This window comes from Balaenoptera acutorostrata, chromosome 6 (assembly GCF_949987535.1).
Source record: "Balaenoptera acutorostrata chromosome 6, mBalAcu1.1, whole genome shotgun sequence".
NCBI lineage: Eukaryota > Metazoa > Chordata > Mammalia > Artiodactyla > Balaenopteridae > Balaenoptera > Balaenoptera acutorostrata.
In genome coordinates this window covers 123,355,502-123,468,916 of record NC_080069.1, presented here as the reverse complement: position 1 = coordinate 123,468,916, position 113,415 = coordinate 123,355,502, and the positions used below count along the sequence as shown (strand labels likewise).

The 113,415-nt window shown below is 57.7% G+C and overlaps 2 protein-coding genes across 8 annotated transcripts; one reads left to right on the top strand and one right to left on the bottom strand.

Moving 5' to 3' along the window:
- The first annotated feature begins 18,972 nt into the window (after nucleotides 1-18,972).
- On the top strand, nucleotides 18,973-39,094 carry DBH (dopamine beta-hydroxylase). Its single transcript, XM_007194413.2, has 12 exons — nucleotides 18,973-19,290; nucleotides 21,561-21,707; nucleotides 23,004-23,261; nucleotides 24,235-24,411; nucleotides 25,027-25,129; nucleotides 28,903-29,069; nucleotides 32,265-32,408; nucleotides 32,874-32,912; nucleotides 33,417-33,476; nucleotides 37,216-37,343; nucleotides 37,814-37,973; nucleotides 38,963-39,094. The coding sequence occupies exons 1-12, from the start codon at nucleotides 18,973-18,975 to the stop codon at nucleotides 39,092-39,094; spliced, it is 1,833 nt and encodes a 610-aa protein (XP_007194475.2).
- A 5,730-nt stretch (nucleotides 39,095-44,824) lies between these two features.
- SARDH (sarcosine dehydrogenase) lies at nucleotides 44,825-109,962 on the bottom strand. 7 transcript variants are annotated; one of them, XM_057547688.1, is made up of 23 exons: nucleotides 109,676-109,962; nucleotides 107,559-107,612; nucleotides 106,818-106,852; nucleotides 105,877-106,235; nucleotides 104,571-104,749; nucleotides 102,933-103,112; nucleotides 102,104-102,227; nucleotides 101,814-101,914; nucleotides 95,004-95,108; nucleotides 93,698-93,827; nucleotides 89,841-89,927; nucleotides 89,437-89,527; nucleotides 85,154-85,295; nucleotides 82,477-82,560; nucleotides 80,339-80,452; nucleotides 74,716-74,854; nucleotides 73,066-73,179; nucleotides 68,478-68,625; nucleotides 64,442-64,535; nucleotides 51,749-51,911; nucleotides 51,019-51,187; nucleotides 48,672-48,807; nucleotides 44,825-46,239 (listed from the first exon to the last, which is right to left on the bottom strand). In XM_057547688.1, the coding sequence occupies exons 4-23, from the start codon at nucleotides 106,205-106,207 to the stop codon at nucleotides 46,114-46,116; spliced, it is 2,757 nt and encodes a 918-aa protein (XP_057403671.1). In that variant the 5' UTR covers nucleotides 106,208-106,235; nucleotides 106,818-106,852; nucleotides 107,559-107,612; nucleotides 109,676-109,962; the 3' UTR covers nucleotides 44,825-46,113. The 7 variants fall into 7 exon arrangements, with proteins under 7 accessions (XP_057403671.1, XP_057403672.1, XP_057403669.1 ...); XM_057547689.1 differs by lacking the exon at nucleotides 109,676-109,962 and adding an exon at nucleotides 108,205-108,304 and having other exon boundaries at nucleotides 105,877-106,274; XM_057547686.1 differs by lacking the exon at nucleotides 109,676-109,962 and adding an exon at nucleotides 108,205-108,304.
- Nucleotides 109,963-113,415: the final 3,453 nt, after the last annotated feature.

Here is a 113,415-nt window from a genome sequence, read left to right as displayed (position 1 = left end):
AAGTGAAAGTGAGGCCGATTTGGGCTGGGTACCAGGGAGAACTTTCTGATGGAAGGTCCTTCCACCTGAAATGAGTGCTCGTGACCTCTGTCTCCACAGACCTTCAAGAGGAGGCTGCAACCACAGGGACCCTGAACTGAGAAAGTTCTGGAATTAAAAGGGCTTTGAATCAAAACATGTTAAGCAATAAAAACCATGCCAGCACACTGAAAGCACGGTTTGAATGTTTGCTTTATTGACCCTTAAGTTCTCTATGAGAAGCTATACCCTGGTAGGAAGAACGTGTAACTTCACCCCCATACTAGAGATGAGAATACTGAAAACAGACAGGGGAAAAAGTAACCTCCTGGAAGTCCATTCCCACCTTACAGATGGTCTGAGGACAGAAGGGTAAGCAACTTGCCCAGAGCCACACTGCAGGGCCAAGAGACCAAACGGACAGACTCCAAACGTCCAGCCTGCTGTCCAGCCTGCCAGGTCCCCTGGCAAGGGTCACAGTCTACTTTTCCAGAAGTATTCAAGCTATTTTGAGCCTGGAGAGTTTCCTTATAACAAACCAGGCAAGTACCTTATTCCTCTTAACTAACGGGAAGAGCTGGTGCCTGCCCCTTGTATCTCTGTCCCTTCCAAGCAGGATAATTAAACGTCACCTGCCTCACTTCCCAGGGGACCAGTGGTTGTGTTTGATTCATTAATTAACTGTGAGCCGTACCTGCTTCCACTAGGCACTTATCTCATGATAAACATCACTCATTATGTGCTTAATATGTTCTAGACACAAGGCTAAACACTTGTCCTGCGTTGTTTCGTCTAGTCCTCTCGACAGTCCAGTGAGATAGATACTGTTGATACCCTGAGTTTGCAGCTGAAGACTTTAGGCTTAAGAGCGGTAGACTGGAGATGGGCTGGACCAATTCTCAGGCATGTGCTCCTAACACTCTTCTTCCAGATTTTCCACGTTTTCCCCAAACTAGGAAAAAAGATGGAAACATTAATAGAAATTCCATATAAGGAGTCAGAGAAAGAGAGGGGGAGGGGGAGAGAGAGAGAGAGAGAAAGAGAGGGAGAGAAAGAGGAAGACATAAGAGAGGTGCAAACTAGCCAGCCAATCAATGCTCTTGGAGTCGGCATAGGAATCCTTTAAATCAACATTTCCAGTCAAAATCCCCGTTACGACAACTGAGCAACTTTTCTTTTTTTCAAGATTTCTTGGATCCTAGCAAATGTGTGCCAGGAATTTTAAAAGGAACATCGCTGCCAAACCCTCTTTACCAACCAGCTCCCAGGCCCTTCCACTTCTTCCCATGCCTACTTTTCATTCACACTCTGTAGAATTTCACAGCCGTGGGTCTGGACAGCTGCAGACCTCTGAAACCGGTTCAGGCTCTGGAGCTCTTGACCTCGTGAAGCATTGGTTTCTTTCCTGTGCTGTGCAAAGAGGTGGGCTCCTGGTGCTTGTGATGATGTAAATCGAGCCCATTTTACTGAATCCAGACTGAATACTCCTCCCAACATGTAAGGTTTCTTATCTTCACTTTACAGATGGTAACAGAGGGGTGAATTGGCTCACCCATGGTCACACGACCAGCAAGGAGGCGGCTGAATGGATTTCATTTGGATAACGACGTCCCATAGTCACCACCAAACTTGTTCTTCGTGTGACGAAAGCGTGGCTTGATTTTAAGCAAAAACCCCATTTCCAAAAATAAAAATGGGGTGGGGGAAATGGAGAGTCACTGGTCTGACTTTATAGAAACAATTCACCACCAGATTTCCTTAAATAGCACTTTCTCCTGTGCATGAAAAGAAGGATTTGAGCTACACACAGTTCTTTCAGGTTGGCCAGAAACAAGCCTGGGGGTGGGAGGAGCGTCGTGGCGCCGCCCCACTGGTGTTCCTTCCACTACAACCTGCTTTTCAGTTGCGTGGCAACTGCAGACTACGGCAGCTACTATGTCCCCCGCACCAGCATCTTTCCGCAACGTAGAGCTTCATGGATATAACTCAAATCCAACAGATGGCCAAGTTGGGTGAAAAAAATCCCAACACGTTGGATCATGCGTGGCAATTTACAAAGGTTCGTTTTCCACTGATAGCAAATGGGGCTTTTGTAAGTTGAGCCTGGGACGGGACCTTTACGGCCACATGTTTCTTGGGGGCAAGTATGGCTAGCCTGTGGGGGGGGGACCATGGCTTGACCGCGGGGACTCAGCCTTCTAATCACAGCCACACGGTCACATATAAGTTCAGGTGGAGTGCATTAAGTTCTTGGGAGCAAAGGATATTTACCCAGCTGCTATTTCTGACCCGAGTCTGGTCCTACAGAGAGACAGAGAAGCAGAGTGCTTGGGGGGTAAAGTTTCTGCCAGGATGTGAGAATAACGGCCAAGAGCCTTTCCAACTCTCTTTCTGGGAGACTTCAGGAGGGGGTGAGTTTGCCATCTCCAGACGTGTCCAAGCAGCAGCTGGCCATCACTTAAAGCAGAGACGAGCTGGCCAAGCTGACCCCGGGAACCCTTCCAACCCTGGAAGTCCGTGAGATTTCAGAAGGCGCAGCCGATGGCTGCTCAGAGGGGGCGCCCCCTTTCCCCAGCCTCTGTTTCAGCTGCCCAGTGGATCTTGGGGCACCAAAAGGGGCACCCCGTTGAGTTTTCCAAGTTTATGGGCACTGGGCCAAATGACAGAAGTGGCTGCTGTTTCCACCAGTGAGTACTTATGGAAATAGCCTGTACCTTTGGGCAATTGCTAAATTAACCTTTGTTTGGTCATTGAATTGTTTTGTTTTCCCCATCTGCACTCCTAAGGGGTTCCGCCTGATTGAATGGGCTGGTGGCAGATCCACTGATGTCACTAAATCTATGTCTCCAAGCCAAGCCCATTTAGAAAACAGATTAATTAAAAAAAAAATTGTGTGATGGGCAACACCATGACACTGTGATTATGTAGTGATGTTGGCTGGCAGAGTGTACTCACATCCTAGACTTAGGACTTTGGATTGGGTGTCATTTGGACGTGACCAGGAGAATAACAAGGCATCAAAGCGTGTGAGAGTGAGAGGGTCAGACAACCAGGCGTGCAAGGGGCCGGGAATGGGCGGGTGTGTGGTGTGTGTGCCAGTGGTCAGGCACGCATAGTGGGTGGGGTGATTCCAATTGCCCTGGTAGGAACAGACAGCCTGGTCTGTTTGAACAGAAATCACTGATGGTTTTTAATTACTGCAACATTTTAAAACGTTGTGACAGCAAGCTTGATATGTTTGTTCTTTAGGAATCTTCAAGGTTGCTGGACGAGGAAACCATGGTGATAAGTGAGGTGCTTGGGACAGCCAAGGGTCCCTCAGGGCTCCTTATGTGAATCTCAGGACAAGTCCTGCCGAGGGGGTGGGGAGTGAGATGGGGCCCCAGGGGATTCTTATTTCCTCCACTTCAGAGATTTGTTCCTTGTTGAGAAGCTTTAGCAAGATCTCTCGGGATCTGATCTTCAGTTTCCCAGCCAAACCGTCCCACAGGAAGAGCAAACCCAGGCAGCGCATTCATTCATTCATCCATCCATTGATGTACCGCGCCCTGGGGAGGGGTGCAGAGACAAGGGCAAAAGCCCCTGTTATCTGGGAGCTCAGAGGTGGGTGAGGTTTCCAATGAGACAAGGTTCCCTGCACCAGGTGGAGCTGGACCCAGGACTGTGCTATGATTAGCTAACCCTGAGCCCTCCTGACAGCCCTGAGAGATGAGAACTCTTCTTTTATTTGACGCATTTGCCAGTAAAGAGGCTGAGACTTGGAGAAGGGAAGGCCTGCTTGGGCTGCGCCCTGGCCGGGATCCCGCTGGCTCTGACGTCCACACTGAGCAGGTCCCATGCTGCTGGGGGGCCCCCGCTAACCCTGCTAAAAAATAGGAGATAAAAATAAGAGATTGCCTGTTTGGACTATGCGAACCTATTGTGAACCTTTCCTCAAAGGAGAGCGATCTCCTGTCACCTGCCTGCTTCTATTAGCACAGGCTGCAGAGAATGCTGAAAACTGTTCATTTTAATAAGAGATGAAGACGGAGGCCCCTCTGTGACTGACACTTACAAACGTCATGACACGACAATAAGGTCTGTGTGAGGTTGGAGGCCTTTCATCCCAATAGCGAGGGAGCCGTTCGTTCCCTCAGGACGGTCTCTGAGGTGCCACGTGAGCTCCAGCCACCCAAGCCCTACAGAAGATGACCTTCCCTGGGGCACAAAGACCGGAAACGTGGACTTGGCCATTGCTCTCCTGTCAGAATCCATCACTGCCGCCAGCTCCCGATGGCAAGTTTGGTGGGGGATGAGGAAGAGGGAGGGTTTGGGAGGGGAGGGGGGAACAGCGAGGTTAGATGTGGGGAAGCAGAGCTGAGCACGTGTTCCGGGGTGGCGGGGCGCAGGGGTGAGGGGTGGGCTGTGCCGAGCTGAGGCTCTCTCCTGCCCTGGCCTGGCCGCTGCCCCCACCACCCCCATCTGGGGGGCCTGGAGCGACCTAAATAGCATCAGCTACGGTTCTGTGCCCAAGCACACTGCTGCCCGAGCCAGTCCCCACACGGTAAAATGGGGAGATATGCGTGGTGTTTGGAATGCCACTAAAGAAGCTGGGAGGACAAATTTCACCCTCAGCCTCCCTCACCAGGTCCTTCTCTATCCGGCGTCTGCTCCTTTTCTTCGTGGCCCTGATTCCCCGGGCACTGTCTCATCTATGGTTCCTTCATCCTCTGCCTCTCTGCACTGGGAAGGAAGGCCCATGAGGGCTGAGCTTTGTTTCTCTCCGTCTCCGGCTCCCAGCACCAGCCATAGCGACTGTTTGTTGAATGAATGAAAGACCTTTGCATGAGAAAGCATTTGTCTGAGGCTCTATGCTGGTCCTAGATTCTCAGCCTTGCAGACTAGGAGTAGCCAGAAGCGGAGCCTCCCTCTGTTCCTGACGCCCTGCTGAGACCACTGGCCATGATGATCCTTCCTGTGGGATGGATGAGGAAACCGAGGCGGTGAGAGACAAGTGACAGCCGGATACGGAGTTGATGCACAGCTCAGGGGTGTGCCCAGAGCCCCTCCCCGCCACCAGGCTCCCCAGAGAGAAAAGGCAGAGCCCATCTCAGCCCATCTGCCCTGGGGACACTTGGACCACTGCAAGACCCCTAAGTGGAGCCTCCCACCCCACTCCCCCCGACCCCCATCCATCCCACGCACGTCTGGGCCCCTCCCCAGTGGGAACTGCCTAGATGTCCCCCTTGGCCTGCCGGATGGAGTGCAACCTCTGCAGGGCAGGCCGGTCCCACCACCCTCCCCAGAACTTCGGCCTAGGACCACCCCCAGGTTGGCTGATCCCAGGTGCACGTTTTATGTCCATGCCTCACTGCCATTGCCCACGCTGATGCCTCTGCCACAGTTGCTCTTTCTACCCGTCACCATTGGACGAGCTCCTACGCACCCTACAAGGCCCAGCTTGAGTGATGCCACCTCCGGGATGCCAGGAGGATCGTGTAACACTTTGATCAAAATTCTAATGTCCCCTTTTCTGCAATTGTTTACCTCTCTTTGAGCATGAGCGCCTATGCCAAGTCAGACTGACTCATTTATTGAGTACCTACTGTGTGCAGCACGGGGATGGGTGCTGTGATGCAGGGGTGGACAGGACAGGGCCAGTCTTGTCCTCTCAGAATCTACCCCTGGGTCAGGCTCGTGGTCTGGGCTGGTCCAAAATTTGGGTCTGGACCTGTAGATCTGGTCACACTGCCCTGGGGCAGCACAGGGGGAAGACAAGGGCTTGGAGGTGGACAGACCGGGGCTCGACCCTGGTCCCCTGCTTCCTAAGTGGGTGAACTTGGGCCCTCAGCTCAGCCTCAGTTTCTCCAGGTGCGGCTCTGAGCCACATGAGTCTGCTTACCTCCCAGGTGAGGGTGAGGCCACCCCCGCCCCGCCCCCTCCAGCATGGATGCTCTGTGAGAAAAAGGCTGTGGCCATCCCAGCAGCAAGGGCTGCGCTGGGCATGAAATCCCACCCGTTCCTCCTGGTGGTCCGGCCTGGCGCCTGGGTTCTGGTCTCTGGAGCCCCAGTCCCGCCGGCTTTACCCATCCTAGTGGGGGGGTGGGACTTGGCCAGACAGCTTCCTTGCCTCTGATGGAGCCTGGAGGGGATTGGCATTCCACCCTGGGGCCCCGCCCAGGACCCCGCCCGCCGGCCACCCCGTGGACCGGGCGTGCTCCCCTCCAGAGCCCCGCCTGCGTCCTCCCTCCTTGCCGGCTATGGACAGGCCTTTGCACGCTTGGTCTGTCCCTGGGCAATGATGGGGGCAGGGGGCAGCAGGTGCCAGGCCGTGGGAGACCATCTGGGCGCATTAGCATGCAGTGCTGAAAAGCAGGCCTTGTCTCCAAACCAGGGCCAGTGGTGCGCTGGCAGCAGGAGACATGGCCGGGAGGGAAGGGCCCGCCTCGGGCATCTACCACCGTCCTTGGTCTCCTCACCGACCCGTTGTCACCCCCAGATGGGTCAGTCTGGGGACATGAGTTCTCTCTGTTGGTGGCTCCTGTCCCCACCGCACCCTCCTTGCCCCCTTTCTCAAAGGCTGGGGTGCAGTGTGGCTCCCAGTTCGGGGAGGGACCCCGGGGCCGCTGTCCTTGTTATGAAACTGGAATCACCCACGAGGACACCGCTGCCCTTCCCGACGCCTGCCGGCCTCTCCCGCCGCACTGTTTTCACCAGCCTTGCCGTTTGTGTCCTGATGAGAAGTTTGGGGTAGTCGGGCGACCTTGTGCACCCTGAGACCCTGCCACGTTTGTGAGGCGTGCATCTCCCCTGGGAGAAGCCTGGGACGGCCACACTCTGCTGCCACCAAGCCTGCCCCTCCCTTGGGGGCTCTCACCCCGAGCATCGGGGGCTCGGGCCAGAGTGGGCCTCGCTTGGCCTGAATGTCGGTTCCCTCCCTTTTACGGGGGCGCGGCATGCAGCTCACGAGGGTGGGTGAGAAAGCCGTGTGTGAGAAGTGAGCACGGCTGCTGCCTGTGTGGACACCAGCGACAGACACCTTCTAGTCTCCCCCCAGGCGTGGCCAAGGAGGGGCCATGGCAGGTGAGCGAAGCCCGAGGCGGGGCGCTCTACACCCCGGGCCCCCTCTCTGTAGGGTTGCATCTCTCCATGTCACGCTGGCTCCTGGGACCCAGCGCTCTCCTTCTGGGGCCTCCTCCCTTCATCCCAGCGGGGAGAACAGCAGCTCATTCCTGCCCTTCACCTGGGGCCTCTCGCTGGGCCCACCTCTTCACAAAACCCCTGTTATTAAACCCTCCTTGGACACCCTCATCTGAGTGACCTGTCCTTTTCCCTCCAGGACCCTGCCCGATGCTCCCTTCTCCCAGACACACCGGGACCCATACTGGATGTGATTAAATTGCACGATTTCTCGGCGTTAAATGACATCTCTTTGGTTGACTGTGCCTTTGCCTGCCTGCTGCCGTGGCTGAGAATCCTTTCTCACATCTGCTCATTTCGTTGGCCCATTTCTTCCATTCCTGAGTCCTTGTGTCTTCATACTGATCTGTGGGTGCTCGCTACATATTCAGGAGATGAATCCTGAATCTCTTCTATGGGTGGCAAATATTTCCTCCCCGCTGGTGTCTGTCTTCATCTCTCTTTATGGTCCATCAACATGCTTAGGCTGATGGTTTTCAAGGGTAGATCTGTCGGGCTTTTTCTTTAGGGCTTCTGGGAGGCTGATAAAAGTACACGATATTTTCCCTACTATTGGTGTAATTTTGACTTTGATGCTTAGTTTTTAGCCCATTTAGGAATTTTGCAAATGTGAGCCAGAGGTTTGCTTAATTTTTTAAAAAAATTATTTATTTATTTATGGCTGTGCTGGGTCTTCGTTTCTGTGCGAGGGCTTTCTCTAGTTGCGGCAAGTGGGGGCCACTCTTCATCGCGGTGCATGGGCCTCTCACTGTCGCGGCCTCTCCCATTGCGGAGCACAGGCTCCAGACGCGCAGGCTCAGTAGTTGTGGCTCACGGGCCTAGTTGCGCCGCGGCATGTGGGATCCTCCCAGACCAGGGCTCGAACCCGTGTCCCCTGCATTGGCAGGCAGATTCTCAACCACTGCGCCACCAGGGAAGCCCCGGTTTGCTTATTTTTATTTCCATTTTGTTTTGACACATGAATAGCCAGGTGTCACCTGTTCCCTATCAAAGTGAAAATCACATCCATCGTAAATCTCATTCCATACACGCAAGGGTCTGTTTGCTGTCCTGCTTGCCTCTCCCTTCCCCAGCATGTGACAGATACAACTTTTACGGCTCTGTGGAACCACTGTTATCAAGAAGGGCAAAATGCCTGTCAATGTTCCTTTATCTTGCTGCCAAAATTTTCTTAAGTTTTTTTCTCTTCTGAATTATGTGTATTATCAGCTTGTGAGGTTGGGAATCCTTGGGGGGCTTTAATTAAGATAGAACTGAATTACAGATTAATTTGAAGAAACTCAACATCTGGAGAGTAGTGCAGAATGGTAGAACCCCTAGGACCAGACAGCCTGGGCTCAAATCCCAGTTCTGTCACTCCCCAGCTGTGTTCCCTTGGATAAGTTGCTTGACTTCTCTGTGCCTCACCTTCTTCTTGTGTAAAATGGGGTAATAATCACACCAATATTGCTGGAAGCATTAGTGTAAAAATTAAAAGAGCTAAGATATGTAAAGCATGTATGAAATCAGACATCATCTGTTTTAAGATAAATCATTATTGAATTTATTACTAGGAAGGAAAAAGCTGCCAGTTAAGCTGTGATATGCCCTTAATTGTAAAGTATATGTCAGTTTCAGAGATGTTCAAATGTGGAGAATATACTTATTACAATCAATACAGGAGAATATTGTCTTTACAATGTTACAATGTCTTCCCATCAAGGAGCCTGGTTCTTATCCTTAAATATTTACTGAGATTTTCATTTTCTATCCTTCAGTAAAAAAAAAAATTTTAAGTGCTTTTATTTTTTTTTAATTTATTTTAAAATTAATTTACTTATTTTTTGGCTGCATTGGGTCTTCGTTGCTGCGCGTGGGCTTTCTCTAGTTGCGTCAAGCCGGGGCTACTCTTTGTTGCGGTGCGCGGGCTTCTCCCTGTGGTGGCTTCCCTTGTTGCGGAGCACGGGCTCTAGGCGTGCGGGCTTCAGTAGTTGTGGCTTGCGGGCTCTAGAGCGCAGGCTCAATAGTTGTGGCACACGGGCTTAGTTGCTCCGCGGCACGTAGGATCTTCCCGGACCAGGGCTCGAACTGGTGTCCCCTGCATTGGCAGGCGGATTCTTAACCACTGCACCACCAGCGAAGTCCCTCCTTCAGTAAAATTTTATAGTATTCTTCATATGAGTTCTTTAGGGTCTTCAATAATTTTTAGGAGGGTGAAGGGGTCCAGAAGCCCAAAAGTTTGAGAACCATGGCTCTGCATTAACAGAAAGGCAGGGAGACCTTAGGATCATCTTAACAGACGTGGACAGGGCAGCTAATTACAGTCAGCGTCTATTGCTGTTTGAAAAGAGAAACTTGCTCACCTAGGAAAGGGTATCTGACGACAATTGATGGCAGGCATCCTGCACTTGGGGAAACATGGAAAGTGCTCGCGGGAACAAGCTGACCTGTGCACCCTCGCACGCCAGGGTCTCCGCCGCCAGGGAGGCCTGGCGAGCCTGCATGACAGAAACGGAAATAAAAGACACAAATATTGAACCGCCAGAAGCTGAGCTGTGACTACTCACTGACACTGGAAAATTCCACTTGACAAATCCAAGTGAACCCAATGGAGATTTATTAGGACAATTACCAGTTTAGCAAGTCGGCCAGCTACAAAATAAACGCTTTTAAAAATCAATGTTTTTGTACCCATTACCATAACCCAAGTAGAGATGTGATGAAAAACTGATTCAATTTGAGGAGAGGGACAAAGGGAGCTTAACTGAACATGTGTTACATTTATTTGTAAAACTAAAGCAAACATGGCATAATAAGCATATAGAAGATCTGAGTGGAGAGCACGTGAATATCTGTGACACCACTCTCTTTATTTTTCTTATATTGGAAATATTTTAGAATACAGAGATGACAATGGATCCCATTCCTGACAACCACAAAATTACCTGGACTTCACCGTATGCTGATTTTTGTCTTCCCAACCTTTCTTCTGTCCCCCGTCCTCCTCTTGCTTGGGTTAAGATTTTCATTTCGTTAGAATACACCCTTGAGTAATTCTGTCAGAAAGGAGGGTGGTGGCCAAATGTATGAGTCCTTGCATGCTTGAATGTTTCAATTTTGCCCCGAAAGCAGAATGCTGGATTTGGAATGGTGGACTTAATAACATCTCTCAGAATTTTATTTATTTTTTTAAAAATTTTATTTATTTATTTATTTATTTATTTTTATGGCTGTGTTGGGTCTTCGTTTCTGTGCGAGGGCTTTCTCTAGTTGCGGCGAGCGGGGGCCACTCTTCATCGCTGTGCGCGGGCCTCTCACTATCGCAGCCTCTCCCGTTGCGGAGCACAGGCTCCAGACGCACAGGCTCAGTAGTTGTGGCGCACGGGCCTAGTTGCTCTGCGGCATGTGGGATCTTCCCAGACCAGGGCTCGAACCCGTGTCCCCTGCATTGGCAGGCGGATTCTCAACCACTGTGCCACCAGGGAAGCCCCCATCTCTTAGAATTTTGGAGGAGAGATCTGGGTCCCCTGTCATTTTGTGTCGCTCTTAGGAAAACTGGCATTGCTCTAGCAAGTGCCTCCACAGGTAAGCTTTCTCTCCCTCTCTTGCTCTTTTTCTCAAGTTTGCTCTCAAGTGGAAGTGTTCACTCTCTCTCGCTTTCTCTGGGAGCATCTTCACTCTGTTCCTGGGCTCTTTCTGGCCGCCCCAGGTCTGCCGGCCTGTGTTCATTGGCTTCGAGTCTGAAGATGGATGTCTTTCCGTAGCTCTGGGTCATTTGGCTGTTTTCTTTCTTCTGTCCTTGCTGCTCCACTTTGGGATGTCCCTTAGCTGGCTGTGGGGCATCTGGAGCTGTCCCCCAAGTCCCCACTTTTCCCTCCTGTGTTCCATCCCTTTGCCCTTTAAGATGAATTCCTCCAGCGGTGCCTGGCCTGGTCTTCCAGCTCACCGACCTACTCCTCACATGTTTCCTTTCTGCTCTCAGCCCGTCTATTCTAAATTTCCAAGATCTCTAATTAGTTCTTTTATATCAAGGCCCATTCTTGCTTTAGAACTACGATAACCCCTCTTATCTCTCTAAAGATAGTAATTATACTTATTTTAAAATCTCTTTGCTTACTCAATCAATGCCGCTTCCCTGGGGGTTGGGGTTTCTGTTTCTGAGCTGAAGCCTCCGTGATGGGGTAGCTTTTCCTCACGCGCTTGGTCTGCTGGGCAGTATGCCTATTTTTGCATTCAATCTGTCTGCCGCTGCTGCGTCTGTTTCTGAGCCTCTGACGGAAGATGGGGTGGTACGAGCATCCGGGCAAGGTGGGTGGGGAATTGCTCCCTTGGACGGGGGGGGGGGGTGCCCTGTGTTTCATCAGGGACAGTAGTTCCCTGGTCAATGTCCTGCAGTGGTGACCACTCTCTGCTTTAATCTGGGGACTCAGCGGCTCTCTGCTGCTTACCACGTGTGGGAGGAGCGACTGGTCACGGGGCTGGTCCGTGGGCAGCAGCTCAAGGAAGCACGCTGACCATCCTCCCACCCCACCACGCGCCTTGTCTCCGTGGCTCTGAATCTGGGACTCAAGCCTCTCTAGCTGTCCTCTCAGAGCACCTGTTGGGAATGTGGTTTCCTCTAATTTTGTTTCTTTGCATCTTTCTGTGATTCCTACAGAATCCTGATCCCCTGAAAAGACTCCAGTTTTTAAAAAACCAATTCTGTTATGAATTTTTTTCTTTTAAAAACACCTTTCTGTCACTTGGTAGGATTTGGGGGGTGGGGAGTATGCATCGCCTCCCATTTGACTGAAGCCTCAGAGTGTTATTCAACACACCTGAAGAGCGTGTTTTGCCCTGGGTACCCCACGGCCCCCCTCCAGGGCGGGTGAGGCATCAGCAGATCCTGGGTACCAAGTACCGGCGGGTGAGGCATCAGCAGATCCTGGGTACCAAGTACCAGCCCCCAAGATGTAACAGCATCCCTTCGTTTTGGGTGATGGAGACTAAAGTCTGGGTCTGCTTGACATTGTGAGACCACACGACAGAAAATAATCCAACTGCTGAAACCACAAAAGTTATTGGTAACTTCCAGGACCTTCCTCTGAGCTGGGGATGATGAACTCTACATCCGCAAGGAGACACCAGCTTACGTGGCGCTCCCCTTTGTCCCTCAAAGTGCTGTCCTGAAGCTTCTGTTTGCTCAAATGTAAGAAAGGCGGCTGATGTTTTGGTTTTAAAGGACACCCCTCTGGGCTGAGACGGTGTCGGTGGCAACAGAGGATCTCAGCGGGGGGGTGGTAACATCTACCAGACTAGCCAAGGAGATGCCACGGGATGGGTTCCTCGACAGGACCCTGGAATGTACCTGGGACCCTCAGCAGCGACCACACAGTGACCTCCATGCTCCCACTGTGCAGGGGACTGTCAAATGCGGACCTGTTGTCCAGGGCTGGTAACACCCAACCCAGCCCCAGCCCTACTGAGACATCTTGTCACTCCAGATATTGACCAAGCATCCCCCGGAAAGATGTCCCCGTCCACACCTGCACCGGCTCACGCCACCTCCTCACCTACGTGTAGCATCGTCTCTGTCCCGACGTTTAATTCGCCTCGTCCCCCGCCCGCTGTTGGGCAAGTCTCTGCATAACTTGATCAGTGGAGAGACAATTGGATCAGGGTGTGCAGATCGCTGCCCCCCTCTTACCTCGTGAATGTCAGAGGCCCCCGGGCACCGGGACCTGCTCCTTCCAAAGTCTCATCTTTGAAAAGCAGATGGCGAGCCTCAGGCTTTATTGAATTTGCGTTTATGTATGTGATGCATTTGACTGTAGCCGGGGGGCGGCTGCCCGGCCCAATAGCGAATTTGGCCCGTCAACAAGGTTAAAACCTACTTACCTGTAAGAAGCTATTTGTTCCAGGGAGGGGGTTTTGCCTTTGGTGGTTGGCTCCCGGCCAGTGGCTGACAGTCTTCCTTGAGGAGAGCCTTTTGGACCTCGGGAGTGACTTCCATGAGGAAGCCCAGCTGCCTTTAGCCCCACCGTTCCAGTTCTGGGGGCTGATCCTGAGGAATCACAAGCACGAGAGCCTGAGGATGGATGTGCGTGATCGTCGATTGCACCGCTGCCACTACCGGTTTAAATGAAAAAGCAAACAGCCCACATATTTACCAGCAGAGAGTGGGTTCAATAAGTTAGCACATAGTCACACAAGGGAATATTGAGAAAGGAGAGAGGCTGCGTGCCCAGCACCCTCGGAAACGGACGCTTCTGCTCTGTGCAGCCTGTGCCCCAAGCGGGACTTCAGACGTCGCTCGGCGCTCAGGGCAGGTGGAAGCTCCACTGAGCCCGGCAGGGGCCGCCCTGCAGCATCTCTCAGATCTGACCTCCAGATCTGCCCTGCCCCAAGGCGGGCGGGGCCCTCTGACCTTCGGGCCGGAGTCACCTTTACTTGGCTGTGGCTTAAGCAGGGGGGGCAGCAAGTCAGAGGGTCCTGGACCGGGTGGCACCAGCTGACCCACGGTGCTGAGCAGCAGCTGGCAGGGACCGTGGGTGTCACGGGGGGTATAGCAGCCCTGCGCTTCAGGACCACGGGACGGTGTGGCCCTTGACCTCTGAACGGGGTGTAGAGGGGCTGGTCATCCGAGGAGCGGCGTGGCCGGGCAGCTGAGTTGACCGCTGCCTGCTGGCTCCCTCGTCAAGGCCATCGTGTGGGCGGGCAGGGCCTGCGTGGAGCTGCCCGGAGGATCAGGAAGGCCCGCCCTCTCCTCCAGCCTCCGTGAACGCCTCCAGCCCGACCGCCACTGCCTGTGGCCTCGCCTGTATCTGCGTGTCTCTAGTCTGGGGTCCTCACCTGTGATGTGGTGGCGCTCAGGGCTCTGAAAGCTCGAGAACGCCCCGCACATGCAGCCTCACATCAGAGCCGGGCGGGGGCTGGGCTCACGCACGGAGCATCTCGAAGCATCAGGGCCCAGACCCCAGCAGCGTGACGGCTGTCACCTACCTGGACTGGCCAACTCTGGGCCAACAGCAGGTGGACTGACTTCCGGGTGACGCGGTGGCTGTCCTCCGAGGTGACTGGGCTTGTGGACGTGAACTAGAGGTGGGCACAGGCCTGCGGAGGCGAGAGGGGCAGCCTCGTGAGGAGGCAGAAGCAGCAGCCCCCCCGCCAAGGTCACAGCCAAGTGTCAGCACCGGGCCCTGGGCGCTCACCCCGCTGGGCACTGTTCCCATTCTACAGATGAGGAAAGTGAGGTTCAGGGCACACAGCTCCGTCCTGACCACACAGCAGTCAAGCTCAGGGCTCAGGCCCCTCTGGGGTGGGGAGTGGTCTGGGTGCCGCCTGAGGACCGGCCACCTTTCTGGCAGCGGCCCCTTCGGAAAAGCTAAAGACACAAAAATTGCGCACCTGCACCTGCCCCCAGGGTCCCCACACTCAGGAAAGAGGGCTGTGTCCTCATCCTTCTGGAGGATGCAGAGAGCGGAACCTGAGGATGTGCTCCTGGTAAGATTCCTCAGGGCCCTGAGGCCTCACCCCAGGTGTGCGTCGTCACCTCCAGACACACTGGTTAGGGGTGTGTGTGTGTGTGCGTGTGTGTGTGAATGTATGAGTGGCTGGGGTGCAAGCCTTGGATCCGAGGACGGGCAGACTGAGGCCCCAAGAAGAGTCAGGAGACCTCACTGCTCTGGCCCAGGGAGCTCGGGGGCCAGTGGGGGCTCTGGCCCAGCAGCCAGGGAGGGAGTGGGCGGAGGGAGGAGCTGAGATGGCCCGGGGCGTTCTGGGCTCCTGCGTGCCCTCAGCCCTCAGGCTGTGGCCACCCCACTTGGTGCCCCTGGCCCTGGGCATCTCAAGTCTTGGATGTGCTGCCCTAATCTCAGGGCCACCAGCTTTAATGGGCAGACACGGGAGAACACACCGGGCCGGCGGATGGATTAGCGGGGAGGGCGTGCTTCTTATACCTTCACATCACAACCAACCATGCTCAGGACAAGGGACGGAGACATGCCCCCTGGGCATGGGGGTGGAGGGGGTGGTCTCCGTCTCCGGCAGCCCCCAGCAGCCCTTCTCAGCCCAGCTTTTGCCCGGCTGTCAGCTAGATTGCTGGATTTTTTGGGGGGTGGGCACTGCCTGCAGCCACCCTGGGGTCACTGGGGAGCAGCCTGGCCTGGCCTGTCTGGGTCAGGTCCCCAACTGGCTTCAGTCTGGTTGTTGTGGAGCCAGCCGGAGCGGCCTCACGTGGCAGAGGCGATGGGGGATTACAGCGTGAAGGATGACAGTGTCAGAGAGATGCGGGAAAGCGAAGGGCTTATTAAAACGCTGAAATTGGTTCCAAATGAGGTCAGCCGTCGAAGCGCCTTGGAGGAGAGCCAGGCGCTGAGCAGTGAACAATGTTTATTTCCTGACAGGGTGGCAGCGACGCCCCGGGATGCCACTCCCCCCACCCCCGCTTGTGGAGGGCACAATGCGCCCAAACACCAGAGCAGAGCCGGGCGGGGGGTTGGAAGCAGGGGGACAGCACACCCACCCCCGCCCTGAGAGCACCTGGGGTGGGCAGGCGTCTCACTGACACGGGCTGGGGCAGGACCGCTGAGTACTGTGTCCTTATTCCAGGTCGGATTGCCTGTTTTTTAAAATCCATTAATGCAAGGAACGGCACATTGTGGCAGAGGCCACCTGATTGGACAAGCTCCCTCCCACCCCCGGCTGAGCCCAGAGCCTCCACGGTTTTTCTCCCTGCTTGAATTTCTCCTCCGAGCCTCCCTTCCTTCTGACTCCAGTGGAACTTCCCTGACCTTGGCTGTCTCCGGGTACAGCCCCGCTGGCTAAGAGTGCACTTTGGGGTCCTTGATCTGGGTGCCAGGCCGGCCCTGTCCCCGACGGCACAATGCTTTCCCTCTCTGAAACTTCATCTCGTGTCTGAGGACAGTCACAGACCAGGCACCCAAGGCCGGTGGGGCTGAAATGAAACAAGTAGGTGAAGGAATGGCCGTGGACACGATTTCTATCTCCTGTTAATTACTAGCACTTGGTAATTTTCATTTCTGAAGTCAGCTGAATCTGTTTTGTCAAAAGCAGGAGGAAGGCCCGCGTTCCAGCCCAGTTCTGAGCTGGAGAAAGAGAATGTCTTTTGAATCCTGTTAAAAATAAACATGTGTTCATAGCGCGCTGCTAAGAGCCACGCAGACCTTTTCTCCTCGGCTCTCGGAGCAACTGTTGATCTCACCTGCATCCAGAGAGGAACGGGGCCCGAGGTCCGCCCCAGGGCTGCTGACTCCAATCCTGGGCCCTTGTTCCCAGGCCTCACACCTCTCAATCCCCAGCTCCCTGGGGTTGAAGGGAGGCGGAGGGATAAACTATTGGTGTCGTCCAGCTCCTCCGTCTCCAGATGGGCTGGGGATCTGGTGGGAAAATGCTTCTGTGCGGAGGCCCAGCAGGGACTCAGCAGGGGTGGAGCGGGGTTCAGACCCAGAGCTCCGACCCTTCGGTGGTGCAGGATGAGTCCTTGGGGTCCCACTGCCCCGGGAGAGAGCTGGTGCTCGTCTGTCTATCTTCTAGCCGGAGCCGCGTGGATGGCCAGGAGGCTCACCCAGGGCCAGGCCTGCCGTGGAGCCCTGCTGGCTTTGTTCCCGTGCCCGCCAGGAACACGGTGCCCGCCCGAGCCGCCTGTCTCACCCCCTCCCCGTGGCTGCTACCTGATCTTGGCGGGGGGTGGTGAAGGTCCAGAGTATCATGTGATCTCAAATGCTACACGCCTGCTTAGGCACCACAGACGAGGAAGTTTGGGCAACATTTTAAAGAATGAGGCGGTGCCCTGGGGGGCGAGGCCTTCGGAGCCTGGTCTGGGGTCTCCCCTGGCCCGTGCCCGCCTGTCTTCTGTGCAAGGCAGCATTACCTAAAGGCCTTTGGGATTGATCCTGTAGCCTGACACCCCTGGTGCTCCCCCCCCAACCATGGGAACACGGTCCTGCCAGGCTCTACCTGAGTCCCTGCCCGGGCTCCAGGAAGCGCACCTGCCACCCCAGGCCGAGGGACATCCCTGGGCTCTGTGTTGTCACTTGTGCCGAGGGTCTGCAGCTTCCGCAGCCCCAGAGGGCCTGCTCTGGTGGCCCATTATCCTTCCACATCTTTCCCCAGGCCCAGGACGGGGGCGTGTGGTGGCATCCTGCACTCATTCATGTATTCATTCGCTCGTTGGCTGATTCCCGCACTCAGCCCTTTAGTTTGCTCCCGCTCTGTGCTGCCCTGGGGAACGGGCCCCCGCGGTGGGTGGGCAGGCAGTCCCTGCCCCATGGAGAACAGCTTTGTGGTGTCAGCCCCATGAGCGAAGTGCCCTGTAACACCTCCACCCTGTGTGCAGTCAGGGGGTCTCCCGCAGCCTTCTGTAGCATCTTTCCTTCTTCGGCCCTGTTTGCAGGGTAGCCCGGCCTCTGGGCAGCAGGGACCAGCACCCACCAGGACCAGGGGAGGGGAACCGGCTCCAGATTTCATACTCGTGCAGAGACACAGTCATTCCTTCCTAAGGAACAGAGTTCAGAGCAAAAACAGAGCCTGCTGCTGCAAGCTCTGGGCCAGCCTTTGTCACTATTTGAGGATTTGTGGGTATTTGAAGACGATATTGTGGATCCTGAGGATATGGGTCAAGTTCTTGGTTTCTCCAGAGAGAAGAGGAATTGGAGGAGGAAGAAAGAAGGAAGGGAGTCAGATTCCTGGAAGGAGGAAGCCAAGTTCAGAGCAGAAGGCAATCAGGGACAACTTCCTGGAGGTGGCAGCACAAGTCAAGTCCACTCTGCACAGAGAAGGACAGGAGTGAGCTGGGATGCAGAGAGACTGACACATGAGGCTTGCGGAGCTGCGAGTCCCAAAGGGCCTGTGCCAAGGCTCCGTGTTGTGTGCAGGAGAAACCATGCAATTGGCTGGCTGCCCTGGGAGGGTTCAAATTCAGTCGGGGTCCACTCCAGGCTAAAGGACATTGTGGGTTTTGGAGCTCTGGAGACAGGGAAGCAGGCCTGTCACTCACACCCCTTTCTGCAAAGTCTGTTTCCCCCAAGAATTGTGCCCTGCCATCTACCCCTCGGCGAGGCATCGATCAAGAAGTCTGCTCCCCAGCAATGTACCCTGCTGTCTGGGGCCCCCAGAAATCCACCTGCAGGCTGCCCCCACCCCCAGCAGTACACCCACTCCTTCTGGAGCAGCTGTAGCACCAGCTGGAGCGAGCCTGTGGGGAAATCGAGAGAAGACGAAAGTGGGAACAGCAGGCCATGGAGAGCGTGTTTAAACACAGGGACTATTTGGGGATCGTCTTTTATTTTTAGTTTGAAATCGGTCCACCCTCCAGTATTATATTATAGAAGCAGCTCCCTGGGCCTGCAGCAGTGAGGTCTCATGACTCGCTGGTCACCTTGGAAATAACCCCTCGGAGCCTCAGTCTGCCCGTCCACGGGCGGAGCAGCATGGGCCCAGTCCATCAGCTCTGCGGGGACAGGCCCAGGCGGCCAGCCAGCCTGGTGGTCAGCGCAGTGCCTGGCTGGAGGGCGCCTGCAGGGACGAGCCCTTTCCGGACACCTCTCAGAGACTATTCAGGGGGCATGAAACCAGCCTGTCTGCTTCAATTCCCACTGACGATGTCCGTGTGTCATTAGTGCCAATTAGGAGAAGCGAGGGCAGCAAAGCGTTTGGCCTGGGGCCCGGCCTGGTGGGAGGGTCACTGGGACAATTGAATTCCCCACCAGACAAATGTGATTACCGGCGGAGCCCGGGCCCACCCCCTGCGGGGCCGAGACATAAATGGCCGGGTGGGGCGGCCAAGCTCGCCCAGCCATGCGGGTCCCCGGCCCCAGCGCGCGCGAGGCGGCCTCCGTGTACGGCACAGCGGTGGCTGTCTTCCTGGTCATCCTGGTGGCCGCCCTGCAGGGCTCGGCTCCCCCCGAGAGCCCCTTCCCCTACCGCATCCCCCTGGACCCTGAGGGGATCCTGGAGCTGTCGTGGAACGTCAGCTACGTGCAGGAGACTGTCCACTTCCAGCTCCTGGTGCGGGAGCTCAAGGCCGGCGTCCTGTTCGGCATGTCGGACCGCGGCGAGTTGGAGAACGCCGACCTGGTCGTGCTCTGGACCGACGGGGACAGTGCCTACTTTGGGGTGAGTCTTCCCTCCGCAGTGCTCCTGAACTTGCCTTTTCCTCTACACTCACCGTGCTTAACCTGGCAAAGGAAGTCTCCCTCCTGCCTCTCTGGTCACGTTCACTCTGAGCACCCCTTGTGTCCCAAGCTTGGGCATCTCGGGGCTGCTGATGCGAGGACAAAATGGGAAACAGATGACTTCCATGGTCCTTGACTGCACACCCCAAATGACAGAGCTCAGCGTGCCCAAGGAGCACAGCCGCACACGAAGGACACACTCACCACATAAACACACGCTCTCCACTGCCCCAGCCCTCGGGAGGGCGGCCCCCACGTACCCACCCGCACGAACAGCGCCCAGAGGTCACATGCGGCCAAGCACGGTGGCTGGCCTGACTGCCCACTGCCAAGGGCGCGGTGCTTGCACACGTGGGTGACCTGAGCGGGTGCAGGCTCCCCGGCCCCCATCCCAGGCGTGGAACGAACCGCCCGTGGAGCTGAGCCGGGACGCTGAGGGCGTGTGCTCCACTCCACGCCTCAAATTCACCCCCATTCTTGCCAGAAAGGGCGAAGGAGGGGGGGAGGTTTCCCTTCAAAGGAGAGAGGTTTGGGGGCCCTCGACAAGCTGAAGGGAGGCCCTCTGGGCTGGGGGAGCCTAGCCATCTCGCCCGGAGCCGCCACCCTACATTCTTCCAGCCTGACCTCTCTGGGGACCAAACCCAACTCTCTCATGGAAACAGACGCAGGAGGGTTAAAATAGTTTTTAAGTCAGGAGGCACTTTATCTGTGAGCAGAGTGGCTCTTACTTCAATTAAGTGTGGGAATCCAGCAGGAGCACCGAGCCAGGGTCAGGATAGGCCCCCGGGCCTCGCTTACCTCATCTGCAGAGTGGGTACAATAACCCCTCTCCACCTTCTTGGGATGTGTAAGTTCACACGAGCTGGTCTCTCTGGAACCCGGTGGTGCTCTGTCCAACCCCTGCCACAACTCTGCAGGCAGGAAGGAGCTCTGCCCACTTCCCAGGGGAGGGTGGGTGAGCCCGGGGCCGCCTGGGCCCCGGGCTGTCCCACCTCTCCTACACCAGGATGCTCAGTGGCTACGGGTCACGGGCAAGAAAGACCTGGGCAGCGCGGTTCTGAGCCGGTCCCAGAGGAGCCGCCAAGCCCGGGAGCAGCTTCCCCGGCTGCCAAGAGAGCTGGGGTGACTTGGTCCTCCAGCACAGGCAGGATTAATTTGCACAACAAATTCCTATGCAAACAAATGTCAGACTTGTTTTTCCTCCTTTAGCAATATGTTCAACAATTGCATTCTAGATTTCCAGCCGAGGGATCACAAGCTGACTTTCTGCTTCCGTTTACAATGAGTCCTTCTGCAAATCGGCAGTGGACCCCAGCACGAGCTTCACTGTGGTGTTTTTCTCTAGGGAAAATTTGGCAAAATCTTTTGCAGGTTTCTTTTTTGCTCAAGGAAATGAGGAAAACATGCTTTAGCCCTGAATGCAGGGTTTAAGAAAATCCTAAGGCCAAGGACTGGTGGTCCCGTGTTGTTCCTGAACTGGAATAGCGGCCTGCCTGTCGGGGGCAGGGTTACCCTCACAGCCTCCTTGCCGGGTGGACGTCTTTCCGTGCCCTGGCCTGGAGCCCCAGGGTGGCCCGAGCCTTAGAGCCGGGTCCCAGGGAAACAGATAGGGGGAGAGGAGGGCAGGGTCTGGCCAGAACCACCACCCTCGGACATCCTGGGGAAATGCAGTGGGTCCGTTTCCTCCTGGGCCTCGGTTTACCCTCTCCGGGCAAGGCTAAGGCTAGGGCGAGGTGGGCAAGATGCTGGGGGAGCAGCGTTTCAGGCGGGCTCACTCTCAGGGGTGTGCAAGTGTGGGGTGGGCCCCCCAAACCCTCTCCGAGGCTCCGTGTGCTGTTAGGGTCCCTCCCTCCACAGACCAAAGGTGATTCTTCGTCTAAGGCTCCACATTCCCAATCATGACACCTTCTTCGTGATACAGGTTCCTAGGTCCCACCCAGAGGTCTGGGAACCTGCGCGGCTAACCAGCCCCAGTGAGTCCTGGCTGGCGTTTGAGGCCGTGTGTCAAGGGCACAGAGGACAAGAGTAGGGTTGGAGGTCAACTCCACTGTCTCAGGCAGACACCAAGTGTGGGCGTGACGCCCACCCGGGGCAGAACCCCAGGAGCCCCAGGGCGAGGTGTGTCCAGGGGCTGCACCGCGGGCGGCCAACCCTGAACTCTGGCCCCACGGCTCAGCCCCTTGTGCTCCGAGCCCGCCCTTGCCTCTACAGGATGCCTGGAGTGACCAGAAGGGGCAGATCCACCTGGATGCCCAGCAGGATTACCAGCTGCTGCGGGCACAGAGGACCCGGGAAGGCCTATCCCTGCTGTTCAAGAGGCCCTTTGGCACCTGTGACCCCAAGGATTACCTCATCGAGGTGGGTGGCAGCCCGCTTGCCCAGGAGACTGTGGGCCATGTAGAGCCCTCTCACATCCCAGGGCAGCATCCCCGGGCCAGCCATGCACAGAGAGCGTGGATTCCAGAGGCGGCTGGGTGGGGACAAGGCAGGTCGGGAGAAACCAGCTCTGCCATCGGCGTCTGATCCGGCGAATAAGCAGCTCTTGGCTGACACATAGCTGACACGTTTCTAGATGTTGGTCTCGCCCCAAAGCTTTCAGACAGGGACCTGAGTGATCTCGCGCCTGACTAGTTCTCTCCTCCTGGTCTAGCATCTTCAGTAGAATTCTGGAAAGAGCCCAGGAGACTTGGTTTCCCAGACTGGCTCTGTGGCCAACGGGCTGTGAGGCTCAGGGCAGGTCCCCTCCTCCTCTGGGCCTCAATTTACCTGTCTGTAAAAGGAGAAAAGGCAATTAGATGATCTGTAAGGCTCGACCTGCTCTGTCTAGGAATTCACAGCCGCAACAGATCTAAAATCCTTAGGCTTCTCACGTTGCTCCAAGACCCTTAGGGAAAAACAAACCAGTTATCTCCTGAAGACAAAATCCTTTCCACTTGCCAATGCACCTTGACACCCAAAGTCTGTGTTATCTTTACGGCGTGTCAGTGACATGGGCTGGCCCAGTGCTACGCGAGGAAACTGAGGCCAGACAGGGGAGGACTTGCCCAGGGACACACGGCACAGAGGGGACAGAGCTGGAGCCAGAAGAAGTGTCCTTCCAGAAGGAGGTCTGAGTCCTCCCCCTCCTGGCTCACCTTCCCCATGGACAAGGGCAAGGGCAGGCAGAGGACCCTCTCCCAGAACTTTGCACGGCGTCTGGTGCCAACGTGTGCTCAGCTCAGAGCCTCCAGCCTGGGTGTGGGGAAGCCTTCTGCCTGGACGTCTGAGACACCTGTGCAGAGAACAGCCCTGTCCCCAGTGACCCTGGGGGTGGTGGAGGGAACACACGTCCCAGGTGAGCCAGCCGGCCCGGGTCACAGCGACCCAGCAATGGTTAGTTGAACGGATGCTAAGCAAATGTAGATAGAAAGCATTTAGGAAGACAACACTGTATTAATGGCTGGTGCAAACCGTGGGCCCTGGGGCTGGTCGGCCTTGGATTTAATCCCAGCCAGGTCCACGCAGAGCCTCAAAGCTCCCCTCCCTCAGAGAGGTGAGAACCGGGCGTGTCACCGGCCAGGCGAGGGTGGGTAGGGACCTGGCGTCTCCCCGGTTGCCAGGAGCCCAGCTCTGGGGGCGTGAGTGGGCGAGCGCGGGGCCCTGTCTCGCCTGCAGGACGGCACCGTCCACCTGGTGTACGGGATCCTGGAGGAGCCGTTCCAGTCGCTGGAGGCCATCAACGTCTCCAGCCTGCAGACGGGGCTGCAGAGGGTGCAGCTGCTGAAGCCCAACATCTCCATCCCGGCCCTGCCCTCGGACCTGCGCACCATGGAGATCCGCGCCCCAGACGTCCTGGTCCCCGGCCAGGAAACCACGTACTGGTGCTACATCACCGAGCTCCCGGACGGCTTCCCTCGGCACCACATCGTCATGGTACGTGGGCCCAGTCCTCGTCCCAGCTCTGCATCCCCCCTGGGGCCTCAGAGGTGTCCGGCCCTGGGGAGCTGTCCACGGTCCTGCTTGGACCAGTGACCTCTGTGGCGTGGACCCCAGGCAGGGTCTGAACTTTCTGCAGCCACAAGTGTGCTCTGACCTCACCCCCGTCACCCTGCTCACTCCCCACCCTCCCAGGGCTGCTGCTGCACCCCAGCTTCCCGGCCTGGACCAAAGGCAACTGATGTCTTGATTTTTGCATCTTCTCCTGGGACTGGAACGGCTGTCTAGCTATTTATCTGTCCATCAGGACACCGTCCTCCTTCATGAAATAACAACTCAACTCAGAGCTCAATTGCTCTAAACACCTTCCTGGAGATATAACAGTAACGACAGTAGCTGTTGAATGTCCCCTCTTTGCCTGGCCCCGGGGAAAGGGGAGGTGGTTTACCCCCTCCATCACCACAATACTACACACATAGTGCTAGATATTATCACTCTTATTTCCATTAGCGGACGTACAGCTCAGAGAGGTAGTGTGAGTTCCCAAAGTCACACAGCAGGAAGTGGTGGGCCTGACTCACGGCTGCACCTGCCCCCCAGGCTCAGCCTTGCCTTGGGCAGTCTCCGTGTGTCTGTGCAGCCACTGCCACGTTCACACGAGGACTGCTGCCTTCCTGTCCCCCAACCCCCTCATCGGGAAATGACTTGCCTGGGTCCCCTTCCCTTTGCTCCTGAGCTCACCGTGAGCTTCTGGCAGATTCTGCCCGGTTTCGGGGTGGTGGCTCCACCCCAAAAACCCTGAGCCCCAGAAGCACCCCTGGAAATCACCTGGCTCAACCCTCCCATTTTACAGAGGGGCAAGCAGAGGCCCATGGACGGGAGCTGCTGGGTCAGACCCCACCAGTGGGGGTGAGCAGGTGGGTGGGCGGGGTCTGCTGCCCCAGGCTCAGGGGGTGCTCCACTCCTGCAGTACGAGCCCATCGTCACCGAGGGCAACGAGGCCCTGGTGCACCACATGGAGGTCTTCCAGTGCGCAGCCGAGTTCGAGAGCTTCCCCCACTTCAGCGGGCCCTGCGACTCCAAGATGAAGCCGGAGCGGCTCAACTACTGTCGCCACGTGCTGGCTGCCTGGGCCCTGGGCGCCAAGGTGCGTGCCCTTCCCAGCATCTCCCCAGGGGGCCCCCACTTATGCATGAGAGCCTCCAAGAAGGGAGGCTGTGAGGCCCCCAGGGCAACCCAGGCCCCGAATAACCCCGTCTCCCCACCACCTGTACATTGTTGGACTCCCATGGCTCTTTTGAGCCATGAACGCCTTCTCCAGCCTCCGTTACTTTCCTGTAAAAATGCAAGAGCCCCACGACCTAACATTCCTCGTGGACATTGCTCTCATTTCCCCGATCAAGTTCCGCTGGACTTGGAGGGGTCTGTGCACAGTGTGGTCCCGGGGCTGGCCTCCCTGGGCTGCGTCCAGGGTCTTCCAGCAGCTTCCTCCACCAGCTCAGAGGAGGGGCTTGGGCGGTGGGCTCGCCTGGGGGCATGAGCTCTCCCCGCTCCCTGACCCCGAGTCTAATAGGAACATTGCATGGGCTGGTAATGAGCTGCCCGTCAGGGGGAGAGTCCTAATCCGGCTGCCCCACCAACACCACTCTCTGCAGCTCAGGCCCCAGCACATGGGTGGGTATGCCCTGACTGCCCCGGGACCCCTCTCTTGACACCCCAGTCTGTCTGCCTGGCCTGACCCTGCCCTCCCTGCTCCCTGCAGGCCTTTTACTACCCAGAGGAAGCCGGCCTTGCTTTCGGGGGCCCTGGGTCCTCCAGATTTCTCCGCCTGGAAGTTCACTACCACAACCCGCTGATAATAAAAGGTAGGGAGCTCCGAGGTGTGCTTCCAGCCTTACCGTCCTCCCCTCGGGAACCCTGGGCACGGCCATACCCAGTTAGGAAGATAGCCGGGCTGGCGGGGCTTAGCACCACATCCCTCTCCCCCCAGGTCTAGCCTCCTTGTCACGTGGCCCACCGCGGCCTGCGTCCCTCTCGTGTCTCTTGTTCACTGCCCGTCTCCCGGGCCTGCGGGGGGCTCCCCAGGCAGAGTCTCATCGGCTGGCTCATCCGCACAGTGGGGGCCCAGCACCTTCACCCCTCCCCCTTCATAAGCACCAGCTGCCATCAACATGACGCTGTCCCAGGTACCACCTGGGAAAGGCAGGTAGAGGTTTCTTGTGTGCCTATTTTGCAGAAGAGCAAATTAAGGCCAGTGGTAAAGGGATGCCTCCAGGGCCATGAAGCGAGTAGGAATTTAGAGCCAGGAGGTCTGGTCTGACCCGTCTCCGTGGCCTCGGTGGTGCAGCCATGCTATGGCCGAGCCCACACTTGAACCTGGCAAGCTTGGTCTGATTCTGAAGCTGTAAGGAATCATTTAGATGTCGGGTCCGTATGAGTAAACACAGCTCACCCCTCCTCCCACACCCTTTCCTCATTGGCACCCGGCAGAGCAGAGGGCTAGCATCAGGGTGTGCCAACCAACGGGGTCACAGACGATGGAGGGAGGTCACAGGCTGGAGTGGCCCCATGTGCCGTCTCCCCTGAAAATCTAACTTCTGTGAGGCTGCTCAGACCAGGAGACGCCCCCTCATCCCTGACCTCCCCTCCCCAAAGGGGTGACTCTCCAGCACCCATGAGAGGTGGCTCTGCCGTCCGCAGAACAGGCTGGGCCAGGATAGGGCACCTGGCAGGATGGCAGGATGCAGGCCACTCCAGAGCCAACACGATCCCTGCCTAGAACCCAGCCTCCCATGGTTTGACCACTGGGAGGCACGGCCCCAGGACTGTCCTCAGGGCAAGGGGAGTGCCTGGCTCACTGGGGAGCGTTTCTGGCTATGAACTTCCCTCCTGCTTCTCAAAACCTGTCACACAGAGCAAATGCATGCCTGGAGTGTGAATGCGTCAATGGGATTTTATTTCCATGTGTTCCGTGTCAGGGTGGCAAACAGGTTCTGCTCACCGGGCTCCTCTGACTGACCCTCAGCTGCAGCTCCAGCTCCCTGCTGGAAAGGCAGCTGAAGGCCGTGCTGGGATTGATTAGCAATGTCTGCCCTGGGCGCCGGAGGGGTGGCTCTTGTTTGTTTCGCGCTGTTGAATTTATACTAGGTAAACAGAAATCCACAAGACCCCCTCGTGTGAGATGCAGGATCATGTCTCATTCCCCAATGTACCACACCAGACCTTAGGTCCAGAAAGGTGCAAAGGCTTTTTAGGAGGGAGACACAAGCAAAGTGCAAGAAAGTATGAAAGGAAGAGTCCACACAGCCTGGGCGGCATCATGGCGCCTTGTGACCTGGGCCTCGGAGGACCAGGAGCATTTTCACAGGGGAAGCTGACAGGTGCTTCATTCCAGATGGAGGGATAGACTGTGCTGTTCACAGACACGGAGGTGGGAAAGGGAGACAGGCGGTCCAGCCTGGCTGCAGTGTAGGGGATGGGAAAGCGAGGTGGGGGCAGGGACTGCTGGATCATGCTGTGCCTGAAGGTGGAGCAACCAGGGTCAGTCTTTAGGATGATGATGCCAGTTGATACTGTATCAGAAACTGAAAACATTTTCCTCTCTCTGTTTCACCAGCATCTTCTGCCATATACTGCCACATAGCCCTCTTCCTCTCACTCACTCTCTCTTCTTTTAAATGACATTTTTCATTTGTGTAAGTGAGGGGCAGAAATAGTCTGAGAGATTAGACATCAGCTCCAGGCCAGGTCCCAGCCTGTGTCTCCCTAGCTGTGTGACCCTGGGTGGGTGACCCTTACCCCTGCCCGTGCTTCCTGACCTCCCTCAGCTGTCCTGAGGCTGGGAAAGCTCGTGCATGTAACGCTCCCAACTGGATGTGGGCACCGGGGTGTGCTCAACCAATAGCCGCCAGCGACTTCTTCCTGGCTGCATAACTAATACTTTCTGCCACCGCTGGAATTATCTACAGCGCATACAGAGAGGAGCATAAGTCAGCTTGGGCCTTTAGCATGATACGGGATTTATTGCTCATTTAAAACCTGAAAGCAAATGGATTTTTGAAAACTCCTTAAGCATCAGGGAAGTCTGTCTCTTCCAGATTATCTGCTTGTATTTATGGATCTTTTGCCAAATATAAGGATGCTCCTGTCACTTTGCAAATCTGGAGATGGGTCTCTTTTCTATAAATATCAAAATTCAACAATTATTTCACTATTTAATCCCCATCTGAATTTTAACCAATTGCATCTCCCTTTCTATTATTATCCTCTGATGTAATCAGCCCAGAGATACAGAGGCTGAGCTTGGACATTGCCGGAGGAGAATGGGGCAGGGAGGGAGGGAGGCAGAGGCAAGACGGTGTGTTCTCAGCTCCACCTCAGAGCAGCTGAGCAGGGAGACAGCCCTGCCCCCAAAGGTGCCCTGGGCTGGGGTCCCAGCTCGGCCACTTCCCAGCCCTGCGATCTTGAGCAGGGTCTTCAGCTCAGGCTCCGAGCCTCAGTTTCCCCGTCTATAATTGCACGAGGAGGATTCTTCAGTTACACGGGCTCCCCCGCCCAGCTCCCAGCTCTCCTGCCCATTCCGAGGGGGTGGGCCATGTCCAGCCCCTACTCCTCCCCCATGAGACCAGCCCCAAAATGCTCAGGGCCTCGCTGACCGATTCCGGGCAGGGAAGGGGATACTCGAGACCTGTGGGTGCCGGCATCCCCAGACCTCCGTCCGTCAGCTTCGTATGACCACTGGGAGGCTGCCCAGAGAGCCTTGTACTCTCCAATTTGTCGACTACAAGAAGACCTGGCAGGTGTGGCTGGAACATGATGGGCAGAGCACCAAATTCTTCTTTGGAAGAGGTCCTTGACTTCGAGCCCAGAGAGGGACAGCAACTTGCCTGAGAACACACAGCACACTGTTGAGCAGATGGGACCCAGGACGGTGTGTGAGCCGGGGGTGCTGCACCCTTAGTGCTGACCCTGCTCCAGGGGTCCACGCTCCTGCTCAGGTTTCTCCTGCGATGTCCTCCCAGCATACGCAGCCCCGGGGTCAACCCTGCAGGACAGGAATCAAAGGAGGAAGGAGGGAGAGAGGCCACAAGAAGGAAGTGCCTTGCACGCTTCCCGCTGACTTCGCCGCGCAGACTCACGCTCACCTGCCCGACGGGGCCGAGGCTCCTCTGGGAGAGCGGCCATGCCCTGCTCTCTGCCCAGACCTCACCGACAGGTCGTCCTGCTGGCCAGTTCCAGCTCAGAGCCCTTTGAACCAGCAGGAAGAACATCAAAGCACTTCCCAAGCCCTCTGAGGTGTTGGCGAGCTTCCTAAACCCACTGCAGGCATCTCACCCGACCCGGTTCAACAGCACGGCGTTCGGTTTTCTCTCGTTGCCTTAATCAAGTCTTTCCAAAGCATTCACCTCGTTTTCACAGAAACAATGGCTCTTGCTTTGCACGTGGGAATTGCACGGGTGAATTGGTCCTTGTGGTAACCATGGCGTCCGCCTGGGGTAAACAGGTGTGGGAACAAAGGCAGGTGGGAGCAGGTGTGGGTGACTGGCGCCTCCTGGTTGCGGGTGGCTAGGGGTGGTCCGTGTGCCAGGCGGGGGTCGGGGCGAGGGGCTCCGCTCACCTCCGTCCCTCCTCCTCCCAGGCCGGCGCGACTCCTCGGGCATCCGCCTGTACTACACGGCCACGCTGCGGCGCTTCGATGCGGGCATCATGGAGCTGGGCCTGGTGTACACGCCTGTGATGGCCATCCCCCCGCGGGAGACGGCCTTCGTCCTCACCGGCTACTGCACGGACAAGTGCACCCAGCTGGTGAGTGGGCCGGACATGGGCTGGGCCTGGCGCTGCCCTGCTTCCCCTGCTGAGGCCCCGAGGGTGGGGGCCGAGGTCGGTGGCTTGTGGCTTTGCTCTCCCCACCCTGCAGCTCCACCAGCCCCCTGCCCCCCACCTCCTCTGGATGCCAAGGAGCCTTCCCACCGGCCGGCGTGCGTCTGCACCTCCTTCTCCAGTAATAACTGGCTCCCACTTAGTCCACACCTGAGCCAGTGTTTAAAATACGTGCTCATCCTATGAATGAGGTAGACACGCATTCACCATGAGAAATACAGGCAGTGCAGCTAACACCCCTTGGTCCCAGCAGCCTCTCCTCCTCCCCGAGATAGCCAGTTGCTGGATCTCTTGTGCCCCTCCGGACTTCCTCCCTACCTGTTTCTACAAGCCCTCACATGCGGCGTGTTTAAAAACAAACTGAATAGTGAACGTTTGTCCGTGACTTGCCCTTTAACCGACACACAGCACGGATTCAGTGGGGACTTCACTGGCGCTGGACCAGGTGAGGCCAGCGAAGTGCCTGGGGCGCAGCACACAAGGGAACACTGGTCCCCAGGGCCACTGTGCGAGGGCAGGTGTGGCACAGGTAACGCTTAGACTCGGGAGCAGACGGGGGGACCGAGCTTCAGGAGGAGCGGGAGTCCCCCAGTTCTGGGCCCTCGGTTCTCCCCGGCCTCCCCCAGCCCCGGCCTGTGCTGAACTGTCCCCTCGTCACCAGTATCCAGGCTGTCGTCAACTTTCCACTGACAGGAAGAAGCCCGCAGGGAAATTCTGTGCCCACGGGAAATGTGTATCAGGTGTATTCTAGAGGTGGAATTGCCACGCACAGGGATGTGAGCTTTAATTTGAATAAATCTGGCAAAACGCCCCCCAGAAAGCCCATTCTGGGGCTTCTTCCCCCCACAGTACCAGAGGGTGCTTGGTGCCCCAGACTTACTGACCCACCGTATTATCAATGCTTAAAATATTTTCTCAGTCACTTGGGAGAAAAACATCACTGTTGTTCAATTGGAATTTCCCCATTTGTGGAAGTTGAGGATGTTTGCACCTGTTTCTTGGCCATTTGCCCTTCCTTTCTGCGAATATCTGTTCATAACGTTATCCAGTGTTTCTAGTGGGTTGTCTGTCTTACTATTGGTAGAAACCAATAGTAAAAGAAACCAAAAGTTCTTTTTAGATGGTGGGTGTTACGGCATGGTCTGTTGGGAATGCTGCAAACACTCTCTCCCATGTGGTACCTTTGCTTCTCACGATGACCTGCAAGGTAAGTGTTAGCGTCCCCACTTCACAGATGAGGAGACTGAGGCTTGCCGGGGCCACAGTGCCTCCAGTTGCAGAGTGAGGGGTCAAACATGGGTCTCTCTGACTTCACACAGCAGCCTGCTTTGTGATGCAGTTTATATGCGGATTTGTCTTCCCAGTGAATTGATTCCCTGGGATTTGTTCTTCCCGGGAGCTCCCTGAGCCTCCAAGTCTTAGGCAAGCAAAGTGCCCTCGAGCTGAAGGGACAGAGCTGTCAGACTGCACTGGCCTCATCTGCATCCACGGTGGGGCAGCTCTTATCTGAGACCAGGGTTGACAAATCGTAACCACACCAGCATCTGACACTTTCCCATGTCCCCAGAACGTGGTGACACCTTGCCGTGTGAAAGTCTCTGTGGCCTGAGCCTGGAGCTGGGGCTGCAGACTCACCGGCAAAGAGGGGCCCCAGGTCCAGTGACTGACCTTTGCCAGGGGTACATGGGTCACATTGACCCGCTGACCTTGAGAATGCCTCTCACCAGCCTGGGAACGCAGACCTGCCTTCTCTCACCAGAGTCTCTAAATACTTTCCAGCACAAAATAAAAATAACTCAGTTTTCTTGTTCCCCTTTAAATGGTACATTCTTTGTGAAAATCGCATTTCTGTGGACTCTCATGGAAGGGCCTCCGGCAGAGTGGGGGTCTCATCTCTGTTAGCAGACCTCCAAGGGGCGTAATTTCTGCAGTCGGAAGTCTGGCCTGGTCTAGGTATCCTCACTGAAGACAAGCCAAGAAGAAGTACAGTGTTTTGGACCATAGGCCCCAGGACAGCAATCCCCCTGAACCTGTCACACACCCACGACTCTGGGCCAGTGGTCAGCCTCTGGGGACCAGACAGGAGAAACCCAGGCCCCCATTGGTCAGCAGGGGCTCCCAGGCCTGGCCCCAGTTGTCACAAATGTGGCCACAAGGTTTCCCAGTCCTCAAATCATTGTGAGGGGGCCAGAAGGCATCCATAATGACGAGGGCAGGGGACGGTAGCTGGAGGAGAACAAGATAGAAGCACAAATGTGAAATCGGGTGACCTGCAGAAGTGCAGCAGCCTGGGGTCACTCAGTGACGGGGCGAGGGCACCAGGACCTCCCTGAGCAGCCGATGGGGTGGACGAACACGGCGGTGTGTGGTCAGGGGGATGACCACTTCGAGGAGAAAAAGCTTGACGTGTGACATCCGTTTTCGGAAACGTTCTGTCTAAATCAAGTGAACGTTAACGCAGGGGAAACATCTGGAAAATTGCCGTCTGCCCTGGTGGTGATGGGAGGGCTGGCCTGTTTCCTCCGTGCTGCCCGCCTGCAGCTTCAGTGGTCAGCACCACGGCTGTAGTACCAGGTGATGGTGAGAGCACGGAACAGCTGCCTGGCCACCATGCGGATGAAGGGAGGTCACGCCGAGGGCAGCTGGGGACCTGCCAGTGTTGGAGGCCGGCAGAGGCTGGACACGACGGCCCGGCACTGCTGTCCCACGTCGTCCGCCGGACGTGAGGACCCTCGAGTCTGTGGAATAAAGGCAGAATGAACCGACCAGCCTTCGGGGGCTCAGGAGAGGACCCAAAGGGAAGCCGTCGGCAGCTGGACGAGCCTCACGCTTCTCTCCAGTTGCAGCGCGCGGGCTTAGTTGCTCCGCGGCATGTGGGATCTTAGTCCCCCAACCAGAGATCAAACCTGCGTCCCCTGCCTTGGAAGGCGGATTCTGAACCACTGGACCAGCAGGGACGTCCCTCTACTGAGTTTTCTGATGGGGGGTTTCACCGATCCGGGAGAAGGAAGGGCCTGGGCGATGCAAACGGTCCAGCGAAGTAAACTCACATGGCCGTTCCGTGGCCCTGGGGGTGCGGACAACCACGTGGCCAGGCCCTGACCCCCCCCATCCCCGCAGGCTCTGCCTCCTTCCGGAATCCACATCTTCGCCTCTCAACTCCACACACACCTGACGGGCAGGAAGGTGGTCACGGTGCTGGCCCGGGATGGCCGCGAGAAGGAGGTTGTGAACAGGGACGACCACTACAGCCCTCACTTCCAGGTAGGGACCGCCACCCCGCACCCCTTCCCCGCCCCGCCCCGCCCTGCTGGCCCACGCAGGGCATGGCTGTGGGCTGTCTGACCCTCTCTCTCCCGACGGCCATAGAAACGCCCCCATTCCGGGGCTCTCTCTCCTGGGCCAGGCCCAGACACCCGAGGAGCACACAGAGCCAGCCGGTTCCTCTTGCGGATTTCATCTGGGGCGGGGGGGAATCCGGTGGGGGATTCTGACATGTGGCCGACTGTGGGATCTGGGGGACCTTGGCAGCTTGATGGTAACATCCATCTTAGATGACCACCTTCTTGTCCTAATCCGTTCCTGGCCAGAGGCCAAACTTAGCCAGTCCTGGCTTCCCACAGAGGGGTCGGGGGGCTGTGTCTGCAGTACTCTGAAGTCTCCCCCTCCCCCCTGCTCTGCCCCTCCCCCCTCTCGTCCCCTCCCCTCCCCCCACTCTGCCCACCCCAGGAGATCCGCATGTTGAAGAAGGTCGTGTCCGTCCACCCGGTGAGTGCCCGGTTAGGGACGGGGGGCCAGGAAGCGATGGGGGAGGACAGAGGCCATGGAAGGCCTTCCGGAGCCAGGTCCATGCAGGGCAGGGGCTGGGGCTGCCCCACCGTGAGACTCGCTGGGACCGCACGGAGGGGCCGCAGAGGGGCCGGGACCAGACGGCACTTGGGGTGACAGGCGTCCTCCCGCCTGATCAGCCGACCGCAGACCCGAGAGATTTAGGGAGAGATGAGGGCATGGGGGTCACTGTGGGTCCATCCAGCCCCAGGCAACCACCGGCCGGCTCTGGCCCATGTAGGAAGGGGCCACAGAGGCCGACGAGTAATCACCCCCTGGGGACACTCAGAGAGTGACCCTCATGTGTGGGGACCCAGGGCCCACTGCCGGGTTGCTCAGTAGTGGATTGACTACCGCGGTCAGGCACCAGGTGGGACGGACCCAGTGCACCTGGTACCCGACGCGGACAGGTGCTGATGGGCGTCTGTCGGCTTGGTTCTCCAGGGAGACGTGCTCATTACTTCCTGCACATACAACACTGGAGACAGGAAGCTGGCCACCGTGGTAAGTCACCTGACATCTTGCCACCTGCTGCAGAGCACGTGGACAAGCCTTATCTCCTCTAGACCAGAGGCTGCCCCTCCCCCATTCATTCAATCAACCAGTGGCTCTCAGGGTGTGGTCCCCGGACCAGCAACATCAGTATCCCCTGGGACCTTGGTAAAAAGAACCGATGGTAAACTCATCGCTTCCTCCCCAGACCTGTCGAGCTGGAGCCGGAATTTGGGTGGTGACACCGGCGACCCGTGGTTTAACAAGCTCTCTGGGTTATTTTGATGACTGCCCTAGGTAGAGCGCCACGGCAATAAATATCAACACTAGAGCTGGTGCTGGGGAGTGGCCACGGGCGTGAGGTTGCTCCCTGCCCCCAAGGAGACAGGCCTGCCACACCTGCCACCAGCGACAAGCAGAGTTGGGATAAAACTAAAGACACGCTGGAGGTGTTGGGAGCAGGGCCAAGAGAGGCGATTGTCAGACAGAGACCAAGGAGGGGGAGAGGCGGGGAGGGCCAGGCAGAGGGGAGGTGGGCAGGCAGGCAGAGGACAAAGGTCATTCTCACACCTTTGGTAACAAACCTGCAGCTGCTTTTCTAGCAAACTGTTAATCAGCAAAAATAAAGGGGCTACAGGAACATTCATTGTTACGCTGTCCCCTTTTGGGCTTCATGCTAAGACAATCCTGTGTAAGCGTACAGTTGACTCTGCTCCGGAGGGCTGGGACGCAGGTTCAGGGCAGCCCAGGAGGAGGATCTGTCCAAGGGGCGACTGTCCTCAAGGCTAGGTGTGCGGGCAGCGCCAACAGATAGGTGGTCACGTGACGAATCGAACAGCTGGGGCACCTCTGAGAACAAAGGGCGACCCTGTTAACAATTATGCCGGGTCAACAGGCACAGACCAAGACCGCCCGAGCGCGCTGACCACTTGCTGACGGCGTCTCTGACTGTCTCGTTAGTCAGCGTAGGTCCCAGGAATCGTCCCGGGAATCACGAGGTTCCCAGCGGACCAGACCTGGGGTTGCATCCCAGCCTGCGCTGCCCCCTCCCCTACCCAGGAGCTCTGGTCTGCACCCGGCACTGCTCTGTCTTTTCATTCAGCTGACGTTTATTGAACGTCTACTCTCTGTCCCATTTCATTTCCTTTAAAACAGCTTTATTGAGATATAATTCACATACTGTATAATTCACCCACTTCAAGTGTGCAATTCAATGACATTTAGAATATTCGCTACGTGCAACCGTCACTGCAATCAATTTTAGAACATTTCCTGCCCCCAAAAGAAACCCCAAATCCTTCAGCCCCATCCCCTCAGCCCCAAGCAATACTGATCTACTTTCTGTCTCTATGGATTTACCAATTCTGGACTTTCAGATCAACGGAATGATGTAATCTGTGCCCTTTTGTGACGGGCTTTTTTCACTCAGCATCATGCTTTCAAGGTTCATCCAAGCTGTAGTGTGAATCGGTGCCTCATTCCTCTTTCTGGCTGAATAAGACTCCATCGTGTGGATGGACCACAGTTGTTTGCCATTCACGCATGGATGGACACTGGGGTGTTTCCACCTCTTATTTAGGGTTCACACCAGTCTCCAAGGTAGGAATCCTTGTCTCTGTTTTCATGGTTGAGAAACTGAGGCTGAGAGAGGGAAGACACTTGCTGAAAGTCACACACCTGACAACTAGGGCTGAACAGGCATTTAGCCCCGGGCTGTGTGCCTGCAAATTTCCTGCCACGTGACCCCTCCCTCCATCTGGATTTAAGGTGACAACTGCTCTGGGTCTATGGTCACAAACTTGGTGGGGGGCGGGCAGGAGAGCTTTGCAGGTACGCAGCCCTGCCCTAAACCCCAGCACCTTCTTTATGAGACTGCAAAGGGGGGCTCAGTACATAACAACAGCCGCTAACGTGGAGCGCCTCCTCCTAACCCTAACCCTTCTCCACGCGGAGGACTTGCTATAATGACTCAGCCTGTCTGTGCGTAGGAACGCTTGAAGCTTGGCCAGGACCCTCTGAGGCAGCTGTCCCAGGAAACAGTGAGATGGAACAACTGGGGGCACCCTGCTGGCAGGGAGCAGGGCTGGTCCAGGCGCCAACCCCGCACGTGCCTCCTCTTGGTAGGGAGCAGCTTATGAGATGAACAACGTCCCAGGCAGGCCCGCAGCATCTCCTACTCTGTGGGCGAGGCCACTGGGGCTGAGGGTGGGAGATGATGTCAGGCACCTGCCTGGCATCCAGCCAGTGAACAGTGAAGGGGAGCCCCCCAGGCCAAGCCCTGCTCCGTGCTGCTTCTGCGAGGGCCATGCTCCCTGCCCCACCCGACCTCATCCAGGAGAAATGGTGTCACGTCCCGGGATGTTCTGGCCACGTGAGCGCTCCTGACAGCTTCAGGCCACCGCCCCACACCCTCCTCGGGGAGGTGGCCACGTCACCAGTCTGTGATGACAGCGGAGGGCAGCAGGGCCTTCCCACACTCTGACGGCCCCCGGCCTGAAATGTGATTTCCATCCCAGGGTGGAGACAAAGGGAGGGCTTCCTGAGCAGAGCCCCCAGAGGGTCGGGACTCTCTCTTTTGATGTCTGAGACCATCAGTAGGAGGTACAGGAATCTGTGGAATTCCAGGAGGGAGGTTATCTCCGTGATCTGAGGCCAGGACAGGACGGGTGACGAAAGCTCTGGTTGCGGGGGGCCTTGGGAAATGGGGGGTCAGAACCAGGGAACAATACAGGTGAAAACCCTCCCCAGAGGTGCCACTCAGGAGCCGGGCAGCTGCTCCTGGGGAATTTCCTTTTTAAACAGTCATCCTTGAGCAGAGCCGCCCCGGCTCCTTGTCCAGTGCCTGGCGTGAGCCCTCAGCTGGGCTTTTTACAGCGCTTTTGTTCTGCCATAAAGAAGCAGATGCCTTTCTCCCCTCAAACTTTCCCACCAGCCATATAAAACCCCCCAGGCCCACTCCATTGTTCACAAAGAGCTGGGAGCCTGGGCAAGGCAAAGGTGGGCCGGGGCCATGCACCCAAACCTGCCCCTGCCCTGCTGGGGTCTGAGCTGCTGCAAGTGGACCTCTGCTCCCTCCAGCCTGGCCCCTCTGCTGCCAGGCTCCTCCTCTTCCTGGGTCTGGGCTCCATGTTCAGCGGCTCTGAGAGCAGGGACCTGGCCAGGGACTTAAAGCTGGTGGCACTCTGCTCCCTCCAGGATGACAAAGCCACAGGTTTCCCTGGGTGGCTTGTGACAGCCTCTAGTCACCGGCTCCTCTTCTGGAGCCCCTGCTCCTCCCAGAGCTGAGTTCTGGAAATGATGGGTGGCCATGCGGGGTCTGCTGTGAGGGGAGGCCTCCCCTGCTGTCCCCAGTCCCCAGGCTCACACCGCAGACTGAGGGGACAGCTCCCCAGCCAAGGTCAGGAGCCTGAATCCACTCAGGCCTTGCCCTTTACCCTCCCTGGGACTCAGTTTCTGCATCCATAAAATGGGTACACTAATACCCTTCTCTGCTGCCTCCATTGTAGTTTGATTCCTAACAACACTTACCACCACCCAAGACGAACGTACTGGCTGACTTGTTTGCTATTGGTCTCTCCTGCAAAGGCTGGGAATTCCAAGAGGGCAGGGACTTTGCTCACTCAGAACACGATCTGGTACCGCATGATGAGGGAACGAATGAATGCATGAATGCAGTGAATATACGAGATGTTGAGTGGCAGCATCCAGGAGTAAAGCACCAGTGCTGACGGGCATCTTCTCTGTCCCGCAGGGGGGCTTTGGGATCCTGGAGGAGATGTGCGTCAACTATGTGCACTACTACCCCCTGACGCAGCTGGAGCTCTGCAAGAGTGCCGTGGACCCTGGCTTCCTGCAGAAGTATTTCCACCTTGTGAACAGGTGATGGCTCCAGGGGAGCATGTCTGCTGTGCCTTCCATCCCTGGGCATGGCAGGGGAACCCCAACCCAGAACCCCCCAGGCCCTGTTAGGCAGCTGGGCGAAAGTGAGGAATCCAGGAGCAAGGGGAGCACAAATGTGGCAACCATGTCTCCACTCACCCTTGAGATGTCTGTGGCAGGCATCACTAATCGATCCCCGCACTTGTTTCCTATTGAGTCTGGACTTGGCCTGAGAAGCCCCCTCCACCCAGCCCTGGAGCAGCCATTCCCAACTGATCCAAGCTGGCAGAAGAGATGAACCTATTAGCCATCGCCAGCAGGGAGTCAGGGCCAAGGCAGTATGTTAGGAGGCTGGTGGCCTGAGGGCTACTCTGGGGACCCCACCCATCTACAGGGAGGCGTCACTTGCCCTGCTGGGCTCCCCTCCCCTCTGCCATACCCCACTCTGGGCTGTTTCTTCCCCCCACAAGGTTCAACAGCGAGGAAGTCTGCACCTGCCCTCAAGCCTCTGTCCCTGAGCAGTTTGCCTCTGTGCCCTGGAACTCCTTCAACTGCCAAGTGCTCAAGGCTCTGTACAGCTTTGCCCCCATCTCCATGCACTGCAACAAGTCCTCGGCTGTCCGCTTCCAGGTATGCCTGCCGTGTGTGTGTGTGTGTGTGTGTGTGTGTGTGTGTGTGTGTGTGTTAGGGGCACGCCAGCCGCCACCCTTGGAAACGCCATCGCCCCTTCCCAACCCCCAGCAGCAAGTTCTGCGGCTGCCCACCCCTTTGTGCCCCAGGCCCCTCAGAGGACCCCGGCCTGGTGACAGGGCTCCACCCCAAGGAGCTGGCAAGACGCGCTCACACAAAACAGTTGAGTAATCTGGTGGTGACAGATGGGCCCAGACAGACAGCTGACGGTCTGCAGAGGGAGAAACTGACAGCCACCCCAGAAGGGCGCTACCCACTCTCTAATGCCGTCACATCACGGGACTAATCTTGGTGGTATGAGCAGGCCGCCAGCACACTCCCCCAGAGCCTAAAAATAAAGTGCTTAGGGAGGGGCAGGTGAGAAACCAAACAGTCTGAAACTGCAGGCTGGTTTCTCTCCTTATCTGAGACCCACTGGGATTCAAAGGCATCTCATTTATTCCCCGGGCCAGCCGCCTGTCTGAGGCCAGGGCTGGTGCTGAGTTAGGCGTGGAAGGCTCTGCAGCCTGCAGATCTGGAAGGCAGGTTTTCTGGAGGCATTTGGGAGCTGGATTAATTGCTAAATCAAACATTCCCAGCACCAAGGGCGGGGCTCACAACGGCGCGTCAGAGAGTCGTTTGGGGCAGACGTCTGACGCGGTTAAAATGTGCCCTTTGATGCAGCCTTGTCGTGGCGGGGCGGGGGGATCGCTAAAAAATCAGCCTGTGCCCAGGGCCTCTGATTGCTTCCCTGAATGAAGTGAGGGGCGGCCAAGGAGGCAGATGGGGGACTAGGATGACTTCCAGGTGAGGACCCCCAAGTAGCAATGGGGGGTTGGTTTGGGACAAGGTGAGTTTAAGGGCAAGAGATCATTGGGAAGAGTGCCTGGGGAGGCGGCCTCCGCTTCACCCCTCCAGCCTCAGTTTACCTCCTGGTCCCTTTCTTGCAGGGTGAGTGGAATCTGCAGCCCCTTCCCGAGATCATCTCCAAGCTGGAAGAGCCCACCCGTCACTGCCCAGCCAGCCAGGGTCAGAGCCCCGCCGGCCCCACCAGGGTCAGCATCGGCGGGGGCAAAGGTTGAGCGGGTGTGGTCTCCTCGCTCCCCCCTCCACGCCGTCCCTGTGGGCTCACGCCAGCCCTGCGCACCCCCCCTACTCTACGAAGACCCCCATGGAGCAGCTCTGTGTGCCCAGGATGAGGGGCTGGACCAAGCCACTGCTTGACACTAGGGTCCATTCCAGCATTCTCCCCCGGGGGAGCCCCTGCATGGCTGAGAGGGTCCCGTGACAGCTCCCTGTTGACCCACCGAGGACTGCGTGGACCGAGACCCTTGCGCACCCTTTTGACGCAGCGTAAGGATAACCTCCCTCAGAGGTCTAGAGTCCAGTGCCCCGAAAGCCCTGCCATCTCGCTGGGAGGGGTCAGCCTCCTGGGACACGAGCCATGCCTGGCCGCATCACCCGAGCTGGCCCCGCGTCCCCAGCCCCGGCTGATGGCGATCTGTGTGGGCACGTGACGGGTGAGAGTGCTGCTTCAATGTGTCCCTGCAAGACTGGCTCACGTGTCGCAGTGGGCGTCTTCCCGGCCGACAGAGGCAGGACAAGCCATTTAGCTAGTCAGAGACTTGCCTGGGGAAACTGCTCCATTGCAGGGTAAAGATATTTTCACCCACCTAAAGGGAAACCCTAACAGCAACTCTCACCACCACCAAAAGATGCGACAGCAAAGATCCAGGCGAGGATCTGGGCGCCGGCCCCTTGGGAAACGGAATTAATAGCCCGGGTCGCTTCTCTCTGCAGTGGGACAGGTGGGATAGAGCAAGCGGGCCCTGGAATCAGACCTGTGTTAGAAGTCCAGCCCCACCTCCCTGACCCTCGGTCTCCTCATCTGTAAAACGGGGCCAGTGCCGTGCGGGTTACTGAGACAATAAAACTCATGCGCAGGGCGGCACCCAGCGACGGCTAATACAGGGTGGTGCTGCCTGGCCAGGCACCCTGTCCCGGGCGGAGCAGAACATGCCTCACGTCTCCTGGGTCAGTCTTCACGTTCCTCCCTCTTAGCTGCCTCTGTTGAAGGCCAAGTTCAGCTCTTGGGTGGTTTCTGCCAGGAGTGACAGATTCAACTCTGTCCAGCCAGTTCAGCAAAACGCTGTACAGCCTCTAGGGGAGGGAGAGGGTGATGGATGGGCCTCCGAGTCCCCCCCCCTCAGCCCCGCCTTACACCCCAACAGCCGTCCGCTAAGCGCTGCCTCTCCTCCTGCCAGCCACTTCATTACAGACGGGACGAACGGGCCCAGGCACCCTGCACTGCATCGTATAAATCATGGCTTCCTGCGCCGTAAGTCACAGGTCGTGATGGCTGTGAAACGCCAGGCCTGACAGAGGCTGCGGGGCAGCCAGCCCTCTGTCATCTTTAGAGCCCCGGACGACAGCGGGGAGAGAGGCCCCTCCCCTCAGGGCACAGCCCTTGGGAGGGCAGCTGGAGCTCGCCCAGCCTCTGGCCCTGGTCTTCTGGCCCAAAAAGACCCCTTCCCTCTGATCATGCCCACCTGCCAGCCCAGACAGGGGTCCCAGTCAGCCCAGAGCTGTGGGAGAGGGTTCGAGGTTGACCCCCGGGCCTCACACCCACCAAGCCCCTCCTGGCCGCCATTGCGTTGTTCCCCAAACACACAGCACGCACTTGGGGCACCCCAGCCTCACCAAGGAGGCAGCTGAGGTTCACAGAGGAGAAGCCCCTCCTCACCCGGGGCCCCTGGAGGATTAGTGGAGATCAGGAATCACACCCAGTTCCAGAACCTTCCGCCACCCACCCTGACACCCTCTCCCCTTCACTCACTGTCGCTCTCAGGCTGCTCACTCTTTTCCTCGTGGGCAGCCTGCGGTTCTCCCCTTATCCCGCCCAGATTATCGCACCCGTGTCACTGATAAGAGTACGTACCCTGGTTCTGTGCTAACCCTCCCACGAACCCACAACGGACTGTTTCTGCTCCCACGGACAGATGGGGAAACTCAGAGATCTAAAGCTAGGTGCTGAGGTCACCCAGAGTGAGCACAGGGCCAGCAAGTGACCCCGGGCCCGTGTGACTGCAAAGCCTGGGCTCGCAACCTCCATTTCCTTGCTTAGGACCCAGGCACTGTCCCTGGGCCTCGTGGGGACTAAGCAAGGACAGCTGGGGGAAATGTTTACTACCTGAAAATAGCCGGTCAGGGTGAGGCTCTACCTTGGCCAGGTCCCTCTGGGCGCTGCCCAGGATCGCCCATCTTCTGAAGGATTGGGGCAGTGGAAGGAGGGCGGTGAGGGTCCAGCAGCCTGGGTTCCCATTCCTCCCTCTGCTGTGTGGCCCTGGCCAATTTACTTCCCTTCTCTGGGCCTCCATCTTCCCGTCTGCCCATGGAGAAGTTTCCCAGCCTCCTGGGGGCAAGAGCTGCGCTGGTGACATGCCCAGAGTCCCAGGCTGAGGTGTGCCCACGCATGCTCAGTGCTGAGAGGGCCTGGGGATGGGTGGTGGGGGCCGTTCCCAGGCTGCAGGCTCCAACGGGAGCAGGTGTGCCTGCCTGAGCCGGTCCCAGGACGCTCCAGGGCTATATTGCCCGGTGGCCGTTAGGCTCATGTGGCTGTTTAAGCTTAATTTTAAATGAATTAAAATGATATAAGATAAAACATTTGGGTTCTCAGTCACACCGGCCACATTTCAAACACTCAATAGCCACGTGTGGCCATGGCTACTGTATGCGCAGCCCGGGTATAGAGCATTTCCACCAACGTGGAAAGTTCCACTGGGCTGCGCTGCACCACGGCCGGGTCCCAGACAGCACCAGCTTAGCTGAGCTGCCTGGGATGGGAGCCACGTGCATCCTCACATCCCAGCCTCCCTCTTGACGGGCCCAGTGGCCCGGCTCTGGACAGAGCAGCTGGACCACCGCAGGGGTGCAGGAATTGTCCACGGAGGCGTTTTGGGCAGGACCAGTCTCCCAGGCTAAGGATGGTCCCTCCTGCTTCGGAAGGTCCAGCCCCTTAGCCCCAGTGCAAAGCATCAGCAGCTTCCTCCATTATGACCACGGACAGGCCTCCAAAAGCCCAGTGGGGACAGGCTCAGGACGGAGATGCTTCGATTCCCCCAACCGTCAAAGGCTCTCTCAGCCCCCGGCCCCCGGCCACCCATCCTGTGGTGCAGATGGAGAAAGAGCCCAGGGGCTCCTGGGGGCTCCTACTGTTCTCTGCTCCATTGCAGCGAAAAACAAAGCTTCTCATTATTGCAAAGAACCCCCGTTGCGTCCCTCTCTGACCCTTCCAAAATGCCCTGAAAACCACGCAGGGTCTCCCGGGGACACGCACGGCTCTATTTTCTCCCGTCTGTCTAGCCCCCCCACCCTCACCCACCCTCAAGCATACACTCCACATTTCCCTGCATTTTCAAGAGGTTCTTGGATGGAAGGCAGCCCACTGTGTCCCATGAATCCTCGGCCAGAAACTTCTGTGTTTGTGGCAGATTCCTAATAAGGACTTGGGGAGCCTTCAGCAGAAGATTCTAGACTAGATCCCAGGAAGCCCTCCCCCTGTGTTGACATCATGGCCCAGGAGGCCTTTGCCTCTGTGTGGGGACCCTCGCCCTCTGTCCCCTCCCCGGTCAGAAACCAAAGCTTTGCCCTGGGCTTGCATCCTGTCCCTCCCTCCTCTGGAGGTGAGAGGAGGGGGAGGGGGAGGGCAGGAGGGGGGAGGCGAGAGGAGAGTTATTTAGGGCCCACGGAGGCAGTTGCTAGGAGATGCCTGGAGAGCTCACGGGGGAGGGGAGGAGTGGCCCAGGCGGAGCCCCGTGTGGGCAGCCGAGGGGAAGTCACCCCCAGACCCGGCCTGGCTCACAGACCCCTAGGTCCAGCGTTTCGGGGGTTAGCGTGTTTGCAGCGGTGGCCTCGGGCGATGAGCCTTTAAACTGGGGAGACCGAAGAATAAAGCTGAGAGGGAACGAAGGCAGAACCAGAACCGGCTCATGCGGGGGGTGTTCTGAGGCCTTCCAGCACTGCCACGGGCCCCTGAGCCCCTGGAGGAACATCGGCAGGCCGCCTGAAAGGCCGCCTGGCACCCCTGGCGACTGCACCCAGCCCCGTGGCCATGCTCGGCGAGGCCCCTCCCAGCCACAGCGTCCACACCTCCCCACGGCCCACTGGCTGCCCCACTGTCTCCCGCTCGTGTAGTGGGGCAAGGACCCTGGGAGGAGTGAGGGTCTTGCCAGGGTCCCAGGGACTCCGCCTGGTGGACCCTCTTCAAGCTCACTCTGCGTGACCCTGAGCCAGATGGCTCAGTGCCTTCCTCTCCAGCAGTGACCTGGGCAGGTCGTTCTGGCCACCCAAGGGAAGCACTTTGTCCCACGGGGTGGGGATGAGCTGGGCGCTCGGCCCATCCAGGCCAGATGGTGCTTCTGTCGGGCAGGGAGGGTCCCCGGCAGGCAGAAGCTCCGCTAGGGCGTCCTCAAGTGGAGGCAGAGCGAGGGAGCCCAGGGGCTGTGCCCCCACTGCCCCCTTGCAGGTGAGGTGGCTGAAGCCCAGATAGGTAAACACTCCCCAGGCCACGTGGCAGGCCAGGCTCACCCCAGGACCTCAGCACGTGACGGGCTTGTCGTCCACAATCACTCAAATCTATCCCCAGCTCCTCTCCTTTGCCGAATGCTTTTGTTGCCCCTCTTACCAGCTGTTCAGGAGGGAGGTGGGCCCCATGCCAGCTCCGTGTATATGAGGTGCCTGGGAATCGAGCGGGCTGCGAGTTGCCAGGGGACTCCACTGCCAGGGCCCTTGGTCCTCACTGAGGAGAGGGGCACCTCGCTCCCGCCAGCCACGCAGAGAGCAGAGGCGGAGTGCCAGCGGCTCTGATGCAAATGCCCTTGCTGGGTGCAGGGGTCTGGGCCCCCTGTGGTCCCTAACCACCTGCCAGGCTGACAGACAGGAGCTAGCGAGAGGGTCGGGGCCTTCACCGTCCTGGGCGCCTGCAGGAGGCTCAGAGCGCCCGGGACGGCTGGAGACGCACGCAGGTTGAGTCTGAGGGCACGGGGGCTGGGGGGGGGGGGCACCCTTCTCCTGTGTCTTGATATGCAGCCAAGCTCAGTACTCAGAGCCACAGGGAGGACCACAGTGCTCGTTCTGTCCAGAAAAGCCTTCCAAAGTAGATGCAACAGGGTGTGTCCGGAATGGGATTAGGAAGGACGGGCTGAGGTCACTGGCTCGGAGGGGAGGGTGGTGTGTTCTAGCCCTAAGCGACCAGGCAGCCTGCTGAGGGCCAGGCCGTGGCCTAGACCTTCCCGAGCTGCGGGATCACGCAGGTGAGCTGGGGGGCGGCCCATGACAGCCTCTCTCATGTCGGTGACCCAGTGCCCTTTCCAGAGGGGCCAGAGCTATTTCTCCCCAGCAGAGGAACAAACACAAACAGGGAGGGCGAGAGTGAACGTTTGTGTTTCTGGGTTCAGCCCCTGAGGAAGGAGTCGGGCTGGAACCTGGGCCTGACCTCCCTCGTCCCAAGCCTCCCCCCCAGGGACGGCTGTGGAATGAACACGTGCACACGCCCCGTCCAGAGGTCCATGGCCAAACCACAGGGCCCGGGGAAGCAGCCCAGGCCATCTGGGAAGCCAGCTACCCTCCTCTCCTCCTCTGGCCCTACGGGGTCCACTCGGGGTTCCCCAGGCCCGTCTGTGAGCGGGGGGAGGGTGGGGGCTGCAGGCGTTCCTTTGCCAGAGGCTTGGGAAAGACAGAGGTCCCCGCCCCCCAGCTTGCGGTCTGGCGAGGGGGCCAAATGATCTCTACAAAGGTCATCCGCAACCCAAACGTCTTCCCACGGCCTTGACTTTATTGGCCTGACCTGTTCCGGCCCCGTCCGCAGTGGGGCTGTGTGGTGTGTGCGCCTCCGAGAGCAGCCTGGGCCCTGCAGGGACTGCCCACTCCTCAGTCACCGCGTGGCTTCCTGCCTGTGTCGGCGGCAGCCTTGTCCTCCGTGTCCCCTGAGCGTCTGCCACCCCTGCTCCCCACGGGGCCGGGCTCGCTGGGGCACAGCCGCGTGGTGCAGCTTTGTGGGAGCTGCCCGGGCCCTGGGCTGGCCCCCATCCCGGCAGGGAGGCAGGGCTCCTCCTGAGGCACGGAGGACAGTTCTGGAAGCCCCACGAAGGGAGCGGGGGACTCACCCCCTTTCAAGGGCCTGTGTGAGGCCCATCCCCAGGGGGCCGGAAGAGTGGGAGACTCAGAGCTCAGTCCTAATCAAAGAGTAAGGACAGAGGCCACCCAGGCAGGAGGATTCTGCCAGGTTCTCACCCAGCAGCCTGCCTTCCTCTCCAGACCTAGAGAGCGAGGGGCTCTCGGGGAAACCAAGGCAGGAGAGGGAGCTTCTGCACAGGTGAGGGAGGGTGCTGCTCTGATATTCTCCCACCCCTGCTTCTGGCACTGATTTCAGGGCTGGGAACTCTCAGGAGGTTTTCCTGTGTGAAGAACTGAGAGGTCAAGGCAGGAAGAGCTTGCTTTCTGGATCCACCCCCCACCCTTCCTGGGATCTGGGAAACAGACCATTCTGCTAACCTTGACCTCAGGGACCGTGCCAGTCTGGCACGCACGCTCTATGCCTTCCCTACTGTGCCTGAGGCAGACAGTACTAATCAATCCCCACACTGTCCCCAGTTCCAGACACACCTTACAACTCTCCAAGGCTGCTCTGGGCGGCCTGCCAGTCAGGGATGGGAACACAGGGTAAAGCTCTCTGCCTCCCTGCTTTGACACAGGCCTTATCGAGTGTTGCCTAAGTGCCTTCTCAGAAGCTCTCAAGGGCTACAGGCATGGTCCCTGAGCCTAAGGGTTACGGGTGGCTTTTTTAGGGTGTGGGTGGACTCGAGACCACCCTTTGGTCAGTGACCACAGAACGGGCCTTCTGGGTCCTCTTTCCACCCTCTCAGTTTGCATCTGTTTGGGGGGGATGGTTCGCAGGCCTCGACTGAGGGCAGGGGGAGCCCAAATTCTGGCCAGGGTCAGCGTCCTGGGGCCCAGGGTGGCAGGGGCCCCTGGGAGTGGACGGTGTGGGACGGGACGGCAGGTCGCTGGCCTCCGGATCGGCTGAGGCCCTGCCCTTGGCCCCTCAGTAGATCCCCTTCATCCTCTTGTTGTCGGGATCGAAGGGAGACTTGAGGTAAGCCTGGGCCGGGTAGGTCACCCCCATCCTCTCCAGGGCGTACTCTCCACTCTTCACGAAGTCCAGCGAGACCTAGTAGCAGAAGAGGAGGGGCCTTGGTCACTCGTTACCCAGTGGGTGCTGGGCTCACGCTACCTGCCTCTTGGGACGGGGCCAGCCGTCTCGGCCTCACATCCCTCCTGCGGGCAAACCCATCGCTGTGTGGAGGGTCTTCCCTGAGCCGAGGAACTGCCCTGAGCAGGTAGATTCCGGGTCCCTGTGCCCCCGAGTTGGACTTGAGCACCTGGGATCCAGCAGAGCCGAGGTCTGGCAGTCAGTGAGATTTCTCCCGCGGGGCAGCACCCCTCCACCCTGGAACTGCAGGTCCCTGGGAACCGGAGCATGGCCTGGACACGCAGGGCAGTGGCGGGCAAAGGCGGAGTGGGCTGGCCCAGCGCGGGACCCTGTTCTCCTGGTGCAGAGAATACACCCAGGGCCGGGCCTCATGGAGGGGTTCTGCTCGGGTTGTTAAATGACCTCTCTCGGCAGCTCAGGGTTGGACGGAAAAAATACCCCAAACAGACGAGGCCTTTTACGTGACCGCAGTGTTGGAACGAAGCGGCTTCTAGACCAGGCTTCTGAGCCGTGGTGGGCACTGGCCGGGCTCAAAGCTCCACGCTGCCCCCACTGGGCCCAGAGGCAGGTGGCAGAGACCACTGGTGCCTTCAGACGTCTGAAGGACTGGCTTGCCCAGAGCTAGGGCGTAGTCCTTACTAATAAACCCCCCGGAGGCCAACAATTCTGCCCCCACATCCAGAGCCTTTCCTTTCAAGGGCAGTTTTCCTATTTTACGAAGGAGTCTTGGTTATCCCGCTGCTGTGCTGGTAAATGTTTAACAACCAGCTCTCAAGGGAGGGGAAGGGGTTGGGGGGTGGGGGAGGCCTGATTGTGGCATTTGCCCATTTCCATGGTAGAAACACACTGGACATCCCTGATGGCGGGGTTGGGAAGAGGTGCACACAGTCGGCTCTTACAAGCCAGCCTGAGCCGGCCCTGGCCCTGCACGGGTCAAACCCGGGTACCCTGGGCCACCTGTCTGGGTAGTGTATAAGTGTTCCTTCCTCGGTCACATTAATTAGAAACCCAACCTGACCAAACAGAAGAAGCAAGAATTATTGTTCTTTGAAAGAAGAGGTGACTAGGCCTGCACCCACCCCTACCCTTGCGTGGGGCAAATGGACACAGAGCTTCAGCTGGGACCCAGGGCTCCACATCTGGGGTGTCAGAGAGTCCTTTGTCACCGCAAATCGTCATCACCAGCCATGGCAACCCCTTCATCACAACTGTGCTTATTAAGGTTCCACTCAGAGCAGAGATCTGCAGCCCTGTGAGGTGGGTGGGAATAATCTATCCCCATTTTACAAATGAGGAAACCGAGGCTCAGAGAGACGCCCTTGTCCAAGGTCGCCAGGCCAGTCCAGGGCAGAGCGCCAAAGCTACTGAGGCCGAGCCTGTGTCCTGAGCCTCCCAGCCCACTGCGGATGCAGCCTTCTCAGACAGCGCCGCAGCCTGGCCCCTTCCCCCTTGGGTCTGCCATCAGGCCTGGCCCGCCCCTGCACCTCTGCCAGGGCTGGTCTGACTCACTCCTCCTGCCCCCTCCATGCTGCTGCTTCCAAGTGCCTCCCCCAACCTGGAGCCTCAGTGGGGGGAGGTGGGGGGCTGCAGCCCAGAGACTGTCGGGGCAGGGGAGGCCGCAAGGCCCAGCTGGCTGGGCATCCCTGCCCCCACGTCAGAGCCTCTCGGGGCCTCTTTCTCCACCGTCAGCGGGCTGGTGCACGACGCCAGGGAAGCAAGCAGGTGAAGCCGTAAAGGTGCCACCGAGGACAATGAGCTCCCCCCACCACTCGCGTCACACCACCCAGCCAGCCCGGCATGAGCGTCACACCCCTCCCAGCACTCAGACCCCTGGAGGCCCTCTAAGGGCCCTCGCTCTGCCCTCACTCCCCTGCCAGTACGGACGGCGGCATCCGTGCTCGGTGGGGGATTATTTGGGTTTACAAATGATTGTTTGGGCAAAATGTTTAGATTTTCTCCACCCAGAACAAGCTGCCCCTTCCGTCTCATTGCCAAGTTTCCCACATGTGCCTGCGCGCGTGTGTGTCTGTGTGCACGTGTGCCAGTACGTGTGCGCACATGCGGGTATACGCGTGTGTACACGGATGTGTGTGCACACAACTGTTTGCACGCACACGGGGTCTCCAGCTCCAGGGAGCAGAGGGGGTTAGCCCTGCCCAGAGCCTCTTCCTGACCAGGAGAAGCTTGGCGCTTCCAAAATCAGATTCTTCCGGAGAGAAAATATGGAAAGAGCTCCGGCTCTGCCCAGGGACACAGCCCCATCAGTCAGTCACCTCACTGTGCTCTGGTCCCCGCACGCCCAGCACACTCGGGGTGGGGGGCAGGGGTGCTGGTGCGGAGCCTGAGAGGACCCGGGGCTCCCGGTGGCAGTGCTGGGGAGTGGGACTCACCGGCCCGCCGCTGGGGTCCCGGATGTAGCCGTAGGCCAGGGTCTTGTCAATGGTGAACCCAAAGTCGGCCCTCCGGACGTGGCCCACCACCTGGCCGTTTCTCCAGATGGCCTCCAGGCCGAACATGGGCACTTTCCTGGAAGAAGCAATAGACGGCTGCGACCCCAGAGCCCCCGGAGGGGAAACTCGTGCGCTTTGCCTGGTCGAGGAGAGAGGGGCCGCGCCCACCAGACCACGGGCTCCACGCCGCAGGGCTGGTCTGCTGTGAGCCCCCGTGCCCAGCGCCTGGCCCCCGGGGATGCCACGGCACAGGCTCCGAGCAAATAAGTGAATGAACAGAAAACACCAGAACCAGGATCTGACTTCCGTGTCTCTAGGGACAGGCCCCACAGATTTGGAAGAGGCCCAACTTGAGATTTCTTTTCCATTTGACTTCTGATCAGTTTAAAACCGTCATACGACTTATTTTACTCGGATGGGTCTCCTTTGTCTACAGTGTGCTGCATCAATTATTAAAAGTGCTTTTTTGTATCACACATAAGGTACGATGCTCGCTGTAAACGTTTTGAAAATTCAAAATAGAAAACGAAGAGAAGATTAAACTACAGTCACAGAAACGCCAGCACCAGATCGTCTGGTGCAGATCTTGGCAGACGTGACCCTCCTGTGCATCGCGCCTGCGAGGACTGTGCGGGGCCCCGGGGAGGCAGCGAGCGCCGCGTGGCCCCGTGGGTCCCCGGGGCGGGTGCTGAGGACCATGCCCGGCAGCGAGAGGGGCACAGCTGGGCCTGGTTACGGTAACTGGAACTGGGTGAACCCTACACTGAGGAAAGGAGCCTGGACAGGGTCCGGGGTGCCGCCCAGTTCAGAGACCAGGAGGAAAAGGTCTGCGCCCCACGGGTCCAGCGGGTGAGGGTGGGACGGAAGGAGGCTTTGTAAGCACGTGCTTGTCTCCTTTGGTCTCACCCAGTCCTACTGGGGCGCCACGTCCATGGCCTCAGAGAGGCCACCTGCCTCGCCCAGGGCCCCAGAGCAAAAGCCGCGGGAGTTCTCCGTGACTCCCGAGCCGGCGCCCGGGCCGGGTCTCTCCTCTGGCCTGGGACCGGCCAGGCCACGGCGCTGGATTCTGCCGCCTGGCAGGGAACCCCCGAGCGGGGCGAGCCGGGCCGTGGCCGGTGCTGTCTGAAGTTGCGGGCGCTTCCTGGAGGGCCAGGCGGCAGAAGGCCTCGGCGGACCCCTGCTCTGTCTGCACCCCAAACCAGAGCTGAGCTGCTCCCCGGGAGATGGACAAGGAATCAGGCGGAGAGGCGGCCTGATGGGAACCCAGGGAGAAGCCGTAGGACGAAGACAACCCCCAGCTCCGCTCTCTCTCCGCCCCCTTCCCCTGGGCACTCTCAACTCCTGCTCTGAAGGTTCCAAATCTGGGAGAAGTGGCACCCTTGACGGCTGGCTGTCAGCTCCAAATCAACGAAGCCCAGAGACGCCCGCCGCCCTGGAGACGGTTGCTACTCAGACTCCGTGTCACGCCATCTATGTCCTCCAGTGCCAGCACCCGGGACCCAGGGACAATGTGGGCTCAGCTCTGAGCACGTAAGGGCGACACACCCAAAAGCCGCCCCGGGGGAGGTGGGGGAGAAGGGATCAGGCCCCTCCACAGGGCTCTCCTTCCACCTCTGCCACGTGCCCGGGCGAGAGCCACTCTGCCCCTTGGCCCCTATGGTCTCCATCTGTAAGTGGGGCTGGTGGCCCCAGCCTGGCCCTTCCCTCCACGGTCCCCCCTCCCAGGCTGTGGGGAGGCTCTAATGAGGACACAGTGGGACGTGGCAGCACGGTGACGGGCAGCCAGCTCGAGGCCCTCGGTCTGGAGCCTCCCACAGAGCTGGCTTGGGTTGGCAAGGCCTTTCACTCTTAAAAGCTGTGTTTGAGGGAATTCCCTGGTGGTCCGGTGGTAAGGACTCTGCGTGTTCACTGCTGAGAGCGTGGGTTCAATCCCCGGTTGGGGAACTAAGGCACTGCCAGCCGCATGGCGTGGCCAAAATAAAATAAAATAAAATAAAACTGCGTCTGATGAGCGCTGCCCTCTTTACTCCCTGCTGACCAGCACCGGTCCCGGGCCTGGTTTGCACCCTGCCCGGCCCTGGCGGGATCTGAGTTTGCAGCGTTGGCTTCGGAGTCAGGCCCGGCATGGACCCAGCCTCCTCACCTGTAACGGGGCTGCGGTGGGAGTTCTGGGAGAGGGTGCCTGGCCCGTGGGGAGCGTCACACCAGGCGGCTCGGGAGGAGGAACCCAGAAGCCTGCTTGTCTGCGGCAGTCACTTCCGGCAGCCCTGGCCCCAGGGGTACTCACTCGTCCACGGTGAAGCCCACCAGGCGCCGGCAGAGGCCCTTGGGCTGCTGCTTCTCCAGGGCCTCGCGCCCCAGGAAGGGGATGGCGGACTTGAGCTTGCAGGTGAAGGCCAAACCCGCTTCCAGGGGGCTGTCGTCAGGCCGCAGGTCGGCGTGCCAGTGCCGGTAGCCTGGGTGGGGAGACGACGGGGTCAGCGCCAGCAGAGGCAGACACACGCCCTTCGCAAGACGCACGTGGGCGCCTGCCCCAGCCCACATGCCCACCCTAGAAACTCCGTGACCTGGGCTTCCTGGGGCGGAGGGCATCCTCGATCGTAGGAGGTCCCCTGGACGAGCCCCCCTCAGCACTGCAGCACCTGTGCCGTCAGGCTGGGGGCCCTGGGGAGGGGGCTGTGAAGGGGCAGCACTGAGGGCCCCTTCCCGCTCCGATGTTCTCCAGCTCTCTCCGGGAAACTTGGCGCTACATCCAAATCCAGCTCTGGCCCCCGCCCGACCCTACCTGGGAGAGCACCCCTCCCCCAAGAGTGCTGGTGTCAGAGATGCCAGCACCGTCCCCGGGCCTGCATGGAGGACCCGGCTTGTGGGGAGTTTGGGGAGACGGCAGAGGTTGGGGAAGGGGGAGCACAGTGGGGCTGGAAGGAGCACGGGGCCAGAGGTGGGGGTAACAGCCTCTCTGCCTCCAGTGAACGTGGCTCAGGCAGCCCACCGTGGTGTCCAGACCCTGCACACACCTTTCTCGATGCTCAGGGAGTCGATGGCCCGGTACCCGGCATTGACGAGGCCGTGCTTGGCCCCTGCTGCCATCACAGCCTGGTACACGGGCAGGCAGGACGGCCTCGGGATGTGCAGCTCCCAGCCCAGCTCCCCAACGAAGGACAGCCTCATGGCCCGGACCTGGGGGACAAGTCACAGCTCAGACGTGGGCCAGGGTCAGACGACTGAGGTCAAGGTCCAGCCACCACTTACTGGGGGACACTTCCTACCGTCACCATTACTAGCCGGCCCTGGGCCCAGGCCACTGGCCTCGGACCCCAAGAAATGGGGTGTCCTGAGGAGAGTCCTCAGGAGGACTCTGGAAATCTTTTTTTTTTTTAAATAAGTTTATTGATTGATTGATTTTTGGCTGCGTTGGGTCTTCGGTACTGCGCACGGGCTTTCTCTTGTTGTGGCGAGCGGGGGCTACTCTTCATTGCGGTGCGTGGGCTTCTCACTGCGGTGGCTTCTCTTGTTGCGGAGCACAGGCTCTAGGCGCGTGGGCTTCAGTAGTTGTGGCACATGGGCTCAGTAGTTGTGGCTCACGGGCTCTAGAGCACAGGCTCAGTAGTTGTGGCACATGGGCTTAGTTGCTCCGTGGCATGTGGGATCTGCCCGGACCAGGGCTCGAACCCGTGTCCCCTGCATTGACAGGCAGATTCTTAACCACTGCACCACCAGGGAAGTCCCTGGAAATCTTTAAAAGGAAGGGGTGTCGTCGTTGGGGGTGGGAGAAAGTGGACATGTGGTTCCCAGGCCACAGCTCTTCTCCTAAGTGACTATAGGAGTGCCCTTGGGCCTCTGTAACCAATGACTACAAACCTGGGGGCTTAAAACCACAGAAGTGTGCTCTCTCCCAGTTCTGGAGGCCCGAAGTCCAAAAGCAAGGTGTGGGCAGGGCCACGCTCCCTCTGGAGGCCACAGGGGAGGGTCCTTCCTGCCTCTTCCGGCTCCTGGAGGCCCCAGGCGCTCCTGGCTGTGTCATCCCGACCTCTGGCTCAGTCTCCTCTGTGTCTGTGTCTCCTTGTCTCCATCAGGACACTTGCCGTTGGGATGAGCCCCACCCTAAGCCAGGATGGTCTCATCCTGAGATCCTTTGCCTTAATCACAACTGCAGAGACCCTATTTCCAAGGTCCCATTCCCAGGTCCAGGGTGGGGACGTGGACGTCTCTTTTGGGGGTCACCATTCAATCACTGCAGTGACTTGGGCAAGCCTCTTGGCCTCCCTTTGTCCTCGATTTCCTTGTCTATAAGTGGAGTCAGGGGCCTGGCTTTGTCTGTCTTAGGAAGCTCTGGTGTGGGTACACGAAGAAGAATGGTGAGTCAGCCGTATGGCTCGTGAGTTGGCGGTGGACGCACTGGGCGGGAGGCGTCGAGAGGGGAACAGCCGGGCGTCGGGCGAGTATTCTGATCGCCCTCTGGTCTGGTGGGCCTCAGTCAAGTACTGGGATCTGAAGACAGACACAGGCTCTGCCCCCCAGGCCTCGAGTCTTAGAAGGACTTAGCCAGAAGCCCAAGACAGCTTTTCGGCTACCAGGCCCTGGGTGGGCACATGCCGGGGAGGAAGGACCCTGATGGGAGGGACGGACCAGGCTGGAATCTTGAGCAGAGTTTGCTCTCTCGGATGGGCCTGCCAGGCAAGTGGAAGCTGGAGCAGATTTGGGAGGGCGGGAACAGGAGAGAAAGGCCGGCTGGTGGGGCTGGAAGGGCTTTGTCATCCGGCTGTGGACATTTGACTGTGGAAGTCGAGGGTTGTGTCCCACGGGCCAGGAAAGGGACCATGGGCCCCCAAACCCCACGGACGTGACAGTGCTGTTTATGGAGTGTCCACGGGCAAAGCTCTTCATGTACGTTGCTTCATCAGACGCTTCTCACCCCACGCGGTGATGGGGACCGCTGTAAAAGATGTCCAGGGGATGATGCAGAAACAGGGGTTTCCTGCCTGGCCCGAGCACACACAGCGCTGACATGGGGACAGCTGGTCTCTGGGCACGTGTGTCCCTCACCACTGTGTACCGGGCCAGCAGCCACATGGAGGCCACAACCAGGATGGGGGGATGCCTGGCCCGGTAGCCTGACTTTTCCTGCACGGCTGGTTTGGTGGCATGTCACTTACACACCCAGCACCTGGCGGCGGCTTCCGGCCTTCGGGCAAATCCTTGAACCCTCAGCGTCCCCATGTGCAAGGCCCAAGCATGGGACTGTCCAGCTCACAAAAGGGCCAGGGAGGGTGCAGCAAGTCACAGAGCTCACGGAGACGGAGGACCTGATCCCATTACTGTTCTGAGCCCAAAGGGCTGCCCAGTGCAGCTCCTGCCAGGATAATATCTGAGCGGAAGGAGAGCGGGGGGCACTCTGCCGACCACGGAACCAGCGCCTTATAAATCTGACACTTCAATCACACTGCCGCCGAGGGGCTGGATTCAGGAAGCTTTTGAAACAGCACAGATTTGCTCTGAGTTGCCATTTGCCCGGGCCTCTCAAAAAACTCAGAATTGACACAGAAAATGTACTGTTGACATTTTCCTGCTCCCCTGCCTTGTCAACGGGCTTCTAATTTTAGACAGCCCACGGAGGAGCTCAGGGCTCAATGCCAATCTCATTTTGAACAGGAAAAAATCATTTTTAAAGCTCACCCATTCACGGCCCCAGGATCGCCGGTCTTATCAGACATACAGCCCCCCAGTTAAGTCAGGCTCTTGAATGAATTCACGGGTGGGATGGAGCTACCCCCAGCCCCCTCCCCAGCTCCCAGGAGCCCGGCGAGGCCAGGAGGCTGGCTGGTCTCCATCATACCCCAGCACGCAGATGGGCTGAATTAATACTTCCTGAGTGAAGGGGGAAAACAGGTGCAGATGGACAGACCTCTGCTTTCTGGCAAAGTGAGGGGAAGGGTTTGGGGATTCCTAGGTGACTTTCTAAGTTGCCAGCATCATTGGTTCTTGAGACATCTCGTGTTTTTTTCTCCACTGAAACAAGTGGAGTTGGGGGAGGTCTCATTTCTTCTGAGAGAGGACACGTACTGAAGGGAAAGGCTGAAAATGAGGACGTCTGGAACATGGGCTCAGGGTCAGCCAGACCCACAGGCTGGCCTCTCCCAGCCTCAGTGTCCCCATCTGATAAATGGGGTGAGCATCAAGTTCATGGGAAGCTGGTGCCTGGCTGACTGTTGATCTGACAGTCAACGTGGGCTTGGATGGACTTTAGAAAGCAAGCCCCAAACTGAGGCCAACTCCCCTTCAAAACAGCCCCACACTGCTCTGGGAACCATGGGCAGTGGATGGGGCCACCGAATTGTGGAAGGTCATCAGGAAGGGCCTTAAACCAGGTTTTGGTTTAAACCCTTTTCAGACCCCAACGACTCCCCCGATACTGTTAGAACCAACAAACCAAGTCAGCAAGGTTGCAGGATATAAAATCAACATGCAAAATCGGCTGCATTTCTATACCCTAACAATGGACAATCTGAGCAGGGAATTAGAAAAATATGTTTACAATCACATCAAAAAAACTAAAATCCCCAGGAAGAAACCTAACCACGGTGGTGAAAGACTTGCACACTGAGAACTATAAAATATTGCCTAAAGAAATGTAAGTTCTTTCATTACACAAATAAGTGGAAAGACATCTTGTGTCCTCAAGATATCAATGCTACCCAAATGATCTACAGATTCAATACAATCTCTATCAAAATCCCAGTGGCATTTTTTTGCAGAAATAGAAAAATTCACCCTAACAGTCATATGGGTGACCTCGAATAGCCAAACAATCTTGGAAAAGGACAAGGCTGAAGGACTCACTTCCTGATTTCAAAAGTTATTACAAAGCTACCACATCAAAACAGCATGGTACGGCATAGATCAGACAAACAAATCAACGGAATAGAAAAGAGAGCCCAGAAATAAACCCTCATGTAAATGCCCAGTGACCTTTAACAAGAGATCCAAGACTGTTCTGTGGGGAAAGGACAGTCTCTTCAACAAATAGTGATGGAAAAACTGAACCTTATCTTACACCATATATAAACAATAACTCAAACTGGATTAAAGACCTAAATGTGAGACCTCAGACTGTAAAACCCCTAGAAGAAAACATAGAGGAAAAATTCGTGACACTGGACTTGGCAGTGATTTCTCGAATATGACACCAAAAGCACAGGCAACAAAAAGCAAAAATAATTAAATGGGACTCCAGCAAATGTAAAAATTTCTGTGCATCAAAGGACACAACCAACAGTGAGAAGGCAAAGTACAGAATGGGAGAAAACATTTACAAATCATGTATCCGATAAAGGGTTAATATCCAGACTATATAAAGAACTCCTACAACTCAACAAAAACAAAACAACCTGATTAAGAAATGCATTAAGAACTTGAATAGACATTTCACCAAAGATGATATACAAATGGCCAACAAGCATATGAAAAGATGGGCAATATCACTAAACATTAGAGAAATGAAAACCACAATGAAATATGATTTCAAACCCATTAGCATGGCTCCTATTTAAAAGAAAACACAGAAAATAATCAGTGTTGGCGAGAATGTGAAGGAATTGGAACACTTGGGCACAGTTGGGGGGAATGTAAAATGGTGTAACTGTTAGGAAAAACAGTATGGTGATTCCTCAAAAAATTAAAAATAGAACTACCATATGTCCAGCAATCCCACTTCTGGGTACATATGCAAAAGAACTGAAGGGTAGAGAAGGAGCTGGTCTGGTCATGTGCGTCCCGGGCCACAAGCATCCTGTTATCGGCAGACAAACTTAGCTCTGGAAATAAACGCTGGAACAGGACCTTGTGTGAGGCCCTACTGGGAGCAATGCCCTTTTCTGCTTGGCCCAGCTGGGGTGACCACTCAGGAATCAACAGGGCTTGGCCAGTGCCCATCTTTGCAGTGGCCAGTGTGCTTCTGGCCGGCTGGCCCACAGAGGAAGAAATTGCTTCTAAAGCCAGCAAGAGCCACCTGCCAGCTGGGCCCCCTGGGAGGCTCAGACTCCTGGGTTGTGGAACGGAGACCCTAGAGGACCCCTGAGTGAGAAGAGATCCTGCTGGGGTGGGGAGGCAGACCCGCCAAGCCCCAAACACCTGGGTGAACGTCATTACTTCTATGCAGTGCTTCTCCATTCCAAATTGGCTCAAGGACCCTCTCCTTTTGGAAGGTTCTGGGTTTCAGACCCCCTCCACCAGGACATGTGGGGCCCTGTAGAAAGTTCTGCGGGATGCTACGGGTCCCCAAGGGTGAGAGGATTCTCTCCTCTGCCCATCACCTGTTTCATTTAGGCCACTAGGGTGGCAACTGAGATGGTCAGCAGGGCGTGGCGTGGGAGAGTTTTCCCATCCTGAGGCCGAGAAGTGTCCCCATCAGCCTGGGCTGCAGCAGGCTTAAGGCTTATCTGCCCCGTAAGGACAAGGTTGGAATCCGGAACACGAGTCACGAGGTGCCTCTGAGCCCAAACCCGGGGCTCTGCACTCAGTGCGTGGTCAGTAATGTCTGTGGTCCCACACGGGGTCACCTGCCCCGGACACAGATGGCAAGCCCAGCAAGATGAAGCTTCTAGCTACCCATTCCACAAACACCTGTGCTCACACATCCCGTGGGGCCCTGGCACGGCCCCAGGCTCTGGACCCTCCATAGTACTCAGGATGCTGCCTGGTCCTCCCGGCACTCACACCTGATGCAGGGCAGGTGAGGGCCAGCCACCCACCAGAGCGGGCACCACAGTGGCTGAGAGCGTGGGCTTGGGTGCCACATACCTGCTAGGTTTAAATATGAGTCACAAACGCTGCATCCCTGGCGACTGACATCCCTCTGAGTCTGCTTCTGCAAATCCTGGCTGATAATAGAGCCCATAGGGCCCATGGGAGCAGTCAACAAAACTGTCACTATAAAGCCCCAGGCAGGAGGCTGGCTACTCGGAGAGGTGGGTGCCGCTGGCATGCCCATTTTACAGATAAGGAAACTGGGGCTCAGGGAGGTCAAGCCACTTGCCCAAGGCCCAGTGATGTCCTAGAAAATGTTCAACAATCAACTCTTGGGGGGCAGGGGGTTGTTCTGTAGCATTTACTGCTTTCTGTGGTATAAATACTCCTACTACAGCTGATTTCAAGCTACCAATGGTTTAACCACCCCTTGCTAATTTTCCTACAGATTTAACCCTCAGCTCTCACGAGCTGGTATGAGCACTTCCCAAGACGCTCGGAGGACACACAGCTAGTAAGTCAGAGCAAGGAGTCAACACCATAAGATCCTCCCTCTCTGCCCTAGACTGACTCACTGGAATATTTTTTGGGGGAGGGAATATGTTCAGGTTTCAGTCAAATGGATTTGGGGGCTTGGTTCCACGTTTGGTGCATCAGTGAACTTCCTGCCAACTCTCCGTAGGGAGGACTGAAATCAGGGTAGTGCTAGGTGCCCACCCCAGCTTGGATCAAAGGTCACGTGAGTGCCCCAGGCAGGAGAGCCCATGTCACCCCTGTGGGATGTTTGGCCACAGGCAACATCAGAACAAGCCTGGAGTAGCCTCTCTGGACAGACACCGCAGGAAGACTTGAGCAGACGTGCCCACAGACACGGGCCCAAGCGCTCTCAAATCACATTAGCTCGTGGTGATTTTACCTGCTTCCGGGGAGTTTGGGTGTGCACCAGCACCCCCGACTCACCGGGCACATCGTCCAAACTCAGTCACCCCCAAAGTAAGTGAGGATCTCGGGGGCTCCCAAGGCAGGGTATCGGCAGGGATCAGAGTATGTGCAGCCCCCTGCAGGGGCCTGGAGCCCTGAATCCACAGGACAGGGAAGAAGCCAGTTGGCAGTAGGTTTAAAGGATCTTCATTTTTCAAATCCTCTGGACATCCCAAGACACCCTTGATTCCAAAAACATCCTGCAGTGGGGGTGCGCAATCTCTCCTAGGAGTCTGGTCCAGAGGGCTAGTTTACGGTGGTGCTGCTAGTTCTGGTGAAGGTGGTCTGGTGACGGTGGAGGTGAAGGTAACGGTGGTAGTAAAGATGGTGGTGATTGATGGTAGTGGTTGGTGAGGATGATGTTCGTGGTAGCAAGGTTGATGGCAGTGATGGTGGTGGTGATGGCGATGGTGGTGGTGGTGATGGTGGTGGTGGTGATGGCAGTGATGATGGTGGTGATAGCGGTGATGGTGGTGATGGAGGTGGTGATGGTGATGGTTGTGGTGATGGTGATGGTGGTGATGGTGATGGTGATGGTTGTGGTGATGGTGATGGTGGTGATGGTGATAATGATGGTGGTGGTGATGGTGGTGGTTGTGGTGGTGGTGATGGTGGTGGTGGCGATGGTGGTGGTGGTGGTGATGGTGATGGTGGTGATGGTGATAATGATGGTGGTGGTGATGGTGGTGGTTGTGGTGGTGGTGATGGTGGTGGTGGCGATGGTGGTGGTGGTGGTGATGGTGATGGTGGTGATGGTGATAATGATGGTGGTGGTGATGGTGGTGGTTGTGGTGGTGGTGATGGTGGTGGTGGCGATGGTGGTGGTGGTGGTGATGGTGATGGTGGTGATGGTGATAATGATGGTGGTGGTGATGGTGGTGGTGGTGATGGTGGTGGCAATGGTGGTGGTGGTGACAGTGATGGGGGGGATGGTGATTGGAAACCAATTTTCAAAGACTCAGAATAAATAAAAGGTGTGATGCTCAAACCACACTTCACAAACTTGGCCGTCTCAGAGGATCAAAAAAAGAGCCACAGATTCCAAGCAGGTGGTAAACACTACGGACCACCCCCAGAAAGACCCCGTCTGCACCTACTGACAACGGCAGGGGCTGCACAATCAGAACATCCTTGCAGAGAAAGGACGGGGTTCTGCCCTGGAGGAGCTTCCAGAATCTCCGAAGCACACTCCCGGGAGCCCCTCTAAGTCACCCAACCTCATTCCAGCCACACCTTGTCCTTACACTTTCATGGCAAGAAGCTGTCACTGCCCCCCACGGGACACCCCTGAATAGTGGCCTCGGCCACCATGTCTCTCAGCTACACACCACCCCCGGCTCTCTAGGACAGAGGTGAATTCGCACAAGTTGTGCAAAGCGACTTTTTAGGCGACGGCTAAAACCCAGTTGGCAAACACAGGCCCCGTGAAGGTATGGGCACCCCGCCTCTGTCTGTACAATGCGTGGGGGTGGGAGAATGTTCCATCCCAGACTAATTGAGTCTGAATGATGCCGCAGCAAGGACACACACAGTCAGGAAAAGAAATTCAGTTTCCTTTTGACCTGCAATTAATTTTCAGAAAAAAATCACTTTATCACCTTGCCTAAAGATGAGCTTCTAGCCCAGCACCTGCTGCTTTCCAGGAGGGGCCCCCGTCCTTGGCTGAGTCAGGGAGACACCGCGTCTCCCCTGGGAAGCAGGCCAGGAGCAGGCTTTCACTGGGAACCTCGCTGGCCTTGAGGACATCCGGTCAGCTGGCTGCCAAGGGGACAACTCCCGCCCCCTGTTCTTCCTCTAGGAATGCAAGGATCTTGCAAGCCTGGGGCTGGTCCAGGCATCGCAGAATTACTGCAGAACAACGGCCCTGCTCCGCTGAGGACACTGCTCGGCTGGTGGCACTGCTCGGCCACGGTCGCCCACCCACGCGCTTGCCGTGAGTGTGGGTCGCTGTGGGCAGCGGCGGGGTCCTGCTCACCCACCCTCGGGCAGGATCTGTGGTTCTGGGCTCTGACCCTCATCATTCCGCGTATCCCTCGTGACCCGGAGGCCTTGCCGATGACTCAGACACACATATCCCTCTCCTGCATCTGGTTGGCTGGCATCCAATTATCTCCCATAAAGGCTTGGCCCCGAGCTCCGGGCCCAGCATCGCAACGTTGACGGAACTGGTGTCAACACATGCTGATATTATTTAGGAGAATATGAAATTCCCCCTGGATCCAGAGAGCATGCAGGATATCTGGACAGACTTACAGGACGGTCCAGAAACGATTTTGGTCATTGTCTAAACTTTGTGCTACAGATGGGGAAACTGAGACCCAGAGAGGTGGTCCCACAGAGGCCGGGGCAGGACCAGAAGCCAGGTCTGCTGGCCCCCAGCTCTGCTGGGCACTGAGGTGACGGTGCTCCCGGACCCCCGGATCCTGGGCTGACCCGGTTCCCACCTCCCCGCCTGCCTGTGAGGCCACCTCGGGTGGGGGCCAGGGCAGTGGCCAGCCCCAGCTCCCATGGCCCAAGTCCTGCTGGCAGCTGACTTCCCCATCCCTCTCGCTGGCCAGTGGATGGGAAGGCCTTTGTGCCCCTGGCTTGGACCGTCCGGGAACTTGTGGCTTGGGTCACTGTGAGGTCAGCAAAAACTGTTAACATTGACACAAAGGAGCCAGAGCCTAGCCTTTGGGGCCCTCGGGAGAAGGCGCGGTCGTCAAGGCAGGACTGGATTCCTCCTACAAACGTCTTCCTGGGACCCTCTTCACTCCCATGTCAGCTGCTGAGCAGTGGCGGCTTTTCTCACCACCCAGGCCCTCGCTCCAACGCAGGCTGGGCTAGGGCTGCAGTGTCCTTCCCGTCCCCCAGCCTCAGCTAGGCTGTGGGCCTGAGGAGGGCCAGGCCCGTGTCTTCCATCCCAGAGCCCTGATCTGGCAGGCTCCTGGCCAACATGTCCAGAATGAATTCTAGGGAGCGTGTTGGGGAGCTCAGCATTGGGATAGAACCTTCCGTTTAGAAGGGATGCTAGAACTCAGCTGGGCATCCAAACTGGCCGAATATGAGCCCATGGGCCAAATCCCTCAGGTAGCGACTGGCCTTGGAAAGCTCTGTGCTTCTCCCCGACCCTGCCCCAAAGGCCTAGGAGACAGAAAATACCAAATGACTGCTGAACGGCCAGGAAGGCTGGGACCATGTCCCTGACACGCCTCTGTCTCTGGGTTTTGGTTCTGAGGAACGTGTCATAGGTCAATAATCAGAGTCATAAAAGGCCCACCATCGAGGGAAGCCCATCACAGGGCTATTCCAAGGAGAAAAAACAGCCCAAGCAAATGTCCTGCTTACGGAGAGGGTGACACGACGTTCAAAGTGGTTCTCAGACAGTATTTCAAGGAACAGGAAAACTCTCACAACAACTTAGTAAGAGAATAAAGCCGAATGTGCAAGCTATGTATATAGGATGATCTTGCTTCTGCTTTAAAATTTACAGGCAGAGATTAGGGAAAGAAGATGGAAGGAAATACACTGTCAACCTTGGCTTTCTCTCTGGTGGAATTAGAGGGGTTTTTGTTTGTTCTAATTTTACTAATATTCCCTATTTATAGTGAAACAACCCATCAACCCTTCAGCCAGACTCTGTGGCAGGTGAGAAAGGGAAGTCTCAGAGAGGTCAAGGGTCACGCCCAAAGGGGTCATGTCAGTGGTAAGGTCAGCACCCAGGCCCTGCACACTGTGTACTGTGATTGGAAACAGAGAAATGAGCAATAAGGTGCTTTTGACTAAACCAGTAAGCCAGTTCCAGAGGAGGCGGTGGAGAGAAGCAGCCTGTGTATGTCCTGCACCCCATGTCTCCCACCCCGTGGCCCCCGACCTGAACCTGTTACCCCACGCAGGAGTTCATCCTGGAGTCTGGCCTCTGCTTCCACCGGCCAGAGCCCTGGCCCAGCCCGGCTCCTGGAGGCCAAGGTGCAGCCAGACGGCCGTGGGCCAGGCCTGGGGCGGCAGCCAGGGCCGGGAAGGGCCAGCCCCCATTGCAGCCCATTGTCCAAGACTAAGGCCCAGGTGCCTCGCTGGAGCGACCCTTGGCTGGCGGGGGAAGCGTTCGCACCTGGTCTTCTCCCACACAAACCTCGGAACCGCACACAGGTTGAGCCAACGCCAAGCTCCCAGCTCCCCCTCCCACTTCACAAGTCAGAACCCCGCCCCAGACGGGGCCGGGCGCTGCACGGACCCCACGGGGGCCGAGAGGGCCAGAGCTGCAGTCGGGGCGGGCCAGAGGCCACTGTGGCCTGGGGTGGAGCTGTGCCATCCTCTCAAAACGCACGCCCTCTCTGGTCCCGGCAGGCAGCTTGGTACCAAGCAGGCAGGAAGCAAGCTAGACAGAGACATCCCCAGTTTCCTGCCCCCCAGCACAGCCTCCAGAGAGGGAAGGCAGACCAGAGCCGGGCCAGCGCTCCTCGGCTCTGCAGAGCTGCTTTTATCTGGTTTCTCCTGGCAGCCTCCTTTCTGATGTCATTGAAACATTGTTTACTTGCTAACGGGACCCAGATTCCTCCGACCTCCAGCCCCTCTGCAGGCCAGGATCACAAACATCCCTTAGCACTTTCCCCCCAAAACCCCCCAGATGAACATGAAGGAAGTAGAAGAGGGGGAAGTGCCCCCGAATCCGGCTGTCTGTCCACCCACCCCCTCCTTAAGGCCACCTCCGTGTTTCTGACACATATTCATGCGCTTTTTATGTTTCATTAGCTGGGGGGCCCTGGGCAGTCTACCCAACTTCTCTGAGCTCAATTCAGGGAAACATCCGTCCTGCGGGTAACATTTCCTACATCGGGAGCTGCTGTAGGACCTCGTTCAATGCACCTGGCTGTGACTGCACACCTGCCTACAGGGCAATCGCAGAGCAGCACCTCTCCCCTGCCCCACCCCCTCTTCCCTGCCACGGCAGTTCTGCCTCTGGGGACGCGTGGTCACGTCTGGACACAGTTTTGGTTGTCACGTCTGGGGGTGCTCCTGGCGTCCAGTGGGTGAAGGCCAGGGACACTGCTCCACACGCCGCAATGCCCGGGATGCACCCCCTGCCCCGCCAGAGCATCTGTTCCAAAATGTCATCGACTGTGCTGAGGCTGAGAAGCCCACGCTAGAACCTTCCACGCTGTCGTGAGTATTAACTGGGACAGTGCTCGTGAGTCACGTGCTTTGCATAGCGCCTGGTGCCTTGGGAGCCCTCGGCTGACAGCGGCCGAGGTTACTTTGACCGCCTGCTCCTTACCTTGCCCTCGGGAAGTCAGGGTGGAGATCATGATGTTCATTTTCCAGAAAGGACACCACGGCCCAGGAGTAGGGCCTGACCAGAGCTGGACCCGGGACCCCGGCCCCAGGGTCTCTGAGGACATTGAGTCCGCTGCAGCCCTGATACTGTCCACAGTGTCAGAAGCTTCCGGTCCTGGGACCCGACCTTCTGGAGCTGGGGGACGGGCAGGGGGTGCTCCCCGGGGCCTGGCGGTGCACCCCGAGAGCCCCTCCCCTCTCCTGCAATGCGGGGGGCTGGGAAGGGGGAACGCTCCAGAGGACCGGCCGCCTCCTCAGGACATGCAGCCCTCTGGAGCAGCGTAATTGCTTGGCTGTCCCCAGCGCTGTCATCTCCAAGGAGGCGCAGGAGATGCCCTGATCTGGGAGGGCGTGCCCTTGCCTCTGAGGAGGGGACACTGGGGGCGGCTTCACAGGTGGCAAGTCCCTGGCAGAAGCTTGGGACTGCGCCCCTCAGCGTGCGCCAGACACTGGGTGGGGCAGAGGTGGTACCCGACTTTGACTCCCGCTCCTCGTCTGAGGCCCTAACAGCCTGTGGGCAGGACATGTGGTCCCCACTTCACAGTAGGGAGCCAGGGTCCAGGGAGGTTCCACAGACGTGCCCAAGGGCACACGACTCCCAAGCCCCAGGTTTGTTCCCTTGCAGCTGCTGTCCCCTACGGCCCAGGGGACAGCGGCCAGGTGGTACCTACCAGGTGCCCGGCGGCTCTCACCAGCTTGTGAGTGAAGAGCGGGAAGGCCTCATTGCTCAGGTCTGCATCGAGCACGTCCTGGAGAATGGCCCGGCTGCGAGCGAGAACAAGGTCGGTCGGTCAGTCGGTCAACAAACACCTGCCCAGCCCTCCTGGGTGCGTGGCCCGGGCTGGAGAGCCTCTGGGGACACAGCAGTGAGCAGGACGAGGCCCTGTCCTCACAGGGCAGACCGCCAACAAACATGCTATTAATAAAACACACCAAGAGGGAGACGCACCCAAAATCCAGTCAGATAAGAAAGGCACCTTCGGGCTTCCCTGGTGGCGCAGTGGTTGAGAATCTGCCTGCCAATGCAGGGGACACGGGTTCGAGCCCTGGTCTGGGAAGATCCCACGTGCCGTGGAGCAGCTGGGCCCGTGAGCCACAACTACTGAGCCTGCGCGTCTGGAGCCTGTGCTCCGCAACAAGAGAGGCCGCGATAGTGAGAGGCCCGCGCACCGCGATGAAGAGTGGCCCCCGCTTGCCGCAACTAGAGAAAGCCCTCGCACAGAAACGAAGACCCAACACAGCCAAAAAATAAATTAAAAAAAAAAAAAAGAAAGAAAAGCAACTTCATCAGGAACAGTGACAGGAACAGCCAAGCCCGGGGCAGAGACAGGACTCAGAGATGCGCGCTCACAAGCTCTCCTTTCTCAGATGGGGGAACCAAGGCCTGGGGCAGTTATCTAACCAGCTAACGCCCCTCATGCCACAGGCCCCCGAGGGCAGGGGCCGCCCTCCTCACCTCCCCTGCCCTGCCGGGCCCGGCAGTCTGGCTCTCATGCTGGATGGGTTACCTGAGACCTCTCGGTGTCCATGGAAACCTTCATTTCCTGGGCGCCGTGCCCCTTGCCTCCCTCCAGGACTTAGTTGACTCTTGCTTCCCTGCATGTTTCCAGCGGGCGCCCCGGCCCCAGTTTAAACTTTTGTTATCCTTCAGGTCTTGGGGCATCTGTCACCTCCTACAAGAAGCCCTCCCTGATTCCCTGAGTCTGGGTCAGGTTCCCGACCCCCCACCCCACACTGCCCCCGGTCTGAGCTCACAGCCCTGATACGTCTCCGGCCAGGGTGCCTCTCACGCTGGTTGTATTGATACTTGCCCCCACTGAACCAGGAGCTCCGTGCCAACAGGGCCCCTATGCCTGGCACATAGAGGGCAACCGGTAAATAGGACTGATTGAAAATGGGCTGGCTTTGCACTGCAGGGCCAGCTCCCCATTGGCAGGAGACAGCCCCACCATTTCTGCCTCGCAGGGGTCCCAGCCAGTGCCCAGAAGCGCTTCTGACGCTAATCCCCAGCCCCACGGTGCTGGGAGCTGCCCGCCCACGCCGGCCCGAGGTGCCCAGCGTGCTGCAGTGTGTCAAGATCCTTACGTAACAGCCGGTACCCAGGTGGTGCCCGTCCGCAGAGAACCCACACCCAAGAAGCCCGTGCTCTCTGCGGCCCTGGGTGGATGCACCAGGGCTGCTCCCTGGTCTTCCCAGCAGGGGAAGGAGGAAGGAGGCTGGAGCTGCCACCCGGGGCCAGCGTGGCCTTAGCAGTGCTGGGGTACCGCAGCTTGGGCACCAAGCTGGGCAGGCAGGTCTGCCAAGCACGGGCCGGGGTGCAGGAGGCTGTCCCTCTGCCAGGGGGCAGCAGGTGGCCCTGGAGGGCACCGGCTCCGGTCAGAGACCAGGTTCAGGTCCTGCTTCCTTCGCTCACTCCCACCCCAACCCCGCCTCGGTCCCCTCGTCCGCTCCATGAGGACGGCGATGCCACCTCACGGGGCCCTTGTCGGGGGGGGCATCCGCCAGAAAGCACAAGCCAAGCGCCGTGGCATTAACAACTACAGCGGCGATCACTGTACCCCGCCGTGTCTCCCCAGTCACGTGTGGCCTCTTGAGCTTAAGTTAATTAAGGTAAAAAATTCTGTCTCACTGCCACATTTCAAGGCCTCGATGGCCACATACAGCTTAGTGGCTACTGTACTGGATCCACCAATTAGGGAATGTTTCCAGAAAGTTCTATTGGTCGGCAGGTCATACAGCATCTCCCATGGTCCAGGCGCCACGCTGAATGCTTTCCACATAACAACTCAGAAAGTTTAGCCCTTATCAGCGGTGCTGGTAACATTATTATTCATACAAGAAACTTTGGGTTATTTTTGAAAGAGCGAGGACAATTTGGGGGAGAAAGTTAAGAAGTTACCAGGAGGAGGAGAGCTTGTCTTCCTGCCCTGGCAGCCGTCACTTGCCACCCTCCTTGAGCAGCTTCTAATGAGGCTGGAAGAGGCTGGCCTGTCCCCCCGGGGCCACACCTTGATCTGTCTGTCTGGTACCCCCTCCCTCCCCTGCCCACTCACCCCCACCACCAAACCAAAAATAGCCCAGTCCCTGTTCAAGGTCGCAGTGGCAATGAAGCTGAGGCTTCCGAGGATGGCCTTGAGCTCAGAAGGTCAGGACGCCCACCCCCATTCAGCCCAGAGGTGCGGAGGTCGGGCTCACCTGGGGAGAGGAACCCCACGCACTGGACCCATTGACCACCTGGACACGGCTCATCACTCCCTGCTCAGAATCCCTGCTTCACCTGGCCCCTGAGGCTCCTCACACCTGCCGGCCTCCTACCCCCTGGCCCAGAATCGGAGACCCCGTTAAAGCCCTTCTTCTGCTCAGCTCCCTCTCCTGGAGGAGCAGCCTCTGCACCTGCAGGCTCTCGCCTCCATTGCCCTCTGAGCACGTCTCCTATGGCCCTGGCCTCACTGCTTTTCCTCCTGCCACAGGGCCTTTGCACCTGCTGCCTCCTCTGCCTGAAACACTGTCCCTTCAGAGAGCTCCAAGCCTTGACCCCTCATTTCCCGCAGTGTCCCCTCCAAGGGCCCCCTGATAAACATTGGTTTTCATGAGAAGCCTGAAGTCCAACACTTGATGGTTAAGGTACACAACCAGCCGTGATTCAGAGAGCACATACCACGTGTCTGCCGTGTGCCTCTGTGCGAGATGGTGCACACGCAGAGCCAGCTGCAACTCCGCCCGGGAGGGGAGGTCCGCCAGTCCAGGACCCAGCTGGGGTGCTGCAGGCTTGGTCAGCTCCAAAGAACCAGGGAAAATGGACCCTGTGGCGGGGTCTGAGTGCACTGGCTGGGGATCCTGGCGTGACCCTGGGCTGACAGGGATGTCCCATGGACACGGCCATGCTTCGTCTAAGCGTCAGCTTTGGGATAACCTGGCTGGAGGTGCCCCGTCCTCTCTTCTTCACCAATAAGAATAAAGATACTTCTAACCACCTCAAAGGCTACGATCAGGATTGGAGGGGATGTTGGTACATCCCAGGCACCTGATTGGTCGATGTAAACACGCCGTGCTTCCCCTCTTATGCCCATCCCCCAGTCCCCTCTCCGAAGCCCAGCCAGAGGGATCTTTCCAACGTGCACAGCTGCTCAGGTGCCCCTTTGCCTAAGACCGTCCTGTAGCTCCACGCACAAGCTAGAACCCGAGGGCTTTCCAGGAGCTGATGCCTCACGGCTGGGAACACAGCTCAGTAAACGCTCATAGAATGAATTAAGGAGTGAATGATCGTCTGTGGACCTAGTCATTGGCGGTGTTTAGGGAGGAACAGGCGACCTCTTGGTGTAGAGCATTATTCTGAGCCCAGGTAGCACGTGGAACCCCAGTCTGGCCCTGCCCACTTAGAGATGGCGTACATGATTCTTAGTCCGTATCAGCTGTCCAGAGACGCCCTCGCTGGCCCTTCCGTGACCACTGAATCCTCACATACTGATTCACAGTAAGGTTCAGTCGGAGTCTTTTATTAAGGGCTTTTCTGTAGTCTAGTGTTTCGAAAAGCATCTTTCTCGTGTGGCCTCTCTGAGGTCGCTGGCACGTTGAGCTTACTGACCACAGTGTCCCATTCTGAAGTAGTAAGTGGTTCTGCCCTGGGCCCCAGATAGAGGGACGAGGGCGCAGGCCCCAGGTGTACCCAGGTGCGCCCAGGTGCGTGGCTCTCCATCCCCTCCTCACCTGGCTGGGCCCTGGACGCTGACCAGGCCCAGGTCCTCGGAGCTGTCGACGAGCTGGCAGCGGAACTTCCTGTCCTGCAGCACCGTGGTGATGTGGGACCAGTTGTGCTGGGCCACAGCCCCGCCCACGGCCAGGTAGTAGCCGTCCCCTGGAGGAGAAGCACGGGATTCAGCGCAGGACTGCGGGACGGCGGAGACGGGGCAGAGGGGGCGGACCGAGGCCTCCGTGGAGAAAACAAACGCTCTTTCCTTGAAAGTGAACGACCAAGGCCCAAGCGATGGGGACACTCCCGAGGGACCCTGGGTTCTCATCACCCGCAGGACGAAATGCAGGGAGGAGGGGGCTGGGTGCGAGACCCCCTGAGGGCTGCACGTGCCAAGGGAGCATTTTCTGGGAGAGTCTGAGGCTTTCTCCCACTTCTCAAGGGGTCTGTGATCCAAGAAAGCGTAAGAGCTCCCAACGCCACCACGCCGTGGGGAGACTGTGAGTCCCACCTCAGCCACCAGCGCTGGGTGAGCTTGGACAAGTGTCTTTCCTTCTCTGAGCCTCAACGACCTCACCAGCTCCCATTTTTCTTCATATTCCCATGGCCCCCCAGGTCTCTAGGATCCCTGCCATGGCCATATGGGGGCTGGTGCTGAGCCGGGGCTTTACAGGCAATACACCGTTGATCCTTTCCAGGAGACTGACACTCGTCACCACCCTCGGGTTTCAGAAAAGGAGACTGAGGTTCAGCGAGGTCACACGGTGTGAGAAGACTGGCCTCTGTCCAGCTCTGAGTCCACGGCCTGTGGAGCATTCACTGGGCCACACTGCCACCCGGGTACTGCTGAGTGGAGGGGAGCCCACCTTGGCCCAGCATCCTGGGAGAGCCACTGCCCCGGGGGGCTGTGACCTCAGACAGCTGTGTGGCCCTGGACCCCTCAGGCAGCCTGCCTGAGCCTCCGAAATGTCATCTGCAATTTGGGGTGAATGCACCTCATCCGCAGGGACGCTGTGAGATTCAGCCACCGTGTGTGCCCTGGGCGGGCAGGCTCTCACTGACTACTCCCCCCGTGACCTGGTGGAGGTGGCAGGCCTGGAAGCGGCTTCGTTCCTCTCCATTTTCTATGCGCCTTTCTCCCCATCCGGTCCCCTCCCTTCCTTCCTTCCTTCCAGCAGGGCTCCCCCATCTCAGAGTGACGGTACCCAGTCAATCCCTGACTTCCAGCCTCAGTTTCTGCATCTGTACAATGGGAATGAGGCCAGAACAACCCCTCACAAGGCTGCTGGGGGGGTTGAAGGAGCTATGGCGGTACCAGGAGCCCAGCTTGGGGCTCAGGAACCAGAAACCGGGATGGTTACTCTCTGGGACACTCACCTCCCTCCCCGGGGGTCCGGTCCCGCCCAAGGGCTGCTCCTCTCAGCTTTCAGCGCCATTCACTCTGGGCCCCGCCGGGGGCAGGCCTGGCACCAGCCCCCAGCCCACTCTGCGCAGAGCTGGCGTTCCCCATGGGAGGGGGGCAGCAGCTCTTGGGGAGGCTCCGGAGTCTGGAGAATCCTGCCTAGACGCCCTTCCGCACACTGGCCCCCACTCCCCGAGGCTTCCACAGCAGTGGAACTGCATGTCATTGTGATCATAGGTGCGGCCACCTACTATAATTGAAAAAGAGACACGCCCCACTTTGCTTCTCCGGCAGGGGAGCATGAAGCTTGTAGCAGAGCCCGGACGGGGACAGGGGACGGGGTCGGGGGGGCCTGGGGTCTCTGCTCCCTCCCCAGAAGCACTCGCTGGCTGGGCTCTGATGCAAGGTCCTGGAGCTGGGACTGGCCAGGCCACCCCACCTGGAAGCTTGAAGCTGGGAACCCTTCGCCCCCTCCAAGCCGGGGTTCCGCCAGCAGCAGCCAAGGGAAGAGCAAAAGAGCCCCTGGCTTTGCCATCAGCCCCCCAAGTGGAGACCCCAGCCAGAGCCCCGGTCGTCCTCCCGCCCCGTCCAGGTGACCTCTGGAACATCCCTGACCTCGTCACCCCACGTTCTGTGTGCCCGTCTGCACCCTCAGTCCTGCCTGTCTATCCAGACCCAACTCAAAGGCCAAACAAACGAGCTGACCCCCGAAAGGATCCCCTGCTACCTGGGCTGGGGGCTCCTGGGACGCTGGACTGAGAACACCTCTGTGGATCGATCTCCAGCAGCATCCTCTACCCCGGCGCCCGCAACACGCTCCGTGGCCCCCGCGGGGTCCCGCCCGTCTACAGCCATCCCGAGGCCCCTCCCAGGGGGACATGAGCGTTAACTGAAGCCACCTGGTTCCAGACAGACGGGAGCTGCTGGGCCTGGCCTCCTCTGGGCAGCTGTCTCTCATGAAAAACATCCCGAAGTGCCAGGTCCTGAGGCCAGCGGTCAGCCCAGGTCTAGGTCCAGCCCACAAGGCGGGCATGGCAGGGGGGGCGGTCAGAGGGCAGGCTCCAGGGCTCTGGCTCGGGCCGGGAGCTGCGGACTTTATTTTGTACTTTTCAGAATTGTCCAAATGTTTCCTCCAGGTATGTATTCCTTTTGTGATATAAAATACTGTTCAAAATCACATTTAAGATGAACAGCCGCTTTATACACAGCCTTGATCACGTGTGAAACGCACATCCTCTTGTCTTAATGGTGATCTGACCTAACAGGTATAAACACGCATACTGAATGGACATGCATGTTCATAGCAGGAACAGTACCGCTTTTTTAAGGCTGAAAATACAAGGTCCATATGTCGGTTTTCTGTGCTTAGCGGTGAAGCCGGGACCTTTAGCACGCTCCACAGACCACTGTGACTTCCTTGTCATCCGCGCACGCCCTGGCAGGTCAAGAACCCACCAAGTGCAAACCTCCCCACCAGGCAGCCGTTTAACTCGAGGCAGATGCCCTCAGAGTCCAGGAGAAACATCTCTGGGGTCCATTAGCACCTCCCCTTCCCCTCCTCTCAGAGCCCGCTCTTCCCGCCCGGGCAGGCAAGCGCTCCTCCAGGGCCAGGAATCCACCAGAATCATCGGGAAGGGCGCAAGAAGCTGCCCCATTGGGCCGTGGCTCAGCTTACAGAGCCCTGGTGACAACTCCCCCTTGTGATGGGGACTAGTTTCCAGGTGGGTAAACAAGCTCAGGGAGGCTGCTCCCCAGCCCTCCTGGCACCTCCAGACTCTCGCTCAACTCCCTGCAGCAGCTCAGGGAGCTGGGTCATTTGTCTCCACTTCACAGATGGGGAAACTGAGGCTCAGAGAGGTGGGCCCCGAGCCAGGCAGTGGCAGAGCCAGGATTTCAGGGACCTGCACACTCACTGGGGTCCCTCTGTTCTGTCTCGCCAGCTAGACTCGCTGTCTAAGGATGGCAGCTGTGGCTGGGCCGGGCCTCCCTTCTCCTGGGGAGTGAACGCCAAACAAAGTTTCCAGCGGCCCTTGTCAAAGTGCCCCTCTCGACCCAGCTCCTCACAGGCAACTCCCGCGTTCTTCCCTCCACACCTTTCTAGCAGGTGGCTCCTATCCATCCTTCGAGGCTCAGACCAGACATCACCTCCTCCAGGAAACCTTCCTCATCCTGGCTCACCTGCTTCCCATGGCCTCCCATAATCCTCGCCCTTTCCCACCCCCTCACAATCCCAGCCAGTGTTCTATCGGGCTTTTCCTGCACCTCCCTCTCCCAGTGCCCAGGCCGGACCTCGCCCCCCTCTCCCGTGACTGAGCCCCACGCAACTAAATGGCCAGCAGCACTGAGCCAGGCCCGGAGCTGGGGTCGCCAAGTTTCCTGAACGGGCTGACAGTGACCCTTCCCCCGACGGTACAGTGCAGCCGCACGGAGAGCAGCACAGTTGAATCCTTTATCCCCTGCAAATCCAGTGTCCCAGAGGTGGCAAGGGGGCCCCTTCTTGGAGAAAGGGGATGCTTCCCACGCTCTGTGAAGCTTAGCCATCGCTATTCTTCCCTGACAGAGACAGGCTGCAGCACTAGAGATTCGACTGCTCCCATGCGAACCAAGGGGTGGGTCGGGGAGTTGAAGTGATGGGGGCAGATCTGGCTCAGCACAGTCAGACCTGTGCAAACAAGGAATATGGGTAATGAGCTCCCTGTCACAAGAGGCATGCAAGCAGAAGCAGAGGGCCTGCAGAGGGCAGTGTGGGTGTCAGCTTGGGCACAGAGCTGGATATCTTCTAAGGACCTGCCCCAGTCTGAGACTGGGAGTTACATGGGAACCGAGAAAGCCAATTCAGCATAGATGCCGGTGTCAGAAAGGAGCTAACTTCTCCACGAGGGAGGCATGGCCTTATCCTCGGCTCACTCTGTTCCGGGCAGGTGAGCTGAGCACGTGCACGCTGTGGCCACTCCGAAACCCCGCGGGACGGGCAGGTTCAAAGGCATGATCACTGAGCGCTGGAAGCCCAGCATCGCTGCCTGAACAAAGGCTGCGTTCAGCCTGAAGCGAGACCTCTGATCTCCCAGGCCCTGACCGCGGCGGGCACACACGTGGTTCCAGAGCAGCCTCGGCCGCCCTTCCCAGTCCATCCTGCGTGGGCGGCCACCTCACCCAGCGGGGCTGCGTTCAGGGCACTGCTGGATCCTCGAGGCATCTCTTACCTTCAAAGGCAGGGGCCAGCGGGGAGGTCTGGGGGCTGGGAGCAAGGCGGCTGACGGTCAGGTCGCTCTCGGTGCCCCCGCGGTGGTTCAGCATGCAGGTGTACACCGTGGAGCCTGCGGAAAGGACGAAGACCCCAGAATGTGGGAGCCATTTAGCAGGGCGGCCCCTCAGCTCAGGGTAACCCTTGGCCGGATGCCCTAGGGGGGCAACCTTGAAAGGCCCCTCATCTCAGTGATGCCACCACGACTGAATGACCCAGAGAGGGATGGGCAGGTCACCCAGCATTGCCATCCCCAGGGAAGGAAGGATCAGGAGGGAGGCTTCTTTCTTCTAGAAATGCCTCGAAGGTGAGTCCTCCCAATCCATCCCTCCCACCCACCCCAGCCCCACGCTGGGACGTCTTTAAGGGCAGGATTTATATCTCATTCATTGGGTGCTCCGAGCACCATGCCTGGCATAGCAGAAGCTCCTTGAATGTCTGATGAATAAATGAATATGCAAAAGGAAGTTGATGGATGGATGGATGAGAGAATGCGGAGGTGGGGAGAGGGTGGGGGAAAGGATGGAGGGAAGGAGGGGATGGGTGGGTGGGTGGAAGGGTGTTGGCACGATGAATGGGACAGGGGGTGGATTAAGGGGAGGTGAGTAGCAGGTACATGTGAGGGGGTGGGCAGGTGGGTTGGCTGGATAAATGGTGTAATGGGTTGAACTGTGTCCCCCAGAATGGTATGTTGAAGTCCTAACCCTCAGTCCCTGTGAATGGACCTTATTTGGAAATAGGGTCTTTGCAGATGGGATCATGCTAGGATGATCAGAGGTCCTCAGAGTGGGCCCTAATCCAACATGACTGGTGTCCTTAAAAGAAGAAGAAAACGCAGGGAGAAGGCCGTGTGACTCAGAGGCAGAGATTGGAGCAACGTGGTTGAAAGCCATGGATTGTTGGCCACGGCCAAAAGCCAGGAGGGGCAAGGAGGGATTCTACGTTCTTGGGATCACGGCCCTGATTTTGAACTTCCAGCCCCAGACTAGTAAGACAACACATTTAGGTTGTTTAAAGCCACTCAGTTTGTGGTACTTTGTTACAGCAGCTCTAGGGAACTAATACCGATGGGGCTGGGTAAGTTTGGGGTTGGGTGGATGGGTGGGCAAGATGGTAGAGGGATGCGTGATAAAAAAGGAGAGGAGTATCCCAAATATTGCATGGGACGTACTTACACTAAGAAATTATTCATTCTTTATTTAGAATTCAAATGTAACTGAACACCCTGTGTTTTTGTTTAATTCTAGAAACCCTATTTGGGGAGAGCATTCCTAGGAGGGAAGTGGACAGGTTCTCCAGCCCCAGGAGACTGTTCTGAGGACTTGCTGCTTGGAATCCTGTCTGGAACAAAGTAAAAGTGGGGGTGGGGGTGGGGGGGGAGGATGGAGGAGGAGACAGAGGGTAGAGGGAGGGAGGAAGGTGGAGGGGGCCTAGGGCCTGGGGCTCGGCGAGGAGGGCAGAGGGGTCTGGACACAGGGACCCAGGGCCAGGCCCAGGGGCGGAGCCACGAGCCAGATGAGCCCAGAGAGGACAGGGTCAGCTGGCTGTCTCGTCTCAGTGCCCGGGGCTGCACTGAAGTGGGAAAGCGTGGCCCACCTGGGCTCCGTACCTGGGGGCCGGCTGACATCGGCCGAGAAGAGCCAGTCGGCAGCCTTCCTCGCGTCCAGGCCCACCAAGTAGAACTTCCCGAAGTAGGACATGTCAAACACAGCAGCGGCCCCTCTGCAGGCCAGACACTCCTTCTTGATCTGAAAAGTTCCAGAGGTGGGGTGCTGTGTGGGCTCTGGGACCTGCCTCTTCCCCAAGACCCTGGGGCATTGGGCCTTTGGCTGCCCTCCTGCTCCGAGAGCCCCTCCTGCCTTCTTCCCCTCCAGCTAGGAACACATGGTGACCATCCTTTTCAAGCACAGGGGACACTCTCCAGGGTAGACCAGAAGCCATAAAACAAGACAATAAATTCAAACGGGTTAAAATCATACAAAACATGTTCTTTGACCACAGTGGAATCAAATTAGAAATCAGTAGCGGAAGAAAAATTGGGAAATTCACAAATAAGTGAAATTAGACAACGCAGTCCTAAATAACCAACGGATCAAAGAAAAAGGGAATTAGAAAACACTTGGAGATGAATGAACATGAAAACACAACATATGCAGGCTGATGGTATGAAGCTAGTGCTGTGCTCACGGAAGTTTTACACCTGCAAATGCTCTCCAGTCAGTAACCTAACTCTCCACTTTGAGAAACTAGAAAAGGAGAGCAAATTAAACCCAAAGCAGGCAGAAGGCAAGGCAGGCAGAAGGAAAGAAATAATAAAGATTAGAAAGGAAATAAGTGAAATCTTGAAAAATAGAGAAAATCAGCAAAATTGAAAATCGTTTCTTTGAAAAGATCAACAAAATTGGCAAATCACTAACTAGACTGACCAAGAAAAAACAGAGAAGACTCGAAGTACTGAAATCAGGAATGAAAGAGGGGTATCACTAACCAATTTATAGAAAAGGATTATAAGGAATACTATGAGCAGCTGTCCACCAACAAATTAGACATGAAATGGAAATTCCTAGAAAGACACAAATTACTGAAGCCGACAGAAGGGGAAATAGTCTGACTCGATCTATAATAAAAAAGAGACTTAATTAGTCATTTAAAACTCCCCACAAAGAAAAGCCCAGGTCCAGATGGCTTCACTAGTGTATTTTACCAGGCATTCAAAAAAGAATTAATACCAATTCTTCACAAACTCTTCCCATGAGGCCGGCATTGCCCCTGATGCCAAAACCAAAGACCTCATAAGAAAACTACAGACCAATATCCCTCATGAATACAGATACAAAAACCTCAACAAAATACTAGCAAGCTAAATCCAACAACATATAAAAAGGATTACACACCATGATCAAGTGGGATTATCCCAGGAATGGGAGGCTGGTTTACCATCCCTAAATCAATCGATGTAATGTACCATATTAACGGCATAAAGAACAAAAGCCAAATGGATCATCTCAATAGATGCAGAAAAAGTATTTGACAAAATCCAACACTTGTTCGTGATAAAAACTCCAAGTAAGCTAGGACTAAAAGGGAAATTCCTCAACCTGATAAAGGGCATGAACAAAATCCCACAGCTGACATACTTAATGGTGAGAGACTAAATGTCCCACGCTAAGATCAGGAACAAGATGGGGCTATCCACTCTGCTACTTCTACTCAACATTGTACTGGAGGTCCAGGCCAGAGCAATTAGGCAAGAAAAAATAAAAGGCATCCAGACTGGAAAAGGAGAAGTAAAATTATCTCTATTTGCAGATGACGTGATCTTACATACAGAAAATCCTAAGGAACCCACTGAAAAACTATTACAACTAATAAAATAGTTCAAGAAGGTTGCAGGATATAGGGTCAATATACAACAAACAAAAAATTTTTGTATTTCTATACGCTAGCCATGAACAATCGATGAAATTAAGAAAATAATTCCATTTACATCATCAAAAAGAATTTTTAAATGCTTACACATAAATTTAACAAAAGAAGCGCAAACTTGTACTCTAAAAACTAGAAAATACCTTTGAAAGAAATTAAAGACCTAAATAAATGGAAAGACCGCTCATGTTTACGAAATGAAGACTCACTATTGCTAAGATGACTGTACCCCCCAAATTCTATCTACCGATTAGACAGAGTCTACCGAAATCTCAGCTGGCTTCTTGGCGGAAGTTGACAAACTGATTCTAAAATTCATACAGAAATGCAAGGCACCCAGAATATTCAAAACAATCTTGAAAAAGAAGAACAAAGCTAGAGGATTCTCACTTCCTGATTTCGAAACTTACTACAAAGTTAATGTACTCAAGACAGCGTGGTATAGCATAAGAATAGAAATATAGATCAATGGAATAGAATTGAGAGCCCAGAAATAAACCCTGACGTTTATGGTCAGTTGATTTTTCACAAGGATGCCAAGGCAATTCTATGGGGAAAAGAATAATCTTCAACAAATGGTGCTGGAACACCTGAATAGACACCTGCAAAAGCACGAAGTTGGACCCCTTCCTCACGTCACACACAAAGCTTCATCAGAATGAACCACAGACCTAAGTACAAGACCTAAAACTATATCATTCTGAGAAGAAAACAGAAGAGTAACTCATTGTGACCTGGGTTAGGAAACGCCTTCTTAAATATGACACTAAAAACACAAGGGACAAAAGAAAAAATACATAAGCTGTACTTCATCAAAATTAAGAACTTTTGTGCTGCCAATGATATCATTTAAAAAGTGAAAAGACAACCCACAGAAGGGGAGAACATGTTTACAAATCATAAATCTGATAAGGGACTTGTATCCAGAATGTACGGAGAATTTTTATAACTCAATAAAAAGACAAATAACTCATTTTTAAAATGAGCAAAATATCTGGATAGACATTTCTCCAAAGAAGATAAACAAATGGCTAAATAAGCACATGAAAAGATGTTCAGCGCCATTAGTCATTAGGGAAATACAACTCAGATCTTTGAGATACCACTTCACACCCACCCGGATGGCTAGAGTCAAAAAGAGAACTACACGTGCTCACGAGGATGGAGAAATAAGAACCTCGTCCGCCGCGGGTGGAGGTGTGAAATGGTGCAGCCACTTTGGAAAAGCCTTTGCAGATCTTCAAAACATGAAACGTCGAGCTACCACATGGCCCAGCAATCCCACTCCTAGATATTTACCCGTGAGAAATGAAAACATCTGTCTAAAAACTTGCACACACATTTTCAGAGCAGCATTATTCATAATAGCCCTAAAGTCTAACAACACAAATGTCCATCAACAGATGAATGGATAAATAAAAAGGAGTGTATGCATGTAATGGAATATTGTTCAGAATAAGAAGTAATGAAGTACTGACGACTTCCTAAAACATGGATGGTCCTCGAAAACATTATGCTAAGTGAAAGAAGCCAGTCACAAAAGACCACCATTGTACGAGTCCATTACGTGAAATGTCCAGATGAGGTAAAGCTACACAGACAGAAAGTAGGTTAGTGGCTGCCGGAAGGTGGGGATGCGGTGAGAAAATGGGCTAATGGGTATAGGGTTTCCTTGGTGGGGAGATAAAAAGGTTCTAAAATTAGATTGCAGTGATGGTTGCAGAACCCTCTGAATATACTAAAAGCATTGTACACTTTAAGTGGTTGGGTGGTATGGTATGTGAATATATCTCAATAAAGCTGTTTTTTTTAAAACAAAAAAACCAAAAAACAAACAAGTCAACATCTCTCATTATTTCCCTCCATACAGTATGCAAATGCTTGGCTCCACTCTCAAGGTTTTCTGCTATCCATCTGTTTTTTCTGCTTGGTCTTCCCTTGCAATGTCACTCCATCTTTGCCCTAAACCCCTCACCCCATCGCTGAGTAGATGTGTCAATCCCATTGCTCTTACGGGAAAAAGAAAAAAATTATAACAGCAAGGCTGCCACTTAGGGAGCATTTACGGTGTGTGAGGAGCCCACGCCATCTCCTCCCGCCCCGTGGTACAGACACCACCGCCCGGGAGCAACTATGATTAGCAGCCTCATAGCCAGGTGCCCTCTGAGGCCCAGGGGCAGTACGTGGTCCACTCAAGTTTACACAGGTGGAAATGATGAGCTATTCATCACCTGGGTCTGTCTCGTAGGGCCCCGACCCCGAGAAGCCACTGTGCGCATCCTTCCCCGCTCTGCGTTCAGTGATGCCGCGTGGGTGGGTGGGAGGGAGCCAATGGTGAGGGTATTTATACAGGGGAAACTGGCCAGCGCCGGGGATCAGGCTTCCCCCCGGGAGAGCTGGTTGTTACACGGCACCCCATGGGGTCTGCGCAGCTCCTGAGCCCCAGAGGCTGCTCCTCTCCCCTCTCCAGACACCACTACTCTTTATGGAGCTCCCTTCATCCATCTGCCATGTGGTACCTTCGCTTACGCTGCTGGGGCTGCAGATCAAACCCCAAAACAGCTTCCTGGGCTGACTCTCGTCTAGCCAGGCTGGGGAAGTTGCCAAGGCTGAGAACAAGTGCATGTTTCATGCTTTGGGACTGTCGAGGTGCCTTTGCGCGGGTGGGATGCAGCCACGAAGCCAAGCTGGCATCCCTTCCCAGCGCCCACATCCTCAAGGGCCTGAACATCCCGCAGGCCTTGGAAGCCGCGGTGCGGAGGTGCCAGACTGATCCCCGTTTGCTCCCGGGAGAGGCAGCCCCCAGGGACTCCTGAGCTTTCAGACGCACATGCCGCCCTTTCCATTTCAGAAGCCCCCTCCTCCAATGCCTTTACTAGAGCAAACTTTGGAGGAAAGCGTGCTTCCTTCCCTCATGCTTCCTTCCCTTCAGGACCGGGTGCAGAACTGGTACACCATAAAAATGCGGGCCTGTTCAAAATGTATGAAGAGTTTCCAGGCAGCAACAGCAGAGCTTTGCTTCTAAGCAGGGGTCCTACGCCCAGGAAGCTTCCCAGGCCACCCATCCCTGGGGACCCCCAGGCTGAGGCCTTGGCCCACCCTCACACAGATACTGAAGGGACTTCGCTCCCTCCCCAGTCGGCCACGTGCACAGGGACACGTTCTGCTCGGTAACAAAGCAGCTGGGCGGCTCAGAGGAGAAGCAGGCATAGTCTTTTCTGCAGAAGCTGCCTGTGAGAACTTCCCTGTGTGATGCAGACTCAGAAGCACTCACCTCAACCCCAACAGAAATAGGGAGCCGGGCACGGGAGGAAGGGGCCAGGAGCCGCCAGGAGGCACCTGAGTGGCCTCACCTGCCCACTTCTGGAGCAAGAGGGGCGGCGAGCAGGCCCCAGACCACGGGCCCTCCCCCAGCTCAGGTCTCCTCTGCTCGTCCCCTGGGGGGCCCGTCTTGGACCTACTTGTGCTGCATCTGCTCTGCCCTGGACCCGGGAAGGAGGGGCTCGCCACCCACAAAGTCACACGCAGGCCTCGGAGCAGCTCCAAGAGGCTCAGAGAGGTGAAGCCCTGGCCCGAGGCCACACAGCCAGACCCAGCCCTGGCTCCAGCCCCGCCCCTTGAGCAGGCCTCACCGCTGGCAAAGTCTTGGTACAGACGGAGGGAGGGGAGGGCAGAGGAGAACATCACCAATTCCTCCACGAAACTGAGGCAGCCGAAAAGGGGGGTGGGGATAGCAGGGAGCCGGCAGAGGGGGCCAGCCGCGGGGACGCCCGCCTTTCTGTCCCATCAGGGATGGGGCGTCCTACCACGTCGTGGTGGGGCGGGAAGTCGAAGGTGTACTCGTGGCCCAGAAGCCTGCCGTAGACGTAGTCCTCGTGCGCCCGCTGTCTGTAGGCCCCGTAGTAGTCGTAAGGGAGCACCTGGGGCAGAAGAGGGGTCGTCACCGGTCCCGCCCCCTCCTCCCCCCTCCACACACAGCGTGGCCCGGTGCCCGCAGCCTGGCCAGCCCTGAGCCGGGTCCTGCGGAAACAGAGGTCCACAGGACAGAGCTGGTCCTGCCCTCTCCGAGCCCCGCTCTCGAGGGGCAACGCGCTGTGGACGAGGCCGGGGTGGAGGCAGGGCTCGGGCATGCCCTCCACGTTGCACAGGTGACACCATAATCTCCATGGCGGTGGGGAGCGCTGGGGCCCCGGAGGGTGGAGAAGGAATGGGGTGTGCTCGGGTAGGGAGGGATGGCGAGAGACGGGGCTGAACGGGAAACAGAGGCGGGTTGACCGGGACCTCAGGGGCCACGCCAGGGCTTCCGACTCAACGCCAAGGCGCTGGGATAAGGCCCAGGGATCAGCTTGCGGAGGGAGAGCGAGGGGGAGTCGGGGCTGGGGTGGCCGCAGCAGCGGCGGCTCCAGATGCTGTTGCCATGGTGATCCGGGACCAGGTCCTGCTGGGGGCCAAGCCCTGCGCAAAGGGCCTCGCGCTTCCGGGAAGGGAGATCCTCTCTACAGATGAGGAAACCGAGCTGCCGAGAGGCTGAAACTTGCCTCAGGTCACAGGAGAGTCCTGACCGCCCGGCGTGAGCCCAGGTGGTGGGCCCCACAGGCTGGCCCTTCAGCCTCCACTTGCCTTGGCTTCTCCTGCACTCGGTCAGCTGCTCTCAGAGAGGCCCAGAACCCAACACCCCGCACCTGGTCCTGTTCCTGCTGATGGAGGCCCTCCTCCTTCTCCCCCTCCTCCTCCCCCACCCCTCCTAACTCTGCTGTCACTCCTGGAAAGGCGTGAACAACCCGCCAATTCTCGCCTACCAGCACGGCCAGCCCTGCCCAGTCTCTTGTCACTGGTGAGAGCCAAGTGTGAGATTCTGACTGAGTCAGGCCTCTTTGCTCCCCCAGGCACACCCCCTACCCCACCCCACTCCAGCTCAACCTCTGGTGTCCCGGGAGGGGCCTTTACAGGCATCTCTGTAGGAAGTCATCTCCCTGGCCCGCCAGGTGGCTCCCCCTGGCCCCTGAGTCCCCTGCAGGAACATTCCAGCCCGCCGTAGCCTGGCCAGGGGTCAGGGATTTGGGGACGTCTCGTCACCCAGTGCCCTGGACTCCCAGGATGGCTCCCGGGTGGGGATTGCACAGCCTGCCCATCTCGGGACCAGCGGTATGTTCCCGATTCCTGCTCTGGTCTCATCGCCTTGCCCACGGATTCCGGGGGAGAGGGGCCTCCAGGGCAGACCAGGCTGGCTGCAGTGGGCTCTGCAGAGACCTGCTCAAGGAGGGGTCTACCCAGGTCCCTCCTCTCTGCTGACCCCAGAGAAGCAGAGGCAGAAGCCATCAGGAGCTCTGGCCTCCATCCACCTCACCTAACATGCCCTGGAACTTGCCTTGGGACATAGTTGCTATGGAGATGGGAGATGGGTCACGCTGGAAGGGGACTGGTGAAACACAGCAACGGGAAAGGGGTTTTAATTTGTACAAATCTGGATCAAATACTATCCCCCCGGTTGTATGAAAGCATCCCCTCAGCATCACATCACCTAACACACAGAATGCATAATTTTGTGCTAAATCCTCCCACTAACATTAACAGTTGCAGTTGCCAAAAATATATGAACAAAGTTACGAGAAGATACTCTAATTCCTCCCGTAAACCTGGGGAGCCTTGGCCGCAGCCTCTTTTCTGTGGAACGCCAGCTCTCCTGGCCCCTGGCGCATTTGGGCCGTGGAAGGCCGGGCACCGTGGGCGGCGAGTGATCTCTGTGGGGACACCCCACGATCTCAGGCAGACCGGCCGGGGCTCGGCTTCTCCGAAGGCCAGGTGACTCACCTGCCCCACGGAACTAATGACAGGGAGACACACGGCCACCTCAGGTGGGGAGGACATGGGGGGGACAGTGGGCAGGAGTCGAGCGCAGGCCGGGCCGGGGGCATGGCCACTGGGTGCCGGGGGGCCTACTCACCGGAGCCGCGCCGTCGGGACTGAACCATCCCGGCCGCTCCCAGCCGTGCCGCTCTTGGAACACACAGCCTCGTGCGAGGAGTTCCTGGTTGTGGAGGGAGAAGAGGCCCACTCAGGCCTGGCCGGACGCGCAGAGCAGGGCAGGGAGGGGAGAATCCGCCACCCGGTACCGCAGGGGACAGCGGGCAAAGAGGTCCTGGCACTCGGAACCAGGACCCAAGCCCAGGGTCTGACTCCAACTCTGCGGCCCTCCCAGCACCCACACTGCCTGCCCCAAGAATCCCCCGTCTGTAGAATTACCTTCTCTTATGGACCGAATTGCACCCCCAAATTCCTATGCTGAAGCCCTAACCCCCAGTGTGACTGTATTTGGAGACGGGGCCTGTGAGGAAGGAATTAGGGTGAAATGAGGTCCTAAGGGTGGGGCCCAAAGCCTTATTAGGTGAGGAGGAGCCACCAGGGCTGTCCCTCTGCCAGGAGCAGACACAGCGGGAAGGCGGCCGTCCCGAAGCCAGGAACGAAGAGGGCCCTCTCCAGGAACCGGTCAGCGGGCACCTTGATCCTGACCGCCCAGCCTCCAGAGCTGTGAGAGATGAATTTGAGCCCCCTAGTCTGTGGTGTCTGTTATGGCAGCCCGAGTAGTCTGGGACACCCAGTGACCCAGCGATGCCACAGCTAAGTGTACACCCAGGAGAAATGACACCAGGGATGCAAACAAGCCTATGCACACATGCGTTCACAACCACCCAGAGGTGGGGACAGCCCAGATGCCCATCAACTGACGAATGAATGACCAGTGTGGTCCATCCATACGACGGGATGTTATTCAGCCTTAAAAAGGAAGAACATTCTGACACCTGTTACATCATAGATGAACCTCAGAAACAAGCTAAGGAAAAGAAGCTCAGTGACCAAGGGCCACATAGCGTACGATTCCATTTATGTGAAATGACCAGAATAGGCAAATCCACAGAGACAGAAGGTATAGATCAGTAGTTTTTCTAGGCTGGGGGAAGGGGGACATGGGGAGTTATTGCTTAATGGGTACGAGGTTTCCTCTTGCAGTGACAAAAACGTCCTGGAACTGGATAGTGGTGATGGTTGCACAGCTCCATGAATGTACTTAATCCCCCTGAGTTGTATATTTTAGAATGGTTAAAATGGCAAGTTGTATGTTATGTGTACTTTACCACAATAAAAAATTATAGCAGACAGAATAAAGTAATATGGTGGCAGATTTCTTTGAAAATAAATTTAGCCTGGGGGGATGAAAAGAATCTCCGCTCTCAGCTTTGGAAGGGCCCTGTGCCTGGGGCCAACCCCGTCCAGCGCCCAGGAGGAGTGGGCTTCGGAAGCTGAGTTTGGCCGGGCATTCAAGTGCCAGGACCGATGGGCGCCAGAGGCCAAGACGGCCTGTGTCTCTCCCTCCCTGTGGGCCACCGACCTCGAGAGGGAGGGCACTCCAGGTCACATGCTAACTGGTGACCCCCGGATGCGTCCTCCCTGGACATCCAAGGGGGTGGCAACCAAGGACACAAAACCCACTCCCCTCCAGTGAGCGTGGAGACACCTCCACCAGGGACGCATCACCCTTCCTGGGAGGGAAAGTGGAGAGCAGGCCTCCTCTATTTAACAAAACACACGTCAGCTGTCAACGGCTGGGAAGTGTCACCGGGAGGGTGCTGACGAGGAAGTGGAGGTGTGGGTGAATGCAGATTCCTCCCCGGGGGCAGGGCTGCTGCACCCGCCAAGCCCCCGCCGGGCAGAACTGTGCACGTGTGAGCAACGTGTCTGAGCCCATCTTCCACCCAAGAGTCATCGAGCCAGCCCTGCGCTCCTTGGGAGGCTGCTGAGCCCGGGGACGGTGCAGGCCCGGGGACAGGCTGGGGGAAGCCGAGCCCACGTGGGGCCCAAGATTCCCAGCTGGCCCTCTAGGCCAGGCTGGAGGACAGGGCAGCCCGGGAGCCAAGGATGTCTCTGTCCTGGGGAGGTGCCGTGGACGCCAGCTCCCTCTGGGGTCCAGGCGCTGGAGTCCCAGATGAAGGAGTCTCCTTCTTCTGCTTAAATGCTACCTGCTTGCTGCGCCTGCCCACCTGCCTCCCTCCCCAGCCGTCCAGTCAACAAACACTCCCTGAGCACCTACCCAGAGTCAGGCTCTGCGCTCAGAGTGCCTGGGGCCCAGCCCCCATTGCCAGGGTCCTCGTAGACAGGTAAGCGAAGCATGCAGCCCAAGATGGGGGCAAGGAAGGGGGGATGGAGATGAACTGGGGGTTGGGGGGGGTAATGGGAGCACAGGGAAGGCACCTGGGTTGTCAGGGGCCTGGGAGAGTGCCCAGGGGCAGGCCCCAGGAAAGGGCACCTGACGGTGGGTTTCATCATATAAGTAGAAGCTTGCCAGGGAGCAAAGACATCCCAAGCAGGCCCCGCAAGCAGGAGCACGTCTTCTTAGCACGCCGCTGCCCGGCCCCGCCCTCCTGATGGGCGACGGCACACACCTGCCGGTGCACCTGGCCCTCACGACCCCGCACTGTGCTCCAAGCAGTGCCCGGGAGCGAAGGAGCCAACACCTGCCTTGCAGCTGGGGGCGGGGGGCTGCATGCACTCTGTCACCCCACACCCAGGGCTCCCCGAGGGCACCGGCAGCCGGCACAGAGCAGGCACCGCGGGGGACGTGGCACCTCGTGCAGGGGGTCTGTCCTCATGTTGCGTCCAGCCAGGGGCTCGTCGTGGGGGAAGACGACCGAGTAATTCTTGGAGTAGGACTCGTGGCTGCGCTCTCGAATCCAGCGGCTGTGGTCCGTGAGCGAGTGATGGAAGCGCCTGTCGTGGATGGAGTGGCCCGTCACTGCCTTGGGGACCCTCGTCCCCTCCACGGGAGTCCTCCCTGTGGCTCAGGCATCGGGGGGCTCCTGGCTCTCCGTTCTCCCACCGAGGGGTCTCGGGCAGCCCCCAAATCTTGGGGAGCTCAGCCTCCTCGCCTGCAACCCCCTACAGCTGTCGGGCGCAGGGAGTGGACACCGCAGGCTCAGGGCCTCAGGCTGGGGACGTGCTTGGGGGTGAGCCATCGCCCCCGACCTGGGCCCCGGGCTGAACAGGCCCTGATGATCTCGTGAAAGCTAACGTGAGGGGTCTTCGGGGTTTAGGGTCAGCAGATGTGATGGAGCGCCCCCTTCTCCTCGGTGCCCCTCAGCGGAGGCAAGGGGTGAAGGTGACGGCCTCTCAGGTCAGACCCCCAAGAGGCACAGAGGAGCGGGAGAAATCCCAGCTGTGTCTGGGGGCCCCGCTCCCAGGGATGGTGTCGTCATGATCCCTACAGGTTTGTCCCCTGGCAGCTGGGGGGACACCAGGTGCAGCCCCTCCACCCCCTGGTGGTGTCCGACTCCGCCCGTGGGTCCCACGCAATTTCCTGCTGAGCTAAGAGGCCCCTCCCCCAGCCTTCGCGAAGGGAGAACAGCCAGGGCCACCCAACAGCCCTTCCGTCTGGTCCCCAGGCTGGGCGCAGCTGCCCGAGCCAGCCTGGGCACAGCTGCTGGGCTGTGTTACACGCTGCGCCCGGCAGCCCCTCCCGGGAACAGCCCACCTCTCAGGCGCCCAGCTCACTGCGGCCCCCGCCTGCCCACTCCTTCACTCCCCACCTGTTGGCATCTCGCGTGTCCTCTGGGGCCCACCTCCCCCCGGCTGTGTCCCCATCAGTGCTGCTGCCCTCAGGGGCCTGGCCTGAGCCTCGTCAGGTCTGGTCAGCGTGGTGCTCTGATCTGGGCAGGGGCTGGTGCTGCAGAGGTCGGAATTATCATGACATATTATTCGTAGTGATTGCTGTCGTGTAAGGAGCGCTTTTCCAGGGCAGGCCCAGGGCTGAGGGCCACCGGCAAGAACCCCTCGTGCAGTCCTCAGAGCGGCCTCAGGTGTGGGGCTCCTGGTTTGACTCATTCCATGCGACAGGAACCTGCTGCACTGAGCCAGGAGCTTCCAGAAAGAAGGGGGGCCGTGGAGCACCGCCAGGGGCCTGGGGAGGGGTCCCAGCGGCGGCACGTGGGGCTGCAGGAGCAGGCTGGCGAGGGGCCGAGCCGGGGCGGGAGGAGGCCAGGAGACTCACCCCCCTTGGCACCAGGAGCCCAGTGGCTCCTGGGCTGGGACGTGGTCACCCTCCCAGCCTCGCTGAGAGTGGGGCTCCTGGGGGGCTCTCAAGGGGGGGAGGTGGAGCCTCGGTTGTCCTCTCAGACCCCCTGGGTGGCAGGGACCAGGGAGGGGGATGGGCCTGAGGCAGGGCTGGGTGATCCCTGCACAGACACATCCCGCCCCTCTAGACAGACCCCCACCAGCCCCTCTGCTCGCCCCTGGGCACACCTGTGGGTGTCAGGGGCGGGGGCACTCAGCTCAGCCCAAGCACGACAGGGGTCAGCAGCGGAAAGACCACTCCCCGTGGCCCACAAGGACCCGGCTGCCGTTTTCCACCTGCACGCAAGCGGGCAGAGGGGCCTGCAGCCGGGGTCCGGCGTCCAGCCGCCCTCCTGACGTAACAAAGAGCGACTTCTCCTTCCCTGGTTGCCAGGACCCCAAGAACTTTCTTTAAAAACAACCGCCCGTGCTCTGGGGCCCACCTATGCCAGGCCCTGGGGGAGGCGACGCATCCCTACCGCGAGCCTCAAATGCACTCCACTGAGAGGGTGGATCATTGTTCCCATTTCACAGATGGGGAAACCGAGGTCAGAGAGGAAGAAGAACCGGCTAATAGGTGGGGGGCCGGGACAGCTGAGAACCTGTTTGGGTGTCCAAAGGGGGTGCCACTGCCACCATCCACGAGGCAGCTGCTGTGGCCTGGAGGGCACCTGGTGCCAGGCCAGCCCCGGGAGCCTCACATGCAGGCCAGGGCCCAGACACGCCCTGGACCCGGCCCTGGGCGCTGACCGCCTCCTCAGGCACCTCCCTCCCCGAGCCCGTCCTCCGCGTGTAAGACGAGGAGGTGACACAGGTCAGAGTTCTGCTCCAACCTTCTGAGTGTCTAAGCAGGGGGACAAGGCTGGCGCTCCCTCGTCCGGGTTTTTTGGTGACTCCCTGACGCAGTGCCCTCATTTCCTGGCTCTGCCTCTCTCGTGGGGCCTGGGTCTCCATGCCCCGCTCAGGCCAGGGAAGCAGAACTTCCCATCAGTGCTGAGAGGCCCCGGGTGCCAGTGCCACAGCTGGTCCGGTGGTGGCAGCCATCCAGTATGTGAGTGGGGATGGGGGGGGACGGGTGCTGGGTGGACACGGACGCCCCACGTCAGTGACCGCTCAGGCCCGATGCCATGAGCCGGTCATCTCCTGGGTGCATTGCCCGGGCCAGAAAAGCGGGCGGCCCAGATCACAGCCCCGACCCCTACCCACTGGGCCCCAGCACTCAGGGGCTCCCTCCCTGGGCCCTCTGCCTTCCAACCTGTGACGCAAGGCCCCAGCCGGCCGGGACAGAGGCAGGAGCTCTGCCTTCCACCCACAAACCTGCCCACAAGACGCTCCCTCTAATGTCACCGCTTGTGAGAAGAGGCGGCTGAGGAGGGAGGCTCAGACCCACGCGAGGGGCCTCCACCGGCCCCGGAGGTGAGAGGCCACTCGGCGAGGCCGAGGATGCGCCCTGGTCCGTCCGATTCCAGTGCTGAGGCCTCACCCCCCGAGGGAAGCCGGACGGCAGACAGCCCTGCAGGGCTGGAGCTGGGGCCCTGCCCACTCTGGCTCGCACGCGGGGTGACTTCAGACAAGATGCCTCTTGCGACGGCGCCTCTGTTTTGCTGTTTGTAGCAGGAGGGGCTTGGACTGGCCCATCCCTGAGGCCCCGTGCAGCTTTATCATTTCTGGAACATTCCTCTCTTGGGAGAGCACGTGGGCACAGACCCAGACAGACTCCAAGGTGGCGCCAGAGCGGACCACGCTGTGCCAGGCGCCGTGGAGGGGGCGGCGGTGGGGGGTGGGATCTCAGGGTATGTCTGTCTGTCTCTGTGGGGGCCAGACATCCCCCCCAGTGGACGCAAGGTCCCCAGCGGGCCAGGCAGGGACGAGGTGAGCAGAGGAGCTGGAGCGTGCTGAGCTGAGCCAGCACCACCTCCAGCCCTGCCACCTCCAGCCCTGCTGGGCAGCTGGGGTCTCCCCAGTCACAGCGGAGCGGGCCGAACGCCCACAGAGGCCCCTCTAAGCCGCTGCCTCGACTGCCACCTGCAGGGCTCGGGCCGCGGAACTGCCACCTGGGGGCCAGACCCCAGCCCCACCGATTCCCACCCTCCAGACCCTGCCTGGGGGCACCCGCATCCCTGTCCCGACTCATAGAGGTCGGTGGGCAACAAGGACGCCTCCCAACTCTGATATCAGTGCCCCCTGGGCTCAGCTCAGCTTTGTTTAGTGTTTCCGTGTGCAGACCTGATGCCGAGCGTTTTACCTACACAAACGAGCCCACTGCTCCCAGCGACATTTACAGCATGTACATCACACCCCGGGTTACAGAGAGGAAAGTGCTCGGCACAGGGTCTGACTGATTCCAGACACCCTGTGAGTGAAGGATGGATGCAGCTGACATCTCGCTCAGGGCTGCCTGTCTCCCAGATACGCACACGGCCTAATAATGACCACCAATTCAGCCCCATTTCCTGGGCAGCCTGTGCAGTCCCTCCTGCTCCTCAGGCCTCAGTCTCCCCATCTGCCAAGTGGGATGATGAGATCCCACTGCTGATCCCAGAGCTGTCAGGCGGGTCAGGCAGGACACTGGGACAAGAGGTCCTGGAAACTGTAGAGGGCCGTGGATCTGCCAAACCCAGGCACCCCGCAGCACCGCCCCCCGCTGGCAGGCTTCTTCCCTTTCTTCCCTGACTGCCACCTCTTCCAAGAAGCCCTCTGGATTTCAGGGAAGGCTCCTTTCTAAATAGCCCTGGATATTTACCCCACCCCACCCCATCCTAGGGCAGCCACCTCCTGCCCACGGGTCCCAGCGGGCACTTGCCTGATGTCGTAGCTGTGCATGTCCTTCTCCGGGCGCCCGTGGATGATCCAGTGGGCCAGCTCCTGCCCACAGCCACCTCCCAGCATCATTCCTGGCAGGAGCAGAGCCGCAGGTCTGCAATCCACCCCCAGGGCCCTGGACCTCAGTTCCGTGCCCCTCCCACCTCTATGGGCAGCGTCAGCCCCTAAGCCCTGGATCTCACACCCGGGGTGCCACACACCTCCTAACGGGACCTCACCCCCTGCCGGCAGGCTTGTCCCATCTCCACCCCTGGCAGGGCCGCAGTGCTCCTAGGCCCAGCGCTCCACCCCAGGGGGGCTCTGAGAACTGAAGGAGAGGCCCAGTTGGCTGTCTTCCCTCGCAGGGATGCCAGGGAGTCGGGATGCACTGCTGCCCACGCTTACCTGCACTGTTGAAGCCGCAGCCCAGGAAGAACCCACGGAGCTCGGGTGCCTCCCCCATCAGGGGCTTGTGGTCCGGTGTGAATGACTCTGAAAGGGAGGAGTAAGCCTGAAGCTCCCTCCCGGCCACATGCTCCTGGGTGGGGTCTCCCAAGAGGGCAGTAATTGAGGTGGGGGTGTGTAGGTGCCTCCTTCATCCAGACCCTCCCTATCCTCAAGACCCAGCTCAATGCTGCTTCCTCCAGGAAGCCTCCCTGATTGCTCCTGCCACATTCCCCTGAGTTCCTCAGCATTTACGACCTGAACTGGGTTCTGCCTTGGGGGGGGTCCTGGTGTGTCTCGTGACTATCACCATTCTCCTGCTGGTGAGGGGCCGCTCCCTGAGCCCCCATCACTGCACGTGGCTCCCGGTCACTGTACCATCTTCCTGCTGTGTCACTGCAGGGCACTCTTGCCCACTGGACCACGAGTACCTTGAGGGCAGGGGCTGGGCTTTGCTCACTGTGTGCGGTGTCTCGAGGCCTAGCACAGGGCCCAGCAAACAGTAGGTGCTTGATAAATGTTCACCGAGTGAATGAAGGATCCTAAGTTCTTTGGGAGAGGAGACCAAGTCTCTCGCTTCTGTCTGCTGCCAGCGTGCCAAGGGCAGAGGCCAGGACTGGGGGGAGAGGGATCCTCGGGCATAATGATAAAGAGCTGGACTTGGCAGCCACAGTCCTGGGTTCAAACCCTGCTCTACCCCTTCCCAGCTGTGTGACCTTGGCTCAGAGGAGCCTTGATCTCCTCATCTGTAAAATCCGGATCGGGGTATTTACTTCACAGAGCTGTGAGTTAGTCGGTCTGCAAATATTTGCAGCCCACCTGTCTGTGCCCAGAACTCGGCCATGGGAGGTGGCGCGGAACAAGACAAGCCCCACCCCGTGGGGAGCCGACGGGAGAGTGAGCGGGACAGAGAGCAAATGGGTAACTAAGGGGAAAAGAGAATGCCTGGGAAGAAAACACAGTGGGACACTGGGTCTGGAGTGACGGAGGGCTGGCTGCGCCTAACCACCCGCCCGGCGTCATCGTAACCCCGGGTCACAGAGGAGGCGGGGAACCGCGGCCGCCGGTCAGGGCTGCCTGGCTCCCAGCCGGGCTCTCAGCCTCTGTGTGCACCGCTCACAGGCGCTGTCCTTCTCGCTGCTGGTGACCGGCGACCCCGGTCTCCGATCTTCAGCATCTGAGCTGAAGGAGGCCACCAGCCCTGGGGAGCCGGGGAGGCTTCCAAACAGCCACAGGGGAGGGTGGGAGAGGCAGGGCGGAGAGGAGGGCAGGGCCCAGGGTGAGGCCTTGGAGGCCACGGCAACCCTGGTGAGCCTCCGGGGGAGGCGTCAGGAGGGGTGAGAGCCCCGTGAGGAAGCGTCAGGGGCTTTCCTGGGGCCCGTGTGGAGGACGGGCTGCAAGGGGCAAGCCGGGGGCGGGGGGTGGGGGGTCCGGGGCGCAGGGGGCGGCTCCCGGGACAGCGATGGGGAGGCTGCAGTTACGTTCGGGGATGACCCGGCGAGCCCTTCGGGAGTGCTGTAAATGTTTCCACAACGTTCTGAACAGCCTTACAGAAAGCCAGCAGGAGGGAAGTTTGGGGGTCAAGGTCGCCTGGATGTTTAACAAACGACTCTAGAGGATGCAGGATGCACGGGGACAGGGGCCCCCACCTTGGCTCTGACCTCCCGACCTTGGAACGAGAGGTCTCCCCGCCCCCAGCTTCCCCGAAGTCAAGGGGGCCTGGGACTTCCCTGCTCTGCTCCGGAGGCCGGGGGCCGTTGACCGGCCGGTTCTCCCTGGTGAGGAGAAGTGCCGATGTCCCCACGGAGCCTCCCTCGCAGCCGGGAAACCAGACTCCACACGCATCTCCCCCCCAGTAGGGCTTCCTGGGGGCCATGACCCCCAGTCCAATTAAAGCGAGAATGCTCCCCACGTTACTCATGCCCCTGGGATTGCTTCGGGCCTGGGTTTCTCACTGCCAGCCCCACGCAGCCCCGGGAAGCTGCCGGGGCAGTGAGCCCTCGGCCCTCGCCCCGCACCCTGTGCCCCAAGACCCTGTGGTTGGCCGGGGGACCCCAGCTGCCTCTCCCCAGAAAGCTGTCCTCTCACCAAAGGCTCTTTCATGAGCTGAACAGATTAAAGCAGTCGGGGCTGGCGGCTGTGTAGACACCGTGTGCGCCGGAACCAAGAGGGCTGGACCCCCCAGCAGTCCACAGGCTGGGCGTCGGGACCCCTCCCCTCCCCTGGCCTGGCCTGCCCCTCACTCCCTGCTCGGCCTGTAGGAATGGCTTTGCCGGCTGGCCTGTGGCATCCTTTTGCTGGCCTGGGCCTTGCCCTGCAACCTAATGTGTGGCTTCCTCGCCTCACTCCGCCTGTCACCCATTTCACAGATGCGGACACTGAGGCTCAAGGAACTCAGAGCCTCAGACACAAAGTTTCCTCTTTGGGCAACCGTATCTTTCGGAACTCTCTCTGCCCCTAGGTAGGCACATCCTACCCGTTTCTTGCCTTTCTTGAGGATTAAAGCGATCCCATCTGTGCAGGAAGGCGGGGGGATGCCCAGGTGATTCTGCTGGAACCAGCATGGGCTGGCGTGTCTCGCCCGCCCGGAACCCTGGCTCCACAGCCCCCCACGGCACACTCTGGGTGGGCCACCCTGCGCCCATCACCCCGTACCTCCCGCCCTCAGCCCCGCAGCTGAAACGTCTGGGCCCCAGGGCCAGCTCGGGCCCCTCTACACCCAGAGGCCACCGTCTGCCAGGACTCCAGGCCAGCAGCCTCACCCCTGCACCCCAGTGCCGTCACACGGGAACGTGCTGCCCCCCTTCCCCGAGCGCACCCCCCTTGGGTTCCCGCTTCGGGAGCTCCGCCCAGCCTCCCACAGAGGCTCCCCCACTGCGCTCCCCACGCGCCCGGGCACGAGGCAGGCGCTCAGCAGTCAGGAGCTGAGCGGACGCTGTGCGAGCTCCTTCACACCACGTCCCCGCTTACGTTGCCCCGGGCTTGAATCTTATTCTAGAACCTTCTCCATCTGCACACAGCCTTTGAGACACTCACTCAGCGTGCCTGGGCCTCCCCCACGCTGGGGAGCCTGAGCTCCCTGGGCAACCCCAGGACGGCCCTCTCTCAGGTTCCGTCATCGGGCGTTCACCTCTCCCTGCTGAGACATGAGTGACCCATGCTGGGACAAGTCACATCAGTTTGAAGGTCCAAAGTCTAGCCTGGCCGGCAGGCCCTGAACAATAAACTAGTGGCCTTGGCCCAACGCGTCAGTGCTGGGGGTCCGAGTCCGCCCCGTCTGGTGCTCGATCCCCGTGGGCACCGGCCGGCCGGGCAGGGTCAGGGGCTGCACCATGCGTACCCAAGGGGGGCATCGGAAGCTGAGCCACTGTGTTCTCCCCCTTCCCCTCCAGCCTCCTGCAGCTCAGCTCTCCCAGGGGCCCGAGGGGAGGCACCGGGTTGGGCCTTTCCATGCTGTGTGGGCGTGCGGCCCCGCTGGCCTGGCTGCCGAGGGCAGAGGGCAAAGGGCAAACGGCAAACGGCATCAGGAAGGCGCTTGGCCCGCCTCTCCTTGCTCAGCCTCACCAGGCGCTGGGAGGGGGCTCATCCCATCTTACAGATGAAAACACCAAGTTCCAGGGGCAAGTCAAGCAGGGATCGAGCCCGGTGGGACCTCAGGAGGGACTCACGCGGGGGTGGACAGGAGGAAGCCCGGCCGCGGGCCCATAGGCGAACTTCTGCCCTCACCGAGCGCACGTCTTTTGCCTGCAGAGGGGAGCAAACGCAGTGCCCGAGGCCCAGGACGGAGGGACGACCAGCCTCGGGGGCAGCCCACTCACCTGGGCCGCAGACTGTGGACTTAATCCCCGTTTTCTCCAGCACGGGGACCCGGTTGACGGCGCCTTCAATGTGCTGGGCGAACACTTCCCAGTCCAGGTCGAAGAGGCCAAAGGCAAACTTGTCCGACACCTGGGGAGGCGGGCAGGGAACCTGCCCTGTGACCGCGCCCCACGGGACTGAGGAGCCGGGCAGGGCCTGGCCAGCCTCTCGGCTAGGGGGTGACAGCGCTGGGCCGGTCCTCTCAGTGTGTCTCCCCTCCCCCAACCCCTCCCCGGGCCCGTCTGCTCCCCCTTCCCGCCCCGACCCAGGCCCACCTGCTCTGCCCTTGACTGTTGCCCTGGCCTCTGCCCGGTCGCCCAGCTTCCCGCCCTCCTTCACCCCATTCACCTACATCAGATTGGCCCTACATGAGCGGACCCTGCCCACGTCTACCACCAACCCACAGCCACGCTGACCTTCCTTCGGTTCTTTGGGAAAAGCAAGCCTGGTCTGACCTCAGGGCCTTCACCTCCACCTGGGGCAGCCCCTCCCCCGCCTTCTCTCTGCGGGGCTCTCTGCCCAATGCCAGCTCCTCAGGGAGCCCTGCCCGACCCCAGTCCGAAGGACATCCTTCCACGCCAGTCTCGCTAGGCTTATCCTTAACCTGCTAACTTCACTCAGGGCACAGACCACCATCCCAAATTGCATTACTTCTTTGCTTATTTACTCTTGTGTCTCCCCACCAGAATAGAAGCCTCTGGACAGGGACTCTTATCTTGGTCTCCCTCTTTCTCCCCAAAGTTAAACAGTATCTGGCTGAAAGGAGTCATTTTGATGTTCAATTTGTAGACTAAATGCATGAGTATGGGAGCTGGGGTGGTCCGTACATGCTCTAGGGGGCTGGGGGGGGTGTGCTGAGGGGGCCGCTGGCCCTGCATGAACCCCAGGAGCTGCCAGGAGAGCAGCCCAGGCCGGAGGGAGATACAGTTTCAACCACGGGGGGTGGGGGAGGGCATGGGATTGTTTGCTGATGGACAGAGGGCTTCAATGCTTTCATAATCTTCTAAAGTCATTATTTCACACTTTGCAGCCTCTGACTATTGATGTTTTGAGGCAAGCCCTCCACCTGCCCCGAGTCTGGATCTGCCTGTGTGCCAGGTTCTTCGGGGGTTGGAAAAAATGGGTTTGACCTTGTGGGATGGGGGAACTGCCGTTTCTCAGGTACGCCCCCAGGGTCGGGGGCGCTCTGGGGGGACGGTCTCCAGAAGAAGGCTCCTCCACGCTGAGACGCAGCCCCAACCCCTCCCTCGAGCCCTCGTGTCTCACCTCCTCCCAGAAGATGGGGTTGGTCTCGTAGCCGCCCACGGACAAGGCGTCCCCTTGGAGGCGGAGGTAGATGGAGGCGTCGTGGTCGCGGACGTTGGGCATGTTCTGAAAGGTGGAGCATGGAGGCCTCGGGGTCAGGGTCACAGACCCAAGCTGGGCCCACGGTGCCACCTCCCCATCATAGGACCCTGAGGACAGGGTGGACCTGGGGCCTCGGGTCACACAGTGGACAAACCACTCCATTGAAACTGCAGGGGACGGTGAAACTGCAGGGGGCGGTGGGCCGAGTGCGTATGTGTGCATGCACGCATGTGTGTGAGTGTGCACGTGTGTGTCAGTGAGTGTGAGAGAGAGTATGTGTGTGTACGTGAACAGGAAGTTGGACTAGGGTCTCTTCAAAGTAATTGGACCCAGATCCCTTCCATCCCCGCCGCGTGCAGCCCAGGGCCTGGCCCTACCCTGCAGGGGCCCTGAGGTCTGTCTCTGGAGAAATGGGTCCCCAGGGGCTCCAGGCTCCGGGGAGGTGAGGAGTGGGCTGCCATCCCCCCTCGACAACAGATTGGAGAGTCTTCTGTGGAGACACTGAGTGGTCTGGGCAAGACTCCGGACGCTGACATGGAGGTCCCTCACCAAAGAGAAGGGCATTCGACAGAAGGACTGGATAAGGCCAAGGACATCTTCCAGATATTAGGCTAAAACAGATTAAGGCATGGAAATCAGGAAAGGGAAAAAAATAAGAAAATTAGAAAGTCAAACCTGAAGGTCTGATGTCCACCTTACAGGGGTTCCAGGAAGAGAAAACCGAGAAAATGGAGTAGAAGGAAAGTCAAAGCAAAAATCCAAGATGATTTCTCCAACTGAAAATCGTGAATCTCAGGGCCCACAAGTGCCCACCAAGCCCTGTGACTGGACCAGGCCTGCACCAAGGCCACATCAGGATGGAACATCAGGTGAACAGGTGGGTCCTAAACAAAGAAACAGCATTCCTGGAGGCTGAAGACCCGGAGCAAAGTCCTCAAAATTCTGAAAGACGATTTTAAATACAGAATTCTTGACCCAGTCAATTCATCAACCGACTGTAAGAAAGAATAAAGATTTTCTTCAGACATTCATGTACACAGAGACATTACTTTCCAGGTACCCTTCTCAGTAGGCGGTCAGAGACCATGCCATGGATCCAGAGAGCAGCAGATCCAAGCAGAAGACGGGTGAGGAGGGTCCCAGGGTAACAGCCAATCAGAGGCTGCTGGAGAAGATCAGAAGGCAGCGGGAGGAGTCCTTCAGGGGAGGGGAATGGGACTTACAGACTTTATGTTATTCCTCTGCCATGTATGAGTATGCAGAAAATAGTACTGATAGGTGTTTGACAGATCTGTTGAGATGTTTGGGGGGAAAATTGTGACAGTTATGAATATAAATGCAAATATCCTTGACAAAATACTAGGAAACTGAATCCAGCAACATAGAAAAAGGATTATATACCATGACCAAATGGGATTTATCCCGGGAATGCAAGGTTGGTTTAACATCCGAAAATCTGTGTAATATACCATTATCAGTAAAGGACAAAAACCACAAATTATTTCAATAGATGCAAAAAAAGCATTTGACAGATAAAACACTTTCATGATAAAAACACCCAGTGTCTAGGAATAGAAGGGAACTTCCTGATAAAGAGTATCTGAGAAACACCCACAGCAAATGCATACTTATTAGCAGTTTCTCCTCTAAGACCAGGCCAAGAGAAGGACGTCCACTGTCACCACTGCCATTCAACATTGTACAGGAGGTCCTGGCCGGGGCAGGAATCAGGCAAGAAAGAGTAATTAAAGGCATCCAGAGGGAAAAAAAGTGAAACTATCTCTATGTGCAGATGACATGATCTTACATATAGAAAATCCTAAGGAACACACTAAAAGCTATTATAACTTATAAAATAGTTCAACAAGGTTGCAGGATACAAGGTTGTATATTGATACAACAAACAGACAAAAACCACTGTATTTCTATATACCAGCAGTGAACAATCAAAAATGAAATTAGGAAAATAATTCCATTTATGATATCATCAAAAATAACAAAATGCTTACAAATAAATTTAACAAAAGAAGTGCGAAACTTGTACTCTAAAAACTAGAAAATGTCTTTGAAAGAAATTAAAGAAGATGTAAATAATGGAAAGACCTCTCAAGTTTACAAAATGAAGACTTACTATTGCTAAGATGACAGTACCCCCCAAACTGATCTACAGATTCAACACAGCTCCCACCAAAATCTCAGCTGGCTGCTTGGCAGAAGTTGACAAGCTGATCCTAAAATTCATATGGAAGTGCAAGGGACCCAGAATATTAAAAGCAATCTTAAAAGAGAAGAACAAACACGGAGGACTTACACTTCTGATTTCAAAACTTACTACAAGGTTAATATACTCAAGACAGAGTGGTACAAACATAAGGATAGACATATATAGATCAACGGAATAGAACTGAGAGTCCAGAAATAAACCCTCACACTTATGGTCAATTGATTTTCCACAAGGATGCCAAGGCAATTCAATGCAGAAAAGGAAAATCTTCAGCAAATGGTGCCTGAACACCTGAATAGCCGCCTGCAAAAGCACAAAGTTGGACGCCTTCCTCACGCCACACACAAAATTTAATTCCAAATGTATTGTAGACCTAATTATAAGAGCTAAGACTTTAAAATTCTTAGAAGAAAATATGGGAATAAATCTCTGTGGCCTAGGTTAGGAAATGCCTTCTTAAATATGATACCACAAGCACAAGGGACAAAAGAAAAAATTACATAGGTTGTACTCCATCAAAATTAAGAACTTTTCTGCTGCCAACAATACCAACAAGAGAGTGAAAAGACAACCCACAGAATGGGAGAAAATATTTGCAAATCATAAATCTGATGAGGGACTTGTATCCAGAATGTATGAACTCTTATAGTTCAATAGAACGACAATCCAATTAAAAATGAGTAAAGTATCTGAATAGAGGTTTCCCCAAAGAAGATATACATATGGCCAACAGGCACATGAAAAGACACTCAACATCATCAGTCATTAGGGAAATGCAACTCAAGCCACAAGATACCACTTCACACCCACTACGATGGCTAGAATCAAAAAGATAGACAATAACAAATATTGCTGAGAATGTGGAGAAGTCAGAACCTTCATACACTGTTGATGAGAACGTAAAACAGTGCAGCTTCCGTGGAAAACAGTCTGACAGTTCCTCAAAAAGTTAAACATAGAGTTACTCTATGACTCAGCAATTCCACTTCCACCCAAGAGAAAGGGAAACATATGTCCACACAAAAACTTGTACATGAATGTTCATAGCAGCATTATCCACAATAGCCAAAAAGTGAAAACAACCCATATGTCCATCAACAGATGAACGGATAAATAAATTGTGGTTTGCAAGAGTATATTATTCAGCCATAAAAAGGGATGAAATTCTGCTACATGTACCACATGGATGAACCTTGACAATGTCATGCCGAGTGAAAGAAGCCAGGCATAAAGGCCACAAATGGTATGATTCCATTTCATTCAAAGTCCAAAATAGGAAAATCCAGAGAGACAGAAATTAGATTAGTGACTATCTAAGTTGAGGGTGGGGTGGGAAATGGGGACTGATAATGTGTGTGGGGTTTTAAGGACTAAGATAATGTTAGATAGATAGATAAATGACAGCTAGATGATAGATAGAGGTAGATAGAGATAATAGATGATAGATGATAGATAGATAGATAGATGGATAGATAGATAGGAATAAAGAATTAGTCACAGCTACATAGGAAACTGAACAACCAGAAAAAAACTATTAATAACTCCAGGAAACACGAAAAGTTGGACACTATTTGCTCAGGAGTTAACAATGTTCTCATTGTCATTATATTGCAAATACTGACTACTGATTTAACCAATAAATGAATGGATAAACAAATCCAAAGCATTTTAGAAAGTGAGCAGGAGTGGGAAGAGGCCCACCTCCATGTAGGTCCTCAGCACTGGGGGAACTGCTTCCTCTCAACCCTGCTCTCCGTTGCCCCTGCCCTGGAGATGGCCACATCTGATGTGACCCCTCCGTCCTACCTTCGAGGACACGCAGAGACCAAAAGGGATAACCTGGCAGATGCCCCGCCCTGCTCCTCCAGTCTCCTAGTCGCCCGGCTCCTCTGCAGAGCTGGACTAAGAATGTCTGCACTGATTGCCAGAAGGCACATGGGAAGTTCTCAGTAACCGAGCACTTCAGGAATAATAATAGTGATATCATTACCACTGTTGTCACTACTACTCTAAAAACAGAACCAACAGAATGTCAGAGCTCCATAGAGCAGGACAGCGGGGACACCTGGTGGCCAGGGAAGCCCCTGGCTTTCGTCCAGCAGGATCAGGGTCCCCATCTCCCTGCCTTGCAAGGCCCCAGCTGCCTCAGAGTGGCCAGCACAGGCTCAGCTCAGCCCCAAGGCATCCGCAGGGTACCCTCACTGCTTCCTCCCTCCGGAAGCCCACCCTATAGGTGTAACGCCAATTCCACTGGTGCCTCTGCCTCCTAATCTCAGCCCGTTCCTTCCATCGGCTTCTCCTGGCCCCACCCCCCATCCAAATCCTGTCAGCTGCTTCCTCCAGGAAGCCCGCCCAATGGCTCCAGCCTTCCCTGCTCTCTTCCTCTGAAGCAGCAGGAGCTTGTTTTCTGACCCACCATGACATCAGACCACATGGGAGGTCAGGGCCAGAGGCCTGCTCTTCTCCCAGATTCAGGCTGCCCAGGTGTGGCCTCAGGAGGGGCTGGCCTCCCAGACTCCCCACGTGGAGGGGAGCATGGGGAACTTGGCCCCCAGCCCCAAATCTCCTCGTTTCTCCTACAAAAGTCTCAGAGTTTCTGGGGCTGGTGGCCCTTTCCTGGAGCGCAGCCTGGGGTTCCCAGAACACACAGGCTGCTGGGTGGGAGCAGTGTTCGTGAGTAACATGAATAACCCCAGCTTGGCTCTGACCTTAAAATTCAGGGTGCGGGTCCCTGGGCCCACTCTGCCCTGCTTCTCCCTGAAAGCTGCCTCAAAGCTAGGCACCATGTGCATCAGGGCATGGAGAGACTGAGGCCCCAGTCTTGGGCTCTGTGGATGCCCCGTGACCCTCCTCCTCCCTCTGTAGGACACAGCCCTGCTCTGCCCCCAGCCTGTCCCCAGCTTTAGCCCAGCCCCCGAGAGCCCACTGCGGCCTGAGGGCGACCCCTGGCGGCCACGGGGGATACTTCCCACAGAACCAGGGCCAGGGACTCTTCCCACCAACAGCTGCAGTGATTCCTCTTTCCCCAGAGCCCCACCCCGAGTGCACACAGCAGCCCTCGGGAGGAGCGCGCTGGATTGTATTAAACTCTTCCACGAACGGGGGAACCTTGTGTGTGTGTTGGGGGGGGGGGTGGCAAGAGCGGTGGAGACCCCAGCCCCGTGCCAGCTCCCCCCACCCCTCCACCACTTGGTCCACCCAGCGGCCAGCCTGGGGACCAGAGGGAAGCCAGGCTTGTCCAGGGCAGGGACGAGGCTCCCAGGACCCTCTTTGCTGGAGCCTGACCCTAAACAAGGTCAGTCTGGTCTCTCACACTCTCTGCACACCCACACCCTCAGGCCTGCTTCTCTGAACTGCCTGCAGTTCCCCAGCTGCCATGCTCTGGGTCCTCCCCTTCTCCCACTCGTTCTTTCTCTGCCACCCTTCAGATGCCTCAGAAGACTCTTCAGACATGGCCTCCGCCAGGGCACCTCCCTGGTCCATAGGCTGGGAGTCCCTGTAGCCCCTGTGCTTGCCCCCTGGGAGCCCCTGTCAGCCTATTTTAAAATAAATAATATCTTGACTTGTGTGTACCCTTCCCCCAGCTCATCTGGGCAAGAACTAGGTTCTTACCTCTGTTATAGTACCAGTTTCTAGATGAGGGCTTGGAGCACAGAGCTTATCCAGCCAATGTTTGATGCAGAGAGGGGTGGGGAGGGAGGGTTAGATGGATTAATAAACGGATGGATGATGGAGGAATGGGTGAAGGGAGAGATGAATGGGTAGAGGGGGTGATGGCTGGATGGATACATGAGAGACAGGATGGACAGACGAATGGATGGATAAATAGATGAATCAATGGATGGATGAAGGGCTAGAGGGAGGGAGGGATTGAAGGACGGATGAACGGATGGAGGGATGGCAAGAGGAACAGAGGGAAGGAAATGAGTGGAGGGATAATGGATGGAGGGAGGGAGGGAGAGAAGGCTGGAGGGAAAGAGGAGTGGTCAGTGGCAAGGTGACAGGAAGCTACCAGCCACCAGCACAGGAGAGGGGAGATAGAAAGGGAGGAGAGGAGAGAGGGCAGGGGGCGCACAGCTCCCCTCCCCCCGCCCCACCTCCTCTGGCAGAGGTGTCTCCAGGGCTCCCTGGGAGGTTCTGAGGGCCAGGGATCAATGTCCTCTGAGACTGGCACCCAGGGCACATTTGGGAGCATGCGAGCATACAGAGGTTCCCAGAAACACCTGGGGCACAGAACATGGCAAAAGCCAGACTGGCCGCACCACGCAGGACGGGCTTGGGCATCAATGAGAAGCCATGCTCCGAAGGCAAAGGGGGTCGGGACCCTCGGGTTATGCCTGTGCTACTTCATTTCATTCTCAGGCCACCCAAAACCTCCAGTCATGAGGAGTCCCATTTCACAGATGAGGCCACTGACGCCCAGGGCGATGAAGGAACCTACAAGTTTTGGGCTTCACAGCCAGGTCCGTGCACCACCCACATGGTGCCCGGGGCCATCTACTCACCTGGATCCCTTCAATGCGCTCGGTGACGACGTAGGCATGGTGCATGGCCACCAGCGGGACCTTGACGCCAGCCATCCGGCCCACAGCGCCTGCCCACACTCCTGCAGGCAGAGCAGACAGCTCAGCTCTGCTGGCACCTGGTGGGGGCCAGCCAGCTGGGCGCCTCTGCAGGCCTGTCTGCCATGGCAGTGACTCCCCAGGTCACGCCTGGGCCCCCACCCCTAAGAAAGGCCAGGTTTAGGCAGCAGCCAGGGTGGCCACTTGGGAGCCCAGAAGAAACGTGTTCCCACCTGCACAATTGACCACGCAGGGCGTCTGGATGGAGCCGTGCTCTGTCTCCACAGCCTCGACCCGCCGCACCCCAAAATCATCCGTCCGCACACGGATGCCGGTCACCGGGCAGTTCTCAATGACCTGGGAGGGACAGGAGCTGCTTCCAAAGCCACGTGGGCGCTCTGAGCACTGACCACCTACCCTCTCACTACCGCCAGCCCAGACAGGACCCGGGACACCTGCTTCTACTCAGGCAGGCTTCATGTGACCCCACTGGGGAAATGGGGTGACCACAGGGTGGAAACTAACTCCACGTGTTCCTTGACTTGGAGAACTTGTCCCCCCAGACAGAGGCTTTTTTTGAAAAAAAACAAGAAAAGGAGGGCTCATTTGACTGACAGATGCTTGCGGTAAAAAGGTCACATACAGTGCAGTTTGGCTCCATTTTATTTACATATACATCTTCATAGAAAATTACTTGCAGTAAAACGACAATGTCAACACTGGTTACCTCTGAGTGATCCTCATTTCTTCTTTCTTGCTTATTTGTCTTTTCTAATCTTTCCTACAACTATGTGTGTATTTGAGACAAAAGAAGATAAAAATTACAAGAAGAGATTTGGGGCAGGTTCACTCTTCCAGCAGGGCCAGACCGCGGGGAAGGGAGGAGAGCTGACATGGGGGACAAACTTGAGGCCGGCTGGCCTCTGCAGGATCGGATTAGAGGCTCAGGTCCTATGTGGAGCAGAGAGAACGGCACGTGTTCTCTTGCCTTCTGGTCTCGGGGTTCTTAGGCAGGAAGGGTGGGCTGGGAGCAGGGGACCCAGGGCCGGAAGGCCATTGTACCTGCGCTCCCCGGGCAGTGGCGGCCCTGGTGAGGGTGGTACAGGTGCCGGCGGGGTCCATGGTACCGTCATGTGGCACGTACAGGGTCCCGTAGAGGTCATCCACATTCATCAGCGGATACAGTGCCTTGGTCTCTGCCGGGCTCAGCACGTGGGACTCCACGCCATAGGCCTTGCCCAACTGGGGGACCCAGAGGAAAGTAACTGAGCCCTCGGGGAGCAGACCCCCTTGGCCACTCTCCTCCCTGTCTGGGCCTCCAAGGGTCAGTTCGGACCCCGTGTCCCCCAGGAACCCTAAGCCGGCCACCGTGCCCCAGCGGCCCCCGTCCCTCAGGCCAGCTCCGAGGAAGAGTAAGGAGCCCGGGTAGTGCTCGGAAGCAGGCTCTGGGGCCCTCCCGCCTCCCCCATCCAGCTCTAACATGAGCCATGTGACCTGGGGCAAGTTGCTAATGCCACCTGGGGGAATGGGGGTGATAATGGTTTATGGTTGACACCTTTATAGAGCTTAGACCAGTCCCTGGCACATAAGGATTTACTATATAACATAAATAAAAATAATCCCCATAGGTCTAATATTTTGAGCTTCAACCAGGTTTGATGGTCAGACCAGCTCCCCAGACGAGAGACCCCTGCGGTCCTCTGTCCCAGGCCCCGGACTGTGACAGACCACACCCCTGACGCATTTGATTGGCCCAAGGGCAGCCAATCAAATGCCCCCAGGCATCCATCCATCAGGACAGGCTCCGCCCACTAGAGATGAGCTGAGCCAATCAGATTCTCTCTCTGAGCAGTGTGAATGAAAAGCGGCAGAGACCTCACTCAGAGCTTGAGCTGAAAGGTTGCCTGGGCACATTTGGAGCCTCCATCCCAGCTGATGAGTGAGCAAGGCGGGGGGAAGAGGTGGGGGGGGAGTAGGCAGAATGAGGCCACCTCCTAACCCCAGAGACCCAGCCTGTTCTAATGAAGCCAGGTGCCGCTGCTTCCGCCTGGGCACCCAGAGGAACTCGGCATCCCTGTGACAATGTACCTCTGCTACCCACACAGCCCGCTCTGCTCGCTAGGCCCTGAGCCACTCTTCAGTTGGTGCTCAGTAAGGAATGAACTGCTGGAGGAGCCAGTCTCAGCCACGCCCTGGAATTTGGGGCCCGGGCCTGGCTCCTCTGGGTGAGGAATCAACTCTCCACCCCAGTAGAGGGCCTTCCACAGCGGAAGGCTTTCTCTGCCGTCTCGCCCACAGTGGCGTTCCCTCAGCCCCGTCAGCGGTGCCGGGAGAAGGGTGGTCCTTCCTCCTGGGTAGTGCAGTTTCTCATCATTCATCCTGACTCCTGTGAGCACCGTGCATGCTGATAACTCCCGTTGATCGGGCCTCTCCTGCCCTGAGGCTCGGCAAACGGTGCTGCGCAACACGGTCCCATTTTAAAGGTGAGAATGCCGAGGCTCAGAGGCAACGCCGCTTGGCCCAGGTGGCCCGACCAGCAAGGGCAGCACCAGGGCTTGAACCCAGATCTGTCGGGGCTCCTTCCCTGTGCTACGCTGCCCCACCCACCACCGGCAGGGGGTCACACACCAACACGAGCCACTCGCCGGGGCGGGAGTGCGCCCAGGACATGAGTCCCCGCCCCGGCAGGGGTGCACCCACCGACATGAGCCTCTTATACTCATCCAGACGCTGCCGGTTGGACGCGATGAACAGGCCCCCGTTCTGGATCCAGCCCGTGTGCAGCCCCGTCTCCTCCCCCAGGTCGCGGCTCACCACGCGCCTCGTGTGGGCCAGAAGCTCCACCTCCACGTCGCTGGGCCGCAGCTGCCATAGCAGGCCTGGCGGGGGAGGGGCGGGGCGCCGTCAGCCCCAGCACTGCGGCGGCGCTGCGCCCCGGCTCCTCCCAGCAGGCCCGGGCTCCTGAAGATCAGGCAGTGGGCGGGGAGCCCCGAGAGGCAGATGAGCCGGAAGTGACGGGGTCAGAGCTGAGTTTCAGGACATCGCCCTTGGGCAGCTCAGAGCGTGACAATACCCAAGGCTCCCATTTATGGAGCACCTGCTGTGTACTGAGCCTATCACTGGGTGACAGAGCAGTCCTGGGAGGCAGGCATGGCTATTTTATAGTGAAATTAAGGTGGCGCCAAACGGTTCTGTGCCCAGGATCACAGGACGGGTGATGATGGGGCCGGGACCCCAACCCAGGACTGACTGAAGTCCAAAGGCAGCCTCTTCACCGACAAAGCTGCTCCCTTCCGAGCAGAGTTTGGGGAGCGGGAGGCCAGGGGAGAGGTAGCAGTGGGGGAGAGGCTGTGTGGGCCCAGCCGAGACAGGACAGTGGGGAGGCAGGGGCAGTGGCGTGCGGGGCCGGCTGTGTCAGCTCTCGAGACACGCGATGCCTGAACCTCTTCCCAGCTCCACGTCCAGCGACATCACGCTCACACTGGCCAAAGTGGGAGTGTTTCCCCCACAGAACCTGGCTAACTAAACGCAGGGTTAAGGCAGAAGGTTGGCTGCCCCGGGGACATGCACACAGTAGGTGCTTTTACTCTATGTCCACTGGTTAGTTGGCTGAGAATCATGGTGCCCATGGAGGACACCGCTCTGCGTCACCCCTGATGGTCCCTTCCCCATCCATCCTCTGCACCCCGTGGGCGGCCCTCATCCCGGATGGCTCCATCCGGGGAAAGGGCTTCTGCTCTTTGAGTAGACAGCTGCCTGGGCTCCCAGCTCTGGTCTCGGCTCTGCCCTCCAGGATCCCACAGTCAGTGTCTGCTCCCTCCTCCCCTCCACAGCTCTCCAGAGACTCAGGGGGCACGCAGGGTCACCCTCAGAAGGACCCCGCATCTTTTCCCCGTGTCCTCCCCCTCCAGCTCAGCTGCCTCTAACAGGCCTCCGGGTGCCAACCCAGAGCTGGCCCCTGGCTGAGTCCAGTCCCTCCCACACCCGCTTGCACCCAGGCCCCTACCCGCCGTGTGCCAGGTGGTCCCGGAGGTCAGCCGCTCCCGCTCCAGTAGCACTGCCCCGCTCATGCCCAGCTTGGCCAGGTGGTAGAGGGTCTGGCAGCCCAAGCTGCCCCCGCCGATGACCACCACGTTGGCTGTGCTGGGCAGGGGCCGGCTTGGGCCCTGGGCGCCTGCCCAGGGGTCCCGTGCCTCTTTCAGGGTCTGCTGGTAGGGCACACTCTTCTCAGGGGGGGGCCCGGCCCCACTGGTCAGGAGTCGCAGCCCCAGGCCCTGGGCAGGGCTCCGGCGAGGACGGGTGGCGGCCACACGCAGGGCTCGGCTCAGCAAGGCCATGGGGACTCGGCTTGAGCACCGCAGGGCGCTGGGGAGAGAGTCGGGGCTGCCTGGGGCACAGAGAGCTCTGTGCAAGTGGGACCCAGGGCCCCCGCGCTGTCACCCTCCAGCCGTCCTCCTGCCACCCACCCACGTCACGTGTGCACCCATGCATTTGTCCACGTGTACTGAGGGCCTCGTACGCTTCAGGCTCTGGCTGGGCCCAGGGGAGACCACGGTGGGGGCAAAAGGGGGGCAGTGTGCGTGGCGGGGCAGGGCTGCAGGGCCACAGGGCGGGTGGTGGGGAGCCCTGGGGCAGGGACACCCAACCCTCCAGGCTGTACCCAACACGCCCTCCGGGGGAACTCCCGTCTCAACCCCAGACAGAAGTTATTTCTGCCACGTTGGCTCCACAGCCCTTTGGGACCCAAGGCAGATGGTGAGCAAGGCAGCGGGGTCCAGGCGCCCTGCTCCCTCGGGCCGTCTCGAATCCAGGTAGGGACTCGGAGGATGGGTAACCGGCCTCCCTCCTCCTCGGTGACCTCCCAGTAGCCTGCAGGGCTCACCTTGCATCCCTCCCCAGTCAGAAGAGCCTCATAATTATAAGAAGAAAACTGTGACGGGGACCCACCTTCTAAGGAGACAGGATGCAGAACAGGTGTCTCCCTGGAGGGGAGGAACACAGAGAGGAAAGGACGCCTCAGAGAGGCTCCTGGGCCCACTTGTGGGATCAGCAGGAAAAGTAAGAGGGGTTTGGCTGTGGTCGAGGTACTGAGGTGGGTCCCGCACCTACGTTAATAGCCGTGATTGATATCAATTAGCCAGTTAATTAAGACCACTTCCATTTCCAAGCGTGTGCCACATGGCAAGCCGGGAACACGCGTTCTCTCTGCTCGGAAGTCAAGACGACAGTTGTCCCCATTTCACGGAGGGGGGGAGACTGAGGCCCAAGGAGGCCCGCCAAGGTGACCAAGGTCACAGGGCCGCCGTGTGGCCAAGCCTGCTGGCTGTCCCGCCCCCTCCCATACTCCCAGTCCGCAGACATCTCGGGGCCTGGTCTGGGGGAGGAGAGGCTAGGGTGGGCCCACTGCCACACCCTTTCCCGCCCTCACCGGTGGGCACTGCCCACCACACCCCCTCCGCTCCCCCGCAGGCACCCGGGCTCTCAGGTCGGTCAGGGCTGCCCCACCCTCACCACAGAGACCCCCCCAGGGGGTAGGGGCAGAGGAGGGAGCAGGCGGGGGTGATTTGAGGGGCTTCGGGGTGGGGGGTTGGAGGCTGGGGCCGGGCACCCCAGTCCCTCCGTCAGCTCTGCCCCGCTTCGGGCGCCCTGGGCACGGGGAGGTGCAGCCCGGCTCGTGTCTGCACTTACCTTTCGTCCTTGGATTTCCTTAACCTTCCAGGAGCCCCCAACAGTGAGGACCTACTGTTGGAAACTCAGCGTCACGTGGTTGCCCGGGGAGCCTTTCCAAGGCCGGGCATCTGCCCGCCCCCTGCCCCCCCCACCACCCCGGCCTCCGACCCAGACTCCTTCCCTCCCCCTGCGCCAACGCGGGGCTGCCACGTGCCGCTTCCCGACCCGTGGCCAGTCCCGTTCTCCCACCCAGGCTGGGGGTAGGGGGGGGCACGGCCCCAGCAGGGGCAGCCCAGTGCCCTCCCGCCAGGGCAGCTGCTTCCACATTGATCTGCTCGTCTGCCCCCTCCAACTCTCTCCCACCCAAGTCCGCAGCCTGGCCATTCATTGCCAGGGTTCGGGGTCAGACAGACCGGGTTGGCCTAGTGCTGTTAAGCGGGGCAGCCCAGAGAAGCCCTCCCCACAGGCGGTAGGATGACGGGGGCGGGGGGGATGGAGGGAAGGTCCAGGCACAGGCTTCAGCAGGAGAAGGAGGGCTGGGAGGGTGCCCAGGCACCCTGCCCTCCCACAGAGTGTCCCGTGGTCGTGCCCAGCCAGCTCTGGGCCTGTCCCCACCCCGCCGGCCCAGGGAAGGGCCTGGGCCCTGCCCTCCCGAGGGCTGTACCTCCGGCCGGCCACTGCCCCTTGGCCCCGAGTGGCCGGCCAGTGCCAGGCCCAATGGCTGCAGCAGTGCCGTCACCTCCTTCCTTCCCAGCAACAGCCAAGTAGGAACCCTGCCCCCACTGCTGGCCCCGCCCCTGGAAGCGCCGCCAGCCCCCATTCCACCCCCACCCTTGGCTGGGGCAGGATGCACCGCCCACCGCCAGGCTTCTAGGAGGCGGGCCGGGCACAGCCAAGCGGGCAGTTCTGAGGGCAGCAGCGCCGGGGCAGGTGACCTCTCCTCCTCCTCCCTAAAACAGGGGTCACAGGGTTCTGCAGGTGAACCCGTGCACCCCTGCCTGCCTGTGTCTGCCATGCTCTCCGTGCCAGAAAGGAGCTTAGCACGGCCAGGTGGGCAGAAAGTGCTGGGTCAGCAGCAGCGTCGTGCCAGGGCTGGGGCTCCTTGGTGGGGTGACCCAGGGCCTTAGCACAGAGCTGCCTGTCTAGCCTCAGCTGCTCACCCCCAGGGAAGGGGCGCTCACTGCCCTCGGAGGCGGGTCAGGAACTCTGGGTTGCCCGCACCACCAGCACTGGACAGCGCTCCTGACCTCTCTGCCCTCCAGAGCTCCCAGATCCCTCTGTCTCTGGGCGAGACCTCCGTGAGCCTCTGGCTTTTCCACTTCACAGCGACCAGCTTCCCAAGGCAGGGATGCCTGCCTCCATTTGACTGTTGGGGGCACCAGGGCCCAGAGAGGGGAGCCAGCTTGCCTCGGGTCACACAGCAAGCTAGTGGGGGAGCCAGACCAAGCCTGCAGTCAGACAGACGGGGTGGGGCCTCGAGCTAGGTCTAGGGCGTCTGGTTTGTGCTCAGGCAGAAGAAGATGCCCAGAGGAGACGTCCAGAGGAAATCTGGAACGAGTAAGTACGTCCACCTCTGAATGTGCAAAGAATCAGAATAGGTGCTGATATAAAATAGGACCTCCTCCTCCCACTAGGTCAAAGAAAGTATTTAAGTTTCTGTCAGTGAACAAAATAGTAATGCCAGCTGCTAATACAGGGAGTGATATAGGCACGATACTGCTCTGATTAATACAGACAAACAGATATGTGTGTTCTTATTCCTACTGAGCTGTCCAACTGTCTTGCTGCCAATTTGTCTGCCCTCTACATTTACTGAGCTCTCCAACTGTCTTGCTGCCAATTTGTCTGCCCTCTACATTTACTGAGCACCTACTGTATGCAAAGAACTGTAGGGAGACCCAGAGGCAACTATGACCCATTCCCTGCCCTTGAGGGCCTCAGGGTCCAGGAAGAAGACGGAGGCAGCAAGGGGCGAGGTGGCCACGAGGCTGGCTGTGTTGGGGGGTGGTCCTGAACAAGCTGTCCTTCTTTCCAGCAGAAACCCAGAGGCCATCTCGGAGGAGGTGGCTGGGGCTCTGGCCTATGTGCTGTAGCCATTGTCAGTCCCCATCATGGGGACAGAGACTGTCACTCACCCCGCCTTGGCCCCTCTGGAGGAAGGCTGGCTCCACCAGCACAAGGCTTCCCGGGGCAGTGCTGGGGTCCAGGGCAGGGAGGACAGCAGCCCGGTCACTCAGCAGATGGCAGGCTTGGCCTTGCAGCCTGAGGCAGGGCTGCCCTCCCTGGATGGGGTGAAGGACAGGTCAGAGAGGGCTAGGAAGGAGTATGACCGTGTCCTCCTCACACCCGTAGACACGGGGTGCCCAGGCCAGGCACACAGTAGTCACTGCAGCCCCAGGACAGCAGCCGAGGCAGCCCAGACCTCTCTTTGCCCTCTGCTCAAAGACAAGCAGCTGTTGCAAAACTGCCCCAAGCAAGCGGGTGGCACTGTCCCCCTGGACTCTGGACGAGGGGTGGTGGCTGGAGGGCTGGGCTCGCCTGTGGGTCAGCGTTGTAGGATTTGTCATCGATTGGGTGCTGCTTGGGTCTGGAAGAGGGCCACAGGTCAGGAGGTGGGCAGGCTCCAGCTAGGGACCCTGGGCCAGGGTCCTGCTGCCAGGCTGCCATGCCATCTGGGCTGTTCTCCCCTCCACGAGCCTCTTTCCCCATCTGGGAAGCAGGGGCTGTAACCCCCGCACTGTCAGTTTCAGGGAATTTTTGCAAGTTTCTCTGCATGTTATGACCGGCCCTGAGACACCGCCTTCTGGCCCCGGCCGGCCCTCCACACCCACCTGCTGGCCGGGCTCCCAGGCCAGAGGGAGGCGTCTGCAGGCCGCCCTCTGACTGGGCAGACGTCCAGGGTGGAGCAGGGGGCCTGGCCAGGGGAGGAGTTTCCTCCCTGGAGCTCTGCGTGTGGCCCTGCAGAGGAGGGACATCAAGTAACCAGCCAACAATACCTGGCCACATCCGACCCAGCCACACCTGGTACCGGCCTCATTTGCCCCTGAGCCTTGCCAGCAGGGCACACCTATGGCGGGGGGGCGAGGGGGGGCAGCAGTGTGCTGAGTGCTTCACGTGTGTCATCTCAGAGGAGGGAGGCACACTGCTGCCCATTGTAGAGATGAGAAAACCAAGACAGAACACAGCTAATGGGCACCAGACCCGGCCAATTCATGGACCAGGGAAGTTTCTAGAACAACTGTTGAGGGCTGCGTTTGCACTGCCAAGATTTTATTTTTCCAATAAGAACCTTAAAAAAAAAAATGACATCAACTCCCTGCCCATGCCTTCATGAAGACAACGTTTTATTATCTGGGGGTAAGTGGTGGTCCTTCCAGAGAGGCAGGTGGGTGCCCCTCCCCCTAGACGCACACGCCGAGGGCAGGTGAGGACGGCTGGGGGCTGCAGCCACCTGGGCCCTACCTCCACACACACACAGCGGGTGCGGGCAGCTGCGTGCCAGGGCCTTGAGGCTCCCACTTCACTCCGTCATTTCTTTCCAACGTTATTTGTGATGGAAACAAACATAGGGAGGGAACTGGTCACTCCGGCCGCTGGGCCCGTGTGGGCGGGGCCAGCACCAAGATCCAGACAGCAGAGAATGGGCCTTCCCAGGAAACATCGCCCCCTGGTGGCCACATGTGAGTATGACACCCCCGGGAACGCTGGACCCAGAGACTGGGGATGCAGCCCCCTGGAGAGGGACTGTCCCCAAAAGGGGACCTGCAGACGGGCAGGGAGGTGGATCCCCACTGGGAGTGACAGCCTGGGCTCTGTCTGGCTGTCCCGCTGTCCTCCACACGGAACACTACCCCGGCAGGGAGCTTCCTTACTGAATACTGCCGGCCATCTCTGAGTGCTGTGTGAGTGTCCCCCTCTGCGACTGGAATGTGTCCACTTCTCCCCATAATTCTGTGTGTTTTCATTTTATGTATCTTGAGGCTATGCTGTGAAGTGTATTAACCTCCAGGACTGTCATAGCTAATCGTTGTTAGTGAGCCTCCTTATCCATTGGGGTGCCGCTCGCTAAACGTTTAACATTTGGCTCCCCAGGTGCGGAGCGCTGGCTGACGTCTGCCGTGTCCATGCCCCCACCAGGGCCGATTTCAACCTGCCGACCAGAAGGACGCCACCGAACAGAGACTTGGGAAGAGGCTACACCCTCAGCTCCCGTGAGCTGGTACCAGCCGGTTCCAGTGCGCCCACATAGATTTCAGGTGCATGTGTGGGTTTTCTTTTTCTAGGGAAAGTAAAAGAGCAAAACTAAATTGTTAAGGAAAATCAATTCATCAACTTGCGACTAAGGAACAGGAGTCTGAGTTAACCCACACACGTTGTAAAACCTTCTCAGGAAAGCTCCCCACTGCCACCACCCCTAGAGCAGGGGGAACCAGCCGCCCTAAGACAGCCATCTGAGCCAGAGCTGTAATTTTAAAACCCTGTAATCGGTGCACATTTAATACATTTGTAATTTTCTACTTGGAAAAGTCACTTTTTTTTTTTAAACAAATGGAGGCCACACACTTTATGTCTGAATATTTTATTTAATTTTGGCTGTGCCGCGCAGCATGTGGGATCTTAGTTCCCTAACCAGGGATCAAACTCGTGCCCCCTGCAGCGGAAGCGCAGAGTCCTAACCACTGGACCGCCAGGGAATTCCAAAATTACATTTTAAATAGATAACATGAAAATGCTTAACGGAGACATAAAACTTTTGTTCAAGGAATCAATGTTTTGTTACAGCCTGAAAGGACTATGTATGAAAAGAACACCTACTTCCAGCCCTTTGCTTTTGTAATGCAAGCTATCAAGGTCACAAATTTTGGTTCAAGTTCAGCTTTAGTATTAGTCGACAAGTTTTGTTACGGAGTTTTTTTTTTTTTAATCTATTTTATTTTTGGCTGCGTTGGGTCTTCGTTACTGCGCGCGGGCTTTCTCTAGTTGTGGCCAGCGGGGGCTACTCTTCGTTGCAGTGTGTGAGCTTCTCATTGCGGTGGCTTCTCTTGTTGCGGAGCACGGGCTCTAGGCGCGTGGGCTTCAGTAGTTGTGGCACGTGGGCTTCAGTAGTTGTGGCTCAGATTAGACACAGTCAGAGAAAGAGTAGCCCTTCCTGCACCCCAGGATCTTCAGGGCAGGGCAGTAGGCATTCCCAGACAACTCCCATAAGCACCGGAACCCAAGTAGTTTGCTTGTACTTCTCCCTCTGACAAGGCCATTTTCTCCTGCTCCTACTATAAGAATGTAGTCTTAGGGTAGGGGTGATGGTGTCATCCTCGGGAATGCAAACACACTGTGTGTCTGCCAGCAGCACTGGCTTCTAGGCTCGCCTTGCAAATGTCTCCCAACGTGCTTCTTCCTTGACCCACACCATGTCATGCCGTGGTGTCCAGTCTGAGCCCAGCTGCCCAATGGTCCCAAAGTTTGATTACAGGTCTAGAAGTTTCGTTTGTCTAACTGGCTTGGTTATTTTTCATGGTTCCTTGGTCATTACACACATTTCCGATCCCTTTTAGACTGTTTTTAAGCATAATTATTTTGCAGTCTGCTTGTGGATCCGATTCAGTGGCCTGTGGTTTTTGCTACCCATTTCCTTGTGTGACCTATGCTTTTGGACAGTGAGTGTGTATTTCTTGGAACTTTCCCTCAGGGACTATTTGAGGCTGAAATTGAAAGCGGATTCTTCCAGAGATGATTGATTTGTATTTCCTTTTTTCGGGCACTCAGGAGTATCAACAACCTGTGATCCTACTTTACACTCTCAGCTCCTGGTTTTTCAGACCCGCAGGAAGTGCAAATTCAGGCAGCAACCTTCTTAGGTGCCAAATTAGAGTTACAC

Coding starts and splice junctions, on each gene's coding strand:
- DBH (XM_007194413.2), top strand. CDS start 18,973: ATGCGGGTCCCCGGCCCCAGCGCGCGCGAGGCGGCCTCCGTGTACGGC. Junction 25,130..28,902: donor CAACCCGCTGATAATAAAAG/GTAGGGAGCTCC, acceptor TCCTCCTCCCAG/GCCGGCGCGACTCCTCGGGC. Junction 37,974..38,962: donor CCTCGGCTGTCCGCTTCCAG/GTATGCCTGCCG, acceptor CCTTTCTTGCAG/GGTGAGTGGAATCTGCAGCC.
- SARDH (XM_057547688.1), bottom strand. CDS start 106,207: ATGGCCTTGCTGAGCCGAGCCCTGCGTGTGGCCGCCACCCGTCCTCGC. Junction 104,750..105,876: donor GACCACCTGGCACACGGCGG/GTAGGGGCCTGG, acceptor CTCCCCCGCCAG/GCCTGCTATGGCAGCTGCGG. Junction 101,915..102,103: donor CTGCGTGGTCAATTGTGCAG/GTGGGAACACGT, acceptor CTCTGCCTGCAG/GAGTGTGGGCAGGCGCTGTG.